This window comes from Chanodichthys erythropterus, chromosome 11, assembly GCF_024489055.1.
Source record: "Chanodichthys erythropterus isolate Z2021 chromosome 11, ASM2448905v1, whole genome shotgun sequence".
NCBI classification, from domain to species: Eukaryota; Metazoa; Chordata; class Actinopteri; order Cypriniformes; family Xenocyprididae; genus Chanodichthys; species Chanodichthys erythropterus.
This window is the reverse complement of record NC_090231.1, coordinates 38,655,941-38,800,119: the sequence shown is the minus strand read 5'-3', so window position 1 is coordinate 38,800,119 and position 144,179 is coordinate 38,655,941. Positions and strand designations below refer to the sequence as shown.

At 38.2% G+C, this 144,179-nt stretch overlaps 3 protein-coding genes across 5 annotated transcripts; all 3 read left to right on the top strand.

The window, feature by feature from the left end:
- The first annotated feature begins 30,381 nt into the window (after positions 1-30,381).
- htatip2 (HIV-1 Tat interactive protein 2) lies at positions 30,382-38,531 on the top strand. Of its 2 annotated transcripts, none has more exons than XM_067400980.1 (6): positions 30,382-30,494; positions 31,246-31,429; positions 32,137-32,244; positions 37,600-37,737; positions 37,852-37,913; positions 38,074-38,531. In XM_067400980.1, exons 2-6 carry the CDS (start codon positions 31,247-31,249, stop codon positions 38,291-38,293), a joined length of 711 nt encoding a protein of 236 aa, XP_067257081.1. In that variant the 5' UTR covers positions 30,382-30,494; position 31,246; the 3' UTR covers positions 38,294-38,531. The 2 variants fall into 2 exon arrangements, with proteins under 2 accessions (XP_067257081.1, XP_067257080.1); XM_067400979.1 differs by having other exon boundaries at positions 30,417-30,585.
- Positions 38,532-39,918: 1,387 nt separating this feature from the next.
- On the top strand, positions 39,919-116,506 carry prmt3 (protein arginine methyltransferase 3). 2 transcript variants are annotated; one of them, XM_067399751.1, is made up of 16 exons: positions 39,919-39,960; positions 40,222-40,342; positions 41,149-41,231; positions 41,314-41,363; positions 41,457-41,562; positions 48,842-48,998; positions 52,275-52,419; positions 54,104-54,169; positions 54,686-54,807; positions 64,664-64,763; positions 80,005-80,083; positions 88,666-88,853; positions 93,693-93,779; positions 103,050-103,100; positions 105,373-105,460; positions 116,126-116,506. In XM_067399751.1, exons 1-16 carry the CDS (start codon positions 39,945-39,947, stop codon positions 116,233-116,235), a joined length of 1,569 nt encoding a protein of 522 aa, XP_067255852.1. In that variant the 5' UTR covers positions 39,919-39,944; the 3' UTR covers positions 116,236-116,506. The 2 variants fall into 2 exon arrangements, with proteins under 2 accessions (XP_067255852.1, XP_067255851.1); XM_067399750.1 differs by having other exon boundaries at positions 39,941-39,972.
- A 4,478-nt stretch (positions 116,507-120,984) lies between these two features.
- Positions 120,985-137,263, top strand: slc6a5 (solute carrier family 6 member 5). Its single transcript, XM_067401181.1, has 15 exons — positions 120,985-121,416; positions 122,714-122,861; positions 123,340-123,471; positions 123,620-123,793; positions 124,580-124,727; positions 124,820-124,952; positions 126,509-126,643; positions 126,843-126,946; positions 130,630-130,754; positions 130,918-131,030; positions 132,955-133,086; positions 133,368-133,467; positions 133,758-133,858; positions 134,020-134,187; positions 137,105-137,263. Exons 1-15 carry the CDS (start codon positions 120,985-120,987, stop codon positions 137,261-137,263), a joined length of 2,304 nt encoding a protein of 767 aa, XP_067257282.1.
- The last annotated feature ends 6,916 nt before the right edge of the window (positions 137,264-144,179 follow it).

Sequence of the window (144,179 nt, the reverse complement as noted above, 5' to 3'; positions counted from 1 at the left end):
CAGGTAACCTATAAATGTTTTATGTGGTAAAAGCTACATGAACTAGTTTTATTCCGGTCAAAAAATAGCAGAATTCAATCTGAATCCATTGTGTTTAACCAACAAAATCATTTTCAATGTCCAGATTAGGTAGAAAACTTGCAAATAACTCTCAGTATGTACCCATTACAGTGTGAGTAGTTCTCTTCTCCATATGTCGTGTTCCCTGTTCTTGGGATGAATGGACATCTTGCCACCAAGCTGGTTCTTAATTCTCCATGTCAAATACAATGGCAGCAATTATATGCTAATCAGCGCTGGCCTGCCGTAGCCCTCTCGCTGCAATGTGCCTCTCTGTGTGTCTGAGCTGGTACCCGTGAGCGTGTTTAGTCACGGCCTATTACAGCACCATTACGACGGTCACGCTTTAAAGCAGGCTTTTTCCACGCAGACACCAGCGCTTTCAGCCTCTGTGTTAAAAATCATATTAATGATAATGATATGTAGTAATGATAGGTAATAGTCATTATTAGGATGATAGTGAATGTAATTGTATGTAATGAATATGATTTTTACAAAAGTGGTTCTTGGCCTTCACATCCTGGATTTGTATTTTTATGTATCAGTACATACACACAAATTGGATAGCTCAGTAAAAAAGTCACATTTAGTTTCATGCCATGTGTTTTTAAGTTTTAATGTGTACAGTTTCTTAGAAGTTGTACAACTTTTATGTTTAAGATAGACTATTTTCACTTTTAAATTCTATATTTTTTCATAAACCTTCCTCTATTATTTTCCTGACTTTTAAGCTAAATGTTAAATAAAAAATAGTTAAAGGGAAAATTCACCCAAAAATGAAAATTCTGTTATCATTTACTCACCCTCAAGTTTCTTCTGCTGAGCACAAAAGAAGATATTTGGAATGTCAGTAACCAAGCTTTTTTTTCTCTCTCTAAGTACTATGGATGTCAGTGGGGTCCATCAACTGATTAGTTACCCATATTCTTCAAAATATCTTCTTTTGTGTTCAGCAGAAGGAAGAAATTCATTGTCACAGTCTTTAGTTTCACTTTAGTAGACACTTTACAATAAGGTCTTTTTGTAATGCATTAACTAACATGAACTAACAATTAGTAAATATGATTTACAGCATTTATTAACCTTTGTTAATGTTAGTCAGTATATATGTTCATATTGATGTAAGTTCAGTGCATTAACTAATGTTAACAGATACAAAATTTGATCTTAAGAACATATTAGTAAATGTTGAGATCAACAAAGATTAGTAAATGCTGCTGAAGTATTGTTCATTCTTAGTTCCTGTTAACTAATGTAGTTAATGTTAACAAATGAAACCTTATTGTAAAGTGTTAGTTTAATTTAGAAGAAATCTAATGTATTATTTTAATAGAATTCATTTTATTTCTTAGCATGATTTCAAAAAGTGGATGTTGATATGTGAAATAATATTTCAATAGTGTATATTTCTTGTGGATGTATCTGTAGACCAGCAAATGAGTGAATATTATAATGCCGTTGAGGTCATATTATTTGGTTTGAAAAACAAAAAATCTCAGCAGTGATTTGCATCCAGGATAATGTAACTCCTTTTAGGGTTTTACTGAAAAATGTATGTTTCATCAGTATTTCTAAATTCTGATGGTAATTAGGGGAGCAAATTGCTGTTCTCACAGAATGCAGGAAAAGCAAAAGTTTGTGGATTAGCATATGTGCTGCGTGCTGGCATCTCCGTAACTCTCTCCAGTCATCGAAACAGCGCAGCCCCGCTTTTAGCCCGGCACACACCCACAAACGCTTCAGTCGCACAAAGCAGAGGCCGCTCTGAATGGCCACTTTGACAAATGAATTGTTTTAAAATGAAGCTCCCTGTCTGTCTGTTGACTGCACCTACGCCCCGATCTCCCCAGCACCCCCTGCAAAAAAAACTTTAACACACCCCCAGTGGCCGCACCTCCCACCCCCTAAAAGCAAAGGCCCCTTTTGTTAACCTAATGTGCATTTACCAGTTGCTTTAGCTGGAGACATCTGCTGTGTGCAACCAGTCAATATTGTGAGGCCAGTTCAAAGCAGCCAGTTCATTATTCCTGTCAGCTTAACAGGCAAAAGGTGGCAGACTGCGGGAGTGCTGGAGCACAATGCCAGGCACAATGAAGGGCTCATTACGGCATGATTTATCAGGACAAGATGCCCGTTTTCACCTCGGGTCGGCACCGGTCTTTAGGTCTGGCCCCTTTCTGCGTCGCCACCCCTCTCAGTGAGATCTTCAGAGAGAGATGATATTGTAAAAGGTCACACTGAAGTGGAAAGCACAGTGGCTATGCTGAAGTGTGTCCTTCGAGGGTGGCAGCTCAGTTGGAGGCAATGTCAATCTTCAAATGTTTGTGCCTGTGATTTTAAAAGACTTTTTATGACATCTTTGTACAGGACTGGTTCTGCTATATATATATATAAAGCACTGCAACTGCTACAGCAAATGCTCACCAAGTATTTGAAGGTTGAGCAGTAAGTTCATTGGTTACTGATATGCAGGAACCAATCAGCTGTGCCCTATATGATGAACAAAAAGGGCAACAATGGAAATAATAGAAATAGGCAAACAGCAGAACAGATGGATACAATTTTTGACAAAATAGTCACAATACTATGGCCTCCTCCGCCATGTTGCTGTCAAATAAAACAATTACCATGCCAATTGCCAACATGCTGCTGTAAACGGAAGCAATGCTCGCCCAGCCTCAGAGTTCCTCTGATTGGTCCACTGTTTTGGAACTGACATTGATGAGCTGCACTGCATGTAAAAGAAAATTGAAATTAGTTTATCGTGACACTGCAAAATTATTTTAACGTGACACTGCATCTTAAAAATGCGGCCCTCATGTTTGAGGCACTGCAAAAGACGCGAGACGCGAGCGTAAGGGTCATATACGTCCATCAAACATGTGATTACACAGAAAAACTATGGAAAAGTAACGCATTCACAGCAAAATCTCAAGAGTTAAATCAAGTTTGCTCAGAGTACATATGGTCCCTCTCTAAATAGTGTTAAAGTAACACTGAAACAGAGTTAAAGTTAATGAGATAATTAAGGGATTAATTAAATGATCATTCGTCCCCTTGGAATTATAAGGTTCTATCTGTGTTATGAGCAGTTTTGAGATATTGAGCTTCAAAGTTTTTGCGTTCCATATAGCAAAAACTTGAAAATGACAGCGACCCTAAATGTACTCTAAATGTACAATATCAAAATCCTCTCAAATTTCTAAATAGGGATTTTTGGAACGGGTCAAACGCAGGTAATGTTCTAATGTAATCTGCCAAAAAATAAATTGAAGCAATAATTTTCAAGAAACATATACATATATAACTTTCCCTCGTATGACAATAACATGACTGGAGTAAAGCAAATAGACTACAAAACCCAAATCTCTCTCTCCGAATCTCGATTTTGCGTTTTTAAGCAATCGCGGCAACATGACAAAGAATGCTGATAATGATTGGTCCTCGTGTGTGCATTCGAAGTGCTGATTGGCTTACGCAGATAGAACCTTATAGAGCCAAGTTAGAGTGCGAACAAAGTTCAGTGCGTCCCAATTTTCGTACTTATGCACTATTCTATGATGTTTTTAAGTATAAATAGTGCGAGTAGTGCGTTCACACAGAAAATTCCAAAAAGAAAAAGTGCACTTTAAATACCCGGATGATGCACTAAATTAACGGAAAAAAACGAAGTGTGGAATGTTGGACACTTCATGCACTCAACTGTTGCAGCTTTAATTACGTAGTGGAGGGGGTATCATACTCCAATGTTAAATGATGAAATAACCTTATATAATTCACGCACTACATGGATGAGTGCATAGTGCACAAGTACATAGTGTATAAGTGCATAGTGGATAGTGCGCCATTTGGGACGCAAATTCTAGAATAACACAAGACGTGTCACTCGTATTGTTTTGAATGGGAGAAAGTGTAACGCGCAATATGGCGGAATAAGTCCCGCCTTCTAAATAAGAGCCAATCGCCGACTGGTAAAGTCATCGCGTCACTGCAGCGGCCGTTAGAAGCTCCGGTTTCTATAGAAACAGTCAAACGTGCGCCTCCGAAATGAGGCACAAGAGACGCGCATTTAGGATTTAGCTTGATCCAGCATAAAAGTACAGGTTTTTTGTCATTATTTGAGCATTTGGGAAAAAAATTATGAGACAGTTGTTGTCAGATTTCATTGGTGATTTCAAATATGAAATTTAATTGAAAGCTTGGCAAACAGCTTTGGAGCTGCATGATGCCCAGGATGCCCGAGAGGCATTTCAAAGATGGCCGCCGAGTGAAATGACTTGTCTTAAAGGGACTTTGGTGCGACTTTGTAGATAGAACCTTTTTTTTTTTTTTTTTTAAAGTACCAAAATGTGCACAACTTAAAAAAAAGAATCATCACATAATGTAAATAAGTTGTCACAGAATATGAATATGTGAATATCTCAATTTTGACAAAAATGTCAGATAGAACCTTATAATTTGAAGGGGACGCATTGACCATTAGTGATGAACACCTGCTGTTAACAAGCAGAATCACTGAAGAATTGGAAATATGTGTTCTGTGTGAACTCCCCCTTAATTTTTTTTTCATCAAAAATGCACTTTTGCCGATATTGCCCAGGAAAAAAGTTGTGTTGTCACACAATATGGGGTAACCTGCTTTCAAAAGGCTTATTATAAACTGTTCAGTAAAATTAACTGTAAAACAACAAATGAAACAGTAAACTATAAAAAAAGTAACCTACAATAATATCTAATCATTGTTTTGGACAACAAATATTTTAAATTGTGTGAATGTATCACATTTAATACACCTGTGACAATTTACACCAACCCATCATTTTGGAAAAAAAAAAAAAAAAAAAAATATATATATATATATATATATATATATATATATATATATATATATATATATATATATATATATATATATATATATATATATATATACATATATAATGTTATTATATATTATACATATATAATGTTTTTCTAAGTAGTACTGTTGTGAGCTATTCCACATTACAGATATTTAGATATATTCCATCAATAATGTTGATGAATTCAAATGATATATTGAATTATTATTTTGAAAATATGTAAATATCTGTTTGTGAAATAGCTTAAAATCAGTTTGTTTGCTACTTTATATTATATTAATATATTACTAGATTAAAACAAGTCTTTGTCCCATTGACTTATTTTAATTTCATACACTGGGCTGAACCATAGAAATTGGTATTTAAAGACATGATCCACCTCTGCCCTCTATGAAAGCCAAGTATAGGTCTCATAATGTTCAGAGGAGATGATGTGAGGTGATCAGTATGGCTCATTCATGCATATGCAATGAGTTCATTGCACACTGCACACATAGAGAGCCTAATTGCTATTTAATATATGGAGGAGACTAAATAGGGAAGAAGAGAGAAGATTCAGTCTCGACTCATGTGGCGTTTTGTTAAGACTCCACGGCCACACCTCTCTCTGAATCCATTTGCCTAAATCACAGCGTCTCCAGAGGCCCGCTGGATAATGTACCAGCCAAGCCTGGTAAACTGTTTTGTTAACAATGCATTATGAAGGCAAGAAAGGGAAGACTAAAAGAAAGAGAGAGGCAAAAAAGAGGTGGACACTTCTGAATGCCAAACAGTTGGGTGGGTGTGATGGGCCTCTCTATTCGGAAGAGCAAGAGGGGACACCCCCGTCTCATCGCTCTACACACACACACACATATATGCACGGCCCATTTGCGCCAGGCTCTGCTTAGTCACACCACCTGCTCTACCCATTTTTCGAATATACACTCATATACAACCATGATGGCAGCGACAGACGGTGTCCCGCTCCCCCCAACCGCACCCACCCCAGCTCTGTGTCCCATTTTTACCCATCACTTTCCATCCTGCTCCTCCCCGAGCGCAGGGTTCAATAGAAGATGACAGCGAAGATTGAATGGCCGTCACAGAAAAAGCAAAAACACATAATGAAACGATCAATAACACAGAGATCTGAGGACTGTGTGTGTATGTGTGTGTGTCTGTGAGTCTGTGTGAGTCCGTATAGGTCATCCGTCATGGTTACTGTTTCCTTGTCATGACAGGTTATAATAAACACCCTTTATTAGCTCAACATCATCACCCCTGTTTCAAAGGAAGATTAAATGTATCCCAATCCAATCTGACACAGAATCATATTAATTTTATGAGAAACAGCAAAGCCTGAGGGTTCTGATGACAGTGTATATAAATATATATATATATATATATATATATATATATATATATATATATATATATATATATATATATATATATATATATATATATATATGGACACTGTCATCACCAAAAGTGATGTCTGGTCTAGGAAAATTGAAATCTCCACTTTTTTCAAATATTATAAAAAATTGGTTAAAGATTTTGTTAGATTTTTTGTAAGATTTTCTTTGTGATAATGCAGTGAAACATGCCAAATTGTGCAGACATAATTTTTGGCCAGGCTGTCTTACAAAGAAATTATGAACACATGCAAAAACAAGACAAAATAAATTTTGTTGCGTCCATTGCACTTTTTCGTAAGTTGAATATGGAAGGCGTGGGACGTAGAGTAAGTGTTTTGAACTGCGAGAGGTGTTACACTTTCTTCCTAAGTTGATTACGGAAGGCGTTCGGGCGGAAGCTAGATATTTTACTTTATAATATTTTGCTTACAAAAATGCATCACTTTGCTTTAGAAGGCCTTTATTAACCCCCCTGGAGTCATGTGGAGTACGTTTAGGATGGATGGATGTACTTTCTTGAGTTTCATACTCATTGGTCCCATTCACTGCCATTATAAAACTCAGATGCATCAGGATATTTATTAATATAACTCAGATTGTGTTCATCAGAAAGAAGAAAGACATATACACCTAGGATGGCTTTGAGGGTGAGTAAAGCTTGGGGTAATTTCATTTGAAAGTGAACTAATCCTTTAACCATTTTTTTCTTTCCTCATATTTAAAATATTCTAAAAAATATAATATAGGCCCATTAAAATTTGTATTTAATTTTTGTACATTAAAATCTTAAAGTTGAAAGATGCTTGTAATGCCTTGTCTGTATACACAACATGTTTACTTGTTTTGTCAAAATTCTGTGCGTTCTCTTGTCAGATCAGTACAACATCTGATTCAACAGCCACCATTTAGCACCTCACCATGTTCCACACTTGCGGTCTCCCAGGACAGCTATCCCCAAAAGGACTTAGCAAATCCAGCCACTATGAAGACAGTAAGTCCCTCTCTGATTAGCCATTAGCCCCTGCACCAGTGGGGTTTTAGTGCCCCAGCAGTGCAGCTTCTGCCCCACACCCCTCTCATGCCTGTCGTTGTCTTTCGTCCTTTCTCTTGACTAATTGGCACAGAGGGGTATCTGACAGGGTTGTAGCCTGTGGGAATAGACATTGACATCTGATCTGATGCTCACTTAAAATCAAAATCAGACTAAACTGCACTGTCGGGTCTTTTGAGCTCCCGTGAGGATCGAGGTTCTGACAGCAGCGGCTCAACATTTGGGACACTGATGTCAACAATGCAGACAGCACATGAAAGATGAAAGCATGAGGACTGAAAGTTTTTCTTGGTTTCACTTTTATTATTTGGCAACATATCAGTGTCCAGATGATGTATAGTAAGTGAAGGGGGAAACCTTGATCTGACTGTCAGCTCTAGATGTGAATGCCATCATATCTTGCATAAAAGCTTCAACGTGTTGTCTTATCCTCCACATGCATGGAAGAAATCCTCCCAGTATTGCCTGAAATGCATTTTTCTGAAATTGTTTTTCCTTTGATGGCAAAGCTGAATTTTCAGTAGCCATTTCTCCAGTCTTCAGTGGCACATTAGTAATCATTCTAATAGGCTGATTTCTGAATTTTATCAATGTTGGAAACAGTTGTGCTGCTTAATATTTTTGCGGAAACCGTGATACTTTTTGCTTTCTTCATCCTTTGATTAATATGAAGTTTGAAAGAACAGCATTTATTTGAAATACAAATCTTTTTTTCCCCCTTTTTTTAACATTAGAAAAGTCTTTACTGTTACTTTTGATCAATTTAATGCATCTTTGCTGAATAAACACCCCAAACTCCCTAAACTTTTGAATGGTAGTGTAACTTAACAGTATAGCTTCATTGGATTATGTAGGTAAAGTTTTGTATGTGTGTGTGTTTAAGAAATAGACCTTTGCATTTACTATCTCGCAAAGTAAGACCCTTGCATACTATCTTTATCTTCTCAGTATTAGATTGCTGAAAATTCTGTCATCATTTATACACTCATGTCGTTCCAAACCTGTATGACTTTGTCTTCTGTGGAACACAAAAGGAAATATTTTGGAAAATGTCTCAGTATTTTTTGTCCATACATTGAAAGTAATGGGGTCTAGAGTAATTAAAGAACACAACCACGTAGAACATAGACGAGAACGGACGAAGACTGAGGGTCTAAATACATGAAGCAAACAAGGGAGCAAATCAGGTAATTAACAGGACACAAGTGAAAGAAATGACTAATCAAACTGAATGGGGAAAACTAGGTATTAAGCAATGGTACCAATTGTACTACCAATGGTAGTTCGAAAGTGTTTACCAGCCAGAGCAAACTTTTCTGGAAAGTTTGCTTTGGTAATTTGTTTTTTTACTGCAACCATTGAGGTCTGTCATTTGTATAATGCATGTCAGTGGGAACCCTACAGCTCGTGATGACACATTGATGTCCTAAGACACGAAACGATTGGTTTGTGCGAGAAACCGAACAGTATTTTTATAATTTTTTACCTCTAAAACACCACTATGTCCAACTGCCCTCCACATCCGGTTAGTGAGGTCTGAACACGCTCTGACAACGGAAGTGATCTCTCGCATTCATTGAAGCAAAGCGCAAGACATCACTTCCGTCATCAGAACGTGTTTTTTGACCTCGCTAACCGGATGCTGAACGCAGTTGGACATAGTGGTGTTTTAGAGGTAAAAAATGATTTAAATACTGTTTGTTTTCTTGCACAAACTGATCGTTTTGTGTCTTAAGACATCAATGTGTCATCACGAGCCGCAGGGTTTAATTTGGATTTGTCTGTCTTGTTTTTTGATTCTTATATATGGACTTCCTATTGACACACATTATACAGCTGACAGATGGTGACGGCTGGAGTTAAAAATCATCATTTGTGTTCTACTGAAGAAACAAAGTCACCTACATCTTGGATGCCCTGGGGGTAAGCATTTTCATTTTTGGGTGAACTATCCCTTTAAGAGTCAGCTAGCAGTTTTAAGAATGTTTTGCTAATGTTCCTAATTAAGTTATATGAACATTATTTTTGAATGTTTTCTGAACGTTTAAAACGTCCATTATATAAATAAATAATGTCTTTGTGTTAACATTTTGAGAACACCAGATAACTTTGAACGAACATTCTATTAACATTTCTGGAAGAATGTTTGTTCAGAACTTTGAGAGAACCTTGTGAGAACTTTATTCAAAGTTCTGAGAATGTTCCCTGTTAGCAAGGGGGGACCCAAGAACCAAGTCATACACATATTATTGATATCACAACTTGTTTCTTCCAAATTACAGGAGGCTTATACAGTAAATACTGTGGCTAAAAGTGTATGCCAAATAAAATCATGTATAGGCTTTTTTTTGTCCATATAAGTCAAAAAAGACTAAATGGCCTAATCTTTTCCCTAGCATCTTGCTCTTTTTATCTGATTCGTATCCATCTGAATAAGATTTGTAGGAAGGTTCCCATTCCATCATCTCTAACATTCTTTCTGAAAAGAAACGAAGAACAGAAACCATAGTGAGGCTTTTATCACAGTCGGTCAACTCCTAAGCAAACAGCTCGGGCCTAATGACTTGCCCATCTTCTCCACCTCTCCAATTAGGTTCAATCATGGGGGTGAAAGAATGTAGTAGCACACAGTCATTCTAATGCCTGCTAATCTCTAACACACACACGGCCCTCGCACTCACTAACACGGGCTGGAGATAATCATCGAACCACCCAGGCAGCGAGAGTGTGAGTGTAGAGGAATGAAACATTCCCAATCCCTGCAAACCTTCTGCGCTAGGTTCCTCATCAACCAATCAATGGAGAATATGCAAATGCTGATTTGGTAGGAGGGGTACTACTGTAGGGTTTATAGGGATTAGTGCTTGTTCAGCTCAGCTCCCTGCCGAGCAAGCACACTAATACAGGTGTTGGTAAATTGTTGTTAGCCTCCAGCTAATTTGGTTTCTTTCACTGTGGCATTGTGTCAGCAGTCTGGCCATTTGTAGTTGTGTTTGCTCATTGGCAGGGAGATATCTCAGTTCTGTGGTGGGTCTGATATGATCCTCGGCTTGGTTCGGAGTCCACACTCTGGGCTACTTTGGATCATCTTAATGAGGCTTTTAAAACCAGAGTCTTGCTGCGAGGTCACTGCAAGTCCTGCAAGATGCAGATTCAGATAAAATCTTCCTGAATTCTTTCTAATAAGGTTTGTTTAGTATGAATTTTGAACATACTTGGCAGAAGACATTATGATAAGATCAGTAAGGCAGCAATAATGCTAGCATTTTGTATTAAGGAAAACTGAGATGCCATTCACACTCAGATCAGTCATGACTGATGTGGGAAAAAGTGTAGAGGTTAGCGACTTAGCATGTTTCCAGACGAAAAGGTTGAGTTGCACACAAAGCTTTACCTCAGAGAACATCGGCAGTTCAAAGAAGTCATTAGGATAGTCCAGACGTGCAACAAAAGGGAGATTTGAAGTCTGCAAACAGGACTGATGGAGAAAACCTAAACCAAACAGATATCCGCTAAGAAGCTCTCGCTTATTATAGTATTTCATAGAAAACAAAAGGCAGTGCTTACTTTTTCTCTTGGGAAAATCTGGGATTCACCCAAACCATGATGAGAATAAAACATTGTTCAGTTGATTCTACACTTCTCTGAACAGCCTATCTATCTATCTATCTATCTATCTATCTATCTATCTATCTATCTATCTATCTATCTATCTATCTATCTATCTATCTATCTATCTATCTATCTATCTATCTATCTATCTATCTATCTATCTATCTATCTATCTATCTATCTATCTATCTATCTATCTATCTATCTATCTGATGCCATAAGAGAAATGTTTTACAGTTTTTCCTCAATTGCTTTGGCTCAATTATCAAATAAGGTTTTTTTTTTTTTAATCTCAATAAGTTCAGATCTCTGAACAGTTAGTTTCAGGTTCATATCAAATTTGAATTTATTAATATGATTTAAGCAAATTGCATGTGTTTTGGGACATGTGTGCAAAAGTGTAAGTAAAATTGTCTATAATTTGTACAATGCACATGGCTTGTTGATCAAAACTGATGAGTTGATTCTCAATGAAATGGTCAAACTCTTCTCAACTTCTAAAGATTCTTCTAAAATGATTCATTCAGTTGTAAAAATGAACAAAGCAACTATAAATTTTCAGTTTACACGTGACACATTTATGCAAAAATAAATGTACTGTATAAATACAAATGTTCATTTTCTTTTTGTTTACTACATGTTTTGACTTTTCCAAGTACATTCTTACCTGCTGTTGAAATCTGTATCTAAAAAGCTCAGTGTGACACACTAGACCATTCAGCTACACATATGAAACATAAACAAATTTTCTCTAAAGAACCACAGAAGCTCAAACCTAAGATACTGAAAAAAACTAAAATACTGCAAATAACCATTAAAAGGAGCTTTATTCTTTTCTTTTTTTTATTCTTGTTTTTAAAGGGTTAGTTCACCCCAAAATTCTGTCATTAATTACTCACCCTCATTTTGTTCTACACCCGTAAGGAATCAAAATCAGTGGATCGGAGCGCCAAATCACTCATACGACTCAAAAGATTCATAACGCTCTGAAGCAGTGTTTTGAAATCGGCCATCAATAGATATTGTTAAAAAGTTGTTTTGGGTTTTTTTTTGGCACACAAAAAAAATTCTTGTCGCTTTAAAATATTATGATAGAGCCACTGAACTCACATGGACTGATTTAAATATGTTTTTAGTACCATTATGGATCTTGAGAGAGGAAGTACCATTGCTGTCTATGCAGGCCTTGCTGAGCCATTGGATTTAATAAAAAATATCTTATTTTGTGTTCTGAAGATGAACAAAGGTCTTACGGGAGTGGAACAGCATGAGGGTGAGTAATAAATGACAGAATTTTCATTTTTGGGTGAACTAACCCTTTAAGAAATAGCTTGTTTTGGACATTAACTGGCGTATTATACACCCCCATTCCTTCATTACTGATCCTGATTAGTGCTCAATGAGATCTCAGGTCTCTCGATTCCTATTTGATCCATTTGTACATTATGCATATATTACTTTCTCTCTAAATTTTGTAGAAGTCATGTGTAAGTCACTTTCAATTAACTGTGTAAACTTTCTTTTAGACAAACATTTTCAGTACCTCCCCCACTGGAGTGTAAATTCATTGATGAAGCCACCCCTACAAGAAAATATGGCCAGCCCTGTTCTGTAATACACTTCACCTCTCTCCTCCCATTGTGAGCTAACGTATCTGTGCTTTACACAGCAGGCCGGACAGATGTGCTAATGCATTTCCAAGTATTAGCTGATCCTGCTGTGTCCTGGCAGTGGCCTCATCTACGATCCCATCACCCTCTGTGTTGGGCTGCTCTAATCTGTTTGTTCATTTAATTACGGCATTGTTTTGGATGAGCTGGCAGGAAGCCCGTCAAAGCAGGTCTGAGACCAGCTTAGCTGATGGCATTTGGGCCACAAAGCTGAATTGAGCTGCATTGATACTAAGCTTGGATCGGCTACTCTGCCAGCATACACTCTAAAAACTGCTGGGTTAAATATGGACAAAACCAGGGATTGGGTTGTTTTCACCCAGCCATTTTTTTCAACCAATTTTGGATTTATTTTTTTAGCCAGCAATATATTAATATAGTAAAAGGCATGTTTTTGCTTACCCCCAAATAGGGGCAAATTTGTGGGGTATTTTAAGCTGAAACTTGGCCAGACCAGAGACTTATATTACATCATGTGAAAGAGGGCATAATAGGTTCCTTTTAACCCAACCTGCTGGGTTTGTCCATATTTTACCCAGCTTGGGTTTTTTTAACCCAGCATTTTTTAGAGTGTATCATGGGGCATTTACACGACACCTTTTTCAACTTAAAAACAGAAAACTTATGAGTTTTGTCCATTCATTTACATGACAATGCCGTTTTGGGGGCCTGAAAAAGCAAACTTTTGAAAACTGGTTTCAAAGTGCATGTTTTTGAAAACGATACTACTATCGTCTCGATGTGAACAATAAAAATGCAAATTTGTTAATCGTGGGCATCATGCGTATGCGTGTTACATGTTCAGTCTATACAAAGTGACATCGCCAACAACTGGCCTGGCATGAATAATATATGAATATGAATAATATTTTTAGTCATTTACACAGATCCGTGTGAACTTTGTCGTCTGTACGTAAAACTTTTCAAAAACACAAAAGAAAAACTTTTCAGTTTTTAGTACATTGTTGTCATGTAAACGTACCCTAAAACCTACATGGATTAATGGACTAATGATAAGTTATGCAGTTAACTTGACAAAAACGGTAAAAAGAGCCACATACTGTACTAACTTTGATTTTTTTCCCCAAACCTACATGATGTCCACATGAATAATAGATGATAAAATTAAGAATAAGGATAAATACATGGTAGGGAAATTGTTTCATTTTACTAACTGGATCAAATGCTCATTTAACATTTTCTTCTCCTTCTGATTATATTTCATTTTTCATGTGATATAATAAATTAGTGTAGCATGGACTGAAATATGATACATTTGGCATCAATTAAACATGTTGCAAAATAAATAATGCAAAACATTCTTAACCTATTCTATTTTGCAGATCTATACAATAAGGTCTCTTTTGTTAACACAAAGTAAGTTGATTTTTGATAAAATCTGATGCCTCAGTGAGGCCTTCATTGACAGCAGGATAATTAACACATTAAGATGCCCAGAAAACTACTAAAGATATATTTAAAACAGCTCATGTGACTACAGTGGTTCAACCTTAATGTTATGAAGCACAGAGAATACTTTTTGTGCCCCAAAAAAACTAAATAACGACTTTATTCAAAAGTATCTAGTGATGGTGATTTCAAAACACTGCTTCATGAAGATTTGAAGCTTTACGAATCTTTTGTTTTGAATCAGTAGTTCAGAGCACGTATCAAACTGCTAAAGTCACGTGATTTTAGTAAATGAGGCTTCTTTATGTTATAAGTGTTTTGAAATTTCAATGGTTCACCATTGGTTGGCGTGACTTTGGCAGTTTGAGACATGCTCCGAACCACTGATTCGAAACAAAAGAATCATTAAGCTTCGAAGCTTCATGAAGAAGTGTTTTGAAATCGCCCATCACTAGATAACATCAAGGTTGAACCACTGTCGTCACATGAACTGTTTTAAATATGTCTTTAGCTTTCTGGGCATTAAATGTTATCTTGCTGGCAATGCAGGCCTCACTGAGCCACCGGATTTCATCAAAAATATCTTAATTTGTGTTCTGAAGATGAACAAAGGTCTTACGGGAGTGGAACGACATGAGGGTGAGTAATTAATGACAGAATTTTCATTTTTGGGTGAAATAACCCTTTAATGCATGAACCTTACAATGAGCAATATATTTTCATAGGATTTATTGACCATCATTCTGATTTTGACAAATATATTAAGATCCCTTGCCGGTTTTGGTCTGATAGGGTCAGGGCGTTAGGCCAGTTGTTGTTAAGATTATCTGACATGCAAATGAAAAATATAACAAGGCAAACAGTCAAGTCTAATGATGTCACTCCTGTTCAATTCTGGGATTGTGAAGCTTGTGATGCCTGTACCTCTGGGACTACTGAAGAATTAGGCCCGCATTATTGGACAGTCGTTTTTTTGACAGTAACTGACAGTTGCATTTGACTATAAAGGGTATTGAGGTCTAATTAAGCTAATCCTCACCCGGGGATCAGCTGGGATCGGCCTGCAATCCGCAGTCCCTCTGTGGCAGGTCTCCGGTTCTGTTCTTGAAACCTCCCCGTCCCCGTGCAACCACTTGCCACTTGATTCGTCCTGACGTCCCCAGCCGCCGCCTCCTCTTTGGCCCCTTGCAAGCTGCAGATCTTGCAAAGGTGATACAATGAGGAGCAGATTGTGCTGTCAGGCTCCATTAATGGCCATCATTAGCATCACACTCAAGAGTCAGTGGCTCTGCTGGCTAAGCCCTCTGTGTCAGTGGGCATGTTTCAATTGGCCAGGATATGGGACATATTGCACTGCAGTGGGGCATTAGGCCTCCTGTTTCTGTGTATTCTGGATTAGACATCTATTTTTTTTTATATTATTTCTTTATAAAACTTTGTGAAAAGGCTACATTATGAGATTTAATGTACAGTGGTATCCCTAAGTCTGAGACAAATATTGTGGATTTAAAATCTAATTTAAACCTGGAAATAAACAAGATGTTAGGGTTTTGAAACATTTTATTTATTTATTTATTTATTGTGCATTTTTTGCATTTAGTGACTTTAGCCATTTGGGACCTACTGTTGATGCATATTCAAACTTTTGTGATTTAAATAAATTCGAATTTATTTAGAAAGAAAAAATATTTTTTAACAACAAAGCAAAAACCTATAAGAAAAAAAAAATAATTTTTTTTTTCAGGTGTTTTTTTTTTTTGGAACCTGTGGTATAATACATATTCAAATTTTATGTTGAGATTTAAATAAATTGCAATTTAAATTATGATAAAATAAATATTTATAAGATTATATTTTGACAAAAAACAAAGCAATAAAAAAGACGTACTTTTCCTTTTTATTTATTTAAGACAGTTTTTATTTTATTTTATTTTATTTTATTTTATTTTATTTTATTTTATTTTATTTTATTTTATTTATTTTATTTTATTTTATTTTATTTTATTTTATTTTATTTTATTTTATTTTATTTTATTTTAAATATGACATGTTTGGCACTGTTGGTTTTCTTTAACATTTTTGGATGAACCCCGCAATGTCACCTTTGTCAGTCAAAAGATGTTAGAAAGTTTCAATAAAACATGATAGCATAAGCATAAGCTTAACATTTACATTTAAAATTCTTTATTGCAAAGTGTAGTGAAAGATCTGGTTTTGCTGAGTTATAATCAGAAGTAAAAAGTATGACTTTAAGAATTCAAGTCCACATATCAAGCTGTTTTGACATTTAAGCGTGCGGCTTTAAAAAGTGTTTTTAATAACACTGTGAATGACAACCCTCCCCTGATCCTCAGCATGGCCTCAATCGCATTTCCTACATATGATCGAAGTCAGGCTACAATGACTCAACATGTGTGTATGACAGCGGCCTACACAAAGCCATCTCTCCTCCGCAGGCTGCCACAAACCCCCACTAAGAGTAGACAAAGGGAAGCCATTTTGATTCCACTCAGTGGTAATTAACAGACTATACTCCGCTGGCATCTCCGGAGCTCACCGCGGTCGCCCTGTTACCTTTAGGACAGCAAGATCGAAGTCTTTTGTCTTAAGCTGCGAGGGGGATGTGGATTCATTCATGACGCATTTTGTCATTCTTCCCTCTCCACGACGAGATTGGTTTAAGCTCAATAATAGAAAAAGAGCAGCTTTTGAGAGAGAGGCTTTAAGTTAAAAAATCAGCAGGGCAAATTCATTCATTGCATGAGGAGATCCAGATGCACTGTGGGTTGCTTTCTGAATAACATTTCCTTACTTGTACTTTACAGTCATTTAGTTGCTGAATGAACTCACTCTTAGAAGAAAAGGTTCTGTCAGGTGTTTCATATATTACATTTTTATTTTCATTAGATTTTATGAAATAAGCATAGGCCTGCTTTATCACTAGAAAAAAAAAAAAAAACTTTTAGTTTTTTTTTTTTTTTTTTTTTACACTTTTTAGTCTTTAAAACTGAGTCAAGAACCCTAGGACTCTATATAAAACCCCACTGAACTGTTTCTCTAAGAATGATATGGCTGCATATATTTAAATATTGTTACAAAAAAACATGATTTTATCTTTAGAGCTATTTTGTGTTTTTCTTAAAGATTTAAAAAAGGAATAATGAAAGCTGATATCCATAGCCAGCAAGACCCTTCTAGAAATCTCCACTGCATTTGTTCAGAAACATCTGAAAGCACAGGATTGTCAGCTGACATATGGGTCTATTCATACTAGCGGCCAACAAACGTTTGAACAAGAGGTGGAATTTAAACAGTTGGAGTCTTGTGCACAGACAATAAAATCTGCTTTAAAGGATTGGCACATATGGTGTGGCCTTGTTAGCTATAAAGGAAAATGGTTTCATTCACAATTTTAATATGTGTAATGACACAGTATGATGCAGTTTTGAAATGCATGTAATGTATTAGTGTCCTAAGGTCTTGAATCACATGTTTCTCTTTAGTAATACTGCAAAATGTGTTCATGTTTGAATTGTACTTTCTGGTAGGAAAGCCTTTCCACAGCTTTACAGACATGAAACACAAATAAAACATTAAAAAGAAGGAGATAACCAGTTTTGGGCCATTTGCATGCTTCCTTCCATCCATCCATCCATCCATGATCCATCCATCCATCCATCCATCCATCCATCCATCCATCCATCCATCCATCCATCCATCCATCCATCCATCCATCCATCCATCCATCCATCCATCCATCCATCAAAACATCAGTATTGGAAGAGAAGTGCCAATAGAGCTCAGAAACAGTGATCTTAAACTTATACTGACACCTACTGGTGAGGAAAGATCATCACACAGGAGTGTGTTTGTCACAGATGGCATTGTAGAAATAGCCAATTTTATTCAAGTTGAGTAGAATTTGTCTGGTTTATGTGATCTCAACATGTCAGCCAGCATTCCTTGGAAAATACAACTTTTTCTTTAAACATTGATATGACATTTTAAACATTTAAACACACAAAAAAAGTATAAATTATGATATAAATGTATTAATTATTTTGATAAAATATATTTCTTTATGAGCAAAATGTTTTTTAATAAAAAATACTCTCAAAGTATAAAAAAATAAACATAATTGGGTGATGATAAACTTTAAAATAAAAAATAGATAAAGTTGAAATAATGAGAAATAAAATTGCAATTGTGAGATATGAAATGTAAATATAAAAATAAGTGATTTGAAAAATGTAAAATAAATTTGCCATAGACTTTCTTGACAGATATAAATATATGAGTTCTATATAAATATAACTAACAGGTGCCATGCACTTTTACCTCTTGGATTCCTTGATTTTATTTTTTATTTACTAAATATGTAATCAACATAATACCTACATACACTGTGTCATTCTTTCCTTTAATTGAACTCTTTAAATTCTTACACAAATTTTGATTTGTTCCATCTCCAGAAAAGAATATAGGAGGAGTTATGGTATCCCTGACAGTTTTCAAAGTGAAACTAAAAACTGAAAGCCTTGGAGCCAGATTGTTTGGGACATCAAAAGTTCTGTGAGCACAGTTGATACGCACTCACAGGTAGGTAATTAAAATGGATGGTGTTTAATTAAACAGGACAAAAGTTACACTTGGTCTGACAGGTGCTCAGTTTGTCATTTGTTTATGCCACAGAGACATATAAGACATGCTGCTCTTGAGATTATGAGAACTCTGAACAAGAAAGAAGTGATCCAGAAACAAGTCAGATCTGTTAGTCTGTGAACTCCACAACTGAACTGTAAGCAGCATTACACTGTTTTGACTGAAGAGCTTGAATAAACCAAATATGTTACATTATTTCACATTTAATGTTAATGTCTTCAAATATGTATTAGTTTATTTGTTAGAGTGCCTCACCTTCACTCACTTTCCCATACCCTTTTACAACTTGTCTGTTTCATGCAGTGTGCATTAGCCTTATAAAAATGAACTGATTAAGAACAATTAACAAATTGGCTACTAAAACCATGCAGAAATCTTAAGGGTCAGAAGCATGGATGGATGCTTCAGCTCTTGGCCCATGTTTCATGTGATATGAGATAAGTGATGTGACTTTTTCAGGAACAGAAGAGGATATGGCAGGATATTACCAACATCGCTAAAAGTCTGGAGGCACCTCCATGTCAGTAAACAAAGAATGAATTATTGAATTAACAAATGCATTCAGCTGGTAATAATTGAGCTCTGCTGCAGAACTCAGTCAAGCAATCAATACTTTTACAATATTTTTTAAAACTACAGTACATACACAATGTCTTGAAGCTCAGACGCGAGATGCCAAAAAAGTAGAGTCAAAATTGCCATTTAGCCCATGATTGTACAGAACAATCAAAAAGAACTCACTAAAGTCTTGCATAATCATTGCAGTGTGCAATATTAATGTCCCATGGGAAAACATAAACTATTGTGATTAAAGTCATTATTAGAGTGCTTAGAGTAACATAGAACAACAATTTCTTGACTTGTTAATATTCCTTATTCCCCCTTTTTAACTGTAGTTAAATAGGATTTAACTATACAATTCTCTTTTCAGCTCTGACATCCTCAAGTGGTGCTTTAGATGAACTTCCAAGTTCTGTTGATCTGGATGTGTTTACTGATCCAGTCTCCACTGAGATATGCCTGAAAGAATGTCTGGACAAAAGTCAGCGCTGCAGCTGTTCACTGTGTAAAAAGAGATACAGTAAAAGATCTGACCTTCAAAAGAAACACGTGCCAGTTTGTGCCAAATGTTCTCTGTGACATCTGTGATGATGGAAAGATGAAAGCCCTGAAGTCCTGTCTGGTGTGTCAGACCTCTTGCTGTGAGACTCACCTGGAGCCTCATCAGAGAGTCCTGAACTTGAAGAAACACAAACTGATGGACCCTGTGGACAATATAAAGGACTATACTGTATACGCCAGAAACATGAGAGACCTCTGGAGTTATTATGTAAAGATGATCAGACATATATATGTGTGTTTTGCACTGATGGAGACCACAAAACTCACAACACTGTTCTCTAGAGGAGGAGGATAAACAGAAGAAGGCATGAGTTACTAACAACATTGAACATATTTTTGATAACATGGTTTCTGACAAGATCTTTTATCAGGAGATGAAAAATCCATGCTGACTGAATCAGATGTGTCTGTGTGTTAAGAGAATAAAGAAATATTCAAGACATCAAACACTCAGCAGAACTCAGAAAAGTAAGTTTAAAATGTTCAATATTTGAGGGATGATGTTGATTTACCTTATAATTAACACAGATTGGTTAAATGAAACCTCATTTTTTAGAAAAGCACAGAGCAGAAAGCAGCCAGTGTCAACCTTGCGCTCCATTGAGAGATGTTAGGCTGAGCTGCTGGAGATGATGGAGGAGAAGCAGAAAGCAGCAGAGAATCAGGATGAAGAGCTCATTCAAGAGCTGCAGCAGGAAATCACTGAGCTCAAGTTGAGAAACACTGAGCTGGATCATATCTTAGACACTGAGGATCACCTCCACCTCCTACAGGTCAGTGTCTCTCTGTCTGCTCACATCACAACACAGGACAACAATCACACTCATGCTGAAGGATTTCTCCTCTCTCCTACTGTAGATTTGGCCCTTCCTGTGCAGCCCTCCACACACCAGGAACTGGCCTGAGATCAGTATGAGTACTGATGTGAGTGTGGAGACTCTGATGAGAGCTCTGACTGAACTGCAGGAAACTCTAGATGAGAAAATCAGTCTGGTAAGTAACTGGTAAGTCAATATTAAATATATAGTACACAGATTTTATTTTGTCAGTAACTGCCTTCATCGAGGAAACATTTAATAGCTTCATCACAAGAATAATATAAATAATCATACAATATTTTCACTCTATACTCTGATTACATAATCTGTGTGAAAAAAATGAATTTTAGGGGCTGTTTACACAACACCCTCGCTTCAATTTATACAACAATGCCATTTTGGGGGCTGAAAAGCAAACTTTTGAAAAGGGTTTCAAAGTGCAAGTTTTTGAAAACAATACCAATTGTTTGTGTAAGCAGTGATGTTATGCGCATGCGTACTAAGTGTTCAGTCTACAGGCACAATTATTTTCATTATCAATTATTTTCAATTAGTTGTTGCATGCCTAATTACCCTACAGCAATACAGTATATACAGTATGACTATAATAATATATCTTAAAGGCTACCTGTAGTTAATAATGTTATCCCTTAAAACTCATCTTTGATCACCAAAATGACATTTAAAAAAAAAAAAAAAAAAATTACGGTGAAAAAAAATCCTCATGCCTTAAAATAGCTTGAATGTAACTTGAATGGAACATCTTTGCTTCATTTAGTATACGCGTCTCTATGAATATGCTAATTAGCCCCGCCTCCACTCAATCTTATGAGCTCAGAGATCCACTCGGTCAACTTACTGAGGTAAACACTGCACAATGGTATCGCTTTTTACAACGTCGGTGTTATGGTACAGAGACACGGAGGCAGAGGTATAAACAATCCAGGTGAGTTTATTAATAATAAAGCAGAGCACTGGGTTATGGTAAGCAGATAGAGTTCTGGAGAGATGAAGGGAATATAATACTGTCCTGATGTTGTCTTGCAGATGCAGGTGAAGAGATGAGATGGTTGAAGCTGGCGGAGACACTCACACACACAGGCAGGTAAGCACACAGGGAGAACGGGAGACGAAGGAGATGGAGGAGACGACTGGAGCAGGTAAGTCTGGCGTTTGTAGTCCTTAAGGTTAGCATACATGTGAAGTAGTGCAAACGAGACCGGACAGTGAGTGTGTGTGTGTGGAGAGTCTTTGTAGTGGTGTTGATTGTAGTGCTGATGAGTGGCAGGTGGCGGTGATTAGTACTCCGGTGATTGGGTACGTGGGTATGGAATTGAGGTGGAACCTGACGTGTCTGTTACAGTACCCCCCCTCCCACGGCCCGCTCCTGAGGGCCGCGGACCCCGACGTCGTGGTGGTCTTCCTCTCGGGCGTGGGGCAGGTCTGTCAGGGTGATTGGCATGGAAGTTCTGTAATAGGATAGGATCAAGGATATCATTCTTGGGGACCCATGAGCGTTCCTCGGGACCATAGCCTTCCCAGTCGACGAGGTATTCCAGCTGACCACCACGGCGCCGGGAATCCAGGATTTCGTGAACCACGTAAGCTGTGCCGTCCTCCAGGATGAGTGGAAGGGGGGGCTCGGCGGCTGCCACGTCAGGTTCTGTGGAGGGAACAACAGAAGGGTGGTGAGGCTTAAGCAGTGATATGTGGAATGTGGGATGGATTCTACTGTACTGTGCTGGGAGTTGAAGACGGTAGGTGACGGGGTTGATCTGCCGGATGATGGAGAACGGGCCAATGAAGCGGGGACTCAGCTTCTTGCAGGGCAGACGCATCCTGATGTCCCTGGTGGACAGCCAGACCTTCTGCCCCGGTTGGTAGACAGGAGCTTCGGAGCGCCGAAGGTCAGCTGTCATCTTGCGTCTGCGCAGGGCTCTCTGCAGTTGGTGATGAGCTGAGTCCCAAACCCTCTCGCTCTCCCGGAACCAGTAGTCGACTGCGGGGACGTTGGAAGGTTCCCCATCCCAGGGGAACAGTGGGGGTTGGTAGCCGAGTACGCACTGGAAGGGTGTCAGTCCAGTTGTGGCTTGGCGGAGGGAGTTCTGTGCGTACTCGGCCCAACCCAGGTACTGGTTCCAGGAGTTCTGGTGGCCGTGACAGAAGGTACGCAGGAAGCGGCCTATCTCCTGGATCTTGCGTTCCGTCTGCCCGTTCGACTGAGGATGGTATCCAGATGACAGGCTGACGGTCACACCCAGGAGGGAGAAGAAGGCTTTCCAGACGTGGGAGACGAACTGGGGTCCTCTGTCGGAGACTATATCTTCAGGTATTCCATAATGACGAAAAACATGATTAAACATCAACTCAGCAGTTGCCATGGCGGTAGGTAGACCCTCCAGGGGTATCAGGCAGCAGGACTTTGAGAAGCGGTCTACCACCACCAGGATGCAGGTGTTACCGTCAGACTCAGGGAGATCTGTGACGAAGTCCACTCCCAGGTGTGACCAGGGTCTCTCAGGAACGGGCAGAGGTAGGAGCTTGCCGGTGGGAAGATGGCGTGGGCTCTTAGAGATGGCGCACTCCCTGCAGCCCTGCACGTACCTTCTGACATCGTTGGCCATGTTGGGCCACCAGAAGCGTTGTTTGAGCAACGAGAGGGTCTCATTGACCCCCGGGTGACCAGTGCCAAGTGAAGAGTGGGTATTGTGCAGAAGTGGAGTGCGACGTGCCCGTGTGACGTATTGCAAGCCTTGGGGGCAACCTGGCGGAGTGCGTGGAGGCATTGGAGGAGGGTATGGTTTCTCGGACCACTGGATGGGATTCACGAAGATGGACTCCGGCAGGATTGTTTCAGGGTCTTCAGGCTTTTCCTCCGGGGAATGGAGGCGAGACAGAGCGTCAGCTTTGGTATTTTTAGAACCAGGGCGGTAGGAGATAGAGAAATTGAACCTTGAGAAAAACATGGCCCAGCGAGCTTGGCGAGGGTTGAGTCTTTTGGCAGCTTTTAGATATTCAAGGTTATGATCAGTGAGAACTTGGAATGGATGAGTAGCCCCCTCCAACCAATGCCTCCACTCCTCGAGGGCAAGCTTGACGGCCAGGAGTTCGCGGTCACCGATGTCGTAATTGACCTCCGCCGGGTTGAGCTTGCGGGAGAAGAAGGCGCATGGATGGAGTCTACTTGGTGTCCCCTGCTGCTGTGATAGAACCGCTCCCACTCCGGTGGTGGAGGCGTCCACTTCCACGATGAATGGGAGCTCTGGATTAGGGTGGACGAGGAGGGGAGCGGTGGTGAAGGCTCTTTTAAGGGTCTCGAAGGCGTTGGTGGCTTGTTGGGACCAGGACAGAGACTTGGGCTGGTTACGGAGTAGGTTGGTTAATGGACTGACGATGGTGCTGTAGTTCTTGATAAACCGGCGGTAGAAGTTGGAGAAACCTAGGAAGCGTTGGAGTTCTTTGATTGAAGATGGAGTGGGCCAGGACTGAATGGCGGAGACCTTCCCCTCGTCCATCCGGATGCCACTGTGATCTATTACGTACCCCAGGAATTGGACAGAGGGCTGGTGAAAGGAGCACTTTTCAGCTTTGAGGAAGAGGTGGAATTGCCGTAGGCGTTGGAGGACCTCCGCAACGTGGTGGCGATGTTCGGCCAAGCTCCGGGAGTAGATGAGGATGTCGTCAATATACACCAGAACGAACTTGTGGAGAAACTCCCGGAGCACCTCGTGTATGAAATCCTGGAATACGGAGGGGGCGTTCACCAGGCCATACGGCATAACGAGATATTCGTAGTGTCTGGTGGGTGTGACAAAGGCGGTCTTCCACTCGTCCCCCTCGCGTATCCGGATGAGGTTGTACGCGCTGCGGAGGTCCAGCTTAGTGAACACAGTGGCACCACAGAGATGTTCCAGGGCCGCTGGGACGAGGGGAAGCGGGTAGCGGAATTTAACGGTGATCTTGTTGAGGGCACGGTAATCAATGCAGGGCCTCAAGCCTCCGTCCTTCTTCGCCACAAAAAAGAAGCTTGAAGCAGCAGGGGAAGTAGACGGGCGGATGTAACCTTGGTTGAGGGCCTCTTTGATGTATTCCTCCATGGCCTTCTCCTCCGGTATTGACAGGGGGTAAATGCGTCCCCTGGGCACTGGTTCACCCGGTAGCAGATCGATGGCACAGTCCCATGGCCGGTGTGGAGGAAGCTTGGAGGCGCGTTGCGGGCAGAAAACGTCACTGAAGGGGGCGTAGTCCGGGGGAACATCCACGGAGCGTTTTTCGACAGGGCTTTCGATAGAGGTTGCATTCATGGAGAGAGACTTGGAGAATGGAGACTTTGGAACAGGAAGCGCTGGGAAGCAATCTGGAAAGCAGTGGTCGCCCCACTTCAGGACTTCGCCCGTGCGCCAAGAGATGTTGGGTCTATGTTGTTCGAGCCACGGGCGCCCTAGAACCACGTCAGTGGTGGACTCCTCCAGAACCAGCAGATGAATCTTTTCTGAGTGTAGAACACCCACGCAGAGTTGAAGTGGTCCCACACAATGACGGATGTGCTTACGGCTCAGGGGTTTGCCCGTGATGGAGTGGATTTGATAGTTAACCGGAGACGGGGAGATCTTGAGCTTGAGTTGTCGACAGAGGGCGCCGGAGATTAAATTTCCTGCAGACCCTGAGTCGAGGAGCGCCACCACTAAGTTAAGAGTTAATCTTCTTTGTCTTTCATTGGAAGTTAGGCGGGAATGGTCGATTAGCATAGGTTCGGTGGCTGGTTCTGGGGAGCTGACGGGTTCAGACCGGCGGAGGAGGTTGGTGGCAGGTGACTGGCCCTGGTGCTCGAGGAGACACGACTGCATACGAGAACCTACGCGGATGGCGAGTTGGATGAAGCGTTCAAGTCCCATTGAGTCCTCGTATGCAGCGAGATGCAGCCGCACGTTGGGTTCCAATCCTTGACGGAAAGAAGTGATGAGGGCTTGTTCATTCCATCCGCTGGTGGCGGCTAGCGTTCGGAACTGCAAGGCATAATCATTCACAGAGAGATTTCTTTGCTTTAGATTGTAGAGTTTCTCACCAGTGGAAGAATCCTTCAGAGGTTTCCCGAAGACCTCACGGAAGTGAGAGACGAACGCCGAATATGATTGTACAACAGGGCCTTTCTGAGTCCACAGGGAATCTGCCCATTGCAGGGCCTTACCTTGCAGTTGCGAAATGATGAACGCAATTTTTGCCGTGTCGGAAGTGTAGAGGTGCGGCTGCATCTCCAGGACCAGTTCACATTGGAGAAGGAATCCGCTGCATTCCTCCGCCGATCCTGAGTAGGGCGCCGGTTTGGCCATGGGACTGGCGGTAAATGCTGGAGAAGGAGCGGTGACAGAAGATGCGGAAGCTGTAGCGGTGGATATTGATGGTGAGGATGGCTGTGGTGTGAGTGCTCGGCGCAGTGCGTCCACGAGCTCTTGAAACGGGTCGTTGGTGCTCATGCTGTGAAGTTGTTATGGTCCGGTCTTCTGTTATGGTACAGAGACACGGAGGCAGAGGTATAAACAATCCAGGTGAGTTTATTAATAATAAAGCAGAGCACTGGGTTATGGTAAGCAGATAAAGAGTTCTGGAGAGATGAAGGGAATATAATACTGTCCTGATGTTGTCTTGCAGATGCAGGTGAAGAGATGAGATGGTTGAAGCTGGCGGAGACACTCACACACACAGGCAGGTAAGCACACAGGGAGAACGGGAGACGAAGGAGATGGAGGAGACGACTGGAGCAGGTAAGTCTGGCGTTTGGAGTCCTTAAGGTTAGCATACATGTGAAGTAGTGTAAACGAGACCGGACAGTGAGTGTGTGTGTGTGGAGAGTCTTTGTAGTGGTGTTGATTGTAGTGCTGATGAGTGGCAGGTGGCGGTGATTAGTACTCCGGTGATTGGGTACGTGGGTATGGAAGTGAGGTGGAACCTGACGTGTCTGTTACAGTCGGACACATAACGGTAATTAGTATGATTAGCCTTTTGCTTGACTACGTTATGAAACAGCTGTTGCTGATGTTACATGACTCCCTTGTTTCAGAGCAGTTATAGTTAATTAAAGGCCATTGACGCGATTGGTTACAAGGTAGTTTGTGACATCAGAAACACCAGCAATTTCAAACCACATTTTTGAATCTGTCTTTGGATCACTGCAGTTTTAAAGACAAAATACTTAGCAATTATGTTGACTAATGAATTTGCACATGGTTTGTCTTAAAACATATTAAAAACACCACAGAAAAATACTGAATAATTCACCTATTAAAATATAACTATAGCTAAATACTAACGGTATAGGAGAGATCTTTTAAGAGAAAAAAAAAAAAAAGACTTTGGCACACAGTCATGACGATCTGTCTCGTTTATGTTTTGTTGTTTTTTTGTCACATGACAACAAAATGGCTTCCTGGATGTTTCTTCCCTCCACCCTAACTTAGTAGATATGATGTTTTTATTTATTAATTTTGTGTGTGTGTGTGTGTGTGTTCACAGTGTTGAGAAGGATGCAGCAGTATGAAGGTGATCTGTTCTCTCACATTCACAAATATGATAGCTATACATATAAACACATGTAAATCTTTGAATGTGAAGATTCATTTAAGTATACTTAAAATACTGTGTAAATGCAGCATAAAAGCCAAACTAAATTCTGACCCACCTCAGCGTTTAGTATAACAATAAGCAGTTAAAATTGTTGTGTAAATGCATTTATGCCACCTCTGAGCAGCATTAAACAGTCTCTGTAAAGACACCTAATTCCACTTCAGAAGTGCTTCTGTGCCACCTTTGCAGTGTAAATTTGGCAATAGACAAGTTAAGGCTGCTCTGTGCCTGCTGACAATTCAGTGTAAAGATGCAATGCCACATAAAAGCCAGACTTAATTATGCCCGCTCTCACCCACCTCAGCCCCTAGAATTAAAGCATAAAGTTGTAATTGCTGTATAAATGCATTTATGCCACCTCTGAGCAGCATTAAATGGTGTGTGTAAACTGTAAAGACACCAAAATGCCACTTCAGCACTACTGTCTAAATTTGGTATATGATATTTTGGTGCCTAGAAATGGCAAGGTTATGTACCACATGATTATGTACTTTTCTGATGTTGTCAGTGTGGCCAGGGGCCCGTTTCAGAAAGGAGGTTAAGTGAAAACTCTGAGTATGTTAACCCTGAAATGAGGGAAACTCTGTTTTCCGTTTCAGAATGGGAGGTATGTCAAACCCGAGAAAGCAGGTTAAGTCAAGCCTGTTTCTGAAAGAGAGGTAACTTATACTCAGAGTCAGTTACCATGGTAACTTACTCTGTGAACCTAACTTGGTCGGGAGCAGGTTTTCTTTGGTAAACCCAGAGTTTCCTTCGGTCTCCTCCCCCTTTTTAAAGTGCAAGTGATGTTTAAATAGTTCACTCATTCATTCACACTTCAAAAATGCTTTTCATACAGAGTATTTTTGTCCTATTTCAAGTACAAATATTCTTAAATCAAGATGGATTTTGCATATAAGAAAATTCTTGTTTCCTGGAGGGATCTAAATTAAGTGTGTAACGTGGTCAGTAGATACGGGAAGAAGGAGGCGGGAACCGGCGAACATTCAACAAAACTTTAATTCAAAATAAACAAAGAACAAAACGAAAGTAATGCCGGCAGACCCTCGCGGACGTCTGCCGGCCACACAAACATAATAAACCATAAAATAAAGTCCAGGCCTGGTCCTCTCTCGTCCTTCATTGTAGTCGCTCCTCCTTTTATGCCTCCGGAGCTCCTCCGTGAGAGACTCGAGGCCGGCACGCCTCGCAGGTGACGCTCATTATCACTCGCGTCACCGGCCTCGCGCCATTCCCTCACGGCTCTCGCCCGCCCTGCTCGTCACAAAGTGCATTTTACTTAAGTAAAATTATCAATATCTGCCAGTGTGGAAATAAAAAAATCTTAATGCAAAACGGAAAACAAGATTATTCGAGTGTCTATTACTAAATGCAAATTTACAGTAGCCCCACCCCCCAATGTCAGACCAGGTTAAATTTGTCATACTCAGTGGCTGCAGTGGTGTTGGCAGTAGTGTACGAAGAATTAACTTGTGATGCGATTGACGGGGTTCAAATCTGCCTTTTGCAGAATAAAATGCGTTTATTTTCAATAAAAATGAAGAAAATGTTCTAAAAGTGGAAGTAAATTGCCTAACGAGTGTTTAATAATGATAAAATCATTTACACTCTTTTTTTGCATGTGGGATACCATGAAAATGAATATTAGTTTAATAACTTACCATTCTACCAGTTTTCACCTTTGATATTGTAACAGTGATAAGAAGTAAACTTGCATTGACTGAAGTATGCAGACATCCTTTTGTCACGTACTGTTGCCATGGTGAATCGTAATATCGGCGCTCCATTGATGATGGCTTTTCATAGTCGTGGTGCACGTGCTTAACTCAGAGTCAACCTACTCAGAGTCGACTGAACTAACTGAATTCAGCTGTTCTGAAACTGAAAACTCAGTTTCCCATCTCAGAGTAAGTCAACTCAGAGTTCAAGTTTTAACTCCGAGTTGGTTGAACCTCCTTATTGAAATGGGTCCCAGGTCAGATCATAGTTCTTTTTTTACAATACCTTTTTTAGTTTTAAAGCAGCTTTTTAGAAAGTAATGATATTGATGTTTATAATATCTTCTTCATGCATTATAGTCGCATTCAGCAGATCAGAGCTGGACGACAATATTACATGGTCAGTATTGTGGTTGCTACCAGCAAAGACTGTAAATAGTGTAAATATTTTATAGCTATACTGTAAATAGCTTTATTGACTGGGAGGTTTTGAAGTGGTGGATGCTCTTTTCTGTTATTTTCTTTTGTTTGTAGATAACAATGAATGTTCTACTGTTTCTCTCCTTTTAAATTAATATATTTACATCTTTAACATTTTGATTGTTTGTTGTTTTGGGCCTGTGCCCATCCGTGAACACCAACCCTGTTTACAAAAATAAGAGCATTAAAATAAATAATTTATTCACGCAATCATTTGGGTAACTGGATCAGTGACAATTACACAGTGCCAACCACTAATACTGGCACCGTTGAAATATGAGCAAACTGGAAATTCTTTCTTGTTTATCATTTTGGTGTTTTGTTCAAAATATAATATGTGGTTAAGGAATTTATTGATTCATTATCTTAAATATAATGACTTTTTCTTAGTTAATTTATATAAAATAATTCAATTTCTAAACAGCCGGCACTATTGTGTAAATTCATAAATAGAGATTATAAAAATTATTTATTTATTTACATTTGTAGGCTAATGTCCAAATGTGTGTTTTTTTTTTTTTTTTACTTTTTGTACTAGATGAAAGTGCCTTTTTTCTTCCAAGTGGATTTTTTCTTCCAATTTTTTTTTAACATAAAAAGTCTCTTTTTTGCTGAATTTCAACATTCACACTTGACCACTATGATAAACACATTTGACAACTATGATATCAAACTACTGTACTATAATATGTATCACATTCATAGGGACGCTAATATATGGAATTATGCACAGAGAAAGAATGTAGAATGAGCTCAGGGGAAAAAAAAAGCCAGACTCAAACCTGCACCACGCACAAACGTGCTCGTGCATATCCGTTTCAAAACACCTGCAACGCGCTGCATAAATTGTGTGTGTGTGTGTGTGTGTGTGTGTGTATGTGTGTGTATGTGTATGTATGTGTGTGTGTGTGTGGTTTGCGCAAGCGCAGTGTGAAACGAGGACGTAACAAGGAAGAAGTCCTCTTTTTATCGAGCCTGGCATGAATACATTTCAGTGTAACTGGGGTAAAACCTTAAGCTTCTTCACTGTTTTTGTTGTGGCACTCGCCGCTGTTTTTCAGTATCTGGAGAATTCAGAGACTGTCGAGATCCCAAGGTGAAGTAACGTTAATTCAATACGGACTACAACTGTCATTTCTACAATACTATATAGATACTGTATCACGATCAGTGTTGGGTTACTATGCAGTACTGGTTGCTTTGATGTAATATTGTTGCTTTGTCTTTTTTTGTACTGATTGTATTGTATCCGGTATTTTTCTGCAGTACGTAATCTTTCTGATTGTCGCACATTTACCCGACACAACCACGCCTCAAAAGGATGCCATATCCCCTCCTCTTTATTGTGTCATTAACATGGTCAAATACAGAATAATAATAATAATAATTAAGAGCGTGTGCAAAAAAAGAATGTGCAATAAAATAATGAAAAAAGGTTGAAAGTAATTATCTTGTTTTCTCTCTATATTCAGAGTTAATGTTTCTCAAACGTATTCAGCTAAATTATTTACCACGCCCCTACTGAAACTGCTGTACAAATATCACCAGTAAGACAAAAACATCCTGAGACTTGAATGCGGCTCAAGGGGATATTCAGGATTTTGAGCCACTGTTTGTGTTTTGCTTTGAGGAACAACTTGATTCACAAAGCAGTTATAACTAATAGCACACCTGTTCATTCCAGTACACCTGTGCAAATTCTGCAGAGTCACTGTGATGTTGTGAGATTCAAATGGTTATGCAATCATTTCTACAGAATGGATCTAAACGCAATGGAAGAGAATTACCGGCAGAAGAACAGAACATGCTTCATTCTCGGTGCTTCTGGTGAGACTGGAAAGGCACTCCTGAAAGAGATAGTGGAGCACAACATCTTTTCCAAGATCACTCTCATTGGACGAAGGCAGTTAACCTTTGAGGATAAAGCCTATGAAAATTTGGTAATGTGCCAAGTTCTGTTTATGTACAGTAGTCCAAAAAGAATATCATTGCATTGCGTAACAAAAGATCTTAGACCAGAGTTCATGTTTGCAGATGCCATTTGGTGTAATAATTTGTTGTTTAATGTGATAAAATTTTGCACATACACTGTTTGGAAACGCCCTAGAAAAGTGGGGGTTTGTACAATATGTGCATGAATCCTATTTAATTTGTGATAATTTTGCACTGATAAGGGACAACACAAACTACGAAAACATATTTTATTACATAAACAGTTTATACATAGAAAAAACTTAAATTTTCAATTCCTCAAATTATCCTCCATTAGCATCTATCTGACCTAAACTGGGTTCTAATTGGTTCATTGTATTCTAAACTTAAATGGCAATCAGTTGTTGAAGCTATTAAGGTGTTCTGACCCAAAAATCTTTTACAAACCTGAGCCAAGTTTAAACCAGTAACCAGTCATCACAGCTGACTTTGACATGTATATACTGCCATTATTATGTAATCAAAATGAAAATTATTATTGCTGGTCTTCAATGATAATGTCAAGTTACTTTAATGTATTTGCACCAAAAAATGATATTGTCCAAAACCACACTTTGCCAGGGATGTTTCCAAACTTTTGGAGGGCAGTGTATTTTTAAATGTTATCAGGGATTCAGTACTTAGCATTCATTGGCCTTCAACCCCTTCTCTTCAGGTGCAAAAGGTGGTTGATTTTGAGAAGCTGGAGGAGTACGCTGAGGCTTTCCAGGGCCATGATGTGGGATACTGCTGTCTAGGAACAACCAAAGCCAAAGCAGGAGCTGTATGTTTCAGATGTCATCTGTTTGGACTGTGTAAATGGACTCTTCTCCTGAACTTTAGTTGATAATGCATGAAATTAGGGTCTGTTTCAACTAAAAAAAAATATTAAACATAAGCAACCTTTTGTATAATAACAAAGATCATTATTGGGAATAAATGCTGAAAAATTGGCAATGTAAGTAAAGATGAAAAACACAACTTAAAGGATTAATTCACTTTCAAATTAAATTTTCCTTATAATTTACTCACCCCCATGTCATCCAATATGTTCATGTCTTTCTTTCTTCAGTTGAAAAGAAATTAAGGTTTTTGATGAAAACATTCCAGGATTTTTCTCCATATAGTGGACTACAATGGAGCCCAAACGGTTAAAGGTCAAAATTAGTTTCATTGCAGCTTGTCATATACAATATTAGAGTGCAAGTATATAACAATTAGTTCAAACTTTGACCTGTGGAGGGCAGTAATACACTGCTGGAATTCTAATAGAGAAGAAGAAGAAGAAGAAGAAGAGAGCTAGTTCAAGGTTAAAATGTTTATAATTGTTTTTTAGAAAATGAGTGATGGTTTCTCTAGATAAGACCCTTATTTCTCATCTGGAATTGTGTAGAACGTTTTGAAGCTGCAATGAAACCTTGAATGAAATTTTGACCTTCAACTGTTGGGCTCCATTGAAGTCCTGGAATGTTTTCATCAAAAACCTTAATTTCTTTTCAACTGAAGAGAGAAGGACATGGACATCTTGGATGACATGGGGGTGAGTAAATTATCAGGAAATTTTCATTTGAAAGTGAGCTAATCCTTTAAAAAGATTTTTTGTTTTTGTTTTTGAGAACGTCTCGGGTTACGAGTGTAACCCTTGTTCCCTGAGTAAGGGAACGAGACGCTACGTCGGATGACATGATGGGAACCCTCTGTATTTTGTGTTCGTGAAGCACCTCTGTATCCAACCAATGAAAAGACGTGACGTCAGAGACGGGTGACGTCACGGATCAGGAAGCTATAAAGCACACCTGAACACAAAGCACGCCAGCTTCTGTAAAATGTCTGAAGCAAGCGCACCAGGTATGCAGGAGATACGGCCACGTGACGTAGCGTCTCGTTCCCTTACTCAGGGAACAAGGGTTACACTCGTAACCCAAGACGTTCCCTTTCGTGGGAACTATCGACGCTACGTCGGATGACGTGATGGGAACGCAATCCCAACTATGCCGTCTCTCCGAGTGCCTGGCTGCTATCTTGTAGCATCCTGGCCCCCGGAGTGATGTTAAGGTGAAGATTGTAAAATCTGATAAAGGTGTGCTGGGATGACCATCCAGCCACACCACAAATGTCGTCCATAGAGACACCAGATAGGAGAGCTCTGAACGCGGCCATACCTCTCGTGGAGTGAGCCCGCACCATCAAAGGACACGGGCTCCCCACCGTCTCATACGCAAGTGAGATGGCCTCGACCACCCACTTGCTCATCCGCTGTTTAGATGCTGGGCCCCCCTTCTTAGGGGACCCATAACATACAAACAATTGTTCTGTTTTTCTCCACAGGGCAGCTTTGTGAACATACGCATCTAATGCTCTTACAGGGCAAAGCAGATTCTTCCTTTCCTGATCCAAGTTTGCGAAAGGAGGCAGGCAGAAAGCCTCAAGTACAATGGGGCCTGGGACCCTCATCGGACCTTTGGAACATAGCCCGGCCTGGTATGCAGAAAGGCTTTCACCATACCAGGTGCAAACTCAAGACAAGATGGAGCGACTGACAGCGCTTGTAAATCACCAATTCTCTTCAAAGAAGAGACGGCCAAGAGACAGATAGTTTTAAGTGTCAAGAACTTGTCTGACACCTCCTCTATTGGCTAGAAGGGAGCCTCAGCCAGCCCTTGGAGCACAATAGTGAGGTCCCAGGTCGGGGTCTTTGTGCACACCACAGGTCTCAACCTGAGTGCACCACGGAGGAAGCATACTACTAGGGGGTCTCGACCCAGCGAGGAGCCCCCTATAGGGATATAATGAGCCGAAATAGCGGCCACATAAACTTTCAGCGTGGAAGGGGTTAAACCTTCCGAGAACTTTTCCTGAAGGAACTGAAGCACGTCAAAGACAGAAGAATGGACCGGGTCCAAATTATGCTGTTCACACCACACAGAGAACAATTTCCATTTATATAAGTACAACTTCCTCGTGGAGGGAGCTCTGGAGTGAAGGATGGTCTCCACAACCTCGGTTGAGAGACCAGTTCCTATGAGCCTTGTCCCCTCAGGGGCCAGGCCCACAGTTTCCACATTTCTGGGCGGGGATGGAGAATCATGCCGCCCGCTTGAGACAGGAGATCCTGCCTGAGAGGAAGCTCTAAGGGAGAGCCGTGAAGTAGAGACATTATGTCCGAAAACCATATTGTGGTCGGCCAGTAAGGGGCCACCAATATTAGGTCGACCTTCTCCTGGCGAACCTTCTCCAGAACTCCCGGGAGCATTGAGACTGGGGGGAACGCATACAGACGTAGCCTCAGCCACGTCTGCAGCATGGCATCCAGCCCTAGAGGTGCTGGGTGCTGAAGTGAGTACCACAGAGGGCACTGAGCTGACTCCTCTGTGGCAAAATAGATCGACTTGAGCTCGACCGAAAGTTTTCCATATCAACTCCACCACCTCGGTGTGGAGTTTCCATTCCCCCGGTCTCGCGCCCTGCCTCGACAGGGCGTCTGCTCCCACATTCAACCGCCCGGGGATGTAAGCTGCTCTCAGCGAGAGGAGCTTTCCCGGGGACCAGAGGAGGATGCGACTGGCCAGCTTGAATAACAGGCGAGACCGCAAGCCCCCCTGATGGTTGATGTATGAGACCACCGCAGTGTTGTCTGTGCGGACCAACACATGGTGATCTCTCAGGTCTGGGAGGAAGTGTTTTAATGCAAGAAACACCGCCATCATCTCCAGCCGATGTATGTGCCAGGAGCGCTGATGGTCCTCCCAGAAACCCTGAGCCGAGCGACCACTCATGATCGCCCCCCAGCCCGTGAGGGAAGCATCTGTCGTAAGCATTACACGACGACCAGAAGTCCCCAGCACGGGTCCCTGGGATAGGAACCAAGGCTTCTTCCACATGACCAGAGCACGAAGGCATCAGGGCGTGACTTTGATCATGCGAAAAGGATTTCCCCTCGGGGAAAACCCCTTGGTCCTGAGCCACCACTGTAGGGGTCTCATGTGCAGAAGGCCAAAAGTAATAACGTTGGACGCAGCTGCCATCAGACCCACCAGTCTCTGAAACTGTTTTACAGTGAGTGACTGGCCTAACTTCACCCCTTTCACAGCCCCGAGAATGGAACTCACACGAGCAGGGGACAACTGCGCCTGCATCGTGGTGGAATCCCAGATTACACTTAAGTAGTTTGCAACCTGACTCGGGACCAGCACACTCTTTTTGGCGTTGAGCCTCAGCCCAAGCCTCTTCATGTGCGACAGAACAACATCTCGATTTTGAACTGCCAATTTTTCTGTTTGAGCTAATATCAACCAATCATCGATATAGTTCAGCACGCAGATGCCCTGGAGTCTCAGCGGAGCCAGCGCTGTATCCACGCACTTCGTGAACGTGCGGGGTGAGAGGGATAGGCCGAACGGAAGAACCCTGTATTGGTAAGCTTCGCCCCCGAAAGCAAACCTGAGGAACTTCCTGTGTGAAGGATGGATGGATACATGAAAGTATGCGTCTTTCAGATCTATCGCTACAAACCAGTCCTCGGACCTGATCTGAGGGATGATCTGTCTGAGTGTAAGCATTTTGAATTTCAGCTTCTTTACGGATCGATTTAGCACACGTAAATCTATGATCGGACGCAACCCTCCATCCTTCTTCGGAACAATGAAGTAGCGGCTGTAAAAGCCCAACATTTTGCTGTGAGGGGAAACCCTTTCTATAGCCCCTTTTTGCAAAAGCGTTGTTACTTCTTGCTCCATCACCAGAGACTGCTCTGGGGTTACCACCGTAGGAAGCACCCCATTGAACTTGGGCGGTCGTGAACCGAACTGAATTCTGTAGCCCTGTTCTATCATGAGCAGCACCCACTTCGAAACATTCGGGAGATTTTTCCACTCTTCCAAATATTCTACTAAGGGAACCAGTCTCTCGAGACTGGTCTCTGGTGTTTTTTGAGCACTTGGCTCGTCTATCTGACGCGGCGCACCGGCAGACAGACGAATCACGTGCTGGCCGACCCTCCTCGGAGGATCGGTGGAAACTGCTGTGCCCTGACTCACGCTTGGTGGCAGGGTTTACAGAACGGTCCCCTGAGGGCACCGAGGAGGACCCGATATCCGAATCCCCCCGGAGGGGCTGCCCTCAAGAGATCCTGCACTATAAATGTCAGGACCTCTTCTTTGAAGCCTTCCGAGAGATAATGACGGTCCTCAGATCCGTCCTACCTCCGGACTTTTAAATTCCTCAGAATTTAATGTATTCAATATTTCATTTAATCCTCAAATTAAATGCAGCCAGTTCTTATATAAATATATATTTTTTGAACAGACTGAATATATTTAGAATACAAAAAAGAATTATAGCTCGTAATAATTCGCAAGGTATTTTAGGGAAAGAGAGAAAGGGAACTCCCGTCTACTCAGATCCCTTAATATATACATACACATACACACACATGCATAATTACGGATACGTGATATATGCGCAGCCTCGGCAAACGCAAGACCCGAGCCGTATTTTCATTCTTGCAGACTTAATCTACGCGCTGCCTCGGCAACGCGAGATCCGAGCCATATATTCTTTAATGAAAACTCGCCCTGCCTCAGCAGAAGCGGGACCCGATCCGCGGGGAACACTGGAGCAGTGTCCTGAGAGCGAGTTTTTACAGTGCACACAGACGGCTCCCTCGAGAGCTGCCTGTGCTCACTCCCATTTCACTGCTGTTTCTCGCCATAATACGTGTCTTTTTTATATATAAATATATGGATTGGTGTGAGATACTCTTGTCCTCAGACGAAGAGATCTTGACTTGTTTATATGTAATAAGACAAACAACACCAAATAAGACACACAAGATACAGAGAGCGCTTGCTGAAGACAACAGAAGCTGGCGTGCTTTGTGTTCAGGTGTGCTTTATAGCTTCCTGATCCGTGACGTCACCCGTCTCTGACGTCACGTCTTTTCATTGGTTGGATACAGAGGTGCTTCACGAACACAAAATACAGAGGGTTCCCATCACGTCATCCGACGTAGCGTCGATAGTTCCCACGAAAGGGAACTCTAATGATGCTAAGATGCATCCATGCAAGTCCATTTCCTCTGGTAAATGTTGTTAATTGCATGATAAATAACGTAACTTGTTCCATTTTGAATGGGCTACAGGAAGGGTTTGTTCGGGTGGATCATGACTACGTACTCAAGTCTGCAGAACTTGCCAAAGCAGGAGGTTGTTCCCATTTTCACCTAGAGTCCTCTAAAGGTGCAGATAAAACAAGCAGCTTTCTCTACCTGAAAACTAAGGTATTATGAAAACCAATGCAACATATGGTCAGCCTAGCTTTGTTTACTTTTTATGGCTAAAGAAGGACAGTTTTGTGTTTTAATGTGCTTGCAGTAACACTGGTGTATTTACAGGGTCAGGTTGAAGCAGAAATTGAAGACCTTGGCTTTGAGCGTTTCTCCATCTACCGGCCAGCGTGAGTCCTTCTACTTTTTTGTTTCTGAATTACAGATCCAAGGAATAAAATCTGTTGTTATTTCTGAGGCCATACATATTTGTGTTGTGCATGTCTGCTTGTTCAGATATTTTAAAACCATCATTTGTTCTGTAGCTCAAAGTTGGTTGCTTATTTGTAGGGTGCTCCTGGTGGACAGACAGGAGAGCAGGCCGGCTGAGTGGATGGCCCGGAAATTTCTTGGTGCATTCTCCTCGGTATTCCCTACCGCAATGTCCATCCCCATCACATCCGTTGCTAGAGCTATTTTTGTCAACACACTTAAAGATGGAGAGCAGAAAGTGGAAATTCTTGAAAACAAGGCCATATATGAACTTGGTAGAATTGGAGACAAAAAATAACACTTTCATTTTCACATTTTTTAAACCAAGTGCAATTCTGGCATGGTGTGATTCATCAGCAAGATAAGCCAAAATATTGTTTTAATGCAGTTTACTTGGATTGAATGATCATATTATGTATTTTTACTTGTTTGTTCTAAATAAGGGTTATATGTGCTGTTTCTATGCTTTGCTTTGGTGCTTTTGTTTGGTATTTAATTGTTTATTGATCTGGAAAAAATAAATTATATTCATACTCGACCACAATTATTATATAGTAATATTTTTTTGTGTGTTATGTCTGAAAAGTGGGTTAAAACATTCACCTATTGTTGGTCATGATCAGTGTTGGGAGTAATCAATGCATTACTAAGTAATTAATTACTGTAATTTCAATTACTTTTCCTTTGAAAAGTAAAGTAAGGGATTACTCTTATTTTTCTGTAATTTAATTACAGTTATTTCTGATGTAATTGCACTAAATACTTTATATAGAATATAGAACAATTCTTTATAAAACAAATATTGGATTTAACATCAAAATTTAACTTAAAATGTATACTTTTAAAGGGATAGTTCACCCAAAAATGAAAATTTGATGTTTATCTGCTTACCCCCAGGGCATCCAAGATGTAGGTGACTTTGTTTCTTCAGTGGAACACCAGTGATGATTTTTAACTCCAACTGTTGCGGTCTGTCAGTCTTATAATGCGAGTGAATGGTAACACAATTTATAAGAGTCAAAAAATATGCATAGACAAATCCAAATTAAACCCTGCGGCTCATGATGACAGATTGATGTCCTAAGACACGAAACGATCGGTTTATGCGAGAAACCGAACATTATTTATATCATTTTTTACCTCTAATACACCACTATGTCCAACTTATAAATTGTGTTACCATTTACTCGCATTATAAGACTGACAGACCGCAACGGTTGGAGTTAAAAAACATCACACCTAGTCACCTACATCTTGGATGCTCTGGGGGTAAGCAGATAAACATAAAATTTTCATTTTTGGGTGAACTATCCCTTTAATGTAACCTCCCTTTAAATACATTGGTCAGTTCATTTATTAATAATTTATGTAGTTTTATATTATTTATTTGCATTAAAAGAGCAGTTTCATGTCTATCCTTATATTGTTCAATTGGTCAAGGTTAATACGGAATTTAGAAAGTAATAAGTAGTGCAATACTTTTAAAAGAGAGTAATTAGTACAGCAATCACATTATGTTTTTCCTTCCTGTCTAATTTATCCATGAAAATGCAATTCAAATCGAAGGTTTGTGAAGAAACTACACACAAAAGGTGAAGAAATAAACACAAAAGTTAGTGCACAATTTAAGCAAAAGCCTTGCATTAAAAAAAAATATTATATTTTTTATAAGCCTTACAATATTCATTCCAAGTCAAAGTCCAAAGTTTTGACTGGTAAGTAGTATGTGTTATTCTAAACACAAAGAACGATACGTTTGGGCTAGTCAAAGGTGCTGGGTTGTAGAGGAGCCTAAATAAATCACTACTTTTTGATGTTTTGTTATCAAGAGGCGTGCTGCATGTTATTATTGAGAAAACAGCGACCTCACATGGCGACAAAAGGAAAGTACACCTGAATAAGAATGACCCGGATGAGAAAAACTCGAACTCAAGAGAGACGACTACAACATGGCAGCGTACACAGGTACACGTGAATGTATGAAATGTGATGTATATATTTGCTTTAACTTATGATGCGATTTAAACTGCCTTAATTTATCGATTTGAAGAGTGTATTTAATCTTAGAGGAAATGTATTAAAGTATGGCATTTCCAAATGGTGTAATTATAAATATCCGCTACCGCTTATTATGTCAGTAGTTCTGAGCGGTTGTTTAGAAGATGTTGTATGAATGTGTTAATGATGTGTTAAAGGTTATGTAGCTAATTGTTTCTTGCCATGTAGGTGATGATGAGTGTGAGGTATGTGATGATGTCCCCGAGCTGTCTGACAGTGATGATGAACAATGGCAGTCAATGGAGGAGGGATCTGAACTCATGACAGTGCTGTGTGTGCTGTGTGACAGGTGACATTCAATACAAACCTGATGGATCATGATGGATCTTCCTAAAATAAATCTGAAAGATTACTTACTAGAGACAGATTTTGTGGATTGTGATCCGGTCATGTTTGTTTTGTTCAAACTTTTTATTGTTTGAAATCTCCAACTATGCTAGCTATATTTTTCTATGTATATTATGTACCCATTTATGCTGTGTGAGAAAATTATTAGGTGTTATATAGGAAATACAGCAAGTTATTTCCAAATTAAAATAATTGGCTTTTATATTGCTTTTATATAGCATTATATTTTATATATATTATATATTTATATATACTTTTTCTTAATAAAAAATATCTTTTTTTAACCTACCCTCTATTAGAGTAATATAAACTTCAAGAGAAACATTTTTATTTCAATTCAAATTTTTTTCAAAAGTATCAATGGTGATGTACTTCCTTCCAGCACAAGAATGGATATATAAGCCATATTATTTTATTACTATTTATATACTACTATAGTTTTGTATTAATATTTTGAATGATCCTTTTTATATTTTTCATTTTAAGTTTTGTTTAATTTTTAATTTTATTCTTTTTATTTTATTAATTTCTATTTAGGTTTAATTTATTTTAGTTTCAGTTATATTTTTTACTTCCAGTTAGAAATGTTAGTGTTACTAAAACACACTGTTTTTTAAGTTATTACTTCCAGTTAGGAACTTAAACTTTATTTCTGTTTATTTCTAAAGCATATATAAAACATATTTACTACCATTAGGATGTTTTTTTTTTTTTTGTACTCAAGTAACTGTGTCTCAATTTCAACAGGACTCTCACCTCTGTGCCTGAGACATTACAACACTGTAAAGCAGATCATGGTGTGGATATTCCAGAACTTGTCCAAAAACACAGTAAGTTTTCCAAACCAAAGACCACTCAGTGTGCTGAGGGATGTCTGATGTATCTAAATACAATGTTTTAATTCCTTTTTAGAGCTTGATGATTATAGCTACATAAAGATGATAAACTACATTAGGACTTCTGTAAGTATCCCTTTCATTCATATGGTTCAAGTGGATATTGGTGATAAGATGACTTGAAGCTTGACTTGAAGTGTTTGTTGTGTTGTTTTGTAGAAATGTTCTGCAGAGAGTTTGTTACTGGCTTCAAATGGCCCACTGCCTTGGAACAGTGATGAATACATGAAACCAGCTATACCAGATGACCCATTACTGCAGATAGGTATGAGAATGATTGTTTTTGTCTTATTTATAAAGACAAATTCCCATCTCTGTACACACACACACGCACACACACAATTTGATCAAATTCAGTGACGTGATCTGAGTGTTGGAGTAATGTGATTTCTCATTTATAGAGCACATTAGCATTCATGCCGCTGCATTCTGAACTCTTTGTGTTTAATAGAGATCTTTGGTAACCCAACAAAAGCGTTATTGCAATAGTCAAGTCTAGATGTAACAAATGCATGAAATGCAGTTTCTCATTGTCAGAAGGAGAGAGAATATCACATACTACTTTTGAGATGTTCCTAAGGTGATAATATGTTGTTGTTTTTTTAAACTGAGGTCACTGTCAAACATGATTCCTAAGTTCTTGACCTGATTACTGGTTTTTATTGATAGAGAGTCAAGATATGGAGCAATAGATGTTCTCTGTGCACCATTACCGATAACAAGTACCTCTGTCTTTTCTTTGTTTAGCTGTAGAAAGTTCTGTCACATCCACAACTTCATGCACTCTATACAATCCAGCAGGGTGGAAATCAAATTGTGGGCATCTGGTGAAAATGAAAGATAAAGTTGTGTGTCATCTGCATATTAGTAAAAAGGATTAATTACACCAGCTAATGGAAGCATGCATAGCTTAAATAATAGAGGACCCAAAATTGAGCCTTGAGGAACACCCCAAGATATAACGTAACGCCTGGAGGTGTAGGTACACGCTTTACACAGTGCAACATAGTATTCTCTGCTACTTAAGTAGGATCTGAACCAGTCTAAGACAGGACCTGATTACTCAGGAGGACCTGCTTACCCAGTTCTGTAGTCAGTCAAGTAGAGTCTCATGATCATCAGTGTTAAAAGCAGCACTCAAATCTAGAAGGACAAGGATTGCCAATACCTGAGTCCCAAATAACTTGCAGTTTGTTTAAAGGTGCCCTAGAATCAAAAATTGAATTTATATTGGCATAGTTGAATAACAAGAGTTCAGTACATGGAAATTGTTAGATGGAAATGATGGAAGACCAGGGGTGGATGAAATAAACTGTCTTTAATAAAGAACGTAAATAGTCCTCACAGGTTTATCAGGTAGAACACAAAACACTGGCATTAAACAGAGCCAGAACAAAAACTGCCAGAACGACTGGAACACAGGAAATCTGTCTTAACCTCCCCGAGGACAGAGGCAGGGACCCCGAGATGCGTACAGCCGGTCGAAAACAATGAGGACAGCAGCCAGGATGAACAGCCAAGGGCGAACGCAGAACAGGTACTGAGAGGTCATAGAATAATCCGACAACAGGACAGGGCTAGGAAGAGGGAATAAGAAGCAGAGAAAATCAAGAGGGAAACAGGGACAGGTGAGGAGAAGGGAATGAAAGGGGAACCAGCTGAAAGAGATAATGAGCGGAGAAGTGGAAGTGTGTGCGTGAGAGTGTGTGACCACAAGAGGGAGACAGAGAAAGAGGGAAAAGCCAGGATCATGACAGTACCCCTCACTCAACGAGCGCCTCCTGGCGCTCCTGAGGCCGACTGGCGAGACCGGAGGAAATCATCGATGAGTGAAGGATCCAGGACGTCCCGGGAGGGAAACCATATTCTCTCCTCTTGACCATACACCTCCCAATCGACAAGATACTGACAGCCGCGTCCCCGACGGCGCATGTCAAGAATCCGGCGAACCCTGTAGATAGGGGTATCATCGGCAAGACTAGGGACGCGGACCGGGCGAGGAGGAGGACGGATGACTGGTTTGATGCAAGAGACATGAAACACGGGATGAACCCGGCGTAGATTAGGCGGAAGGAGGAGCTTTACTGCGACAGGATTTATGACCTTTACTATGCGGAATGGTCCAACAAAGCGGGGAGACAATTTACGTGATTCAGACTGGAGAGGTAAATTTGAAGTGGATAACCACACTCTTTGGCCGCAAACGTAGCGAGGACTTCTAATTCTGCGCCTATTAGCCGAAACTGTCATGCGTCTTCTAGCTCGACAGAGAGCAGATCGCACTCTCCTCCAGGTGCGTTTGCAACGGCTAATAAAAGCTTGCACTGACGGAACATTAGATTCAGAGTCTTGGGATTCAAATAACGGAGGTTGATAGCCGAGACAGCAATGAAAGGGCGAAAGACCGGTAGCAGAGGAGGGAAGCGAATTATGGGCGTATTCGGCCCAGGATAGTTGCTGTGACCAGGACGCGGGATTCTGATGAGTGAGACTGCGCAGCATACGGGCGACAATCTGATTAGTCCGTTCTGCTTGACCGTTGGTTTGGGGATGAAACCCGGACGAAAGGCTAACGGATGACCCAATGAGGCGACAAAACTCCCTCCAGAATTGAGAGGAAAATTGAGGGCCTCTATCAGACACAATATCAGTTGGTAAACCATGTAGCTTAAAAACATGATCGACCATGATCTGGGCGGTCTCCTTGGCAGAGGGGAGCTTAGCGAGTGGAATAAAATGGGCCGACTTAGAAAACCGATCTACCACGGTCAAAATAACGGTGTTACCCCTCCGAGAGAGGAAGTCCGGTGATAAAGTCGAGAGCTAGGTGAGACCACGGTCGTGTAGGAACCGGTAACGGACGAAGTAGACCGGCCGGAGGGGAATTGCCAGCCTTAGTCTGCGCGCACGTATCGCAGGAGGCAATAAACCGTCGCACGTCTCGTTCTAAAGACGACCACCAAAAGCGCTGACGGATAAAAGCGAGGGTGCCCCGGACGCCGGGATGGGCAGTCAATTTAGAGGTGTGTCCCCATTGAAGGACAGCGCGACGCGGATACAGGGACAAAAAGAAGCCCCTTAGGACAGTTGCGCGGAACTATGACTCGAGAAAGAGAACGCTTCACCAGCCTCTCTATTCCCCAGACGGTCGTGCCAACAATATGACTCGGGGAATAATCTCCTCGGGCTCGGAAGAAGAAGAGGAGTCAAAAGACGAGATAGCGCGTCAGGCTTAACATTCTTGGTACCCGGACGATACGAGATGGAAAAATCGAAACGGGTAAAAAATAGAGCCCAGCGGGCTTGACGCGCGTTTAGTCTCTTGGCCTTGCGGATATACTCTAGGTTTCGATGATCAGTCCAGACAATAAAAGGTACGGGAGCTCCCTCAAGCCACTGTCGCCACTCGCCTAACGCTAGACGGATGGCGAGCAGTTCGCGGTTGCCCACGTCGTAATTGCGTTCAGCAGGAGAAAGACGGTGAGAGAAAAAGCGCAGGGGTGTATCTGTCCGTCAGCGGCGGACCGCTGGGAAAGAACAGCCCCGACTCCCACTTCAGAGGCATCGACCTCGACTATAAACTGTTTAGTGAAGTCAGGAGTAAGAAGGATAGGCGCGGTAGTAAAAAGAGACTTGAGAACGTCAAACGCTGTCTGCGCAGATTCAGACCACCTAAACTGGGACTTGACTGAGGTCAGGGCCGTAAGGGGAGCGGCTACTTGACTAAAACCTCGTATAAAACGACGATAAAAATTTGCAAACCCGAGAAAACGTTGAAGCGCGAGGCGAGATTCGGGCACAGGCCAATCAGTGACCGCTTGGACCTTAGCCGGGTCCATACCGATCCCCTCTGCCGAGATGACTGATCCTAGAAACGTAACTGAGGGGGCGTGGAAAGAGCATTTCTCGGCCTTTACATAAAGTCGATTCTCCAGAAGACGCTGGAGGACACGACGAACATGTTGAACGTGCACCTGGAGTGATGGTGAGAAGATCAAAATGTCGTCGAGGTAGACGAACACAAAGACATTGAGCATGTCCCGTAAGACGTCATTGATTAAGGCCTGAAAGACCGCGGGGGCGTTGACCAATCCGAACGGAAGAACCCGGTATTCAAAGTGCCCAAGGGCGTGTTAAACGCGGTCTTCCATTCATCCCCCTCCTTTATACGTACTAGGTGATAGGCGTTGCGTAAATCGAGCTTTGTGAAAATCTTAGCTCCCTGCAAGACTTCGAAGGCAGATGACATCAGTGGCAAAGGATAACGATTCTTGACAGTGATATCATTTAAACCCCGATAATCAATGCAGGGACGCAGGGAGCCGTCTTTCTTTTTAACAAAGAAAAAACCGGCCCCCGCTGGAGACGAGGAGGGAACGATGGTACCGGCGTTGAGCGAATCAGAAAGGTAACTCTCGAGCGCCTCCCGTTCGGGAACGGATAACGAGTATAGTCTTCCCCGAGGGGCGTTGTACCTGGGAGAAGATCAATACTGCAGTCATACGGGCGATGAGGGGGGAGAGAAGTGGCCCGGGAACGGCTGAAGACCTCCTGCAAATCGTGATACTCCTCCGGTACCCCAGACAAATCACCCGGCTCTTCCTGAAAAACAGTTACGGACAAGACAGGGGACACAGCAGAAGACAGACAATCAACATGACAAGACACTTTCCAAGAGAGAACAGAGCCCTCCGTCCAGTTAATCTGGGGGTTATGGAGAACTAACCACGGATGGCCTAAAACCACTGGAGAAAAAGGGGAATGAAAAATAAAAAAGAAATAGTCTCTCTATGATTTCCTGAAACTGTAAGAGTCAATGGAGAGGTCCTTCTCTGTACCCTAGGAAGGGAACTGCCATCTAGGGCGAATAGGGGGGTGGAATCTTGTAAATCTAAGAGAGGAATACCTTGTTCCAAAGCCCAAGTCTCGTCAATGAAGTTCCCTTCCGCCCCGAATCAAGTAAGGCAGAACAGGAGACTGACGATCCCGGCCAGCGGAGGTGTACAGGAAGGGAGGTACTGGACCTAGGCGGAGAGGCCCATGATGTAGCGCTCGCCAGCAATCCTCCGCCTACTGACGAGCTGGCTTTTACTGGGCACCTAGAGACAAAATGATCAGCGGCAGCACAGTACATGCAAAGGCGATTTATAATCCTGCGTTGGCGTTCCTGTGTGGATATACGAAGCCCTCCAAGCCGCATCGGCTCGGGCTCAGCAACGGATGATAGTGGTGGCTGGGTCGCCGAGGAGGCGGGAAGTAGCGAAGCCTCCATTCTGCGAACCCTTCGTCGCATTTCAAAGCGTCTCTCGATGCGGAGAGCCAACTCGACTAGGAAATCGAAAGTGTCAGGAACCTCTCGAACCAGGACCTCATCTTTAATTTCAGAATTCAGGCCCTCGAGAAAACGAGCGATGAGTGCCGGCTCGTTCCATCCACTTGTTGTGGCCAGGGTTCGGAATTCAACAGAAAAATCAGTGACTGACCTCTCTCCCTGGCGCAAGGTGGATAGGAGGCGGGACGCTTCGTGACCGTGTGCTGACCGGTCAAAGACTCGGATCATCTCCTCCTTAAAAAGAGAAAACTTAAAAATGCAGTCCACCTCTGCCTCCCAGTTCGCTGCCGCCCACTCTCGAGCTCGTCCATTGAGAAGAGAAATCACATAAGCCACCTTAGATCGGTCCTTGGCATAGGTGGGCGGCTGGAGGGAAAAAACAACCTCGCATTGGGTGAGGAAGGCTCGGCACTGCAGAGGCTCACCAGAGTAACACGGCGGGTTGTTTATACGTGGCTCCGAAGAGTCGCGCTGTCCAGCTGAAGCAGAGGTCTCGTGACGGTAGTGATGGAACTGCTGGGTAAGATCCGAGAGCTGGGCCGTCAGGGAATCAACGGCGTGTCTCGCGGCGGATAAATCCTCCTCATGTTCGCCCAGCAGAGCACCCTGGAGCTCTACCGCACTGTGAAGGGGGTTACCACTCGCCTGGTCCATCTTTGGTCGGATTATTCTGTTAGATGGAAATGATGGAAGACCAGGGGTGGATGAAATAAACTGTCTTTAATAAAGAACGTAAATAGTCCTCACAGGTTTATCAGGTAGAACACAAAACACTGGCATTAAACAGAGCCAGAACAAAAACTGCCAGAACGACTGGAACACAGGAAATCTGTCTTAACCTCCCCGAGGACAGAGGCAGGGACCCCGAGATGCGTACAGCCGGTCGAAAACAATGAGGACAGCAGCCAGGATGAACAGCCAAGGGCGAACGCAGAACAGGTACTGAGAGGTCATAGAATAATCCGACAACAGGACAGGGCTAGGAAGAGGGAATAAGAAGCAGAGAAAATCAAGAGGGAAACAGGGACAGGTGAGGAGAAGGGAATGAAAGGGGAACCAGCTGAAAGAGATAATGAGCGGAGAAGTGGAAGTGTGTGCGTGAGAGTGTGTGACCACAAGAGGGAGACAGAGAAAGAGGGAAAAGCCAGGATCATGACAGAAATGACATACAGTGAGTCTCAAACACCATTGTTTCCTCCTTCTTATATAAATCTCATTTGTTTAAAAGACCTCAGAAGAACAGGCGATTCTCAACATAACACAGACTGTTACGTAACAGTCGGGATCATTAATATGTATGACCCCAATATTTGCATATGCTTTGAACATGGGCTGGCATTACACAAGGGCAGCCTGTATTAATGTCTGGATCTGTGCACAGCTGAATCATCAGACTAGGTAAGCAAGCAAGAACAATAGCGAAAAATGGCAGATGGAACAATAATAACTGACATGATCCATGATATCATGATATTTTTAGAGATATTTGTGAATTGTCTTTCTAATGTTTTGTTAGCATGTTGCTAATGTACTGTTAAATGTGGTTAAAGTTACCATCGTTTCTTACTGTATTCACGGAGACAAGAGTCGTCACTATTTTCATTTTTAAACACTTGCAGTCTGTATAATTCATAAACACAACTTCATTCTTTATAAATCTCTCCAACAGTGTGTAATGTTAGCTTTAGCCACGGAGCACTATCAAACTCATTCAGAATCAAATGTAAACATCCAAACAAATACTATACTCACATGATGCGACGCATGCATGCTGTATGCATTATGAACACTTTGTAAAGATCCTTTTTGAGGGTTATATTAGCTGTGTGAACTTTGTAAATGCACTGTATTATAGTCGCGAGCTCAGGGGCGGGGAGCGCAAGATTTAAAGGGGCCGCAGCCTTAATGATGCCCCAAAATAGGCAGTTAAAAAAAATTAATTAAAAAAAAATCTATGGGGTATTTTGAGCTGAAACTTCACAGACACATTCAGGGGACATCTTAGACTTATATTACATCTTGTAAAAACTGGTTCTAGGGCACCTTTAAAATGTTAAACAGGGCTGATTCCTTTGTAACTTTATAAATGTCTTATAAATCTTACTGACCGCAAAATTTTGAATGGAAGTATATGGCTACACATGGTGTAAGTAAGTGGTAAATTTTCTTACATGTTTTAACACATTTGTGCTATTGGCTTATATTTTGTCAGATGTTGAAGAGTTGAGTGAGGCCGCAGCTGTGACGTTGAGCCCTTCAGCTGGTGATCAGGTGCCTGCTCTGCTTCAGAGAGCCAGACAGGCTGAAGACAGAGCTCAGAGAGCTGAGGAAGCCTTGGCCAGGGCCATGGAGGATCTGCACAAACTCAAGTCAGTATGATATCAACCTCACATATGCACTGGGTCACTGTGGTTCAGTTTTTATGTACAGGGTAAGCAAATAAGAGCTTCAAAGTTGTTGAATAGTATTTACAGGTGCATCTCAATAAAATTGAAAGTTTTGGAAAAGTTCATTTATTTCAGTAATTCAACTCAAATTATGGAACTTGTGTATTAAATAAATTCAATGCACACAGACTGAAGTACTTTAAGTCTTTGGTTCTTTTAATTGTAATGATTTTGGCTCACATTTAACTAAAACCCACCAATTCACTATCTCAATAAATTAGAATACTTCATAAGATCAATAAAAAAAGGATATTTTAAACAGAAATGTCAGGCTTCTGAAAAGTATGTTAATTTCTATTCACTCAATACTTGGTTGGGCCTCCTTTTGCCTGAATTACTGCATCAATGGGGCGTGGCATGGAGGTGATCAGCCTGAGGCACTGCTCAGGTGTAATGGAATTCCAGGTTGCTTTGATAGTGGCCTTCAGCTTTTCTGCATTGTTGGGTCGGTTGTCTTTCATCTTCCTCTTGACAATATCCCATAGATTCTCTATGGGGTTCAGGTCAGGCAAGTTTGCTGGCCAGTCAAGCACAGTAACACCATGGTCACCATGAACCAGCTTTTGGTACCTTTAGCAGTGTGGGCAGGTGCCAAATCCTGCTGGAAAATGAAATCAGCATCTCCATAAAGCTTGTCAGCAGAAGGAAGCATGTAGTGCTCTAAAATTTCCTGGTATACGGTTGCGTTGACTGTGGACTTCAGAAAACACAGTGGACCAACACCAGCAGATGACATGGCAGCCCAAATCATCACTGACTGTGGAAACGTCTCCACTCTTCCTCCAGACTCTGTGACCTTGAGTTCTAAGTTTCTCTCCTAAGTTCTTAAATCGTCTTCGCCTGACAATCTTCTCAAGCCTGCGGTCATTCCTTTCACTTGTACACCTTTTCCTACCAAACTTTTTCCTTCCAGTCAACTTTTTATGAATATGCTTTGGCACAGCATGCTGCGAACAGCCAGCTCTTTCAGCAATGACCCTCTGTGGCTTACCCTCATTGTAGAGGGTCTTCTGGGCAACTGTCAAGTCAGCAGACTTCCCCATGACTGCTGTTGGGATTACTGACCTAAACCCAGTATTTATACCCTGAGAATGGTAATTTAATAGAACTTGAAATTAAATATTCTAATAATTTGAGAAACTGATTTGTTTTTATTTTGATGAGCAGCAAGCTGTAATCATCAAAATGTAAACAAAAGTCTGGAAATATTTTACTTTATGTCTAATAAATCTAGAATATATATAAGTTTTACTTTTTCAATTAAATTACAGAAAAAAAACTTTTTCATGATATTTTAATTTATTGAGAAGCACATGTATGTAGTTTTGTTTAATTACTTATCTTTAGTTCTTTAATTTTATTCTGTTTTATTATTTTATTCTGTTCTATTCTGTATTGTTTTGTTCTATTCCTTAAGGGGTTAGTTCACACAAAAATGAACAATTCTGTAATTTATTACTCACCCTCATGTCGTTCCACACCCATAAGACCTTCATTCATCTTCAAAACACAAATTAAGATATTAAAATCTGATAGCTCAGTGAGGCCTCCATTGCCAGCAAGACAGTTAACACTTTCAATGTCCAGAAAGCTACTAAAGACAGTTCATGTGACTACAGTGGTTCAACCTTAATGTTATGAAGCGACGAGAATACTTTTTGTGTGCCAAAAAAAAAAAAAAACCTAAATAACGACTTTATTCAACGATATCTAGTGATGGGTGATTTCACCCATGGATGATTTGCTTCATGAAGCCTTACGAATCTTTTGTTTCGAATCAGTGGTTCAGAGCGCGTATCAAACTGCCAAAGTCACGCCCCCCAGTGGTGAACCATTGAAATTTTGAAACACTTATGACATAACAAATCCTTGTTTACTGAAATCACGTGACTTTGGCGCACCGAGCCACTTCGAAAAAGATTTGTAAAGCTTTGAAGCTTCATGAAGAAGTGTTTTGAAATCGCCCATCACAAGATATTGTTGAATAGACTCTTTTTTTTTTTTTTTTTTTTCCTAAATATTTTGGGGAAAAAGTCGCAGTGACAGCCAATGGGGTCCAGTGTTGTTTAGACCATTTATTTTTTATACATATTTTCTTTCGTGTTCTGCATTTGAAAGAAAGGTTTTAGGTTGGGAATGATGTGAAGGTGGGTAAATGAAAGCAGACTTTTCATATTTTGTGAAATTTTCACCTTATTCTTAATGTAAGAGTTAGCATGCCCATTGTAACTTGATGGTGTCAAGGCTTCCGGTCTCATCCGCTTCTATTTTTAGCTGCACAAAAATGTCCGTTATGCTACTTCATATTGCAAACTGTTATTTATCATATTTTATTATCATAATCATAAACTCACTGGTTTGTTGCTCAAATTATTTTACCATTTACTGCATTTTGTTATTCTTCAGGTTATTTACTATAGCGGCTTATGAATCAGATGTGCCCACACAATCACAGAAAATAGCTTACAAAATGCATTTTAAAAAGAACATTATTGCACACACATTTTTTCATACTTTACTATCAATTGTTGTTAAAGCATGTAACAAATTCTGTCCATAAAGCTGTAGTCGTATCTGATTAAACCTTATTAACATCAAGTCAAAGGTTTTACAAAGATGCTTGAAAATCAGTTCAAAATAAAAAGGCTGATGAAAAAAACATAATCCAGTTTTGTACTCGTCATAACCCAAGATCATTGGCATTTAATTAACAGCAAATTTATTGCAACACATTTATTTATTTTTTTTCCTCTTCAGTTTATACCTTCTTTCATGTTGGGACCAGATTATCATTCTTAAACTGAGCTGAACAAGCAGTTGAGAAAATGGCACACTCTGCAAACATTTTTTAACTAAAAAAGTGAAGTTATCTTCAGTTGTGTGTTGTGACTGATTTTTAAGAATGGCTCACTTGAGTTGTGCGACTCCTACAGATGTGTAATGTATAAGTGGGTCCAGCAGGGTGCAGCATAGAGTTCAGTTTCAAAGACACTCACTGAAGTGGATAGAGGTGCAAAAAAAGAGGCGGGGCAATAGAAGTTAGAGATGGGGTAAAATTCCACTGCAGTGGTTAAGATTTTGAGTGAGAACTCACATGCACATGCACGTGTGCTGGTGCACTGACCAGGCCTTCCTCTGTCTTAATATATAAATATATATATATATATATGTGTGTGTGTGTTGTTTGCATTGCCCCAGATTGTTGGCACAAGGTCTAGTGCTGAACGCAGACACAAGTCGTGGCCCTTCATGCTCGGGGGCCATTGCTGAGTTGAGAGAAGATGAAGACGAGGCCTACTTTAGCTCTTATGGGCATTACAGCATCCATGAGGAGATGCTGAAGGTAGGTCTGTCCCCATCTAACATTAATCTGTGGCCGTATTTGCTACTGGCTACTGCTACTGGTAGAAGGTCATAGGCAACTCATATTTTGTGCAAACTCCTTGCAAACAGATGCAGTATTTTGCCCTATGCAGCAGATTTTTGTTATTCACCATTATTTATTTTTCCACATTGCAGTTTTCCAGATTTATGATTAAGATTTCATTGTTTGAGTGCTTTAACTGCAGTAAGGGAGGTTCAAGTGAGGAGCGTTTGGATCATCAGCTCTCATACCGCAGTACGTCCTGGAGAGGGCCAGTGATTGGTGCCTCCTCCAACTTGCATTTAGTGGCGATTTGCGTCAGAGTTGAAACTCTGCAGAGGAGAGGTTGAGCTGTATGGTGCAACGCAAGCGCTGACGCCTTTTACTGTCCACCGTAAAATGATGCCATTTACCGTCATGAGTCAGATGGCGCGATCTTTCTTTAACCCTTTTAACTAACGCACGAATGTAGGGAAAGTTAAGTGAAGTTTTCAATTAAATTTTCAGTTATAGTTTTCTGCATTAGAAAGGGGAACTAAAATATGTTTAATGCCTAAAAAGTACAGCTTATTCATATGTTTTCCCTTCAGAATATAATACTTAATGCTTAATATTTTTGTGGAAACTGTGATACATTTTTTTTTCAGGATTCTTCAATGAGTACAAAGTAAAAAAAAAAAAAAAAACACTATTTATTTGAAATGTATATCTTTTGTAACATTATAAATAATTTGATCAATTTAAGCCATGCTTGCTGAATAAAAGTGTTAATTTCTTCCCCATCTTTTTTTATTTTATTTATTTATTTATTAAATATTTATTAAATTTAAATCTTACTTACCCCTAACCTTTGAATGATTATGTATCTTGGTTTCTACAAGAATATAAAAATTGATTTTTGAAGGGTCACTGACACTGAAGACTTGAGTAATGATGCTGAAAATTCCAATCTTTTGGCCAGTAGTGTAAATGAAAAATGTCCAGAATAAATCTTAAAATTCTCATTTTTGTTGATTTTTTTTTTTTTTTGAATGTTCCACATTTTTAAACATCTATTAACATTTCTTTAGTTTGTTTGTTTGTTTTTAACCAGTAAGAGCTGAATGTTTAACCATTCCAAAAAGAGGGCCTCATTTGTTTATTTATTGTTTTTAACCACGTTTAAACCGATATGAATATAACTGCTCTCGTCTGGATTGTAAATAGCTTTCAGCATCATGTATGTTCTGGGTGGTACTTGGTCTGACTGGCAGGTTAATTAGCCATTTCTGTCTGAAATTCTGCTGGCAAAGCAAGAAGTGTCAGGGTCAATTTCATTTAATTTTTCATCTCCACTCACAACAACTGCGACCTACTCCCCTCCAAAAAAATATTACCAGTCACACATCCTTGGAATTGCTTTCTAATTCAATCTTGACTCTGTTAAAAATGAGATTTTTATTTCATGCTGCTTAACAATTGTTAATTTGATTTCTAGCGTGCTTTTTGACTGTCAGCTTTAACTGGGGGTAAGGCGTTAAAATTAAATTTTTGCTCTGAATAATTGGATCATGTTCAACGATTTCTCTCTAGCTGGGATGGGTGCACTCTGTCTTCTTAATAGAAAGTATAATAGTGACACTGTGTCATTACTTAAGAGTTTGGATGTCTCGTTTTTCGACAGGACAAGGTACGCACTGAGAGCTATCGAGACTTCATGTACCGCAACATGGACGTCTTCAAGGACAAGGTGAGCATCGGGCTCTTGAAGCCCAGCCACTCTGGCATTTTTAAGTGTTGTAGAAAAAGATACGATGGAGTAACGATTGCGTTGACAGGGCTGATTTAAAAAACCTTCGCATTATTTCAAGCTGCAGTATTTTTTTAAAGGGGGGTTCTTATGTGTCAACTGCAGTGGGCTGATAACAGGGTAGTGGTGGTTCAACGCACACACACAGTATACACCACAGCTCATATACAATCATTAATTCTGCGCTGACATTGGCTAGATCAGCTTTTGCTGGCCGCAGTTGAACATGGATACTGAGGTGACGTGCTTAGCTGGAAAGAAAAGGGTGTGGGGGTAGACGACAAGGCGCTTATCTCGGCCATCGTGCTCCAGCCAGTGGACTTTGGCAAATAAGGGTTAGACCCTGTCAGCATGATAAATGCCTCGAGTGCCATTATTACACATCTGCACACTCAAGATGGCACAGACAAGCTGGCATAGCGCGGAAAGGTCACACGCTGCTCCTTTAACCCGCAGGTGGTGCTTGACGTGGGATGTGGTACGGGAATCCTTTCCATGTTTGCCGCCAAAGCGGGAGCCAGGAAGGTCATTGCTGTCGACCAATCAGAGATCATTTACCAAGCCATGGACATTGTCCGGTAAGTCAACATTGAACTGAAGTAATGAACAGGTGTATGAGAGAGGCCCTCTTGGGTTAAAGAATTAGTTCACTTTGAAATGAAAATTAACCCAAGCTTTACTCACCCTCAAGCCATCCTAGGTGCATATGACTTTCTTCTTTCTGATGAACATAATCGCAGAAATATTAATAAATATCCTGATGCATCCGAGCTTTATAATGGCAATGATAGGCGTCAATGAGTATGAGCTGAAGAAAGTGCTTCCATCCACATCCATCCATCATAAATATGTGCTCCACATGGCTCCGGGGGTTAATAAAGGCCTTCTGAATCGCAGTGATGCATTTGTGTGTTAAAAAATCCATATTTAACAAGTTATGAAGTTAAATATCTAGCTTTTGTATGAGCCGTCTTCCTTATTCAACATACGCAGAAAGTGTAAAACTCTTACAGTTCACAAAGCTTAACCTACGTCCTACGCCTTCCCTATTCAACTTACGGAAAAAGTGTAACTGACGTGACACCAGTTTACACTTTCTTCGTAACTTTAATATGGAAGGTGGTCTGGTGGAAGCTACACATTTTAACTGGTTTAAAGGGGCCCTATTATGCCCCATTTTACAAGATGTAAAATAAGTCTCTGATGTCCCCCGAGTGTGTATGTGAAGTTTTAGCTCAAAATACCCCACAGATAATTTTTTATAGCATGTTAAAATTGCCACTTTTTGTGGTTTAGCAAAAACTCGCCGTTTCAGTGTATGCCCTTTAAATGCAAATAATATCCATAAATTCTCTCTCGCTTGCATTATCATCAACATGCATCGTGAATTACACAGAAACACTCGTTACAACTAACATTAAACAAATATATAAGTCCTTATGCCTTTTTGGGTGGTGCTTATTAAACTGGTACATTTTATATCAATAAATCAACTCCGATGAACTGTAATAAAGTGCTCTCACCTTTATTACTGCCGTATCCAGTATCACTCTGGAGGCTGTAAGCTGGATCACAAACAGTTTGTAATTACATATTCTTGAGTAGCACATTTTTAGCACAACCTCTGTTTTGTATTGTCTCTTTGTATTGACATTCATTCCCAAAGCAGTCCGGAGTGAAATGATTCGCGCAGACATAAACGATTTTCTTGGAAAAAAAAATTAATCCACCTCATCTTCAGTAGCTCAGATTTCAGGAATAAATGGAGAGAGACACTGAGACACTGCTTATGTTATAAAAAAAAGGAGTGGGCGGTTGTGTACACACTGCCAACACACATTTATGTCCAAACACCATGCAAAAGTGAATTTTGCATAAAAGGTTCCCTTTTAAATATGGATTTTTTTTTTTTTTACACAAACGCATCGCTTCACTTCAGAAGGCCTTTATTAACCCCCTGGAGCCATGCGGAGCACATATTTATGATTGCATTTATCACTGATTCCTATCACTGCCATTATAAAGCTTGGATGCGTCATGATATTTAGGGCGCACGAACAACAATGTCCGATCTCCTCCAAACTTCACATGATTGATAATAGTCTTAGCTTGAAGACATTTACATGGCAATATTCAGTAATAGAGGAAGTGTGGCCTGTCGAAATGACTTTGCCATATTTCAACTGTATTTACTCGCTTACATGCATGTTACTTTTCACTGTTTTCCTAAGGCCACCAGGTGCTGGTGGCCCCGGGTGTGAGGGCCCTTTCATCGTTGCCTGCAGCTTTAATTATTAATATTTCTGCGATTATGTTCATCAGAAAGAAGAAAGTCAGATATACCTAGGATAGCTTGAGGGTGAGTAAAGCTTGGGCTAATTTTCATTTCAAAGTGAACTAATCCTTTTAAGTGTACTTGTTTTTAGTAAGAACAAGGTATAGAATTGCTCCATTTGAAAAAATAGTTACACCATATTTGGTATTTCCTGAACATCTCCTCTATCAATGTAAAGTTTTTTTTTAATGGATTCCAAAGTGTTTTCCACTTTATTTTGATTCTGTCTCCAACACTGTTGGGGAAAGTTACTTTTAACTCTTTCCCTGCCAGCATTTTTTTTTTTTTTTTAAAGTTGCCAGCCACCAACAGCATTTTTGATCATTCTCATAAAAAAAATTGTTTTATATCTGAACATACAGTATATTAAAAGAAGGAACAAAACATGTGCTTTTAAACAAACAAAGAAACTTCACACGTTCTTTTAATCAAAACTTGAATATGGGTAAGTTTAATAAAAAAAAATTAAAAAAACTTTTTGAACAAAAAGACTACAACATCCATAAACAATAATTTTATCGCATGTTTCTGCTCCTTTTTTCCTGTGTTTTGATCCGGAGATTCTCTACTCTTTCAGAAGAAGTGTAATAGCCCCCCTACTGCATAACAAATGAAAATTCTGAACAACTGAAAATTCCGTCAATGGTGGGGAAAGAGTTAAAAGTAATGCATTGCAATATTGCATTACTCCCTAAAAAGTAACTAATTGCATTATTTAGTTACTTTTTATGAAAAGTAATGTGCTACATTACTTCAGCGGCCATGAGGGTGAGTAAATGATGACAGAATTTTCATTTTTCAGTGAACATTCATTCATTCTTTCAAGCAGCTGATTCATTCAGGAATTAAGTAAATACTCTCTTTATGAATGGGCCATTTAATCATTGGTTCACCCAACTGACTCGCTCAACATGCGGATTTATTCAACTCAGAGAAGCACAATCGTAATATCATTGGCAAAAATTGAGCAAAAGCATTGTGTCATGATATAAATATGAGACAAAAACTCATACAGGGGCATTTTTTGCCCTGATATTTTTAATTTTCGGGGCATAAAACTGCATAGCGGCTCCATTACGCAGTGAGTTGTTGCCCTGCTTCATGTTCGACACCAATCAACTGTATGAAATGTAAGATGAACTATAGGTCTGGGGCAGGGCGGGTGTATTAAATGCGTTAATAATTTTAATATTAACAAGTTAACTAATTAAGTTAAATCCACAGCCCCCCCCCCCCCCAAAAATACACACACACACACACATACATGAAAGCTCTGATTTAGGCTTATGCAATAAATTCAAAATACCACTTTTGCTGGAAAACTTTGGCATCTTATGCAATTATTGATTGTTTTTTCAGTCTTCAAATCATTCTTAAAGGTGCCCTAGAACCAGTTTTTACAAGATGTAAAATAAGTCTAAGGCGGAGGTCGGCAACCCGCGGCTCTAGAGCCCCCAGTGGCTCCCTGGAGCTTTTTCAAAAATGTATGAAAATGGAAAAAGATGGGGGGGGGATATATTTTTTGTTTTCATATGGTTTCTGTAGGAGGACAAACATGACACAAACATGACACAAACATTCTTAACGTTTTCCAATGCTGTAAAAATGTGTATAATAAATATTAAATTTCAACATTTTATGTCAACGTAAATTTGCGTCTAAGCCTGCGACACACGTTTCCGCGTGGCGCGAGGGTATGCATTGATGTCACTTTCCCGCCGTAACACTCTTCCTCAGCTGGACTGAGTGGCAAAAGAAGCTGCTGTGTGACTGGATTTAATAGAAGAAACTGCGAAAACACGAGTAAAACAAACAAATTACACTAAAGTTTGGACTCGAAAGTGTTTCTTACAACTTGTCAAATAAACCTAATCCATGGATATTGACATGCAGCCAGGAGTCGTGTTTCCTGACATTTATGTGCCTGATTTGATGCCGGGGAAATACATAAAGCAAATCTGCCTGTGAATATTTTATATAACTACAATATAGGTAGGTTTAAATCTGAGTTATCACTTATATCAATGTTATATCGTCATATTGTCCAGCCCTAAAACATATATAGTTTTATAGCATAGTTTTTGTCAGTGTTTATTTTAAAACACACAATTATGCAGAATATAAGATGGAAAATATTTAATTGATTTGTCAACATAATATATAACAAAACAATATATAAAGTATGATTTTTACCTCAAAATCCAACAATTTGACAAAATGATAACTGTAAATCCATGTTTCTCTGCTGGAGTCCAGCTGTTTCTGTGAATTGCACTGATCCATTTGCTTATTTTTTCCGTAGCTTTCAGCAGTTTTTAAATGTATACCTCGGGAATACCTCATTATGTATTTGTAGCCTACTTAGTCATTTTGATAGCAGGCTAATATAGCTAATATACACTTATAGCCTGTGTTGCCTTCATATAAGGCTTATATAAGGCTTTTAATTTTTTGCAGCTCCAGACAGATTTGTTTGTTTTTTTGGTCCAGTATGGCTCTTTGAACATTTTGGGTTGCTGACCCCTGGTCTAAGGTGTCCCCTGAATGTGTCTGTGAAGTTTCAGCTCAAAATACCCCATAGATTTTTTTAAATACATTTTTTTTAACTGCCTATTTTGGGGCATCATTAACTATTCACCGATTCAGGCTGCGGCCCCTTTAAATCGCGCACTCCCTGCCCCCCGAGCTCTCGACTATAATACAGTGCATTTACAAAGTTCACACAGCTAATATAACCCTCAAATGGATCTTTACAAGATGTTCGTCATGCATACTGCATTCATGCGTCGGATCATGCGAGTCTAGTATTTATTTAGATGTTTACATTTGATTCTGAATGAGTTTGATGGTGCTCCGTGGCTAACGGCTAATGCTACACTGTTGGAGAGATTTATAAAGAATGAAGTTGTGTTTATGCATTATACAGACTGCAAGTGTTTAAAATGAAAATAGCGACAGCTCTCTTGTCTCTGAGTACAGTAATAAACAATGGTAACTTTAACCACATTTAACAGTACATTAGCAACATGCTAACGAAACATTTAGAAAGACAATTTACAAATATCACAAAAAATATCATGTAATCATGGATCATGTCAGTTATTACTGCTCCATCTGCCATTTTTCACTATTGTTCTTGCTTGCTTACCTAGTCTGATGATTCAGCTGTGCACAGATCCAGACATTAATACTGGCTGCTCTTGTCTAATGCCTTGAACATCAGCTGGCATATGCAAATATTGGGGGAGTACATATTAATGAGCCCGACTGTAACAGTCGGTGTTATGTTGAGATTTGTTTTTCGGAGGTCTGAAATGAGATTTACACAAGAAGGAGGAAACAATGGTGTTTGAGACTCACTGTATGTCATTTCCATGTACTGAACTCTTGTTATTCAACTATGCCAAGGTAAATTAAATTTTTAGTGTACTTTAATGATGTTTTCAGGACTACCACTAGTCAATATTACACTTGATGTATGTCTAGATAACATTATATTGGTGAAAAATCAGCAGAATTTGCAATAACAATGTGTAATACATCACAGATAACTAAACAAAAGTCATAAAAATGGTTGTACAAGACCAATTAATTCAAAATGTTCAGTGACAACAAAGCATTGGCCTAAAAGAGGAAGTGACAGACCTGTTCACTGGCTAAAGAAACACACCAACACTGAGACTGGGCTAGCTGGCTTTATTACCCTGCAATTTCATCCCCAAACTAGTCCTCTTTTTATTTGTCTCAGTGGTTGACGTCAATGTATTTGCAGGCTGCAGTCACGTTCCTAAAGGCCTGTCATTTACCTCTACCCAGTCGGCTTCCAATCTCCCCTACTTCCATCCCGGCTCCGTGTCTCACACGCACGCTAAACATACAAATGGACTCCATCCTGCCCTTTCTGCTTCCTTTTACGACCTATCTGCCCATTAAAATTACCTCATGTATCACCTCCGAGGGCACTTCCATTTCATCCTGAAGCAGGAGTATAGTTTTATTTGTTGGAGTTGAAATGTGTTCACCACATGTGGTGTCTCTTGGAGATTTTTTTGATTATGGTTATTGTTATTATGTAAGTCTGAGGAGTCGAAGCAGGCAGAAGGATGAAAGGAAAATGAAGTTTAATTTTACAGCTCGCTGGGCCGCTGTTGGGCTGAGGCCTCCTACATGATGCCAGAGTGTGTGTGGGTTTTTACAGAGGTGATGTTTCTGGCGACCATTATGCTTTATGCAGCTTTATAGAGATGAGAATAAAGAATCTCAATTTATTTTTTAATTTAATGCTAAATACAGTATATACAAGAAAGTATTAAAGGAATTAAATAAACACTTTGACAGAAGTGCATGTACAATGGAGTTTTCTCTGTAGTCTTTATTATTTAGTTTTACTTTGAATAATTAAGCAGAAACTTTAAAATGACTAAAAATAAGGGAAGTTGCAGTTTATCCTGAAAGAGGAAAAGAATATTAGCAACAACTCAATACAGAGATTTTGAGAGTTGTACGGAAGAGAAATTGCAGAAAAGTGTTTACCTTATTATTTATGGAAGCATGTTTTAATTATATTATAGATTTACTTACTTTTATATATATGTTATTTTTAGTTTAATTTTTTTAATTTCATTATGTGCTTTTGTCATTTTATTATTAATATTTTTTTAATATTGCTGTTTAGGTTTAATTTTTTTTTTCAGTTATAGTTTGTTTATTTATTTTCAGTTAATAATTTTAGAGCTGCTTAATTTTATGAACTTATTTCAGTTTATTGCCTAGGAAACAATTTTTTCAAGTAAAATTTATATTGTTTTATTTCAGCTCTATTTTAATTAACAGAAATGTTTTTAATAGTTTTGGGGCTGTTTACTTGACAACGCTTTCAACTTTTGAAACCGCTTATGACACCGCTTTTCAACTTTTCTTTTTTTGGCCATTCATTTACACTACAGTGTTTTGAGGGCCTGAAAAGCAAAATTTTGAAATTGGGATTCAAAGTGCAAGTTTTTGAAATGTTTTGAAACAATACCATTATCATCTCTGTGTAAACTACAAAAATGTGAATTTGTGAAAACAGTGATGACATGCACATGCGTATTAAGCCCAGAACACACCAAGCCGGTGCCGACGAACTAGTGGTGACAAAAGCAGACTGTGGGGTTGGCTCACGTCGGCAGCGTCTGGGTCCAGAGTTGCCCTGACACACCAAACCGATGTTTGACACCAAACGACCAAGTAGCAGGACCGTAGCATGTCGAATCAAGTGAAAAAAAGCCTACAAGGACCAACTTCAGCCGATGGTGTGGAACACGCTGAGAAATTTAGTCGGCCGATGAACATAAACTGCCCGATGGCCGACCGTCGGCTTGGTGTGTTCCGGGCTTTATGTGTTCAGGCACAGAGTGTTTCTTTACAAAGTAACATCACCAACTATTGCCGTGGAGTGAATAATACAGCGTTTTTAGACGCTTTTTGACTTTCTCAGTTTGTGTAAATCTACTTGGGGTTCAGGGAATTTCTTTTGTTCTACATTAATTTCACACATGTCTGGTACAAATATGTTGCTTTGTTTCATTAATACAGTGTATACTTTTTTCTTTATTTACCTCGAAAGAAGGGAAGTGAAATGTGACAACATGTCCCATAGGTGGGGCACGTTGTAACATGACCATATGACAGCTAAAATTGTTAACTGACTTAAATAAAAAATATACATGACAAACTAAAAGATTGTGTCAATAAAAGACAATTTTTTTCATATAAAATAATAGCTTTTTTTTAGAAATTCAAATTTAAATAATTTTGTAGTTTGAAAATGAACACTGCAAAACACAGCTATACATTCAGCTATACATTCAGAAAAACACAGAGCTGAACAAAACACTCTTCTCCCTCCACTCACAGCTCTCACAGTACACAAGATAAATAGACAAGCCAGTACAAATGCTGAACATTTCTTGAAATAATATTTTCTAGATATTCAGGTTCCTCCTCTGTCTTTATTCACCTTTTCCATGGTTTCTCAACAGAAATTCATAAAAGTTAATTATGCCAGTTATATTGTAACTGTATAGAATAGCATTGTTCTAATAGCGGGGCACATTTTAACGCAGTGTTACAACGAACCCTGTCTGTGCAACTGGACTTTAAATCTGGTTAGTGTCTCCTGATAGTTAGTGAAGAATTAAAGAACTACACAAACTGCTAAACAAGAGATTGGAGTTTAAAATAATATCAGATTTGTCTCATTTTAAAAATTTGCTAAAGTACGAAAATTACTTTTGCTATTGTTAAATAAATGTTCAGTGATATCTTCCAAAGATATTTGAATTTTGGCGCATTTGTTTCTCTATATATTGTCGATATGGCAACTATTAAATACGCTAAGTTTCTTCTTGCTAGCGTGTGCGGAAGTATTTAAACCACGTCTTACAAATAACCCCGCGTTAGTTTGTGCCCCGCACACCCCAACACTTTAAAGAAATGTTTTTTAGCATTTGCAAATAAAACAACGAAACAACGGAAATTTTTTACATGAAAATACCATTTCAATATTTCTACTAAAAAACGTCTGGTTTAATTCAATTGCTTGTTTCTTTGTAATTGTCACATTTGCTAGAAATGTTAGTAAAATTTTTAGGAAAATTACTGCAATATAAATTCTACATCTTGTACTTAATGATAAAGTATTTTATGACAAACAATATATACTAAGCATGAAGAATAATGGACAAAATGTTGATTGTCTAAAACTATTACATTTCTCGATAGATGTATGATAATGTACTAGTTTGTGATCTAAAAGTCGTTCTAAATGAAGACTCATCTACAATCAAATGTAAAATTTTATGTGTTGAACTTGTATTATGTGTAATGTTGCCCTGGCTTTTTGTTCCATAAGTGTATTATTAATGTTTTAGGAGCATTTACTGCAGAAATCTAGATAATCCCCACATGATCTCTACAATTAGATAGTTATTCCCTAGATTACACCATTTAACACCAGTCATGGTGCTGATTTGGTGGATAATCCAGTCTGTCATTATCACTTTACATCTTAAATCCGATCATTAGTCCCAGAGGATCAATATTCTTTGATCATATTCCCTAAATCAAGTACCATCCCGTGGAGGGAAGTATTAAAGTATCCCAAATCCTCCCCTCCTCATCCTCCTCCTTCCCCCCTATAGCTGACATTGTCCTCTAAATTAACCCAGTAATGAGATTAGCGTTTCCTTGCTCTAGACAGTCCGACGAAGGAGGGGTGGATAGAGGGAGCGCTACAATGGGATTCTGGAAGAGTGTGATAGCGCGAAGGTGCAGAGATAAGGATCGGTTGGGCAGAAATGCGCTCTGCAGTCTTGAGTAATGACTCTGTCCCTAGTAACATTAGCTGTCATGATAATGGAGTATTTAGAGAGATTGATGCCCAGGGTTACCGGTCAAAAAGGGAGCGATCATTTAAATGTGGGGGGTGGAGGAGGGGGGGTGTTCACGCACGTTTACATGCATATACACAAACACTCAGGTGAACAGTAGTTCGCTGACCCTTAGTGCAAAAGGTCAAGGGAGGAGGTGCTGTCAAATTGGGACCGTTAGTAGTGTTGTCCCGGTGAGTCCGCTGTGATGTGTGTAATTTGGATTAATTAGCAGCCGTTCCAAACCTGTATGAGTTTCTTTCTTCTGCTTAACACAAAAGAAGATATTATGAAGAATGTTGGTAACCAAATGATTGATCCAAACCTTTTTTTTTTTTTTCATACTATGGAAGTCATTGGGGCCCATAAACTGTTTGGTTACCGACATTCTTCAAAATATCTTCTTTTGTGTTAAGCAGAAGAAAGAAACTCATACAGGTTTGGAACATCTTGAGTGTGAATAAATGATGACAGAATTTTCATTTTTGGGTGAACTATTCCTTTAAGGAGACTGACTCCTGGCCAAATTAGTGTAATTAACATTTGTTGTCTCAGAAGAGGTGTTCAAGACTAGTCGCATACATTTTATAATTGAAGTTCAATTTTGGTTGAATTTATTTGAGTTAATTGGAATACCAAAATCTACTATAGCTGTTTAAACGTTTGTCAATTTTTGTTGTTTTCTAGATCAAATAAACTTGAAGATACCATCACACTGATCAAGGGCAGAATAGAGGAAATTGACCTTCCTGTGGAAAAAGTGGACATAATCATTTCAGAATGGATGGTGAGTCGATGTTTTTGTGCATTTTAATATATAAATATTACTTTGCTTTCTAAAGAGAGGAAAAATTTTTGCAATGAAATGCACTGCTTATTGAAGCAAAATGGCTAACTTTGCCTAAAAAGCTCTGCATTTGCAGCAGTTATAGTTGGTTTTGACCCAGAATTAGACAAAGTAAGTGAATGTGTCAGCGTCTTTTTTTCTGCCTAGTCATTTCCCTTTTCAAAACCTGCTCAGGTGTTGGAAAATGAAAAGGCTGAGATGATATATTGTTGATTGATACATGATATATTGCAGGCGTAATCCATAATGGCATAACTTCCATGCTCATTTTAGAAGTCAAACGTCACTCCTCATTTATTTAGACATGACTGATGATGAACGTGAAAAGCAATGGTTTAAGAGACACATGATAATGATGGTTTTTATTCATCTAGGCTATTATAAAAGGGCAAGTAGAATTTTGTTGAACGTGTTTGGAATTTGTTTCTATTTTTATATTAATATTTCTCCACTTATCTGAACAACCTCATCAGCACTATTGAAAATTCAAAAGCTCTTCTGAAAAATGCTATCAATGTGACAATGTGATCACACACACATTTGTATATGTGGTTTACGCGGGACTCTCCATAGACGTAATGGTTTTTATACTGTACAAACTGTATATTCTATCCCCCTACACTACCCCTACACCTAATCCTACCCATCACAGAAAACTGTCTGCATTTTTTCCATTTAGTATGTTTTTATGCCTCATATTCAGGTGTGCATAATTTAATTTTTTTTCTTTTACAGGCAAAAATGAGCCAAAAAACAGATATAGCTCAGACTGAAAAGTCAAAAATTATTAAATGCCCATGAGAAGGATGCAATACTAATGCAATACTAGAAATTGCAAAGTTAAAGCATGACCAATGGACAGCAAAATGCTCATTGGGTCAGCAGGGTCAGACAAAAAGAGGTGGATAAGAAAAGACACATGTTAACTGGAGTATCCAGAAGTGGAGGGTGTCAGGATCTCAGAGACTTAGGTTAGATAAAGAATCCTAAAAATTACCCCCACTTAATAAGAATCACAACATGAAGTGTTGTAAAATATATGAAGACTGTTTATTTATGGGCTTTATAGACAGACAGATTGAGAGTGACTCTTGAAGAACCAGCACCACATCCTCTTGTACTACTGTTTGTAGAATAAATCTTACAGAATCTGGCGGTAAGTTTTGAGAGTTCATTTTTAGTCCATCTCTGCAAAACGGACTTTAGGGTAGAGATGGACTAAAAGTGAACTCCCAAAACTTTTTTGCTGTCCAATGGTCATGCTTTAATTTTGCAATTTCTAGTAGGGCTGGGTGATACATCGCATGCGATTGTCACACGCATTTCGTCAGTAAAGCCGGTTCCCTGATTACCGCGAAATCACCATCACCTGCTTTCAAATGGAGCGGCATTTAATACACAGAACCGTAGATCACTGACAAGCTACGCAATACCGCGTTCATGATCACAGATGAATCGCCTTTGATAATGAACGCAATATTGCATAGCTTTGTGAACTACGGCTTGGTCTATTAAATGCCGCTCCATTTGAAAGCAGGTGATGGCGATTTAGCGGTAATCAGGGAACCAGCTTTACTGACAAAATGCGTGTGACAATCACATGCGATACATCGCCCAGCCCTAATTTCTAGTATTGCATTAGTATTGCATCCTTCTCATGAGAATTTAATATTTTTTTACTTTTCAGAGTTAAATGGTTTTTTGGCTCAGTTTGCCTGTAAAAGAAAACCTGCCTAATAATTCTGCACACCTGAATATAAGGCGTTTTTCATTTCCAGCCTTCATGAACAATTAGATATCACTTATAAGTGATTTAATAAAAATTAATAGTAGTTATTAAGATTGATGTGGTTTAGAATTGGTGAAATTTGTCTGGAAAAAAATAAAGATAATCAACATAAAATAAATTAACTTGCATAATAATTATGCACGTAGTGTATATATTTTTTTTTATTTTGTCCCCTTATCCAATGGAAAATAGCCAATGTAATAGCCAGCACATCAGTTAAATTTTACATTAATATTGTAATTATTGCTTGGTAGAAGAGTTGTTTATTGTGATTATTCTTGGTGATAAATTATTTATTACAAAAATTGGTATCTTTTATCATATTCCTATTACTCTTGTTTGAAAATTTAGGATGTTTCATGCTGTGATTGACACACTTTAAAATCATGTGTCTTGTGGATAATTGCGTTGATTTCTATCCTAGCTATACAGAAAAATTGGTGTTATGGATTTGGCAGTGAGGAAGGCTATAAAAGCTTGCACTGCACTGCATTCCTTGTTTAAGTTCTCTTAATTTGTAGTCTAATAGGAAAGGGGAAAAGTAGGTCATAACACTCGAGCCACCTAGCCACAGGCTCAAAAAAGGACATAAGAGAATCATTCTCTAAATTTGGAAACTTCCAGGACTTCCCATGCGAATTCGACCTGCGTGCGATTTTCTGCTGCCTCTGAATTTTTTATCGCTTGCAGGTTAATTGTGAAATAATAAATGTTTTTTATTTTGTCCCCTTTTGTTTGCACATCGAGGCTATAATTCAACAAGCTCAGTGCCTGAGGCAGGGGCGAGCGTGTGTATGATTTCCCTGTATGTACCTGTGTTTGTATGTCTATGTGTATTTATATGTGTGTGTGTGTGTGTGTGTGTGTGTGTGTGTGTGTGTGTGCAATGCTTCTGACAAAGTAACCTGAGATTTGGGTCACTGGAGCACATTATTTTATGATTACAATTCTGGCTTGCTAAATGGTGTAAAAATCTTGCCCTTCATCATCTGTGCAATGTCGTCCATTTTATTCTGAAAACCTCTGAAGTGTTTGTGCATTGCCACCATTTCCTTGTGAAAGCAGGGGAGCGTACAGCCGTTTTCTGAAAATCATTTTTCAAAGGGTTATGGAACAATAGTTTTACAATTACCTTATTACACAGAGTGGTAGGAGACACATGTCCACAGAAAAATGCAGTCACCCTGGTCCACCACCTCCGATATCTACCTTTGATGTGCTTGTCGAAAGGATTAGATGCTGAATCAGGTCAGATGTTTGTGAGCAAAGGATTGTTGGACATTGATCCATAAAAGCTTCCATACCAGACCATCAGAGTAAGGTGTAATGTAAGATTTAATCTGCACTCTCTGAAACAAAATGGGTGTAGGATTTACTTACAAACAATTGTTTTACTCGGAAATTGCTAGTAAATTTAACATTTTTTTTTTTTTTTCAGTGTAGTCATCAAGCTAACAGAAAGTACACTATGAAAGATTTTGGAAGTAAAAAAAATCAAAATTCATTGAGTGAGTACAGAAAACTGTTCTTGCCTTGTCTTATTGACTACGTTAAACCTACACTATAAAAAATAAATTGAAGTTTTTGAAAAATAAAACTTTTTTTTATTAGTGTATTAGTGTACTTTTTACAAGAAAATACTATTCAACTTCACAATTTCATGTTTAATTCTACATGTTACTGGCCATTTTGAATTTTAATACTAATTTTTGTCTGAAAATGGTGTTGTTACCATTTTTTTGTGTACAATAGATACAGCATTTTTATAATAATTTATAATTTTAATCATGTTTCAAATTTTGTAATGATTTTTTAGGGGTGTGACGATACACTTAGCTCATGAGACGAGACGATACACAATATGTTGTTCATGAGAACAAGACTAGACAATATTTTAACACTATTTTTAAGAAATCTTCAATGATGAAATATGACAAGAAAAAATTTGACAGTCACAAAATGCAAAACAATGCAGTTGTTGTTCATCTTGTAATGAATTTCACTTCAGTTCTACTTTCTGAGTATGAATTATCATATGCGGTAAAAGACAGAACAATATAATGCAAACACTGTAAAAGGTTTTGCCACAAACTCAGCTTCGTCAAAAGGCAGCTTTTCACCTCGACGAGAAATATCGTCACGTTTTGATATCGCAAGATCTCGTGACACGCTTATAATTTATATAATTTACGTGATCTTAATCAGCATTTTGTGTTGAAATCCACGTCTGGCTCCTAGAGAAAGTTTTCCATTTTTGTCTGTTTTTTTGTTTATGGAAGCTAGTTATGAACTTTTAACTTATTTTCACTAGGTCAGCAAGATTTTAACTTTTATTCTAAATTAAAAATAGTGTCAATTACCACCACCACCACAAAAAAAACAAAAAAAACAACGACCTTTTGTGACTTAAAGTTTGCTGTTTATGAACATGGTGTAAAAACATGGTGTCTCTTGGAAACTGGCATTGGTGCTGTAGTCCTGTAGTCCAAAATGTCTCATTCTCTTCATTTGCTCTCTTTGTGAGTGCTAGAGAAAGTTTCTCCCAGGTGGTTGACTGTCCTACTTTTCGGCTGTCTTGAGTTTGTGTGTGTACGTGTAAGTGCAAGAAAGAGAGAGAGAACGAATCGATAAATCAGAGGGGGTAATTTTCAGTAGGACGAGATGTCGTCTGGCAGGGAGAGAAGGGTCTGAGCCGCCGTAATGTCATTTCATAACTCACACAATTGATCTGTACTTTAACACCCAGCAAAACAAACAGACTGGATTAGATTAAGGGGCAAAAAGAAAGAGAGGGATGGTTTCTGGCTCGGTGGATGAGAGGAGAAGTGAATTAGAAGAAGGCTAAATAAAGGTTGTCACAGGATGATCCATCACATCAGATGCTATGGCTTTTCAGTTCTCAGTTACACCTTAGAAGCGTGAGAATGCCGGACAGGCTAGTGAGGGAAGTTCTAAGATCGTTTTCAGCTCCAAAATGCTGAAATTAGATGATGTTTTTTTGCACAAGTCAATAACCACATCAAAGTATGTTTTGGTCATTTGGTTGTCTGGAGGTTTGGTTAATCTCTCTCATATCTGATTATTGGCATTTTAGATATCAGAAACAGAAAAAATCTTACAAAATGTTTGCTTTTTGATTACCATGATATTTCAACCCAAAAGGAAAATGGTCACTATTTACAGATCTTAAATAGTTTCAAACCTAAATGACTAACTGACTTCCTTCTGTGAAACATATAAGAAGATATTTTGAGATAAGTGTCAGTGTTTTTGTCTATACATTGGAAGTCAATTGGCTTCATTGTAGTTTGGTTCCCAAAGTTCTTCACAATATCTTACAGGTTTGGAACAACATGATGAACTGGACCATAAAACATCATAAACTAAGTCTCAATGGCTTCTTTGTTATATTCCAAGTTTCCTGAAGCCATGCAGTAGCTTTTGTAAGAGGAACATATTGAATTTTAAAGGTGCCATAGATTAAAAAAATTGAATTGACCTCGGCATATTTAAATAACAAGAGTTCAGTGCATGGAAATGACATACAGTGAGTCTCAAACTCCATTGTTTCCTCCTTATATAAATCTCATTTGTTTAAAAGACCTTCGAAGAACAGGCGAATCTCAACATAACACAGACTGTTACGTAACAGTCGGGGTGTACGCCCCCAATATTTGCATATGCCAGCTCATGTTCCCAACATTATGAAAGGCATTAGACAAGGGCAGAACGTCTGGATCTGTGCACAGCTGAATCAACAGACTAGGTAAGCAAGATGGAGCAATAATAACTGACATGATTCATGATAACATGATATTTTTAGTGATATTTGTAAAGTGTCTTTCTAAATGTTTTGTTAGCACGTTGCTAATGTACTGTTAAATGTAGTTAAAGTTACCATCGTTTCTTACTGTATTCACGGAGACAAGAGCCGTCACTATTTTCATTTTTAAACAATTGCAGTCTATATAATGCATAAACACAACTTCATTCTTTTATAAATCTCTCCAACCGTGTAGTATTAGCCGTTAGCCACGGAGCATAGCCTCAAACTAATTCAGAATCAATGTAAACATCAAAATAAATACCATACTTGCGCGATTAGACATGCTGCATGACGAACACTTTGTAAAGATCCATTTTGAGGGTTATATTAGCTGTTTGAACCTTTTTTTATGTTGTTTAAGGCAAGTGCAAGCTCTTGGGGCGCGGAGCACCAGATTTAAAGGGCCTGTAGCCCTGAATCGGCTCATTTCTAATTATGCCCCAAAATAGGCAGTTAAAAAATGAATAAAAAAAAAAATCTATGGGGTATTTTGAGCTGAAACTTCACAGACACATTCAGGGGACACCTTAGACTTATATTACATCTTTTAAAAAAAAGTTCTAGGGCACCTTTAAGTCATTATTCACTGAAATTATTGCTTAATAGCCATGGTCACCATTCAGTTTCATTGTACAAAAGAGCAACTTTGCAATAAAAATGTCTTTGGTGTTCACACAGAAGCACATCAGTAAGAGTTTTTTCCCCCTCCATTTTTATCTAAACTATCACTTAAAGGAAAATTCAAGTTATCAAGTTGTTCCAAACATGTATGACTATGGAAGTCAATGGCCACCATCAACTGTCTGGTTACCAACATTCTTTAAAGTATCTTCTTTTGTGCTCAACAGAACAAAGAAACTCATACAGGTTTCAAACAACTTGAGGGTGAGAAAGTGATGACAACATTTTTAATTTTTGGGTGAACAATCCCTTTAAAGACCATCGCTGTGTCCGAAATTGCATACTGTATAGTACATACATTGATGGATGTCAGTAAGACATTGTTAATACCCCTGACAGTTCTTTAAAGTTTTCACCAGTCGTAGTTTGCACATTGGGCATATGATGAGAATTTACTGCAGCACAGACAGTAGTCAATGTTCTACAAAATATCTTCTTTTATACTGGCAGATAATGATATTTGTCCATCAGTGATTGGGACAAAGGTCTTGTGTAAATTCCTTCACTAGCATTAGCCTAGTGGTTAAAGATCAGGCCTGGAGGACGAAAGGTTGCAGGTTTGAACCTCTCAAGGGGCAGATCTTGAGCTGTCATCACTGCGCCCTTGAGAAAGGCACTTAACCCCAGGTTGCTCCAGGGGGATTGTCCCTGTAATACATTCATAGTGGTTTTCTGTAGAGCTGTTGTGTGAAATTCATGGAAATTAATTATTCAAGCCATGGTCAAAAATGAAAATTCTGTCATCCTTTAATCACCCTCATGTAATTTCTTTTTTTCTTCTGTGGAACATAAAAGAAGATATTTCTGTTTTTTGTCCATACATTGAAAGTCAGTGGGGTCAAGTGGTTTGGTTATGTTATTTGTTATGTCATGAAGACAAGTAAATGTATTTCATTAACTAAAGTCACTTAACTAAGTTACATTAGATTTCACATGTGGATGTTAGTTGTACAAACGTAAAGGGATAGTTCACCCAAAAATGAAATTTATGTCATTAATAATTACTCACCTTCATGTCGTTCCACAACTGTAAGACCATCGTTTATCTTCAGAACACAAATTAAGATATTTTTGATGGAATCTGAGTTTTTTCCAGAAAAATAGTAAAGACATCATTAAAATAGTCAACGTGACTGCAGTGGTTTAACCTTAATGTTATGAAGCGACGAGAATACTTTTGTGCGCAAAAACAAAAATAACAAATTTATTCAACAATTTCTTCTCTATCCTGACAGTCTCCTACACAGTTGATGCAGTGCAGCGCTTCCATATTTACATCCGAACGGCGGCTCATTATTGGCCGACGCTGTTCATGTAAGCAGCATGACGCATGCATGTGATGCTGATGCTGGAGCTGGCCAATACAGATTCTGTGTTCTGACGTAGAAACATGGAAGCTTTGCAATGTGTCTTCAATGTAACTGCGTAGGATAATGACATTTTTGTTTTGTTTTTGTGCACAAAAAGTATTCTCGTCACTTAATGACATTAAGGTAAGTCACATTTACTATTTTAACAATGTCTTTACTACTTTTCTGGACCTTGAATGTTGTAATTTTCCTGCTTTCTATGGTAGATTAAAAAAAAAAAAAAACCTCAGATTTCTTCAAAATATCTTAATTTGTATTCTGAAGATGAACGAAAGTCATCGAATTTGGAACGACATGAGGGTGAGTGCTTACTGACAGAAATTTCATTTTTGGGTGAACTAATCCTTTAAACTTGATCAATAGCTGTTCAAACCATCCCAACATCCAAAATGATTTAGTGTGTATGTTGCTGTTTATTTGGGCCAGTGCTCGAAATTAACATACAGTGCACGTAGCAGTTTAAACTTTCAACTTAAGGTTGATTTGAAGTATGTTTTGATATTCAGCACATTTGGGAAGCTATGAACTGCTGTGTGTGGTGATGGTCAAGTTGAATTAATGGCAGATCCCATCTTGGGCCTCATTATCTCTTGATAGCAGTCTTACCTGTCGCAGAAGAGGACAGCTGTAATCGCTCACTCCGTCCACAGCCTACAGCTGCTCACCACACGCACACACACACACACACACACACACACACACACACACACACACACACACACACACACACACACACACACACACACACACACACATATATAACAAACAAACCCAACGTACATTCAGGTACACATACTCTGAAATACCCAAATTCTCTAAAATGCTATGCATCAAGAATCAATGTGTTGAGCTAAATTGTAAGACAACTCACTTTTTGAGCAAAATATAATAGGTTTTAGATTCTTAATTTCCTGACATTCTCAGATTTTGACGGCATCATGATTTCCCTTTTCTTTTATGTTAGACTTTGATACAACCAACTTTGTTTCCCACAACGCTTACCTGGATCTGTCACAGATCAACAATGAAGCTTTCAAACATCTATTGTCCTGCTAAAATGAATCATGGAAACGTGGGGCTCGCCTCATTTGAATATGCTTGTACAATATGGTGCATTTACTACTCGTCTGTATTCATATGCAAATCTGACTCTTTCACACTCGAACCACATTGAGCAAACAGTTTTGCCCCTAGTGTTTAGATTTATTGCACAATCTGTGCTTTATTAACAGTAGTGTTTAGTGTAGTGTTATGGTCATTTATCTTAACGTCTTTTAATGCTTGCCCGCACACAACGCATCTTTTTGTTTGCCTTTAATTTTTTCTGTGGTAGGAGAGGTAGAAACTTTTTAATTAAGCAAAGGCTGTTGGTTTTATTAATCTTGTGTTATCTGTACTCTTCAAACAGTAACACTGAGCTAATTTGACATTTCATAAAGCATCAACAAGATAGAAGAAACTCACACTTTAGTGCTGATTAGAGATACACCAATATTGAAATTCAGCTATTGTTACTATTATTAAGCAGTGATGTTAAACAGATTTTTTTTTTTTTTTTTTTTTTGGTTGACCGTTCAGTTTTGCTATCCTTTGCTATCAGTTTTCAGTGGTCTGTGTGCAACATTCCAACATTCTTTGATCCCGTTTCCACTTTTTTACCCTGTAATTTCCTGCAATGTCTCTAGTCTGTCCCTAATAGTTAAAGGGGTCATGAACTACAATTTTTTTTATTATTATTATTTGATAATGTTTCTTGAGGTGCACTTATAATGTTGGTATGATTTTTACATCAAAAATGGATTGGTTTGTTTTGTTTACTGTTAGTTGTATCGAGTGCTTTTGTGTAATTTGCTGTGTATGTTGATGATAATGCAAGGGAGAGAGAGAGAGAGAGTTTATGGAAAAGACTTTAATGTGCACTTATTGCACTGTGTTTTATTCAGCTCTTACAGTGATTTTCTGGAATGAAAACGGACGCTTTATCATTTGTGTGATGTACAATAAACTTCATAAAACTCATCAGTAAAGTTTTGGCCATATTCAGGCGGGGTCTACTACAACAGACTTGTACTAATAGTGGATAAAAGCAAGATGACAACATAATTTATAACCGTAATTAAACTAAATTATACCTGTTCTGTCTCTATGCAGCATATATTTTCTGGCTCTGTAGGCATCATTGTCCGACTCCGGTTCGAAATGAACACCGCTGCCGACAGTTTCGGACATTTTCAGTGCATGAGATTGTCCTGTTTTGCTGTTGATTGAGCTCTTTAAGCCCCACCCTCTTCTTGAAAGGGGGCCGGGAGCAGCAGCTCATTTACATTTAAGGGACACACACTAAAACGGTGTGTTTTTGCTCACCCCCAAAAAGTGGCAATTTTAACATGCTATAAAAAATTACCTGTGGGGTATTTTGGGCTAAAACTTCACATACACACTCTGGGGACATCAGAGACTTATTTTACATCCTTTTACATAATAGGTGCCCTTTAAGGCATTAGTAATAGTTTACACTGTATATTGCATTGTGAAGTAATAAGGTTAGCACTCAGACATTGATTTCATTATACTGGGTAGTTTGAACCATTACTGTGTTTGATGTTTCTGGCTTTGGATTTGTTGAATTGAATGAGCAAGACGTAGATTACACAGCCCCTGGGAGTTGGATTGATATCATAGTACTGTAATTGAGAGGATTGTTCATTGAATGCTCATGACGTTGGCACAGTGGCTGAATACTGCTGATGCCAGGTGTTTATAGAGCAGAGATGGCCACTGTGGACCAGACTAACACTATTCTCTGATGTTCACAAGAAATAAATTACAGCAGCAAGCTCTAAAACAGACTCTTGACATAATTGACTCATGTTTCTACCTTTTTTTTTTCTTTCTTTTTTTTTTTTCTTCAGCGAAGCATTTAAAGGATTTAGGCAGAAGTCTTCTAACATTTAATTTATTGTTAGACGAACTGTAATTATATGAATTCATTGCTCCATCTAGAAAAAACTAAATGGTAAAAAGTAGCGTTCATCTGTGTATGCGTGTGTGTTTATGGGGTAATTCGTTTAATGTGCATGAATGCTGCTGTCCAATTTTCATTAGCATTTCATTAGTTGCATTCATGTAATTCTGCCCCAGCTCCACATGGCTTAATGAATCGATCTGCATTTTGGCCACATTCAGCCATTAATGTTGCAGTGACTCTCTAGTTGGGATTTTACCTAGTTATGCACAGATGCTGTGCCTGTGAATATACACAGTTAGCTTGGTGGATTAGAAGTTGTGTGATGTCAGCTTGTGTATTTAAGGAAGCAGGCTATATGTTTTTAGGCTATATTTCAGGAAACAATAATGGGAAACAGTGGATCCACATGACATTTGATTGCAGAGATGAGTTCTTTCGCTTCTAATAAATGTTAAAATGGTTGGTGGGAGAAAGAAAAATAACTTGGTTTTAGGATTAAAACAAACATTGATGGCTTGATACTAGCTAACAGTAGAAATTCTACTAACTTCACTACATTTTTCAGTTGTATAATAGTATCTCAACTGTAAGTATCAAAACCGTGTAACTTTCCAGTAACAAGCTACATGTATTTAACGGGTAGCTACAATGCTGTTTTTAATGTCACATTGTGCCTGGTTTTCAGATGGATCATGTAAAGATTATTAGTGGTATTTTAAGCTACATATTACTGTGTATTACTATATATTTGATTCTGATAAATTAAGATTTGTTCTAGTTGTATTTAGTATAATAATTATCAGTTCAGTTTTGATAGTCACCCCAATTGAGATCATTTATTGCAAAACTCGCTTTTTTGTGCCAAAAATACCCAAAAACAACTCTGATTAATTATATTTTGAAATGTAAATATATACAAGTATTTACTCCACAAGCCATTACTCCAGTCTTGAGTGTCACATGACCCTTCAGAAATCATTTTAATATGTTGATTTGGTGCTCAAGAAATATTTTTTATGTTATTATCAAAGTTGAAAACAATGTTGTGCTGCTTAATATTTTTGTGGAAACCGTGATTCTGTTAAGGATTTGTTTTATTAATGGAAAGTTTAAAAGAATATTGTTGATCCCAAAATTTTGAATGATGTGTACAGCAATCCCCCCTTCTCTCTCTCTCTCTCTCGCCTCTCTCTTTCTCTCACTTCAGAGGAGGCAGCCGCCTGTGAAATTGGGTTCTAAATTACACCATGAAGAAGCTTAGCCATCACTCTAATGCTAAGTCTGTTTAAAAATGACCCAGAGAGATCCAGTATGATTCGCTGTCACATGGCTTTTAAGGGTGCTGGTCCAGTTGACCTCAGCCTATGGAGTACAGAAGTGCTCATTTGACCTTTTATTGAAAAGTCTGTTGTTGTAAATACAGGGTTTCTGCGGGTCAAATCAGAGCAGAAAGTCTTAAATTCATAACATCATGGCAATGCAAGGAATTAATTTCTTCCTCAGTACTTTTGTATTTTGTCTTAAATCAAGATATATTTACTGGAAATGCAAATAAAATGTCAACAAGAACAAATATCTGTCAATAAGTTATGAAAACTTCCCTTTTAATTAAGCTAATTTTTCTGAGCCCATTCTTGTTTTAATCATAAACTCCATATTCTAGTGGTTGGGAGCAGGGTGATTCAAGCTTTTTTGTTAAAAAAATAAGTAAGGCTTATCTGGTGGAAGTTGTATTCATACTCTGAAGTGTTGCTATTACTATAACTCATTGTGTTTCTCCCTAGACATTTACATTTAGAGAATATAATGACGTATCGTGTAAAATTTCTTTACCTGGTCTTAAAAAGGTCTTTAAGTCTTAAATTAACATCCATCCATCCATCTTAAAAATTCTGGGTTAAAAACAACCCAAGTTGGGTTGAGAATGAACAAACTCAGCAGCTGAGTTAAATGTTTGCCCAACGTGCTGGGCAGTTTTATTTAACCCAACTATTGTTTAAAAATTGCTATATGGCTGGCTTAAAATTAACCCAAAATAGGTTTGAAATTAAAAATCAGGCACAAAATTAATAGAAGCAACAATAATAATCAAAAGGTCAACATTTATCAATTTAATAAATGCTTATTGTTTTATTATTAATTAAACATATTATTAATATTAATATATTAATATTTGGGTTCATAGCAATCAATACAGTAATTTTTAAACAAAAGTTGAGTTAAATAAAAATCCAATCTGTCAAGAAATCATTTAACCCAACTGCTGGGCTAAAACAACCCATTCGCTGAGTTTGTCCATTTTCAACCCAACTTGATTTTGTTTTTAACCCAGAATTTTTTTCCATCCATCCATCCATCCATCCATCCATCCATCCATCCATCCATCCATCCATCCATCCATCCATCCATCCATCCATCCATCCATCCATCCATCCATCCATCCATCCATCCATCCATCCATCCATCCATCCATCCATCCATCCATCCCATTATGCAAGACAGGCACTTGTACACTTTAGGGATAAACATCTTTTGTTGTTCTTACTCACTTTTTACTCATTCACTTATAATTCCATGTAACATTTACACCAACTAGACACCAGAAGACCATGCTGAAGACTGTTACCCCTCATCCTACGCACATCCATCACTCATGTCTTCTGTAATTGACTATGCCACTTTTTTAGATTACTCCGAACAAGCATGAAGCAGCCTTGTTTCAATCTTGACTGTCTGTGCCGCTGTCCAGAATGGGTCCAGCGAGATGTGGTCGAAGCTGCAGTTGAGCGATAATAGAATAATTCAGGAGGTGACGTGCCAACTACTCATGCAAAACCAGTGTCAGTGAGGGGTCAGTGCAATAAAACGGGATGCTGGGTGACCATGCATATGTTTAAAGATGGTGCTGTGTTAAGGTCTCATAAAATAAGGTCTTACTTTTGATATCGGTTTGAGTGCGATTGCTGATGCATGTGTGAGAGCCAGTGGGGAATGATGAATGCCAAATGTTGCTCTTGAAACTAGTTTGTTTACATTTTCTGAAGAAAATGTGAGTGCTTGCTCATGCAGAAGTCGTGATTGCCAGGCGATCGCTAAGGGATTCTGAGGAGATGTTCTGTTCCTCAGGTGTTTCGGGTGGTTGCTAGGGTGTTATAGGTATTTGCTTGCTGTCCCAAGTCAAAAGAGCTTGTCTCTAACTAATTGCATATTTAATTTTAGCAAAAATATTGCAAAAACTATTTGCAAATAAAGCAGCATTTTTATCCAATAACATAATGTATAGAAATGCTGCTTTATTGAACACTTGGTTGTGCACCGTTCAAAATTGGATTAAAAATGCATTTTTTATTATTTGAATTGAATGTGAATTGATGTCACAAACATGATTCAGAATTGCAATTTGAATTTAAGGAAGTATAATAAAAATTAACTGAAATTCAGAGAAATTCATGTAACCCCCCAAAAAGTGTAATTGTTAACTAGAAAAATAAGGTTATTCATGACAAACTTTGAATGATGGCTTGACAAAGCAGAGTTTTAAAAGTCTTGATGTTTTAAGATGTTATAGATGTTGGGGATATACAGTTTAGGACCCTTGAAACCAGATATGTTGAATAAAGACCCGGAGTCAAAGTTTAAAAATTACTTAAGACAATTTTACTGAAGAATAGTTTGCAGTTTCATCAGCAGAAGCCAGCTTCAAGTCTCAAAAGGAGTTTGTAGGCCGCTCTGCGTACATTCACATTTCCACAACAATTATACTCTAACAGAGTCTAATAACTATGTCATTACTTCAGGTTGAATGATTCAGATTGGCTAAGAAAAATAGACAAATTTGGTAATCTTCCACTCATGGACAGATAGTCAGAAGCATATCTCCATTCGTCACGATGCTGACGAGGGTACTCTGGATTTAGGTACTGGATGTCCTTTTGGGGTCATGACATGGCATCTGCTGGTCTCAAGCAGAGTGCCAGTTGTCCACCAGTACAAAAGAACACTTAGCGCACATACACAGATACACACGATTCACAGCTTCGTCAAGGTTGAGCTCTGCTCTGAGCAGGAAACTTTCCCAAAACATACTGATAACATGTTCTTTTCTCTCAGTGAGAGGTACAGACAATATTCAAACTTATTTTCTAGTGTTTGAAAAGGAATTTGAAAAGTCATTCAAATAATTTAACAGAAAGATAAATGTTGATTAATAACTTAAAAGATATATATTGGATTCCAGAATCAACTCCTTCATAGGTCTTACAGACAGACAGAAAGAAATCTGTACTTAAAAAAAAAAAAAAAAAAAAAAAAAAAAAAATTGCTGCACGCACGTACGCACACACGCATTTGTTTTAAATGTGCATAAATTTTATTTGAATATACAGTACATGTATGTATGTCATGTAAGTCTGATTTCTTAGAGAGATAATAGCACAACTCTGAATGATTTGAGGTACAGTATCATTCAGGCTTTTAGCATAAAATTCTAAAATCTTTCCAAATTAAACCATCCCCTTGCCTTTTTTTTTTTTTTCGTCATTTTATAGGGGTACTTCCTGCTGTTTGAGTCAATGCTGGACTCCGTGCTCTACGCCAGGGATCGGTACCTTGCAGAAGATGGTTTGGGTGAGTCAAATGCGCATGTTTCAGCTTTTTAACTTTATCATTCTGATATTAGGGGTATCTGGGAGGTCATTGGCCAGACCTACAAATTGTATTCTTTACTTATGGGACACTGTGAGCCCATCCCTCATAGTGGGGTTTTATTTTCAAGGTCTATCAAACAGACTTCATTTACTTTAATAGGAGGATTACATACAGACTGAATCAGGGCTGTCTAAAACGATGAAAGATGAATCAGCGTATGTGTGTTTGTTTCCCCTGCAGGGACATTACAAAGAGGTGTTATCATGAAAAAAGTGTGGTGTTGAACATTATTTTGCCTCCCCCTTTATCGTGACCACGACCAATAAAAACATGAAGGTTTACGTTGGGAATTTGCTGGTTTTAAAGTGGCTTATACTGGCTTAAAAAGTTTTTTTCTATTTAATTTTTTCCTATGTACTTTTGAATTTATGTTTTTACAATGATCCTATCTATAATGTAAGAGGGAATGCCCCCCCCCCCCCTTTTTTTTTAAATCCATTTAATATTTATTACAGCAAAACTATATATAATTTGGGCAGGTGTCATGTGTGAACAGATTTCAGCATACACACGGAAAGCCGCATCTCAGACACCGTGTGAATACTGAATTGAGTTCTCTTTCAAGTCTTCTTGCACAAATTGTCAACATGCTGGTCTTGGCGAGTATCCTAGTAAACATAGTTGGATATGTCTTAAATGAACGTAAACAGTCGACAAATACACACGTGTGTATCAGTATATTTGATCCATCTTAAAGTGACAGCAGCCTAATGTTCCTACTGCTGTCTGTGTTTTTAATGTTAATCAAAGTGCAGAAGACTTTTGTAACTTTAATAAGGACTAATCTTCATTTAATTTATACAGTGAAGATTATATGCAGTGTTATTTTACATTTGATTACTTGATAACAATTTAGTATAGGGAACTCATATAAACTATTAACCATGAGGTTTCACTTAATAAACTCCTAATTTACTGCTCAATAGTTAGTAAGTTAGTTGTTAAGTTTAGTTATTTGGTAGGATTAAGAATGTAGAATAAGGTCATGTAGAATCAAGCATTAATATGTGCTCAGTGCTTCCCACAGGTTTGAAATTTACTTGCGGTGGTAGCCAGGCGAAAAATCCTCCTATTACCCATGGCACAAAAATTGTTAATTCATAAACTATGAATTAAATGCAAATCAAATTAAATACAATTTATTGTGTAACCAAAATACCAATAATGCCCAAAAGAAAAAGAAAAAACATAGCGTGTGACTTTTAATTATAAACAAGCCCGAGATACACCGGGACTCTTATTTTGAAATGTCTGTACTAATGCAGGCTAATCCTTCAGATTCTTACAATCGTCTAAAACATTTTATATAAAGGTCATGAAGTAGACTTTGTAATAATTCATCAACTTGAGTTCATTAGTAATCGCTTGGCATAAATCTGCGCTTTTCATTGATTGAGAATCACTTTTAAGCAGTCTGAGGCACTGTTGCGCAAACTTGTAGAATGTGCAACAGCGCCGCCTTGTGACTTTGCAACATGCAGCGCCCATTTGAATGTTAGCGGGAGTAAACAGTTCTGACGCACACATAATGAGCAGGTACGAAACGACTAGTTATTCGATCGCGGACGGTTTCATTATCTTGCGCGGATATAAAAGTATAAGAGGATAAAAATAATAAAAGCAAAAATGTGTCTCCAAATATACTTGGGCGGCCGTTATCATACATGGGCGGCCCGCTCAAGTAAAGTCTATGTGTGGGAAGCACTGGTGCTTAATAAGTACTAATAAATAGCCAATATTCTAGTAATATGCATGCTTATAAGCAACTAGTTAAAAGACCCTAAAATAACGTGTTACCAATTACTTTATTCAATTTCTGTACCTAAATACTACCGTTAGACCTACCTGAAAAACCTGAAAAGCAATGATTTATTTATATTTATATATATAACTTTTTTTAGTTTGGGTTAATTGCCACAATTATGCTGAATAGTCATTTTTAACAACATATTCTTGTGTCAGGAAAAAAAAAGACCTATTTTTAGGTCTTTTTTGTAACTCTACGACATCTATAAATTCTGATTTCATGTTTTCTGGGAAATATTTATGATTTTCAACTCATGTTAACTTTGAAATGATCAAACTTGCACTTTGAAAATATCCTCATCTAGATAACATTAGCTTGGCAACTTGGAACAATTTGTGAATTTATATAAATATAAAGGATAAAATAATAAATAAAAGCTATATTATGCTATGCAGCAGGAAACACTGCATTTAACACCGTATAATTCAAGGCAGTTTAGGATACTTTTATATTTGTTTTAGTCATGCCACCACAACCATTCTTTATACTGCAGTTTTGTAGAATCACCTTTCACACTTGCGTAGTTTACAGCATAATGCTCTGCATGTTTTCCAGGTGTTCTCTCTTATCTCACACCCTGCATGCTGCGCTGCCTTTTACTACATATTGATTTGCGTCAATAAAACATAAATTAAAGCAACTGATGAATAGCTAAGCAGTCCTTGGGCACTCACCTTCTAGATACCAGAAAACAAACATATTTTTCTTTCATTGTTCGGGAAACTAAATTTAGACAAGGTTCGTGGACCGTGTAGAAGTGGATGTTAAATATGCTGCACATGTCTTGTGGCTCTGCGTCATTTTCTTGTCCACTGTGGAGGTTTAAGTGAACAGATGCTGAGGAGATTCGGTGGTACGCAGTGCACACGCTGACTTGATGAATTATAACTTCAAGGATCCTGATACAGGAAATGTTACACTCTCCTGATCTTTACAGCATCATGGGATTGAGGATGGGTAGGGATGGGAATTGTTAGGAATTAAATGATTCTAGCTATGATTCCGATTCCACTTAATGACTCCAGTCACTTTTTTATTCTATTAACTCTTTTAGTACTTTTCAGGGACCTCCAAAAAATTGTTCCTAACTAATATATACAGTATGTATATATATTATATGTGTGTATGTGTCTGGATAGATAGACATCTCTTCACTTCTCTGATGTGTTTACTGGCAATGAGGGTGGGGCAACCTGTCACTCACATGACATCACAGCAATAGGAAACCACAACTATCCAATCAATTCCCAATGGTCAAACTCAAGTCCTGCCTTCCTTTTTTTTCCCTTGTTCGAGAAGCCAATTACATTTGTGGAAACCAAGATACATTTTTTTCCCCAGGATTCTTTGATGAATAGAAACGCTAACGGAATTTACAAATAGAATTCTTTTGTAATAGTATAAATGTCTTCACTGTTGCATTTGATCAATTGAATGCATCCTTGCTGAATAAAAGTATTAATTTCTTTAAAAACTTTTAAATGGTGATATATATATAGCCTGACTTCGTCATACTCATATTCTAGGCAGAATGTGAGTCTGATACTGCTCCATTGCACTTGAATTATGGGGCGTGTCTTAACCGAACCAGTAAAAAAAACAACAACTCTGCCCTCAATTGGATAGACCTACAACCAATCAGAGCAACGCAGTAAGTGACGTATGTTGAACTTGTACTTAAACTTTTGCCGAATCCCATTGGAAGGACGGCAAACACATCTTTCCCATCGACAAATGCCTTGATTGCGGTTCTTTGTTCGTCTTTTAAAATTAATGCGCTGTCGATTTCTTTTATTACAGACGTGATAGCGGAATCTAAACATCTTACTTCTCCAGCTGCAGTCATCGTTGGTGAAAACCAATTCAACCCAAGCGCTCTTTGATGACATGGGTGGTTACGTAACCGCAGATAGCCTGTCCATCATCGATTAAAGCCCGCCCTGGCAATTTGATTGGCTCGGCCTTCTGGGAGCCGAGCATAATTACTCCACAATGGATCGAGTCCAGATCGAACTTCCCGTCCAAAAAATGTTGTGGGCGGGGTTCGGGCTGGCACCCAGGCTATATATATATATATATACACTGCCCTCCAAAAGTTTGGAAACACCCCTGTCAAAGTGTGGTTTTTGACGATATCCGCATAAATCCTTATCATTTTTTTGGTGCAAATACATTAAAGTAACTTGACATTATCATTGAAGACCAGCAATAATAATTTTCATTTTGATTACATAATAATGGCAGTATATACATGTCAAAGTCAGCTGTGATGACTGGTTACTGGTTTGAACTTGGCCCAGGTTTGTAAAAGATTTTTGGGTCAGAACACCTTAATAGCTTCAACAATTGATTGCCATTTAAGTTTAGAATACAATGAACCAATTAGAACCCAGTTTAGGTCAGATAGCTGTTAATGGTGGATATTTTGATGAATCGAAAAGTTTTTTCTATGTATACACTTTTTTGTAATAAATTTATTATGACAACATTCTGTAAGCAACAGTATTCTGTAAGCAAGTTAGTTGGGTAGTTATATATTTTTCATTAGTAATTCTATTATGTTTAATAATATTTTTTATTATTTTTTATTCTAGCTTGACAGTAGTTTAAAGATCCTTCAGAGTATTTTAAAACTACTGTCAAGCTGCACTTAAAAAAAGTTAGTTGCACTACAAGAAATTTCTTGGTGAGCGCACTTTAGTTTCCTGTGATGGCACAATAGGCTTTATTTACATCATAGCAATGGACCAAGATTTTATAGGGGGGGCATTGTTGCATGCAGGATGAGTCGTCATCAGCAGTCTTTTTTGTTTTTCAGGAAGAGAAATGTTGAACATTTTTAAATGCAAATATCTGGTAGGAAAACCAAAAATGTGAGAGGCACAGGCGAAATAGCTCTGAATCGTCTAGTGAGGCAGCACGTTTCTATTTTTCAGCTCAGTCGGAAAGCCCACAGCCATGTATACCTGGTGTGAAGCAGATTGATATAATGGCCCATCATGTGGCAACTCTGCACTGTGTCAGATCAACATTACTTACCCCTGCCACTATAACCTCGTTTCTCCCTCTCTCTCTTTTCATCTCTCCTTTATACCTCATATTATTAACCTTTCTCTTCATCCTGAAACCTGGTCTGCGCTTTCGCTCTCTCATCTCTGGATGCTTTTTCCCCCACCCCCTGTTCTTACTACCCTCTTCTTCACGGCTGCCCTCAAGAGGAACTGGAGGGGGGTGCTTGACAAACGGGCCATGAGCACCGAGTCGAGAAGGACGCAGATGTCAAAGCTATGAATCTTGGGACACTGCCTCCCCCTCGCCCCCCTTCTCTCTCTTTCTCTAGGCTGCACTCCCTGTTCAGGTGCGGGACGGTCCCATGTACCACCCAATCAGTGCTCACATGCATCTCCCAAGACAATCACTCATAGCTCCACTAATCAGAGAAAATGAGGTGACAAATCCACTCCAGGTGTGTGTGTGTTGTTTTTCACCCTACGTGACACTCACAGGGTCACAACGAAGGCTTTAAGGTACAGGCTAGAGGTTATAACTTGCCAGTCACGATTCTGTCACACGGGAGACTAGATTTAGATGGCACACACTTTATTGTGGTGCACAAGAGTGAATGTGCACCCTTAACCCTTGATTAAAGGTCAGACAAAGTTGGTGAGATATAATAGTCCATCATGGATTTTTCTCTTGAAGCTCGTCTAGGATAGAGTTAATGGTACTGTCTGCTCTGAAATGTTTTTGATTTTGTAGGTCTCACAGCTGCACCCAATATTTCTAATTATAAGAAACATTCACATATATATATATATATATATATATATATATATATATATATATATATATATATATATATATATATATATAAAGGCTGTCAAAATTAACGTGTTAATTCATTTTTGCAATTTAATATTTAAAACAATTAACGCAGCATCCGTTTTTTCCTGGCATTCTTCAGCTAGCGTTACATTATATGATGATATATTTTTATATATATATATATATATATATATATATATATATATATATATATTATATATATATATATATTTATATTCAGTGAGGCGGCTCTCTGTTAACAAACACCCGAAATGTGTTCACAGAATGCTGCAGAGTCTCAAATAAGTTAAAAAGTGTTAAATGAACGTAATGTGTTATGAGTAAATCGGATGTGTGTCAGATCCACGTCGTGTTTTTTAAAGTGTCATTAATGTTAATCAAAGAAGGTCCCATTAAACAAATATACAAAAATGTTTTTATTTTGTTTCTACATTAGGATTCAATGTGAATGTATTACAATATAAAAATGTATTAACAATTTTAATGCTAAGTGCGATTAAATCTCAATTAATTGTGGAAAAATGTGATTAATCGCAATTAATTACAGAATCGATTGGCAGCACACTCACGCACACACACACACACACTCATATAAAATGACCTGACCATGTTTTGCTTAAGTGTTATCTGACATAATTAAGATATTTTTTTTTTCTGACAGTTTAACACTGAGAACTTGTCATATTTTATTACAATTTTTTTAAACTATACTGAATAAACTGTATTAATGAATGAAATGTTCAAGGTGTCTGAATACATTTTGGTTTGACTGTATATATACATATTTTTTAATTTTATTTTTTAACTTTAACTATTAAAGTAATGTACAAGATTCATATTTTCAGATATTTAATTATATTATGTAATTCATTCAAAATAAAATAGATGCACTAATGAAATATTCACTACTTTTTTTTTCATATGCATCAATTCATTTTTTTTTTTTTTTTTGTAAATTGTAGATTTTCTCCATGATTTATGGATACATCTTATATTTTGTGCCGATTTTAGAACACATATTTTTTAAATTCTTAGTTTGTCTTTTAGCAACAAGGCACATGTTTCAGTATGAGGTTTTTTGTGTTCTGAATGACTTAAAAGTCTGGTAGTATGTGATCCTCAGTTGTCTAGTTTATGATGCCCATATATTCCTGTAACCGTTTACAAGGTCGACAAGTGCTTAGTGTTTTAAAATACATTCAAATTTTTAAAGTTGTGTAGTGTATTCCAGCCGTAACACACACATGCTGAATAAGGCTTGCTTGTAATTGAAAATGTGTTTAGTGTTACGATTGCCCTGATTTCTCTTTACACATATAACTAATATTACATAAATGTAAGACTGAGAGAAGGGGAAACAAATGATTTACACATTCAGGATCTCCTGATGGTAGTGTAGATATTAGTGATGTCTGGTTCTCCAGGAGCTTGAAATAAACGCACTGCAGCTTTGAGTTTGTCTCTGATGGCCAAATGTAACGGACATTAAGAACTGATAGATGCAGAGTTTTTATGATTATGACTATCAGTTGAATTTAGATTTTTTGCCAGAAGCATGTGCATGGTGACCATTAACATCATCACACAGGGACATTTACCAGTGCTGGGAATGACTGAAACATTACTGAAGCGCTGTGGTTTACCATTTCATGATAGATGTGCTCATTATTGCACATTTGTGTAAAGGATGAGGTCTAATACGCCCACACAATGTCCAGCCGTTCCATACGCTTTAGTTATCAGTTACATAAAACCATGATTTTTTTTGTTTTGTTTTTAGTTAGTTAGTTATACTGTTTCAGCTTTAAATTTAAATTATCTTGGCTTTTTTAATCTGCATATGTCAAACACATTTACAGATTGCAGGTTCAGTTTACTTGTTTGTAAAGTCTATTGATAGGTGCATTAATCTATTTTGTTTTGTCACAATTGTGGTACATTCAAACTGCTGTTTCCAAGTAGTTTTGAAAGAGTTTTCTTCTTTTGCCTTTTTTTCTTAGATTCATGTCAATGAATTTGTTCAAGCGTTCAGTGCTGGTATATTTAATGCCAACAAGTTAATATGCAGTCAAAGTTTACAAATGTAGGACATTTAATTGGAGTCATTTTGAGTTTAATGGACTCGAACCAGCATCCCTGGGAGCAGTATGGCCCAGATATGTCTATATCATGTGAGCTAACCGCTGCACCAAAGATCTGAAAAGCTACACATAAATCCTTTAATGGATGTGACATGACTTAATGGATGAAGTTCTGGACTGGTAAGCCAAAGGTTGTGGGTTCAAACCCCAGAAGGTGCGATTCAGGAGCTCAATCTAAGTGTATGTTTACACGGCAAAGATGTACTAAAAACAGAAACGTTTTTAATTTGCTTTTTTTTTTCTTTTCGTACAGACGACAATGCTGTCAAAACGATCCCCGTTCACAAAGATCTGTGAAAACGATTAAAAACGCTGTATTACGCCAGTAGTTGGCGATGTCACTTTGTAAAGAAACACTATGTGCCCATATACTAAGCACATAATACGCATGCGCATGACGTTACTGTTTTCAGAAATGTGTGTTTCTGTAGTTTCTGTGGAGACGATAACGGTATCATTTTCAAAAACGTGCACTTTGAATCCCTTTTTCAACAGTCTGCATTTTCAGGCCAAATGAACACCCAAAACGCATAAAAAGTAAGAAAGTGAATAAGAAAGTGGATAAGAAAGTGTCTGCTAAATGAATAATGTTCTTGTCATGTAAAGTATCGACTCATGAGGGCTTCGTTTGACTTTGTACATATATCATATGTAAGCCCTGCAGTTGATGTCTTTTACTCACTTTCATTTATCATCTTTCTTTTCAGTCTATCCAGACCGTTGCAATATCTGCCTGGTGGCGGTGGGGGACACTCAGAAACACAGTGACCGCATTGCATTCTGGGATGATGTGTATGGCTTCAAGATGATGTGTATGAAGAAGGCTGTGATACCAGAGGCGGTAGTGGAGGTGTTGAAGCCCGAGACGGTCATTTCAGAGCCTGCAGTGATTAAGGTAAGAGGAGTGACTTTGTTAGGGTCTTTCTAGAAAAGTCTGAAGGGAATTATCAGCGAAATGATTAGTTAATTTGGGGGGCCCTTGGGGGTCAATGATGTGTGTCATCCTTTGAGATTTAAAGTATGTCTTCAGGAAGAACATATTCTCTTTTGTGCTAGTGATGTTCCTCAAGTCTCATTGGATAAAAGCGTCTACCAAATGAGTACATATAAATGTCAATTTTTAGCTTAGATAATATCGCAGCACAGATGGGTTGGGCTCCATAAACTACTTTTCAAATATTTGGGGTCAGTAAAAAAAAAAAAAATTAAAGAAATTTCTGCTTTTATTCAGCAAAGACGCATTTAATGGTTTTCACTAAAATATTAAGTAGCACGTGTTTTCAGTATTGATAATAAAAGGAAATGTTTCTTGAGCACCAAATCAGCTGATTTCTGAAGGATCATGTGACACTGAAGACTGGAGTAATGATGCTGAAAAGTCAGCTTTGCCATCACAGAAATAAATGACATTATAAAATATATTTAAATAGAAAATAGTTATTATAAATTGCAACACCATTTTACAATATTGCTGTTTTATTATTGATATTACTGTATTTACTGTACTTACTGTATTTTTATCAAATAAATGCAGCCTTGGTGAGCGTAAGAGACTAATTAAAATTCATTAAAAACATTAAACATTATAAAATCTTACCAACCCCAAATGGTAGTTTAAAAGTTTAGTTCACCCAAAAAGTTAAAATCACCCCATAATTTACTCAGCCTCACACCATTGTAGGTGTATATGACTTTCTTTTTTCAGACAAATACAATTGGAGTTATATTAAATAATGTCCTGGCTTTTCCAAGCTTTACAATGTCAGTAAATAGAGGATGAGATTTTGAAGCCCAAAAAAGTGCATCCATCCATGATAAAAGATATCCACATGACTCTGAGGGTCTTAATAAAGGCCTTCTGAAGCAAAGCGATGTGTTTGTGTAAGAAAAATATATTAATAACTTAAATAACTAGCTTCCGGCAGACTGCCGCATGTCGACTTACACTAAAGGAGTAACCCCTTATGCGATGTAGGAGTAGCATAGACTTTGACACCTCTTGCTTTTCTAACAAATAAGGCTGGGCAACAAACTCAAGCTCCTCTTCTCTTATATCAAAATCCTCTGACTTTTCTTTTTAAAAATTCTAATTTTAGACTTCTAATTCGTGACCGGTGTTTTTTTTTGCTGTATCCATGTTTCTTCATTTGTCAATACATCATGCATCAGGACGGAGTTCACTCTTTTGGCATAAATTGATGCATATGGCCTTCTGTCGGAAGCTAGTTATTTTAGTTTTTAAAGTTTCAAATATGGATATTTTTCTTACACAAACGCATCGCTTTGCTTCAGAAGGCCTTTATTAACCCCCCGGAGCCATGTGGTTATCTTTTATGATTGATGGATCTCTGATTGTATTCGTCTGAAAGAAGAAAGTCATATACACCCTAGAATGGCTTGAGAGTGAGTAAATCATGGGGTAATTTTTAAAACTCTTTAAAGGGATAGTTTACCCCAAAATGAAACTAGTCATCCCAAATCATTATTATTTTCCATAGAACACCAACAGCGATTTTTTGGAAATGTCCAAGCTGTTTTTTTCCATACAACAAAAGTGTATGCTGATTTATATACTGTCACTTTTATTTTTGGGTGAACTATCCCTACACGTCCCCTCTTTTTAACTATGTAATGGTGTCTGTCTTATTGGATTTGTTGCAAATCATTAGATCACCTGAATCCCTAATTAATTGAGTCTGGGCCGGACAGAAAGCCAATTTCCTGTGTTGCGGCCTTGTTTTGAGATAGAGGGAGGAGGGGAAGAACGTAGGTAGGATCAAGCGGAAGATGAAGAGAAGGGAGTGACAGATTGTGAGCAGAGAGCGAGAGACGTTTGAGAGGAAGTAAAGCCTGTGACAGAATGGCTGATTGATTATTCTAATCATTGTTTAAAGTCCTCCATAGTAAACTTCACTTCACTACTTATCACTGCCTACCATGGCCTTGTACAAACACACATATGCTTAACATTGTTCGTCCTGTGATATTTCAAAAAAATATTTAAGTGGAAGATGCCACCAATGAATCTGAGGAAAAAATGAACACTAATGGAGTTGTATGTTTTTTTTTTTTTGTTTTGTTTTGTTTTTTTTAAAGGTGCCATCAAACATTTTTTTACAAGATGTAATATAAGTCTAAGGTGTCCCCTGAATGTGTCTGTGAAGTTTAAGCTCAAAATACCCCATAGATTTTTTTTAATTAATTTTTTTAACTGCCTATTTTGGGGCATAATTAGAAATGCGCTGATTCAGGATGCGTCCCCTTTAATTGCTCACGCTCTCTGGCCCCTCCCGAGCTCTCGACTCTATCAATGCATAAACAAAGTTCACACAGCTAATATAACCCTCAAAATGGATCTTTAGAAAGTGTTTGTCATGCATGCTGCATGCATACATCGGATTATGTGAGTATTGTATTTATTTGGATGTTTACATTTGATTCTGAATGAGTTTGAGGCTATGCTCCATGGCTAACTGCTAATGCTACACTGTTGGAGAGATTTATAAAGAATGAAGTTGTGTTTATGAATTACACAGACTGCACGTGTTTAAAAATGAAAATAACGACGGCTCTTGTCTCCGTGAATACAGTAATAAACGATGGTAACTTTAACCACATTTAAAAGTACATTAGCAACATGTTAACGAAACATTTAGAAAGACAATTTACAAATATCACTAAAAATATCATGATATCATGGATATCAAATGATCATGTCAGTTATTATTGCTCCATCTGCCATTTTTCGCTATTGTTCTTGCTTGCTTACCTAGTCTGATGATTTGGCTGTGCACATCCAGACATTAATACTGGCTGCCCTTGTGTAATGCCTTGAACATGGGCTGGCATATGCAAATATTGGGGGCGTACATATTAATGAGCCCGACGCGCATTTTGTCAGTAAAGCCGGTTCCCTGATTACCGCTAAATCGCCATCACCTGCTTTCAAACGGAGTGGCATTTAATAGACAGAGCGGTAGATTACTGACAAGCCACGCGATATCACGTTCATTATCGAAGGCGATTCATCTGCGATATGAATGCGATATTGCGTGGCTTGTCAGTAATCTACGGCTCTGTCTATTAAATGCCACTCCGTTTGAAAGCAGGTGATGGCGATTTAGCGGTAATCAGGGAACCGGCTTTACTGACAAAATGCGCTTGACAATCACATGCGATATATCCCCCAGCCCTAGCCCGACTGTTACTTAACAGTCGGTGTTATGTTGAGATTCGCCTGTTCTTCGGAGGTCTTTTAAACAAATGAGATTTATATAAGAAGGAGGAAACAATGGAGTTTGAGACTCACTGTATGTCATGCCCATGCACTGAACTCTTGTTATTCAACTATGCCAAGGTAAATTCAATTTTTAATTCTAGGGCACCTTTAAGGTATTTCCACGAGAGCTACTGTAACAGTAGATAGATTTTTAACAGAAAACAGAGTAGACTGTACAAAGTTTTTGCTAATTTCTTTCATTTGCGTCTTCTCAGAAAAACTTCATCAAAATTTTAACCATATGTTCAACCATGGGGTCTGAATTCCATTATATTCCCTGACCTTGATCATAAAATGTTTCAAACATAAGCAATAATGAAAATTCAATGCACAAATCCATCATTTCCTCTCTGTGCAGAAACTTTGCACATCTTACTTCCATTATCTCACTGACCCACTCCAATAACGCTATTTAACGGTGGTCAGAGTTCCATTAAATTAACACATTCTAGCGTGGAATCCTCTTACCACATTTAATGACACGTCTTCCACTTAAACTAGCCACATTTACTGCTTTATGATATTTAAAGGGTTTTTATTGCATTTTTGTCATGTAGATGTTTAATTCCATTTAATAATCTTAAATTAAAGTATTAAAATAATTTAATATACTAATATTTTAATCTTTATATTTTATTTAATAATTATAATTGATATTCTAAAATTAGTAATCGTTATATCATTCCTCTTGCATTCCACCCTAATTACTAGCTTTTTATTTACAGCAAGTATAATATAATGTACAATTTATTTTTTGTATTGCTTTCTCTTAAATGTTTTATTCCATCAAGCACTTAAAAACTTGTGCATGTGCTCCAATATGTGACCTGGACCAGAAAACCAGTCATAAGTTGCACAGGTATTTTTGTAACAATAACCAACCAACCATTGTATGGGTCAAAATTATTGATTTTTCTTTTATGCCAAAAATCATTAGGATATTAAGTAAAGATCATGTTCCATGAAGATATTTTGTAAATTTCCTACCGTAAATATATCAAAAATGTATTTTTGTGAGTGGATATGCATTGTTAAGGACTTCATGTGAACAACTTGATTTTCTCAATATTTTGATTTTTTTTTTACACCCTCAGATTCCATATTTTCAAATAGTTGTATCTCGGCTAAATATTGTCCTATCCCAATTTATTCACCTTTCAGATGATGTTTAAATCTCAGTTTCAAACGATTGACCCTTATGACTGGTTTTGTGGTCCAGGGTCACATATATTATGTGTCCTTATGTTGCCAACTTGAGATTGAGTCCTTCATATTATTTTTCAAAAAAAAAAAATAAGTTAAAGCTAATAATGTATAACTAATATGTTTAAAATTGTCTTGAATGGCTATTGATATCCACTATTGGCTGTCAAAGAACCTGCTCCCAACATTTTTAGTCCGCTCTGTTATTTTATAGAAAGTTTAAAGAAGTTTTGTCTGTTTGTCCCTCTCTAGACTATTGACTGTGGCACTGTGACTGTGTCTGAGCTGGAGTTCACTGTAGGCTTCACTCTGAAGATAACGGCCAGCACATTGTGTACAGTGAGTAGATCCAACACACACACACACACAAACACACATTTACCAACAAACTCGCACACAAACCGTGATTATTGACTGTTACGCACACTTCAATCTTCATAGCTAATCAAGGTTGTCAGGTGTGAAGATTAATTAGTGGTGGGGAGATGGCTGGGATGGGACAGGTAGCTCAGATATCAGTCTGGTTTGATGTACAGATAGGTTTCCTTACAAGTGAAGGTAACGACAGCCGGTGAATTTTCAAAGCCAGTTTATTTCATGGCCTAAATTCAACTGCATGTCTCCATGTGTGAGGTCAAATAGAGTGAGAGGGTATTAAAGGAGTATTTCACCTACACGTATGACATTCTAGTACTGTAAAATAAAAAGGTAAATCACCTGTTTTAAAAAAAGGGCCGAACAGAGGAGCTTCTGCTTGCAAAACGCAGAACCCATCCAAGTTAGTGCGCATACATTAGGAGTAGTGAGTAGTGAACACAAACACAAACTGCAAACCATGGACACACACACCTGGAGCAGTGGGCAGACATTTTGCTGTGGCACCCAGGGGTTAGGTGCCTTGCTCAAGTTCACCTCAGTCATTTCCTGCCGATATTGAGAATTGAACCTGCAACCTTCGGGTTACCAGTCTGACTCTCTAATCATTAGGCCACGATTGCCCCCAATAGTCAGCCAGCCGGGACTCAAACTCGGGTTGCCCGAAACGCAACGGCGCTATATTTGGGTGTGCTACCCACGAGGCTATCGGCGCCAACAAAAGTTTGCATTAAATAGATTGTTAAAATAGGGCCCAATAAGTCTCATCTGTTACTTTTGATCAAAGCACATAGTCTAAAGCGCATGGCGCAAGTGCACTTAGGGCGTCCAAATCCACTTTTGCTAGTTTAATGACAGGAAAAATTATCAGCGCGCCCGACGCTTTGTCTGAAAGGGTTGCCCCTATTCTCTTAATGAGTCATGGGTGTGTTTCGGTGTAACGTGCAATAAACCAATCAGAGTCTCATCTCCCATTCCCTTTAAAAGCCAGTTGTGCTCGCACCATGGTGGATTCGCTATTTACATGGTGGAATTTGCAAGCAGAAAAACTGAACGCTTCTCTTGCTGATAAACGGATCTGCTCGTTCGTGAGATTAAAGCGTGCGAGCAGACCATCTATGGGACAAGCCGGATTCCACCAAAGCATTTTTATCTTTATGCACACAATAATAATCTTTTACATTGTAATCTTTTTATTTTTAATATTTGGCATGTTTGGGTGCTGCTGCACATCCCTGTGTGTCTAATAAGCATATTACTAAAACGCTATTTAAATAACAAAAAAATATTGCGCCATTGACTTTAGTCCAGATTTCAGTTGGTCACAGTCCATTTCATTTGCTTCAAAATAGCAATGTGCCAACAATGCGCCTGAACACATCTTGTTTTCAGTTCAGCACGCTCATGGGCGCACAAATGGGCACAAATGCATTTACTATTTAAACAATGTCGTGCAGGACATGAAAATGATAACTGCATCAGGCTGAAACTAGCAAAAAAAATGGGTATATATTGCCGGGTGTATGATAGGACCCCATAATGTTGCAAAAATGTAATTTTTGTAATTTTATTTAAGTTAATCCTTTTTTTAACTTTATATTCATCAAAGAATCATGGTTCATCAAAAATATTAAATGCCACAACTATTTTCAAAATTGACAATAATCAGAAATGTTTATTGAGCAGCAAATCAGCAAATTAGAATGATTTCTGAAGGATCTGATCATGTGACACTGAAGACTGGAGTAATGATGCTGAAAATTCAGCATTGCCATCACAGGAATAAATTACATTTAAAATATCAAAATAGAAAATGGTTATTTTATTGGAGGGGATTTGAACAGCCTATAGGAAGCAGAGCTGCGTGAACATTCTTGAGAGTTTATTCTTTTTTCATACCAGTTTAGAATGACATGAAGATGAGTAAATAATGTCAGAACTTTCAGTTCTGCATGAACTATTCCTTTCAAGATAACATGTTTCTTTTGTCAAGCTATATTGTTTGCTGGGTCACCATTCGTGTCATGGTGTATTGGGGGAAAGTGTAAGTGTGTATGTGCGTGCGTGTGTATGTGTGTGTGTGTGTGTGTGTGTGCGAGTGTGTGCATGTGGCTTTGTCACTGAAAAAGTGAGAGTTGGTGAGAGACGGAACAAAAAAAGCAACTGAAATTTCAAGTGTAATTTTTCGTTTGTCTCCGTTTTGTCCCAGCTTTATTGTTCCTGCTTCTTTGTTATAGCTTTTATGGATTAATCAATACTGTATTATTATCTCCCTTCCCCTCTCAGAGTTACTCTGAATTTAATGGAGTTTGTAAACATCATCTCATTTTTCTGCTGCTTTCCAGTAATGGAAAAGCACATCCTGATTTCCTCCTTGTTAAAAAAATTCTGTTTTTAGATAGAAGGCAGGTATAACCAGTTGGCAAATTTTATATATCCTTGAGTGTATTGAAAAAACAAATCAGTTTATAGATGGAATTCAGCACCTTGTTTTGCACTGCTTTGTCATGTAATTATGGAGGCACCCCAAAAACGGAGGGAAAATGCTGTCTTCCCCATGATTGAGTGCATGGACTTATTCTCCTGCCGACAGTCCATTCATCACATCAGGCTGCCTAACCTTGCATTAAATGAACAGCGCTACCCTGCGCTCTCGTTCTCGGCCGGCGGAAGACAAATAACGCTCGTTCTTACAGTTGCACTGGTCCTCGACTCACGTTGTCCACAGGGACGACAGTCTCTCTCCTCTCTCTCTCTCTCTCTCTCTCTCTCAGTAACTCTCTTACTTTCTCTTTCACCTCCCTCCAGTAAAAAATGTGTCACTTCTAAATGTGTCAGATTCACTTTGATACATTCAATATGTATCTTTAAGCTCACATTTGAAAATTTGGCCCAAGTAGGGAGAGTGGGGTAAGCTGTGCCACTTTAGTTTTCTTCTTGGAATTAAAAAATAAGATGGAGGTAAAACTAACTAACTGAAATTATATTTCAGATTCAGGATGTATTTCAGTATATTTCTTACAGTGGTTCTCAACCGGGGCCTCAACAAACTTTCAAGGGGGGGTCAAGATGATCCAAAATTATTTAAAATAGGACAAAACAAGCAAGAAACTAAGCTAAAACAACTAAAAATCATTTCATTATTTTTATGACAAATATACATCTTTCTAGTTATGCCATGCAGCTATATGTGATAGGATATTTCTAAATATATGGTCATGTGACAAAACGAATGCTTGGTTTGCTAGGATAACGCAGCAAACACCGAGGACCAACAGCTTCTATTTGAGGTATAAAATGTTCCTGGCAGATCTTATGCAGTTGCACTGCAGTTGATGCACATCTCAAGATGGTTGTGCATAATGTTTGTGTCAGTGGTGATTTGCCTTAAGGACACTTCAAGCTGTGGCAAGAAAAATACTGGTAATGATGGGATGTGGGGGAAAGAATAAGTAGGGATAATGTTTTCTCCATATTTGTAAAATGTCAATGGAGTCAATGCAATTTGTATAGTAGTTAGTTATGAGAACTAGTAGTTGGCAAGTTATCTTGTAATTGGAAGTTATGATGGGATTTTACAATTAAAAAAATTCTATTTCAAATAAATGCCTTTCTTTTGAACATTCTGTCTCAATATAAATTAAATGTATCACAGTTTCCACAAAAAATATTAAGCAGCACAACTGTTTTCAACATTGATAATAATAATAAGAAATGTTTCTTAAGCAGCAAATACATCAGCATATTAGAATGATTTCTGAAAGATCACGTGACACTGAAGACTAGAGTAATGATTCTGAAAATTCAGCTTTACCATCACAGGAATAAATTACATTTTAAAATATAGTATTAGTTTATAAAACAGATATTTTAAATTGCAATAATATTTCAGATTATTAGTGTTTTTACTGTATTTTCATTCAAATAAATGCAACCTTGGTGAGCATAAGAGACATTTTTCACATTTTGAACGATAGTGTAAAGGCCTGTTCATGCCAAGGATGATAACTATAACGATAAAGATGTAGTTTAAAAAATCGTTCTAAATATAAAAGAATAACAGTCCACACCATAACGATAACGGCACAGATTCCAATGTTGTTGGAATCACTTTCAGATTTATTTTTTCCAGCTGATGAACAATAAAAACATTGACAGCCGTTCGGAATCCGTTCTGCTCGCACATTTAAAGCGGCAGACGACATGAACTGCAGCTCAACGATATTGTCCGCTGGTATGGACACTAATATAGTTACCTTTATAGTTATTGTTCTTGGTGTGAATGGGCCTTAAGTGGTTACATATTAAAATTACACTTATTTACAACATCACTGTATTACTTACCCGTTGCAAATGTATGATTTATTGTTTATCATGCATTATGTTCTTGTTAAATAGTACAGTGGCTTTATGAAATGTGCCCGTCTTGCAATTCTGATGGCTTAAGAGACTGACATTTCCAACAAGTGAACACTAAGGGAGATGTTGACAGTGGGACAGCTCTAGATATGGCCAAATCCCTGGATTTGGATTCAGTATAGATGATTGGAAAGCAGTATGGTACTTCACAAATGTTCACATGGTCACACCACCTCCTTTGTACATACAAGTTTGTATCTAAAAACACTTTGACTTTGTTAGTTCTTCACCTCAGTAGTTGTAATTTATCAAATGCTTTTATACAGAGTGATCTGCTTAATTGAATCCTGAATCCAGTCAAGCTTATTTTTCACTTTCTTATAAGAAAAATGCCCCTAAACAATCAATTGTTACTGTACATATTTCATAGTTTATCAGCAGGGAAGTCTGAATACAAAAAATTTTGCAATTCTTTCTCTATTTTGTTTGCGTCGCTCTGGTGGGCACATTATGTCTTTTCATTGGCATGATAAAACATCCAAGCTCTTGTTTTAACAGAACAGTATGTACAGGGTGGTTTAAAATATCGTTGAGATGTTTTTTTTTTTAGATTTTATAAAGAGAAAGAAAGATGCTGATACTTTAGGAGAACAACTTCTTAATGGCTGTAGAATGAAATTTAACCATGTCATTGCCATACCAAGTGGCATTTGTGATGCATCATGTACATATTGTTACAAATTCCCATGTACATGATAAATACACTTAATATGCTCATATATTAATCTGTGTTTCGCTCTGTAAGGGAGACTAATAATTACACTAATGTGAGGCTATTTTAACAGCACTAGTTCAGGCACACGGCGTCAAACTTGTGCCATGATGTCAGTAGTGTATATACCCACTCTGTTCTTGACGTCACATTCAATTTCATAATTGTTTAAGCAACACTGTAGATTTTACCAGGCTGGAGGAAGGTATTGCATGTGCCCAAATGCCCATATGGCTAATCCAGCCCTGGACTTAATAGTACATTTTATTGTCTGGGCTATCGATTTCAAGTAAAATTTTATAATATATTTTTAGATCTGAAAATGTTTTCATAGTAATTCATAATGTTAAATGCTCAAACAAGCAGTCATGTTTTCCATTGTTCATTAATGCTGTTGATAGCTGTTTAATGGGAGGCTCAATTTTTGCCACTTGCTTCTTACAAATTACCTGAATTAGTGAATTTATGAAGTCTGTTTTATAATTACAGCTTAGTGCTATTTTTGTATTAATATTTGAGGGTTTTAGAACTAAAACTAAAAGTGCTGCAATAATGCCTTTATAGAAGAGAAGAAAAAAATTATATATATTTTTTCTGTTTTAACTAATGATAGCACTTTTTACAGCATTCCTGCCTCAGTCTGTACTCAAGTTCACTTTATGTAGGTGACTGTGAGTGTTCCTGCAGTAGCCTAATGTCCTTCCCCTCTAATTAAACCCTGTATATTCGCTTCCAGTGCGGCGGAACACCAAACTCCGAGGGAAAAGCAGAATAACGGGAATGGGAATTTCAGTGGCATTGGTGCATGTTGTGCACAGAATAAGGGGAGACGCCGGGTGGAGAAGGGGGGGCAGAACTCGAGGTGGTCGAGTGTGACGCCTCGCACGCGTGAATAAACCCCATCAAAAGCGCATTAGCTCTCCCTCCTCCGCAGCTCGCCGCATAATTGTATCTGGCTGCACCACGCTCTGCTCCGACATGATAGCGCTGGAAAGGGCTTGATGATGAATTGCTCCCCGTTGGTGTTAGCGATGATGATAATTATTAATTTTCCCCGGACCTGTTCTCCAGGTAGACTCGCTGAGCTGCGCCGTGCGCCGCCTCCTGGGCCGGGAAACAGCTCGCGCACATCACTTATCTCCGACATTGCCCGGGTGTGAAGGCTGAATGCTTTGATGAGAATAAAAAGCCTCCGTTTCCACCATTTGTCCCCCTTTTCCCCACGCAACTCAAGCTTTTGTATCTGCTCTTTCACTCCGCCCCGGTGCGTTTACAGGGGTGTTTTATTTTGCTTTATTTCTGGCAGGGAGTTACTTGGCTCTGACCCCCGTGTTTTCAGTGCGCATCCTCTTTTGTCGGGTCCTGGTTTCTGTTGACATTTCTGGGCAATTTACGCTGACAAAAAGAACAAACCCGTTTGAAGGAAAGCGGCTTGGAGATGCTGCACTTTTTTTGTTTTAAATAATTGACTCTCACATTCATGGAAAATAAGATGGCAATCAATAGTTGTATTAATTTGGGGAAATGGTTGATTTTTTTTTTTTGATTTTTTTTTTTTTTTATGTTAAAACAATACCAAAGATATGTTACATAAAATGTAACAATAAATAGAAAATATAAATATAATTTAAAAGGACTGACAACAGTATATCAGTCATCTCAATGGCAAAAAGTGTCCCAATCAACCTGAATTCACCCTATATATATATATATATATATATATATATATATATATCTATATTTTTTTTTTTTTTTTTTTTTTTTCTGGAGAATGTTTTAGCACTGTTTAAATCAGATAATAGTGTTTTGCCTATTGAAAAATAAGCCAATATGGAGGAATAATACTGAACACAAGTCCTTTGTAGATGTGCTACTAAACCCTTGATTATGTTGCTGTGGCTTTGTCCTCTTAAAGCTGTTTGAACAGAAGAAAGAGGAGGATTAATAGTTGGGAGGGAGAGGGACACACAGGCATTAAGCCAGAGCTGTATTTCTCCCCACAAGGTCTCTGGGATACTTCAGGCAGAATGGTTCACATTATCACTGCAGTGTCCCCTGGGAGTTCACAGGGTGACTGCGCTCTGTTCTGTGTGTGTGTGTCCATCTGTGAGAAGGTGTGTGCCGTGACACAACTCTGCCTTTCGTTCAGGGAAATCCTCTCTGAAATTACAAACTTGATGAATAACATTTCGAGTGGATTTCCGTGTTTTGCTAATTGTATTTGAGAACAGTTGCATCCTGGGAAATATTATACTTGGAAACAATGTGAGTCATCAAAAGTGAAAGTTATGACACTTGTCCCCAATCAATCATATTTATGAGCTGTTGTCATCAGCGACAACAAAGTTCATCTCTGGCATGGCAAATGACTCGCAAATCCACTCTTCCTAACAAATTCAATAAGCAATTAGCTTGATTTGGTAATTATTGCTCCATATAATGTCTGATAACGTTCATTACAATCCATAATTACACTGACCTGACTTTTTTTTTCCATCACACCTTCAAGTGACGTCTCTTGCTCTCAACTGTCATTTCCTATAAAAAGTGATTTGCTTGGATTTGAGAACTGTGCTTTTTTTTGGTTTTTTGTTTTTATATAATTTGTAAGAAATGATGGTTCAAAAGATGTTTATCTGTCTACACATTTAAGATTTACTAAGCAGCCTGGGACAGTATAATTAACTTTCTTAATGAAGCAACCTTAAACAGGGTTTCTGCGGGTCTTAAAAAGCCTTAAAAGATCTTAAATCAGAGCAGAAAGTCTTGTAAAGTACATGTAAAGTCATGGCATTAAATGTTGCATGCATTGTAAAAAATTAATATCTTCCTCAGTGTTTATGTTCTGTTTTCCAATTTAAATATGTAAGCATCCCTACATTTACTTGAGATGCAAATGTACACTGAAGTAAAAAAAAAGTAACAAAATTAAGCGAGTTTATTAAAACAAGAACACATATCTGTCAATGAGATGAGAGTACTTTGAATTAAGCTGATTTTTCTGAGCCATTGGCAGATATTTGTTCTTGTTTTAATCATAAACCCATTTAATTTTGATCAGTTTCACAGAAAACAAGACTTTGTAGTTTATTTCATTTAGCATTTCAAGTAAATGTATCTTGATTAAAGAGTATTTTTTTGTAAAATGAATTAAAAAGTAATGGATATCTGATGGAAGTTGTCTTTTCAAACTCTGAAGTGTTGCAAATACAACTCATTGTGCTTCATTTACATTTAAAGAACATATTGACGTATTGTGTTCACCTTCAGTTTATCCCTTAAATTTCTATAGTTGGTCTTAAAAAGGTCTTTAAAAGGTCTTATTTACCTGCAAAAACCCTGTTAAAACAATGTACAGTTTTACAAGTTATTTTGTCTTGTAAGGTATTTTTGTAATGTTGTGGGCAGACTTTTAAAATTTTATTTTATTTTGTTTTATTTTTAGCACAAATGTGCTTTATAAACAATAATACATTTAAAAAGTGTTAAGGCTAAAAATGCTTCTAGTGTGGCTAGTTAAAGACTCAAAAAGCATCTTATTTACAATTTAGTCACCTCTACTTTGTCCTTCCCTCTCTTTTTAAACATCTTTTTGAGTGTTTCCCTTTTCCCTCTATTGTTGTCTTGCTTACCTCTCTTCATGCCCTGTTTTCTCTTTATCAGTTCTCTCTCTCTCTTTCTCTTCTCATTGATTGCGCTCTTTGTGTGAGCGAGCAGACCCTCGTGTTGTCAGCTGCGTCAGGATTAAAAGCTATTAGTTCTGCATCATTGCCACTACAAGTATGCTGCTGAGATTGATAGAGTTGCTCCACTGTCATTGGGGGGGGCAGGTTTGGACAAAAAAAAAAAAAGGTAGCTTTTATTTCCATAATATTGTGTAATTTACACTGTGTGTGAATTACCACAGAATACAAACAAAAAAATATATTTTTCATTAGTAATCTTTATTAAATAAAATGTTTCCACAACAGTGCGCTTTTTTTAATCACTTGTCAACATGCCTCCTTTTACCCTCTTTTGCTAATTACTTCCTGCTGGCCCAAACAAGTGTGAGCATTTACCAGAATGTCATGTTCTAACCGCTCTCTCATATTTCATTCCAGGCCATCGTGGGCTATTTTGACATTTTCTTCGACAAGAGCTGCGGAAACAAGGTAAGCAATAGTGCTGTGCTGTTTAACAGCGAGCAATTGCGGTCACGCCTTGCCGTCTTCTAGGCCCGAGGCAATCGGAATGCAATCGCCAGCCTCTCATACCTAAATGCTGAAATAAGCATTTGCCTTCCTCCAGTGGCCAACTGGAACAGGCAATGAAATAAGCTAAACCCATCAGCCACTGGGGGAACGATCGTGTGCTGGGTTCTGATAATGGGAGTTTAAGCAAGAGGGGTCTAGCGCTCTTTTGTCCTGTTGTTGAAGTTTAAACGGCATCATCTGAGTTTCTGTTAATGATCTGGTGGATAACCACAACAATTATGTTTGTTTTCTGACCTAAGAATTTTTTTAATTTTGCATTTTATTTACTGTAGGCTAACACACTGGATACCCATTTTCTATCTCTGACATCTTTATTCCAGCTTACTTTTAGCAGTGATCACAAATCTTTTTGACACCGTCAGTCCATCTAAATAAGGGCACAGTATTGAGCAGGGACATCCCAAGCATGGGGCGAGTTAGAGGAAGCGGGGGTTCCCCCCTTGGTCCATTCCCAATTGACCCTTCGCCGGGAGTTTGATTGAAAAGCGATCTAACCAATCAGAATGCCGCATCCGCCATTTTGTCCGACAAAGCAGCCAGTAGTTAGAAAATTAACCTCGGTGGAGTTAAACTTGAAAAATTGTGTATATTGACATCTTTCTGCGTTTGAAACAACATTCATTCTCATGTTCATTAATGTTTATTTGATGTTATAAATGGACTAGTAGGAAGAGATGATCGGTTTACGAGCCTCTTGAGCTGAGGCGCTACAACAATCTGTCACGACTATGGTCACGCCACATTAAAGAGCCACAAAACGGTTTTTATTGTTTGAATTTCTTTAATAACTACACAGTTTGAAAGCTGGGACTTTGTTTAATATTATAAGTAACCTGCTCTGTCTTGTCTGTCGACATGTTGTCAGTATCCTCTTTGCTCCGTGATGTATTTTTCACTGTGTGTGGCGTGACAGCGCCACGGCTTGTCGGACAAAGCAACAGTATCTAAGGGGGACGGGTCTTTACGAAGGGTCAATTGCCAACTAATGTGCACTACAACGTTTTTTTCACTGAACTTTTTACTCCCATCTATCAGCCTGGATGCAGCATCACACAAAAGCAAGTATTTTCTGTTAACGGAAAAACAAAAATTAAATAAAAACAAAATATCTAATCACAGGTAATCAACAATATAATAGGGGTTACTGAGATGAAGTGAGTATTATTTGGTAATGTGATCTCATTATGGCGGTCACCATGTGTGGGAGACCAACCTTATATCACCTTTTTAACTCATTTCATAATTGATAACATTTACATAGTTATTGAACCAAACTGAATCAACACTGAACAGATTTCACCGCAATAATGACTGTTTGCCATTGTCTTTTTAAAGGGGACCTATTATGCCCCTTTAACAAGATGTAATATAAGTCTCTGGTGTCCCAAGAATGTGTCTGTGAAGATTCAGCTCAAAATACCCCACAGATCATTTATTATAGCTTGTCAAATTTGCCCCATTTGGGTGGGAGCAAAAACATGTGATTTTTTAGTGTGTTCCTTTTAAATGCAAATGAGCTGCTGCTTCTGGCTGCTTTCCAGAAGAGGTCAGAGCTTTAACAGCTTACACTTCGGTTGCTCAACAACAACAAAGCTGGAGAATCTCACGCAGCCAAAATGACGCTTGTCAGTACCGGTGTTCAGCCCTACATTGTTCAAACTGGAGTCGGACACTGATGTTAAAAAAGTTACAAAGTTACAACTTTTAGAATGACCGCACCCCCTTTGTTGCGTGTTCCCAGGGCAGGGTTTATGTAAATTGTGGGGTTAGTGATGTCTCTAACAGCAACATTACACAGTAACTAAAGTTAAAAAAGTGAAATCATAATCAACCACTCCTTTAAGAGCTGCTTTACAGCAGAATTGAATTGTTTGCATCATTATATTCCTGTTATCATTATAAAACTGCTTTGAAATAATCTGTATTGTATAATGCACTATATAAATAAAGGTAACTTGACTTGACTTGACTTGTGTATAATAAAACAGCTTTTTTCTTTGCCAGTCATATGACTGGAATCTGAATATTTCCACTTACAGAATCAGTCAAGAAAAGTGACAGATATGAAAGAAAAGTTACTGATTAAAAGCAGAATTGAGTACACAGCAAGAGCATTTTCCTTATTATGTTAAAAAACTGTTTTTTAATGCAGCTGTGCTCTGAATTTTAGGTCATGTTCTCCACTGCTCCAGACTGCACTAAGACTCACTGGAAACAGACTGTGTTCTTACTGGAAAATCCTATCCCTGCCAAAACCGGTTTGTACCCTGTAAACAAATACTTGTTACTTGTTTTAGCTGTCTCCACACAAGTGTTTGCATGCTGTGTCTGTGTTTAAACTGTGATGAGATCAGGCAAGTACATATGCAGCCATAACCTTTTTTTAAAAAAAAACAAAAAAACACACACACACACACACAAAAGATGTGTCACAGGGGATAAATCTTATCTTTCTTTAGCCTGACAGTTGATTCTTTGACGGTAACACAGGTTATCCGTCAGTCATTGAGAGATAGATGCATGATTGAGCGGTTCTAGGGCCAGTCCACATAAACCATGTAGTTTGTTCTTGCTGCTGATAAATATATACGATGATATATATTGTGTCTTGAGAAACATTCCTACAGTGTTTTGAGACAACACATCAGGTTTGTAGACAGATTTATTTAGGTGCGTTATTATTTTTGCCATTTAACACGCTTTTCTAAATATGCTTACTGAGCATTTAAAAACATAAATGGGTAAGAGATTTTGTTTTTTATCAGGAAATATCAGGAAATTAAAATGAAATAATTAAGTATCTATTAGCAATTAGCAAATTAGCAAAATATAAACAAGCAAAATAAAAGATAAACAAACTTTGTTGAGCCAAAACATTATGACCAGTCACATGGGAAATGAATATAGTTGATCATCTCCTAACAAGGCCACATGTTAAGTTCTGGGTAGATTAGATGGTAAGCAAACAAACAGTTTTTGTAATCAACATGTTTCAATGTAGGAGAAAATGGCAGGAATAAAGATCTGAGCGACTTTGACAAGGGCCAAATAGTTATGGAAAGGTGACTGGATCAGAGTATCTCTGAAATGGCAAGGCTTTTGGGTTGCTCCCTGTCAGCTGTGGTGAGAATTTACCAACAGTAATCCGAGGAGGGACAAACCACAAACTGGCGACAGGGTGTTGGGCGCCCAAGGCAAATCGATGCACAAGGACAAATAAGGCTATCCCATCTGGTCCGAGCCAACTGAAGGCACTACTGTGGCACAAGTCACACAGAATTTTATTGATGGTTATTTGGAGGAATGTGTCACAATACACAGTGCATCGCACTCTTCTGCTTATGGGACTGCATAGCTGCAGACCAACCAGAGTGCCTATGATGACCCCTGTCCACCGTCGAACGTGCATACAATGGGCACACGAGCGGCAGAACTGGACCTTGGGGCAGTTGAAGAAGTCAGATTAGTCCCGTTTTCTTTTACATCAAGTGGATGGCCATGTGCATGGTTTACCTGGGAAAGTGATGGCATCAGGATGTGCTGTGGAACAATGACAAGCCAGGGGAGGTAATGTGATGATCTGGGCAAAACCCTGTGTCCGGCCGACGGCCGTTCATGTGGACGTAAATTTGACACGTGCTACATAGCTATTACTTGCATTGTTGCAGACCAAGTACACCCCTTCATGACAGTGGTGTTCCATGATGGAAGTGGCCTCTTTCAGCAGGATAAAACACTCTGCCACACTGCAGACATTGTTCTGGAATGGTTTGAGGAACATGATGAAGAGTACAAGGCATTGTCCTGGCCTCCAAATTCCCTAGATCTCAATCCAATTGAGCATCTATGGGGTGTGCTGTACCAACAAGTTTGATCCATGGCGGCTCAACCTCGCAATCTACAGGACTTGAAGGATCTGCTGATAACGTCTTTATGCGTTATGTGTCTGATAACTGTCAGATACCACAGGACACATTCAGGGGTCTTATAGAGTCCATGCCTTGGTGGGTCGGTGCTGTTTTGGCAGCATGCAGAGGACCAACAACATATTAGGCAGGTGGTCACCAATGTTTTGGCTCATCTGTGTATATATGTGTGTGTGCACACTTGACATGGATCAGCAAATTTAAGCAATATATAAACAGATTGTAATAAACATAAGTGGTAATAAATTTGCTAGCAGTAATTTAGTGGTGTCAAGACATCTACAAATATGATTAAAAGATTAATATGATGCAGAAGTACAGAATGTCACATTTTATTATTGGCTGTTTCAACACAAATGTTTTACCAACTAAGAAGTACAGCACTTTTAGAGTTTAATCCCTCTGCCCCATTTTCATATATAATATATATATATATATATATATATATATATATATATATATATATATATATATATATATATATATATATATATATATATATATATATATATATATATATATATATATATATATATATATATACAGTACAGTACCAGCCTGGTCTCATTGTTAATACGTAGTTATTAATACGTAACTTTAAAAGACACAAAACGTACATATTTGTACGTTTTGAATGGTGCTAAAACGTACAAATACTGACGTAATTATGGCACCAAAACGTAAACATACTTACGTTTTTACTGCGAATAAAACGTAAAATATTTACGAATCTTTCATGTCATAAAAATATATGTATAAAATATATATAAATGTTCCCTTTTTAACATTTTTAGATGAATGTAATATCCCTAAACCCCACCCCACCCCGAACCTAAACCTACCCATTTTATACATAATGTTAAAAGAATAAATCATAATGGACAGAACTGTGTAGGAAAATGACAATTTTAGTAAAAATATGACATTAAAACGATATTTTGAGCCACTTATCCTACACCTAGCCCTAAACCTACCCATAACAATTTCTTAAAACTACATACTGTTAATAAATGAAAAACAGACAAACAAGCGTAACGTTAATCACAATCATTTATTTTTTGCAAATATGTCAAAAGTGGTACCAAAAGTTAAAATGATGATGAGTTCCAGTCGCAGTCCTCTCTGGCTGTAACGTAATAGTTTTTATAGGGTACAGAGCAGAATATAATTTATTAATCCGTGAAATTATGAATCTGTCTTCTCTCCGTGAAGGCGCGCACTCATTTCAAATGTCAATCCACTGAAACACGGCAAATCGCAATCTGCGACGAAGCAGGTGAGAACCAATGAGCGTTCGATATCAGTGCCGTAAACCATGTCGTAACGCTTCTCGAGGGTGGCGCAGGCGCACTGGCGCTATTTTTTTAAATTTGAATCATAACGTGCGCGGGCTTTGATTGTGACGGTCGCTGTTGCTGAGAATGAAGGTGAAGATCGACAGATAAAGGGCTGATTTTGAATCTGTTCCTCGCAAACATATGGATACAAACAAATAAAATGGGTGTGATTTGTTAATTTATGTTGTGCTTTGGTGTATCTAATGGTTGTATTGTCAGTCACTGCATAGGAAAAAAATCGCACAGCAAAATATTACAAAACGATTATAGAAATGTTATTCATTTTAAGGTTTCAAAGTGTAGTCTCGTTTAACATTATGTAACGTTAATGACAATTGAACACAACATATTTGAATCATTAAAGCCACGATTTTAATATTAATACATGGTAATTCATATACATTCACACTTTACGTTAGATGTTTTTTAAGCTGCTAATACGTAAGTATTTGTACGCTTTAGTGCTATAAATACGTCAATTTTGTACGTTTTTGTGTGTATGAAAACGTTAGTAAATGTACGTGTGGTAGAACCACACTTCACGTAAAAATACACACGTATTCTCATGAGATCACGTTGCAGTACAGTACAGTCCAAAAGTTTGGAACCACTAAGATTTTTAATGTTTTTAAAAGAAGTTTCGTCTGCTCACCAAGGCTTCATTTATTTAATTAAAAATACAGTAAAAACTAGGGCTGCACAATATATCGCATGCGATTGTCACGCGCATTTCATCAGTAAAGCCGGGTTCCCTGATTACCACTAAATCGCCATCATCTGCTTTCAAATGGAGCGGCATTTAATAGACAGAGCCGTAGTTCACTGACAAACCACGCGATATCGCGTTCATTATCGAAGGCGATTCATCTGCGATATGAACGCGATATTGCGTGGCAATCTCATGCGATATATCGTGCAGCCCTAGTAAAAACAGTAATATTGTGAAATATTATTACAATTTAAAATAACTGTTTTCTATTTGAATATATATCACAAAGTAATTTATTCCTGTGATGGCAAAGCTGAATTTTCAGCATCATTACTCCAGTCTTCAGTGTCACATGATCCTTCAGAAATTATTCTAATATGATGATTTGATGCTCAAGAAACATTTAATGTGTACAATTGTACAAAATATTTGTGTACAATATTTTTTTTTCAGGATTATTTGATGAATAGAAAGTTCAAAAGAACAGTGTTTATCTGAAATCTAATCTTTATTAGACATTATAAATGTCTTTACTGCCACTTTTAAATGATTTAATGCATCCTTGCTGAATAAAAGTATTCATTTCTTTAATTTCTTTAAAAAAAAAATAAAAATAAAAATTCTTACTGACCCCAAACTTTTGAACGGTAGTGTATAATGCTACAGAAGCTTTGTATTTCAGATAAATGCTGTTCTTTTGAACTTTCTATTCATCAATGAATCCTGAAAAAAAAAGTACACAACTGTTTTCAACATTGAAAATAATCATAAATATTTATTGAGCAGCAGATCAGCATATTAGAACGATTTCTGAAGGATCATGTGACACTGAAGACTGGAGTAACGATGCTGAAAATTCAGCTTTGCATCACAGGAATAAATTACTTTGTCAAATATATTTAAATAGTACACAGTTATTTTAAATTGTAATAATATTTCACAATATTACTGTTTTTTTACTGTATTTTTAATTAAATATATGTATACACACAAAACACAGTGGTCCAGGAAAAAATTAATTGTGAATGGAAAGTGGACTGAGCACTGATGACTAAAATAGACCAAAATTAGATCTGAGACTACTTTTACAACTACTTTTACAACTAGAAACAGTGTGAATCCTCCTCGGATTACTTTTTATTACTTCTTTTAAATTAGCAATTGCAGAATTGCATGCATAATCTACTCTCTATTAAGAAGTAAATAATGGGAGGAAAGCTATAAAAAAAAAATGGAAGAGGGAAGTGAATCATAACCTAAATGTCTTAAAAGGAATATTGCCTCATGTTTAGGTATAAAAGCAACACAGCATCTAAACCTAGATCAAGGCTCTGTATGTCCGGAGATGGCGAGACAGTGTCATGGCCGTGCTAACAGATGAAGTGTGTCTTATCATAATGGGAATCGGAGAAATGTCATCTGATGCGCAGATGAATGAAGGTGCTTTAGCCAGTTTCTCTGATACAGCTCACCATTATAAATGACTGTGGCCTAACTGTAGCTGTCCACAGGCATTACCACAAACAGTGCCTGCAGGAGCCGTTCAATGATAAGAGTGCTGTCCAGTTGAAGGCCTACTAACGGTACTTCTGCATTGCTGATGTCAGCGTCAGATTATAATCAGAAGGCACATTGGTCTGAGTATATTTTATGCCATATTTGACCATTTTGCTGTAGCTCCAAAAATGCTTAATATATAAGCAGTGTCCCTCACACTGCTGATTTATAATGACTAAACTTGATTAATTTATTTATAGTTTATCTTTTACTTGCATGCCCACTCACCTAGCTTGAACAGCCTATTGCCTCTGGATTAGCACCATATGGGTTAGTGTTCATATTCTGTTGTCAAGACCATATGTGCAAACGCGTTTGAATGAAAACATAGGGAAAATTAGAATGAGAGAAACATGTGTTTTATGTACTATCGTAATACTATAGTATAATTTGAAGTACCATGTAAAAATGCTAAACGACATTATATATTAGTGCTCTCAACGTTAACACATGATTCATTTTTTCCAGTGTAACGCGTTAAAAATATTTAACGCAGCATCCATTTTTTCTGTCATCCTTTGGCTAGAATTACATTATATGAGCATGCTCTTAATCATCCAAATGCTTTTAAACTATTAAATTTAAGTTCACTGAAATTAAAAATTAATTTTGAAGCCTAATAAATTAAATAAAAAAAATGATAATAGCTTTCAATTACACTAATTTTGAATGGCTATAATTATTTTTTTTAATTGGGGGAAACATTATTTTCATAGAGACATCAGTAGCTGTATTAGTATCAGTGATACTGGCAGATTAATAAAAAGATGGCATTAAACAAGTATTTAAAATTGTTGTTTCTACATTAATTTGAAGATTAACTCTGAAATTATTACCTTATATAATATATAAAAAACTGTGTTTTTAATCACAATTAATTACAGAAAAAAAGTGAAAAATGACATTTACATTCTTACAAAAATTCTATTTCAAATAAATGCTGTTCTTTTGTAATTTATTTTCATCAAAAAATCATGAAATAAATATACATAAATAAAAACTAATTTTCAAGCAGTGCAAATCAGCATATTAAAATGATTTCTGAAGGATCATGTGACACTGAAGACTGGAGTAATGATGCTGATAATTTCAGCTTTGGTATCAAAGGAATAAATCACATTTTTAAATATAATAAAAAAGATTTTTTTAAATTGTAATAATATTTCATAATAATTACTGTTTTTACTCTATTTTTGATCAAATAAATGCAAAAATCTTACTGACCCCACAGTTTGAACAGTAGAGTGTACCAGTGTATTATTTATTATCATCTAATAACTACCATGATATCACGGTACTTTCTTGTTGATAGCTGCTCTACCACAAAAAATAGGAATGTTTAGAAATAATTAAATTGGATTTCTTTTCTAAACAATAACAGTAATGTGTTTTGTGTAGTATATCACAGAGCTGTCATTTGCATGAAAGAAATGGAGGGAAAAATAATTGTTAAAAGAAAAATGCATCCCTGTCAGCTCATTCTCAGGTTGCCTTGGATTCTTATCCTGTTTGTGTTAGTTTAGTAATTACTTTTCAGAAGTGTGATGAGAGGGGAGCGGAAATGCAAAACGCCCTCCGAAACGCCCTCAGCTGGTGCAACATCAATTAAAGCAGCCTTCATTTGTCATGATTTAGTTGGTTTTGTTGATCATTAAAAGGAAAAGATGAGAATGTTTCCTTAAAGGGCTTAATTTGTCATGCGTAACCAACCTTTGAGCTTAAATAAAAGAGGTCACCCTGTGTTGAGTGGTATTGGGTCATTTTGAGGGTGCATTGTACGTCACGTCTGCTCTCCAGACTGTTCTGAAGCCAATATATTGGTAATAGACTTTAAGAACAAGGCTGCTTATTGAATCAACCATGCAGTGCTTTGCGTAGTACTTCAAACTCACAGGAAGTGCAGCCCATTTGCAGTGTGAAAAGGTCCTTGAGGTGTCAAAGCAAGGTTCCTTTAGGAGGAGGTGCGATTATTTGATAGACGGTGGCACTGTGGTGAGCTGGTGATTCCGAAGGCCTGTTTTATGCATCTCCTTTACAGGGGCTGCAGATTTATGAGGTTATGCGCTGCAGAGCGTGTGTGCGAGAAGAGAGAAGTTTTATAATGCAGCTTTTGTATCTAGTGCTGCAGTATTTGGGAAGACTTTTTCCTGAAAACTGTGATAATGATTGAACATTAGATATTTCATTATAAATTCATGCTGTAGAAATAATCTTTAGGGATAGTTCACCCAAAAATTAAAAACTGTCATTAATTACTCACCCTAATGTCGTTCTACACCCGTAAAACTTCGTCGAACAACACAGATAAAGATATTTTTAATGAAATCTGAGAGATTTCTGTCCCTCCATTGACAGTCCACTTTGATGCTTCAAAAAGTTCATAAAGAGATCGTAAAACTAATCCATATGAATTGAGCGGTTTAGTCCAAATTTCTGAACAGACACGATCACTTTATATGATGAACAGATTGAATTTAGGCTTTTATTCACATATGAACATTCATAAACACACACATTAGATATGGTAAACAGAAGCTCAAGCATGCTTTCTTGATGTGCGAGAACCAGTGAGGTTCATTCTTGTGTGTTACACAGCATGTTTAAATTTCCACATGAACCAATGAGGTTCATTCACATGTTATGCAGCGCATTTGAGCTTCTGCAAGAACCAATGAGGTTCATTCTTGTTACGCAACACGTTTGAGCTTCTGCAAGAACCACTGAGGTTCATTCTCATGTTACGTGGCACATTTGAGCTTCCGCACAAACTAATGAGGTTCATTCTTTTTACACAGCATGTTTGAGCTTCCACAAGAACCAATGAGGTTCGTTCTGGTGTTACGCAACACGTTTGAGCTTCCGCAAGAACCAATGAGGTTCATTCTCATGTTACGTGGCACATTTGAGCTTCCGCGGGAACCATTAAGGTTCAATTTCATGTTACGCGGCACGTTTCAGCTTCCACAAGAACCAATGAGGTTTGTTCTCGTGTGTCAAGCAAGTACAGTTGAGCTTCTGTTTATATTCACTGATCAATGTTTATATGTGAATAACAACTGCTCATGCTACATGTCTGTAGCATCTGTGTTTGGATCGTGATTAAAATGCAGTGGTTGCCTCTAATTTCAAATGGCTACATGCATATATTTTTTGTTTAAGGACAGTTTTCCTGTTGTAGAGCAAATAAACAACAAAAATCTGAAACCGGTTTTAGAAAAAAAAATTGGCCATAAAAAAATATTGGTCTCTGCATCACTATTTACTCCAAATCAGTTCCAAAAGTGTACGACTTTCTTTCATTTCACAGATATATTTTTTTAAATGTTTTTTTTTTTTTTTTTTAAGGTCCAGTGTTGTTTTGGACCTCAATGACTTTAATGTTATTACATAGACAAAACAGTGCTTCAAAAACAATTTTGCACAAAAGGAAATCATACAGGATTGAAATAACATGAGAGTGCACAAACAATATTTTTTATTATTATTATTTTTGGGTGAACCGTCCCTTTTAAAGCAGAACTAAGTAACTTTTTTATCTTCATAAATAGTTTTCTAAGTCCTTACGATGGTTAATTGACTTGTAGTGGTGTGTTTGAGGCGTGCACTAACCCCCTCTGGCACGTCTACGCCAGAAAACAGCACTTGCAAGTTGAGCTTCGCCGACCCGACACAATCTCGCCTCATGTTCACATTCACGCGAGAGTGACAAAATGCTTTACGGTAATTTTCTTTATGATGTATATATTATGACTTTATAAGACAATTTCGAAAATTACCCACCTCCATCGAGATTTCTTGTACTGTATTTGCAAAACTACTGCTCTGGTGAGCGTTGTAGTCGTTGTAGTCCAGAGCTGCGCTTGGAGTATTTACGACAGTGTGATTCACTGAAGGAACCTGTAGGGGGAGCTTCGCAAATCTTACTGAGTGCTTAGACTATGATGCTCGTTCTGTATTATATTCACACCAGCTTGTTGATTAGCAGTCACATTACTTCAAGAAATGCATCAAGATGTTTTACGTTGTCTCGTTGTCCATTTCTCGTTTCATCCTCCGTCGCACTTGGTTGCATTGGCATGTTTAATGCAAATGGCACTGTGATGTATGACGACTGCCTTGTCTCCTTCATTTAATTAATGTGCGCCAACAGCTTCTTTTTCATACATTGCCAATCTTTTTCTCACCTCTGTAGTCTCAAAATAAAATCTTGCTGTAACTACATCCGAAAACCAATTTACCAGGAATTGCAAGGTCAAGTAATTTCACTCTCTGTGTCTCTTGGTTCTCTCGACAGACCTCTGTGTATCAAAGCCCATTGGTAGTAACTGGGATAGTATTTGTTATGAAGCATAGACACACACTAGTTTGATCACACTTCTGCACAAAGCCATTTTCTGCAGGGCACTGAAGTTTAATAGATCTTTCTATCATTTGTGCTCATACTGGTCAAGAGAGAACTCACTGTGTGTGCTTTTTACTTTTGGTAGGCAGTATGTGATCTGTCAAGTCTTTCACTGCACAGTTGATTTTAATTAAATGAGTTCTAGTAAGAAGATCAATTGTTTTATAAAAAAATGATGCTTCAGCTTTTTATTTGTGCTTTTTTGCTTGTGAACAAACAGTTCCTGACACATTCTTGTATGAGTGCAGTTTTGCTTGCTTACAGCCAAGAATAACTTTTTTTTTTTTTTTTGAGGAAAAAAAAAGAATTTTTAAGGCTCTTCTGCGGGGATCATTTGACAGTAAAACGTGCAACAAAACCAGTATGACAGTTGCACCGCACTGTGACGGTCACATCTGAATTCTTCCCATCTTCTCGTGTCAAAATGCTGCAGTCAGCATATTTTTTATCTCATGTAACCTGCAGCAAAGAAAAAAAAATGGTGGGGAGTGGAGGGCTTGTTTGCCAAATGGGTAAACATTCATTTACGCCTGGCAGTGAAACGTGAAGTTAATCAAAGTGATTATCTGGTGTAATCATCGTCATTGTCTTCAGGCCTTCCCGATAAAGCGTGCCGCCTGTATTCTTACTGTAGTCGTACTGTAGCGAGCAGCAGCTTTATCCGCCATCTGGAGCCAAACGGCATGTCATCTTCCTGATTCTCTCTCAACTTCTTTTAATCACCTCTTTCTCTTCTCAGCTAGTTGCAATTGTGTTCAATGAGAGGCAGTAGGTATTTCCACTTTTGGCATTACACGGCAGTGAGTTTTGACAGAAAAGTGTTATTTGTGGTTGAGCTATGGTAATAAAAAGTGAACATTTACTCTTGCATGTAAACGCATGCCAGAAAAGCTCAAATATCTTATTTCAAACTGGTGTGAAGGCATGTCACCATGAAGATTCATTCTTGTCAAATCTTGTTTTTCCCACTCTCTCTATTTTTCCCTGTGCAGGAGAAGAACTTCCAGGTCAAATCACAGTGCATAAGAACAGGAAGGACCCCAGAGCGCTGCTGATCACACTTGACATCGCTGGCCGGAAGCAAAACTACAGCCTCCAGTGAAGAGATTGTTTTACTGGGGGGAAAAACACATACCTTGGGCAATCCATTGTTTAATAACTTTTTCTATTAAAAAGCTTTTTCTACCAAACGTCACTCATTCATGGGTTCAATTTATAACTTGAGTTGTCATTTTTCCCAAGTTCTTTTCTCTGTGACAAATAATACAACCATATATTGAGTCATCAACATGGGCTTTTGATATAAAGCAATGGAAGAAAAGCATTTCCTGTTTAAGTAATGAGTGAATAAACAAACGTGAATAAACAAGTATAAGCTACTATTGAATGTAAGTGGTCATTTTTTACGTCCCTTTCTAAGGAAGGTTCTGTGTTTACCATAAAGTTACACTTAAGTTCCAGAAGTCCTTTTTACCACAGTTAAAACACAATACTGATGGAAAGGCCAATTATTTCATTGACACATTGTGCAGTGGCATCATTTGTACATATCTAACAACTGAAAAACCTAGCATTCATGTAGCAATAGCAGACAGGTGAAGCAAAATTGTGGGAGATTGGCAGCCATTCAATTAGTTATACAGTGTTGCCATTGACGACTGTCATTAGTAAATATCTCACCTCTCAATGCCACAATTGACCAATCAGAATCAAGTTTTCAGGGAGCCTTGTAATTACAGAGCCATTTCCTTAGGGGGAGCTTTAATGCTTCCTTCACATGCTATAGGAACCTTGATAACACGAATAACACAAGATGCATCACTCCTGTTCTTTTAAATGAGAGAAAGTGCAAAGTGCAATATGGAATAAGTCCCGCCTTCTAAATAAGAGTCATTTGCCAATTCACCCTTCGCAGGGAGTTTGATTGACAAGCGATCTAACCAATCAGAACGCCAAATCCACCATTTTGCCCAACAAAGCAGCCAGGAGTTAGATTTACCTTGGTGGAGTTAAACTTTAAAAATTGTGTATATTGAGGTCTTTCCGTGTTTGAAACAACATTCCTTCTCATGTTCGTTCATGTTTATTTGATGCTATAAATGAACTAGTAGGAAGAGATGATCGGTTTACGAGCCATGTCACGACCATGGTCACAACACATTAAAGAGCCACAAAATGTTTTTTATTGTTTGAATTTCTTAAAAAAAAAAAAACTACACAGATTGAAAGCTGGGACTTTGTTTAATATCATAAGTAACCTGGTTTGTCTTGTCTGTCGACGTGTTGTCAGTATCCTCTTTGCTCCGCGATGTATTTTTCACTGTGTGTGGCGTGACAGCGCCACTGCTTGTCAGACAAAGCAACAGTATCTAAGGGGGGCGGGTCTTTGTGAAGGGTCAATTAGTAAAGTCATCGCGTCACTGCAGCAGAAGCTCCGGTTCCTATAGAAACAGTCAGATGTGCGCTTAGGACTGCGCATGCACATTAATTGATTGGAGCATTTAGAAACAAAATTTATGAGATAGGTATTGTCAGATTAGATTTCATTGGTGATTTCAAATATGAAATTTAATCAAAATTAATATGGCACGCCCACCTCGGAAACTCAGGTGTCAAAATTATCTCAGAGTTTCCTATTAGTAAATACGACTTGGGAGGGCGTTCATGTCCAATTCCCTAGCCAAGAAACTCGAATTTACGATCATTTCGATAGCATTAGAAGGCAGCATAAGTCAGAGGTCGGAAGAAAAACAAAAGCTTGTTCTGTTTGAATGGCAGTCAATGGAGCAAATGCCTCAGTAGATTGAATAAACCGCTTTTGTGTGGAAAAGGCTGGTAATATAACAAAATGACTGCCTCTCCGCTAATCTACATGTTTGGCATGACTTGGTATTCATTTTGGAGCGAGCAAGGCTGTAGGGTTCTGCAACCAAAAAATGCAGTTTTTAAGAGTAGTCACGGACAATTTTACGATAGGTCGCTATGATTTATTATTACGGCACTACCATTTCACTTCCACGTCTTGCCCACTTTACGTGCGCGTACACGCCGCAGCGAGTAGGTGTGCAAGACTGTCCTAGGTCTGACAAATAAACCCCTTCATGCTAATATGAAACACGCTTGCGTTGCATTAAAAAGAAGTCCAATGCAAAAACAGAAACTGATCATCGTTGTTGGGAGTAAGTCCCAAGTTGGGACTTTAAGCACTTACTTGATTTCGTTTAAGGCCCTTTTATATTCTATAGCCTACGTGGGTACGCGTTTGTGTTGTTTTAACAACATAGCTACTAATAAGACAAATGACTATCGGCTGATGCATAATCTTATCTCATGTAATTAATTATAGACTGAAAGAAAGTGCAGATAACTTCTTAGTTTCTACATTATTTATTCCTTATCAGACCCTTTGCGTTCGCTGTCATTTTATGGCAGGAAAAAAGCGAAACGAGTCTGGGAAAATATCAACAACAAAAAGTTATTTAACACAAACCAATTCCCAATTTGAAACTGGACTAAACTGCCTGAGAAATTGAAATATAGTGCACTGAAATACCACATAGACTATTCCTGTTAGCTATTTCCAGACGCACTTTGTTTTTCTTTACCCTGTTTTAAAGAAAACGTATAAAGGTGACACAGAAAGAGAAGCAGAAATCAATTACAATTATTCTCTGTTGACAAAGCAATTAAACCCAGAGCGAAGAGCTAATCCAGCCGTATAGAGGCTTATCACCGGCGGCCGCAGATTTATGATGGTCACTGCAGCAGCGAGCATGTATAGAGTGATATCAAGGCTGAGGAACTGAGCGGCCCTTAACATTGAATATAACTAACCATCGTTATTATATTGCTTGATTAACTGGTTATGCACTTTATATCATATATTTAATCAAAATACATTATTATACAACCTTTAACAGCTCAAAACATTCCAAAAATTAATTTACTTGTATGCACATGAACTATATTAGGTCTATTTATTGTAATGTGTGTTCGAATTATTCATGAAAGTTATTATAATATTTTCCCCAATAATAATTATTTCATAAAGATTCTATTTTCAATTCAGTGCTTCTCTGTTTAAAAATATCACTCTGGGGGCTGATGCTTGAATGCCCAAATGCAGTGTGCTTACATCGAAGCTAAAAATAGAAAATTACTCCTCCTTTGTCTTGCGTAAAAGTTTAACAAATGAGTACCTCCACTCCTCTGAAAACCTCGCCCACTTTTCACACTTGAGCAATATGTGTGCCAATGACGCATGGGCTTCGTTTGACGTGTAAACTAAGAACCATGAAATACAACATTGCTCAAATACTATAGAAAATATGCTACAAAAGTTTTCATTATAGTGTAAAGTTAATTGTTTGATTGTAGCATGTTCATTCATTTAAATATAGGCTAGTTCGTTCAAAAATCATATTTACATGGCCTTATCTAAATAATAATAATAAAAAATGCCAGCTTTGCTTTGACGCAAATCTGTGCATTGCTTGCAGGCTAAATAACTTGACTGCGATAAGATGTAATAAGAAAATATAAGAACGGGCCTGTTATCTGTTTTTAATAATATTGTATGATGAAAAGTCATTAGATAGGCTATATGTACAGGACTCGGTCAGCTATGCAGTCCTCACGATGCCTGCGTCTGCAGAATCTTCTCCGTGCGTCAGATGAACATCTTTACATAGTCCTTAGGGACAAGTTTATTAATCAGTCACGAGCCAGTCCGTCCCCAAACGTAGTCTCGCGCTGCTTGTGTGTGTCACGAGCTCACGTCTTCGCTTGTTGCCCCTTTAAAAATCAGAATTGAAGGCCAATGATTTATCAAAGCCCTATTATCAAGAAAATGTCATGCGAAGGGTACTTTGCCATGCACTGACGCAAACCTGATCTTTCCCACGGAGATATAGAAAGCTTTGCACTTTGCACAGCCAAACTCAGTCTGCCTGCCGCCTTTCCAGCTGTTTTCTGCTATTAACCCACATTTGTTGACTCTGCACAAATGGTGAGTACAGCACATTCATTACTTTAGGCTTTGTGTGTTTTTGCTGTTAACAATTTACAAATTATTTAGAGTGGTTTGGGAACGAAAAAGTATTTGTAAATGCGATAATTAACGAAGAGTCGCTGTCCACGGTGCTGAAACTTTATTGCAGTTTTTTTTTTTTTTTTTTTTTTTTTTTAAACAATTTCAACGGAAATGTTAGTTTTGTATAATGTTATATTATAGCATTAACAATTAATAAAAGTTTATAACCTCAGTAGTAGCCAGTACTAGCCTATTTCATATAGAATGACAGCCGAATTTATATATTTTTTGTTTGTTTAGGTGTTTATATATAACCAGAATATTTTAACATATTTAAAAAAGGGTTTTAGGACTGTGTACTCCTATGGTGCAGTGTAATTGTTGGTGTAATGTTCCATGTTTGCACCCGGGTTTGCACTGCACACTTACACCGGGACTGGTGCCTGCCGCAGGGGGGAAAAGCCTCGGCCGAGCCCGGCAGCTTGTCTATTGCCCATAAAACCAGGGGATGTGCCGGGGTTGAATGACAGGAGGTAAATGAGGCGTAAAATTAAAGAATCTTTCTGTAATGGTAAAAGCAAGAAGCAAACAGCGACCGTCCGTGAGCTGAAAATCAAAGAAGTGGAGCGGACAATCGATCTAGCAAAAAAACACGTTGCAGAAGTTATAGTATGTAAGCGTGAATATTTTGCTGTGCTGCCTGTGGGTAGATTTGTATAAAATGTTGGGTTATTGTAGGTGTGAAATAGCAATTATTCTGCTTCTGTCTAATGTGTATTTAACGTTTTAACGTTGCAGGATTTTTCCGAACACGGGGAAATGTTGAGACAGCCGTCAAACAGTATTCCGCCCCAGCCGTCGGGGGGAGCGGTTGGAGCTACAACTAATAACAAACCGGAGAACGGCAACCCGGTGCCCCAACCGCCGCCTGTAAACGAACGGAAAACTTTTTGTCCCTCGGAAAATAAACCGTGCGAAATGGAAGCCAATAAAGCATACGGGACGTTTAAAAACGCCGCACCTGGACCCACGTTTGCTCCCGTTAATTCTGCCGCGCGCAAGGATTCCGCCGGTAAAATGGATGGTTCGACCGGTAAAGCCACGTCGGACTTCATGTCTAACAATCAAAGTGCTGTAAGGATCGCGGCGGAGCATAACAACACCACCGGTGACTGGACCTCCATGAGCCAGACCACCATCATACTGGGTACAGATGGCAATACATCTGTTCTGCCTGGCACGGTGACCGGGGTAAGTGGTTACAAATGAACGTCTCAATAGGGTAGAATCAGCCAATCACCCCTGAGCACAAAGCTTTCAAACGGGGAGAGTCTTGAGCAAAAGAAAGCTGTGATGTTTTTTTTTTTGTTTTGTTTTTTTTTGTTTTGTTTTGTTGCATTGTTGAGCAAAATGAACTGCTACAATCAAGTTGCTGCTTTATCCGTTCCTTCCGTTACAGTTTAAATGTTGAGATGTTTGCGAGAACTTACCTAATTGAACTCATTTGCTGCGATTTTTCGGTTTAAAATAACCTAATAATGATTTAAAAAAAAAAAGAAATGATAATAGCTTATAGAAGTTCTGTCATTTGGTGCCACCACAAGCACAGTAAGCCTTAAAAATATAGTTTTTTATTGTTTCGTTTAAATCTACACTTTGCGGTAAGTAACGACGGTTATTTGGGGCAGCTTATTGTTGCTATGGTAACCTCCTAGCCGAAATCTATTTGCTGGACTCTATTTGATTTTAGCGACATGTACAATATTCGCTGTGATGAACTTGTAGTATTTTATCGTTATGTATGATAAAAGAATATTTACTTTAAGACCCCTGAACCTTTTGTTTTCACTTTCGTAGCCTATAATTTGCACTTTTTTATGATGTAAGATAGTAGGCTATTAGTTTGGTTTTGTATTCTAAGTGTGGAAAACTAAAGATGTGAGACACGGTTCTCTTATTAGAATAAGTGTTTTGGACAGAAGGACGTTGTTCTTTAGTCTCTCGAAAGTGGACAGCGAAACGAAATCTGCTTCCAGTCTGGAAAGATTTGAACACTGATAGTGATTATTTCTGACAGCACAATGATTACAGCAGATTTCACAAACGTGTCAAGGATCTGAATACATGAAATGCTGTAGGATACTGCTGCACTGCCTCTGAAACAAAACCCGCAGATCAAGAGTCACAACATTTGCTTTCTGATTGGAAATGAAGCTGCTGAGCTCTGCGTGTATGAGCTTTATCGTCCCCAGAGACTGGTTTCTGATGGCTGGTTGTATAGCAGGATAATGTGTTACATAAGAATCTGCTTATGGGACAATTCCCATTGGGGTTTTTCATCAGAGCCAAGGGCGACCCATTTATTCCCAGGTCACTGAAACGGCACAAAAAGTTGTTGGGGAAGCATCTGTGTAGGCTATTTGTTTTTTAAGTGATGAAATGTTAATACATGTATAATTGTATTGACCTGATGATGATTGTCATGATTGAATATCTATTAACAGCCCACAGCCGATAATACTAAACACTTAGTGGACTGTTCTTCCAGGATGATGACGATGATGCGGGAGGAGATGAGAATAAGGCCCGGGGGAACTGGTCCAACAAACTGGATTTTATTCTGTCCATGGTGGGATATGCCGTGGGGTTGGGAAATGTGTGGAGATTCCCATATCTTGCTTTCCAGAATGGTGGAGGTGAGAAATAATTAAGAGACAACACGCGAGAACTATTTTTGTGCTTGTACAAATCGTTTTTTAAAATCGAAAACTATTCGTTTGAATGTCCGTTAGTAACGTAAACTTTCGTTAGAAGCAATTAATTTTTTTTTTTGTTATAAATTAAAAATTCGTTTTATGGTTACAGGGATTCCATTTTAGAGTACGAATTATAAGGCGAAAGATTATTTTAGGTATTATTCGCACACATTAAAAGTGTAGCCTATAATTAATGTCATATTTATTTTCATTATCTTTTAGTATATTTATTGTATTTATTTAAAATTATCTAATTGCAATAAAATAAAGTACTCTTATGAAAATATTATTATGTGTTTACTTTAATGCCAAAACAAATTAAAATTCACATTTAAAAATAGCGGGTACTAAACTTTGGGAATTTGTTCAAGATGAGTCCTGACTTTTGTCCAATAGCAGCTGCTCTCTCTTTCTCTAGGTGCGTTTTTGATACCTTACCTAATTATGTTAGGCCTCGCCGGTATCCCTATATTTTTGATGGAGGTGTCGTTGGGTCAATTCGCCAGCCAAGGCCCGGTGTCAGTATGGAAAGCGATTCCAGCTCTACAAGGTAAACTGACGTAACTTTATTAACTTCTGATCCTCAGATATGACGAGCACTGTTTGTGTTATATTAGTGTTTCCAGTGAAATGGTAATCGACTTTCCGCCTGCTTTAAGTGTAATTTCTATTATCTGGTTTTCATTTTGTTATTATAGGTTGCGGGATTGCCATGTTGATAATATCTGTCTTGATAGCCATATACTATAATATTATTATGTGCTGGACATTGTACTACCTGTTCGCTTCGTTGAAGGAGTCACTGCCATGGGCCACCTGTAAAAATGAATGGAACACCATCGAGTGCAAAGACAAAGACATGCTGCTTTTGGGTAAGGATGAGCGTCTTTATCTCTCTCTCTCTCTCTCTCTCTCTCTCTCTGAGTCCACCCCCCACAGTCCCCCTTCTTTTTTCTAACTAAAATGCGCAATGCGCAACCTGTATTTCAGGAATTAAGTAGCCTACCACTTAATTTAGGTTATTCAGTTTCCCTCTTTACACCCCAAACGCAACTGTGCTTTTTTCATTTCACCAAAAGTTCTTATTTGATGACTTGCCAGATTTATTCATTTATTTTTTGTCTGCTACACAAACTGTAAAATCTTGCATTTTATAATCATACAATACAAATAGATTTGGCGTTTTTATTTTTTTATTTAGTATATTTGTGTCACATTGAAATGTGATTGTGAAAAAAATGTTTTTTATGCTTAAAAATCTAATCTAATTAGAATAAAAAGTGTTTTATTATGCATTTGATTGAATTATTTAACATTTTACGCTGTAATTTGTTTTTAAACGCTTTTCTCAATGTCGTGCTTTTGGTGAATTCAGCAGAAAATCTGCTTGCTTGACAAATTTACTGTAAGAGTTGGTGCAGTGCCGCAGTGAGATGCACTGCCACCTCGTGGCTTGTTTGAGTAGCGCTACTAAACCTGCACGTGAATCAAAGACAGTATTTTAGATGTGTGTGAAATGGGTATTTGTGCGACGTTTGATTGATTTCTTGGACTTAAATTGTTTTAGAATGTTTTTTAATTTAGGCAGTGAATGACGATGAAAAACAGGAACATTTTTCACGTTCATTCCAAGTTCTGTCATTGTTTCTTCTGGCCAGACACCTGTATACTAAGGGACAGAAACATCACGTCAGTCAAGAACACTACATTCTGTTTATCTGCAAATGCTGTCGGGAATTTAAGTAAACTGTTAAATGTAACAATGGACAATAAAACCTATGTCAGCCCTAGTGAGGAGTATTTCAAGTAAGTGTGCCTTTCTATCTATCCGTCAGTGTTTAAAGGTGTTTTATGTTTAATTTTGTAAATGTATGTGAATCTTTCTGCTTTCTTGATAGGTATAATGTGTTGCATATTTCCAAGGGTATTGAATACCCCGGTGATATTCGTTGGCCCTTGGCTGCTTGCCTTTTCCTGGCTTGGCTTATTGTTTATGCCTCTTTGGCTAAAGGGATCAAGTCTTCAGGGAAGGTAAGAAAATAGGCTGACTATTTTCTCTCCTTATTTCTCATTTACAGGAACTATGTTAAAAGAGAAGCCTACAGCAGGCCTCATTCTGATCCTATACAAAGCCCAGTTCCTTTGTTGGAAGGCAAATCTAGTCTATCATCCTCTTTAAAGATAAAATACAAATCAGCTAATGACCTTTTCAGGAACTACTGTTCAAAACTTTGGGGTCGGTAAGATTTTTAAATATTTTTTTTAAAAAAGTCTCTATTGCTCAACAAGGCTGTTTCTTTGATGAAAAATACAGTAAAAACTGTAATATTGTAAAATTTTATAACAGTGAAAAATAAGTGTTTTCCGTTTTAATATATTTTAAAATGTAATTTATTCCTGTAATGGTAAATCTGAATTTTCAATTTCAGTGTCACATGATCCTTCAGAAATCTTTTTAATAGGTTGATTTGCTGCTCAAGAAATGTTTCTTATTATTATCAAAGTTGAAAACAATTGTGCTGATTATCTTTGTGGAGACATGATCATTTTTTAGGGTTCTTTGATGAATAGAAAGTAAAAAAAAAAAAAAGCCATTTATTTAAAATGAAAATCTTTTGTAACATTATAAATGTCTTTACTGTATCTTTTGATCAATTTAATGCATCCTTGCTGAATAAATAAATAAATTTCTTTAAAAAAAACTTTTTTAGCAACTTCTTACTAACCCCTGATCTTATACTTTACATAAAAATGCCTGCTATTATTAAGGTTTCAATAGCCATTTGTGTGATTTATTGGTGAATTTGGGTGTCAAGACAAGTCAGTTTTTGTAATTAATTATATTTATTAGCAGAGTCTCTTTCTTTGGGAGTCTCCCTCTTAAAAAATGAGGATAAATTAAGTAATATAACAATCACTTGGTGGAAACATTAGACAGTTCCTATTAGACAGTACTAAAACTGTGAGTAATTAAAGGTGCTCTAAGCGATGTCTCGCGTTTTTAGGCCAAAACATTTTTGTTACATACAGCAAACACTATCCACTAGCTGCCTGTCCCCTGAACACACTGTAAAAAAAACACGGTCTTTGTAGTCGCCACAAGCTCCAAAAACGGAAACAAAAACTACCTGGTGCAGCCTGGACCACGAATCATAATAAACATGCTCCAGCCAATAACCGACAAGAATGATTTTAAAAGCGCTTTCATGACTGTTTCAGGAAGCACGAAGGGGATGGGGAGGGAGGGTCTAGCTAGCCTCCGTTTTGTTTGACAACACTTCGACGTCAACAGGAAGTTACTCCACCCAGGATCGCTTAGAGCACCTTTAAGTAGAAATAACCCACATTTTTAAATGTGTTTTTTAAAATTTGGCAAAAGAAATATTAGATGAATTAGATTGGATATAAGATGAATATTAGATAAGGCTGTAAGACAAACAAAAGGTTGGCAGAAGCTTTAGGGGCATAAACTACTAGATAAGCTACTAAATAGGTTACTAGTAATCTCTTTGATTAAATCATTGTTATTCACTGTATATGTGTTGATGTTTGTTGGTCTTTCACAAAGCTATTTTTCTTGTTTTCAGGTGGTGTATTTCACTGCCACGTTCCCTTACGTGGTGTTGGTCATCCTGCTGATCCGAGGGGTCACTCTCCCTGGGGCCGGTTCTGGGATCCTTTACTTCATAACACCCAAATGGGAAAAACTCAATGATTCCAAGGTAATAAAAAGAATGGTGTATATTTTATTATTTTTATTCACTATATTTGATGGTCAAATGTTTTCTCTTTGATGTACTTTCCTCTAGATTCAATCTCATTAGGGCCCTCGCACCAAAGTGCTAGGACCCTATATTGGATTTCGTCTATTTATTATAATTTTTTCTTTATGTTTCTTTCTGTCTTTCACTTCAACTCAAGGTTTGGAAAGATGCTGCTACCCAGATCTTCTTCTCTCTGTCTGCAGCATGGGGTGGTCTTATAACCCTGTCATCCTACAATAAGTTCCATAACAACTGTTACAGGTAACCAGCACTGTCACTGATTGTACGTTTGAGGTGTATATGTATTCAGCAAGGACACGTTTAATTGATCAAAGTGGAAGGTAAAGAAATGTATAATTGTTACAAAAGATTTCTACTTATATAAAATAAGAGAAAATAAGCTTTGTAAATGTATGCTGAAACAATGGATCATAGTTTCCTTAAACATATGAAACAGCACAGCTTTTTTAACATTGATAATAATAACAATAATAAATGTTTCTTGTGCACCAAATCACCATATTATAATGATTTCTGAAGGATCATGTGACACTGAAGACTGGAGTAATGATGCTGACAATTCAGCTTTGCATCACAGCAATAAACAACATTTGAACATAATATTTAAATAGAAAACACTTATTTTAAATTGTAATAATATTTCACAATATTTCTGTTTTTACTGTATGTCTGATCAAATAAATACAGCCTTGGTGAGCATAAGAGACTTCTTTCAAAAACATTAAAAAAATATTACTGATCCTAAACATCTGAACGCTAGTGTACGTTGATTACATAAAAGTTTTGTTGAGACTAATGTAATTGTAACGAAGGCGGGACTCAGAGTGAGATCCATATGCAAAGCTTTATTAAATGTTGAGCGTGGTCGTACAGGCATGGTCAAACGGGGCAAACAGGAACATCAGAGACAGGCAGGAACGTAGTCAGATAACAGGCAGTAGTCAAAAGGCAGGCAGCGATCAATCACAGAACAATAGAACCAGACGGGGATCAGTAACGGGAACCGGAACAGACAGAGAGACAGGAGAAACGCTTGGAAGTGTAACACAAGTGAAAACAAGACCTAGCAGTGAGGTGGTGTGTGTATGAGTCTTTTATAGTCCGTGTAATGAGCTGCAGCTGGGTGTGGTGATAAGTGATTAGTGTGAAGTGTGTGCAGGTGAGTGGCAGAGAGGATGATGGGAGATGTAGTCCGGGAACTGACAGGAACAAACGGTGATCATGACATAACGCCCCCCTCCCGGAAGGCGCATCCTCGCGGCGTAAAAGGAACAGCTAGGGAGGGAGGGTGGGTGCATTGGAGACCTGCATGCAGACAGAAACGGGGTCCCCAATGCAGATCCAGGAGCCTCGGGCGGCCACGGCGGGTCAGGTGGCTCGGGCGGCCACGGCAGGTCAGGTGTGTCAGGAAGCCACGGCGGGTCAGGTGGTTCAGGCAGCCGCGGCAGGTCAGGAGCCTCGGGCAGCCACGGCAGGTCAGGTGGCTCAGGCAGCCATGGCAGGTCAGGTGGCTTGGGCAGCCACGGCGAGACAGAGTCCGTGAATGACCACGGTGGGTCAGAATCCATTAATGGCCATAGTGGGCTACAGTCCATGGGTGGCCATAACAGTGCAAAGGCCGATGACGGCAGTGACCAGGCAAGGTCCCCACCCACAAGCTCCCCACCCTCAGGTATCCTGCCCCCCCCCAAAAAGTTCTTGGGGATTTCAGCGTGGTCCGTAGCGGGCTCGTGGGCAAGGAGTTTGGGTGGCGTCGGCAGCAGGGCAGACGTATCAGGGTGAGCGGCCAGCTCGGTGACGGCCTCCGTGGCCGTATCAAGGAGAGCAGGCAGCTCGGTAACGGCCTCCGTGGCCGTATCAAGGAGAGCAGACAGCTCCGAGACGGCAGCGGGCTCGGGCTGCTCCGGGACGGCAGCGGGCTGCTCCGGGACGGCAGCGGACTGCTCCGGGACGGCAGCGGACTCGGACTGCTCCGGGACGGCAGCGGACTCGGGCTGCTCCGGGACGGCAATAGAGCTTGAGTTCCTCAACGCACGTAGGACAGCCAAGACATAAAAGGTGAGCACAGCCCTCTGGGCCAAGACAGGACAGACCAGGAGAGCAGGCTGTGCTGGAGCGGACTCACTGGATGGAGCGGACTCAATGGCTGGAACAACCCCTGCATCCTTGAGCACCGCAGGGGCGGCCATCTTGCCCGTGGGCACTGGCAAAGCAGCCATTTCGTCCATCGCGTCCAGGGTGCTTAAGTCCACTGCAATAGGCGAACGAGAGTCCATAGCAACCGGCGAGCTTGAGAGCGTTGAAACCGGCGAGCTTGAGAGCGTAGAAACCGGCGAGCTTGAGAGCGTTGAAACCGGCGAGCTTGAGAGCGTTGAAACCGGCGAGCTTGAGAGAGCGCTGGAAACCGGCGAGCTTGAGAGCGCTGGAAACCGGCGAGCTTGAGAGCGCTGAAACCGGCGAGCTTGAGAGCGCTGAAACCGGCGAGCTTGAGAGCGCTGAAACCGGCGAGCTTGAGAGCGCTGAAACCGGCGAGCTTGAGTGCGAAGCGGCCGGCGGGCTTGAGTGCGAAGCGGTCGGCTGGCTTGAGTGCGAAGCGGCCACCGGGTTTGAGAGCGAAGCGGCCACCGGGCTTGAAAGCGAAGCGGCCGACGGAGACTTGGGGATGCCAGCTGCTCGACTGAAATCAACGGTGGATCGGTCACACTGGAACGCAACACTCTCCGCTCCCGGACTGATCTAGAGACCTGACGTGACTCTGGGCGATCAGCGGCGACGTGACTTTGCTCTGGGCGATCAGCGAAGGCGTGACGTTGCTCTGGGCGATCAGCGAAGGCGTGACGTTGCTCTGGGCGATCAGCGGAGACTTGACGTTGCTCTGGGCGATCAGCGGAGACTTGACTTAGTGTTGTTGTGGTAGCCGCCATTACATGAGGAGACGAGGTTTCACGTTCCTCCGCGACACCCACAGTAAAACGTGAACCAACGGTAAGCAGGGCAAAGTCCAAGAATTCCATAAACGTCCCTCGGGGACCATTAGCGATTAAATACCCCTTAAGAGGTTCGTTTAGTCCATGGGCAAAAAAGTCAATCAGGGCACAGTCCGGTAAATCAGAAAAATGAGAAATGTCCAAGAATATCTGAATATGTGCCTCCAGGGTGCAGTTACCTTGACGAAGGCCTACAAGGCGCATTGCAGGATCCATGCTGGGACTAGGACGCCCAACAAAGCTGCTGGATCTTGATGTGGCTAGGTCTTCTGTAACGAAGGCGGGACTCAGAGTGAGATCCATATGCAAAGCTTTATTAAATGTTGAGCGTGGTCGTACAGGCATGGTCAAACGGGGCAAACAGGAACATCAGAGACAGGCAGGAACGTAGTCAGATAACAGGCAGTAGTCAAAAGGCAGGCAGCGATCAATCACAGAACAATAGAACCAGACGGGGATCAGTAACGGGAACCGGAACAGACAGAGAGACAGGAGAAACGCTTGGAAGTGTAACACAAGTGAAAACAAGACCTAGCAGTGAGGTGGTGTGTGTATGAGTCTTTTATAGTCCGTGTAATGAGCTGCAGCTGGGTGTGGTGATAAGTGATTAGTGTGAAGTGTGTGCAGGTGAGTGGCAGAGAGGATGATGGGAGATGTAGTCCGGGAACTGACAGGAACAAACGGTGATCATGACAGTAATGAATAAACAAGAGTCATCTGAGAGAACATCTGAATTATAGAATGTAAACAAACGAGTCTCTTTAACCAACAAAAACAGGATAACTATTATCATTTTAAAACTAATATTGCAAAACTGTCTGCCCAAGGAAATGTAAACATTCAATAGATGCTTTTACTCAAAATCTGATCTATGTGTTATTAATATTATTTATGATTTAAAATGACATCATGCGCTCTGTCTCTTTTGTTTTTTAGGGATACTCTCATTGTGACCTGTACTAACAGTGCCACCAGTATTTTTGCTGGTTTTGTCATTTTTTCGGTTATTGGCTTCATGGCTCATGAGCTCAAAGTTCCCATCGAGAGTGTGGCAGATGAAGGTACATGTGCATGTGTTTGTGGTTGGTAAGCTATTATGAACTATGATCAGATGTTTGGTGTTGGTGTAATTGGAAATATATAAAGCTCATCACATTGTTTCCACTATTATCAGATCTAAAAGGCTTTCGATCAGTCTGGTTTGTAAATATGCTCTTTTTGTAGGTCCAGGAATTGCGTTTGTGGTGTATCCAGAGGCTCTGACCAGGCTGCCTTTGTCACCTTTCTGGGCCATCATCTTCTTCCTCATGCTGCTTACGCTTGGTCTGGATACTATGGTAATGGCAGTAATGAATCTTGATTTACAGTTTTTTCTTCAGTTGTTATGTGATAGCTCAAGTGTGTCACACATGTCCTGAAAAGTGAAGCCAAAACATTTCGGTTGCCCCCTGGTGACTGGCTGCAGTATATGTCATAAATCCTGCCTTCTCCATGTAATCGAATGGGACACTAGCCAAACTAAAAAAAAATTGGTTTCTGTCATTTTTGGTAGTTCTTATCACGTTGATGTATGTTCAAGTGTTTGTTTTTCCAATAAGTTTTGTTTTACTTACGGTACGTTTACACGACAATGATGTACTAAAAACTGAAATTTTTTTCTTTGCATTTTTCATGTACAGACGACAACGTTGTTAAAATTGTCCCTGTTCACACGTATCCGTGAAAACAGCTAAAATGTTGTATTATTCATGCCAGGCCAGTAGTTGGCGATGTCACTTTGTAAAGAAACACCACGTGCCTATAGAATTGAACACGTAACACACATGCGCATGACATCACCATTTTCACAAATTCACGTTTTTGAAGTTTACATGGGGACAATAATAGTATCATTTTCAAAAACTTGCTCTTTGAAACCCCTTTTCAAAAGTCAGCGTTTTCAGGCCCCCAAAATGCTGTTGTCGTGTAAATGAATGGCCAAAATGCATCAAAAGTTTTTTCATTTTTAGTGGCCATTTATTTTGATGTTATAAAAAAGCAGTAGCCCCTCATAGAGTGGATGACGCATTTTTGTAGGCAAAACCCGTAAGCGAGTTAGCATTTTAGGACTTCCGGTTCCAACGCCGTAAAGTCTATGGGTTTTTTTGAATGGGTTTTTGCTAAATCGCCTGAAATAAGGTCTGTGGTTAACAAAGCCTCTAAATACTTTCACGTTTTGAGCTATGACATAAAACACACCAGTTATAACCCACTTGTGATTTTTTAAACTTTTACTATGTCTTAAAATCGGCAGTTGCTAACAAATTGCTAAAAGGGACTACTTCCTTTGTGGTGGGGACTTTAGACGTCATCATTAAAAACGGGACATTTGGACAGCATTTCTCATGAAAAAGTGGATAAGTATTCATTACACAGCGCAGATCATAATCAGCGAGCATGTTTATAAATAAAGTTGTTTTCTAAATAAAGTTTGAGGAAGCTTGGTGGTGACGACGTTGATCCGCGACCATGATGTGCTGTAGTCCATTTATAGCCTACTGTTAGCCTTTTATATCTGACGACTTTATTTAGGCTTCAAAATCTATAAATGATGTGTTAACTTGTAAAGATTATCTTGATAGACAAAACGTGTAAGTGTCATAACCCTTTGTTAAACACAGAGCTTATTTTCTGCGATTTTCCAAAAGTCTATGGGAAAAATGCATAGGCTTTCAATCGAGGGAACCCGTGCACCGCTAACATCCGGGTTGGCCTACAAAACACGTCATCACTGGGGTACTCTATAGCAGAACACTCGAGATCCAGGGGGCGGAGACGGGTAGGTTAAGGGATATGTAAAGTGGGAGGAGTTGGATCCAGATTCAAAGGGGGGGAGATGGGTAGCTTTAGATCAGGGAGCAGAGACGGGTAGGTTTAGAGATATGTAAAGTGGGAGGAGTTGGATCTAGAGCCAACTCCGCCCCTTGGATCTTGTGTTCTGCAGTGAGGACCATCTAAAAAAAAAAGGGTTTAATGTCATGATTGACAGCTGTGCTTGTAATTGAGTCTGCGGAAGTATGGATACTGCAGGCTCCACTTCACGATCACTACTGCGCAGACTCTGAATGACGTAATCGGGGCACAATGTTAACCGCCATTTCTGGAATATTTTGGCTTCATTTTTCTACAGTGGAAGGAAGACATGTCATCCATCCTTTTTACAGTATGTGATAGCTGAATAAATGAAATAAATAACTAAATCACCTTTTGGTTCCTCTCTAGTTTGCCACCATAGAAACTATAGTGACGTCTGTTTCTGATGAGTTCCCCAAGTACCTGCGCACACACAAGCCTCAGTTCACTTTGATTTGCTGTTTGTCCTTTTTTGTGCTGGGTTTCCCCATGATCACTGAGGTAGGACATTTACTATTATTCCCAACTGCAAAACCTTTACCTTTATAGCACACTTTAGTTAAAGTGGCTCTCTGCTAAATAATATAAAAGCAAGTAAATAAGAAAAGTAAACACACTGGAACGGAATTCCTAAAGCAGATAATTGGAATGGTCAGGAATGAATGTTAATTTGTCTTTTTTTTTTTATTAAAGTGATTCATTGGGTGATTTTTAGATTAGGATTCATTAGATAACTATTTGTATTTTGAATTGTGTGTATGTGTGTGTGCTTTCACCTACAGAGTGGTATGTACATGCTTCAGCTGGTGGACACATATGCAGCCTCTTACTCTCTGGTCATCATTGCCATATTTGAACTGGTTGGAATCTCATACATTTATGGTGAGTTTCATTTATCTGTAGATTTTAGGGCCTCAGTAATTTATTTTAGTGCACAGCAGGGATCTGATTTTTTTAGGTAATGGAAAAACAAACTAAACTATCTAAACAAACTAACAAACAAGCAGGCAGGCAGGCAACAATGAGTGTGCTCAAGTTAAAAATCTTGCTAAGCCAATTATTAGTTAGTTTAGTTATATAAATGTGTAAGATATATAGATGTATAAATATGTCATACAATATATTGACTTTCTTTCTTTCTTTCTTTCTTTCTTTCTTTCTTGTTGGTGCAGGTCTACAACGGTTCTGTGAGGACATCGAGATGATGATTGGGTTCCAGCCAAACAAGTTTTGGAGAATCTGCTGGGCTTTTGTCACACCAACCATTCTCACAGTATGTCCACCTTATACAGATGAAACAAAACAGGGGTTTATATAATCATTCCTGCAGATACCTGTGACACACATCCAACGCCAATGCATGCACACATTCATCAGTGCTATAACTGTTGGATAATACAGCCACTGACCCTTTCTCTCTTTCTCTTTCCCTAGTTTATTTTGGCACTTAGTCTGTACCAGTGGAAGGTGATGACATATGAGGATTACACTTATCCGACCTGGTCAATGGTCCTCGGCTGGCTTATGGTCATCTGTTCTGTTATATGGATTCCCATTATGTTTGTTATCAAGATGCACCTTGCACCTGGAACCTTAATTGAGGTAAGGAGGGGTGTTTGGGTGGTAACATTTTATTTCAATAGTCCACTTTAGACATTATACTAACTATTGCTGCGTCCAGAAGCTTAGGCCACTGACTTTTTGCCTCCGACTTCACAGGCAACGTTTGCACGCGAAGGTATCTCATGAAAATGATTTCAGACAAGACTTCTGAGGCAGTTTAATGATCTACAGCAAAATAGAGAGAGCTTTGGTGATAACTAAGCAAAAATGTTATTACTACAATACTAATTTCTTGCTAGAAATGTCAAAAACCACCAACTGCAACTTTCAGACATCATCTTTGATTCTTTATTTTAAAGTTGCCATCAAACGGAAGCGAAAGTGTTTTCTTCCCTATTGTGATGTGTATCAGATTGAAACAGCTTAAAGATGTATGGCAGGGCTTGATTTCGTCTTTCAGGAATTGTTTGGATTGTAGGAAATGAAGGAACTTTATGGACGCAGATCTGATTTCCAATTTGAAGTCAGTTGTGGAGGATATACAGTCAAACCAAATATTATTCAGACATTTTTGATATATTTATACTAGTGAGTACAGGACACTATAGTTAATTTATGTAAGTGAGGATAGCAATATAAATTAAACTGTAACATATTATACCCAAAAATTCTTCATATAGTGGACGACCAGTAAAAACTATAGTGTATACACTGTAATAATGAATGAATGTTCAAGGTTTCTGAATAAATTTTGGTTTGACTGTATAGTCCTCCCCTCTGCTGAGACACACATCATGAAGAGAACAGACATTGTTTCGAGGGGGAGGAGAAGTTAACTTTTTTATTAAAAAAAAATGATGTGCACAGATAAATTATTTTAAAAAAATAATGAAATTATTAGCACTGCAACATTCTGTAAAAAAAAAATAAGAATTGTCGATTTTGATTTCATGGCAACTTTAACTGTCACACAACTGAAAGCACAGGATTGTGGAGATATCAAAGGCAGCAAAGGACACATCTATGCTGCCTTCAAAAATCGATCAGATGAAGGTATCTCAGGAGACAGGGAGTGAAGCTAACAATGGATTCGGACGTGTCTTGATGCCTTCATACTTTGGAATGCATCCACCTCGGCAGCATTTTTAAACTTTCGGACACAGCCCATGGGTAACTTTGCAACTAATTGTCCACTAGCAGTCATTAGACTATTAGTACTGCTTAATATCTTCTAACACTTTATTTTTATGATACCCAACAGACATTCTAACTGACTTTAGCAAATTTAGTAAGTAACTTTGCAAGTACATGTCAACTTAACCCTAACCTAACAGTCTACTAGTACTCTAATGAGAGTTATTAATAGTTAATAGAATGTCTATCAAAATAAAGTGTAACCATTTGGGTTGTTTTCTTTTCTACTTTAGAGTTATTGAAAAGCAGTCAGTGTTGTAAACTCTATAAGAAAAGTTTATGGTAATTAGGTTAGGTTAAAATTTTTAGTCTAGGTCCTTTAACTCAACTTTTATTTTTAAAGCACTTTCAAAACTATAAGAATGGACCAAAGTGCTGTACATAAATAGTATATAACTCTAAAATCATACAAACATAAAATAGCAACAAAACATAACAGCAGTATAAATCATACAACCAGTCATTCACATTTAACAGACAGGTTCAGGTTCACTTTTAACAGGAAACAGGTTAAATTTTATCCCAAAGTTTTTCATAATTTTAACCACCTTTTGCCTTCACTATAGTGTATTATATTTAGTCCTGTGGTTTGAGATCTTTTGCATGCATAATAATTATAAAATTAGAATTAAATCTCCATGGATATACAGTACAGTCCAAAAGTTTGGAACCACTAAGATTTTTAATGTTTTGTCTGCTCACCAAGGCTACATTTATTTAATTAAAAATACAGTAAAAACAGTAATATTGTGAAATATTATTACAATTTAGAATAACTGTTTTCTATTTGAATATATTTCACAAAGTAATTTATTCCTGTGATGGCAAAGCTGAATTTTCAGCATCATTACTCCAGTCTTCAGTGTCACATGATCCTTCAGAAATCATTCTAATATGATGATCTGCTGCTCAAGAAACATTTAATGTGTACAATTGTACAAAATATTTGTGCACAATATTTTTTTTCAGGATTATTTGATGAATAGAAAGTTCAAAAGAACAGTGTTTATCTGAAATCTAATCTTTTGTAACATTATAAATGTCTTTACTGCCACTTTTGATTGATTTAATGCATCCTTGCTGAATAAAAGTATTCATTTCTTTAATTTCTTTTCAAAAAAATAAAAATTCTTACTGACCCCAAACTTTTGAACGGTAGTGTATAATGCTACAGAAGCTTTGTATTTCAGATAAATGCTGTTCTTTTGAACTTTCTATTCATCAAGGAATCCTGAAAAAAAAACACAACTGTTTTCAACATTGAAAATAATCATAAATGTTTCAAATCAGCATATTAGAATGATTTCTGAAGGATCATGTGACACTGAAGACTGGAGTAATGATGCTGAAAATTCAGCTTTGCATCACAGGAATAAATTACTTTGTCAAATATATTTAAATAGTACACAGTTATTTTAAATTGTAATAATATTTCACAATATTACTGTTTTTTACTGTATTTTTAATTAAATAAATGTAGCCTTGTTGAGCAGACGAAACTTCTTTTAAAAACATTAAAAATCTTAGTGGTTCCAAACTTTTGGACTGTACTGTATATAACATGGAATTCGCATAAACAATATACAAAAATATAACAAAAATTATGCATCAAAGTAATAGTTTTCGATCGTTTTATAAAATTCTGTAACTTCTTTGAGTTTTGAAAGATCAAACAAAACCATTCAGTCAATATCTACAGGATAGGATACAAACCAAGCAAGCACCCAGCATGCATTTCTGATGGCTCGTCTTTTTTCCACAGCGGCTGAAGTTGGTTTGCTCTCCTCAGCCTGACTGGGGTCCATTCCTGATGAAACACCGTGGTGAACGCTACAAGAACATGATCGATCCGCTGGGCACCAACTCCCTTGGTCTCAAACTTCCCCCTAAAGATTTCCAGCTATCAGCCCAATATCAATAAACCTCCTCACTTCCCTGTGAGTGCAAAATTTCCCGAGGCCTCTGAGGGTGAGACCTGCACTCACATCAAACTCTTTGCCCATTCAACCTCCCCTTTTTTCCTTAGCGTTCTCTTTCAGCCATATCCCCCCCTCTTCTGGCACTTTTAGAGGGGTCTTTCAGGTGGAAAGCACAGACAACTCCCTATGATTTTGTTTTTTCTGAATTATTATTCACAGTCATTCTGACATTGGAGGTCTTTCATGCACATTCTGATACACCGATCCCAGCCGAACCTTTTTCTCAGAGGCAATATAATGATGCAGTTGCAACTGTTGAGGCAATATTTGACTGATTGTGCATCATGCAGTGGTTTTTTTTATTTTTCTTCATTCTGAAGCAACTGCTGATGTTAAAAAGAAAAAATGAGGAGAACAACATTTATATTTCTTGTCTATTTGCTTGTCATCTCTTAAATGTAGCAAACACAAATGAGATAAACCGCTGAGTAGTGCACAGAGAACTCAAACTCTTTTCTGTCATCGTACTATCGCTCTCCACTTGTGTCCACTTATAGCTGTACCTTGTGCCTCAGACTTCCTCTATTTATAAAATACTGCATAGTATAGTGCGTATTAATACTACATTATGGAGGGAAGTGAGCACATTTCAGTCTCTGTGAATTATAAGCTATCCTACTCTTTCTAACAATTTACTAACCTGTCGGAAATATCTCTACAGTGTTATAGAAGCCAAACTCATAGTGTAGGTTCCAGTAGTATAGATCCATTCCTTTATTCAAAGAACATTTAGCCATGCAAAACTGTAATAGTACCTTTCAATGTTGTTTAGAGTAGTACTCAACGGCCAACTAGCAGTTATGTATGTATACTAATATTTAGAGTATGCTTTCAAGTATGTGTTGTGATCTGTTCATAGACTTTGTGAATCCTCCTATTCTTATGCAGTACACAGTTATAGTGGAGTACACAAAAGAAAAGTAGAGGAAAAACTAAGGGGTGTGGTATGTGTGGCAAGCCAATCATCTCATGAAAAGTGTATATTTTAGAAAGTACATGTTTAAACACTGACATAGCTGACACGCTATTTTCAACAATTGCTCGCAGAGGATACATAGATTAGAAAAAAAAGGAAACTTCTGTGACAGATGCTTGGGGACCACACTCCTTTTTTTAAACATTTTTCATCTCTGTCTGTCTGTTCGTCTTCATGAAACAGGGTCTCAGGTATTACTCCGTTCCATCAACCTTTTTAGATGTTGGATTAGCATTGAACACATTTGTGGAAGCTTTATACACTGCCCGGCCAAAAAAAAAAAAAAAAGTCACTGTTTGGATTTTAATAGGCAAATACTTAAGAGCCTCTGACTGGATCATTATTGCTGTGATTATTATGTTTCATGTTACATGTTTGGGAACAATTCTTCTAATCCTAATTGATGGAAAAAAATTAAATGTTGGATTTACTTAAAAAAAGCAGTGTCAAGTAGTTCCACACAACTATATTGAGTAATTTGTACAAATAACAGTAAAAATAAATCATTTGAATTTGTTACTGTTACATAATATTCATATGTGCAGTTTACTTAATAATGTTATGTTAAATTTATAAAAGTTTATTACGTGAGGTGAATACATTTATTGACTTAATTTACCTTATTAAATTAACAATTTGCTCTACAAAATGCACTAAAAAATAACTCGCTGACAAACTCAATTTAATTGAGAGCAGGAATTGCATCCTATAAACGTGCGTTTATGAGTGCACTCTTCTGCATAATGGTAAGCACAAAGTTCAAAAACATTACAGAAACTCCTCTAAATGTCCAACATAACTGAACATTAAACACTAACAACTAAACTAACAACATCTTTCCCTTTACTGAAAAACGCATAAAATAACACTTTAATCCCTAAGTTTACTCTCCTAATGAAGTCCCTTGCAAAGCATGCTGGAAACTACGGATCAACTGCCCAGTTAGTTATGTCAACATTAATTTGTGTATTTCACTCAGCAATGTTAAGTTGACTTAACAAACGCTAAAGCTGACAATACTCATTTTTAGTAGAAACAACTCATTTAAATTAAGTTCATGTAGTTACATGAGTTTTTTAAGTAACGTGAACAAGGATGGTTTGAGTGAAACTAACAACAGTAGAGTTTTTTTTTTTTTTTTTTTTTTTTTTGAGTTTAGCTTTTCATTTCTTAACCATGTAGGAAGACACATTATAGCCATATTCATTGACAATGTAAAGATTCATCAGGCTCAAAGAGATTGGTTGGGAAGGAGCATGAAGAATCATTTTTCACACATGATTTGGCGCATCTTTGTCCAGACCTTAATTTCATTGAAAGTCTTTGGGATGTGCTGGATGAGACTTTACAGAGTGCTTACCTCTTGCATTGTCAACAAAATCTTGACCAAAAATTGATGCACCTCTTGATGGAAAAACATCACAACATTTCCATGATTCTTCATGCTCCCTCCCAACCATTCTTTCACAATTTGAGCCTGATGAATCTTGACATTGTCGTCCTGGAATATGGCCATGATGCGTCTTCCTACATGGTTATTTAAGAAATTAAAAGCTGCACACTCCATCATTTATGGTTAGAAGAACTGTTGCCAAACATATAACATGCTAGAAACATAATAATCACTGAAATAATGATCCAGTCATTGACTCTTAAGAATTTGCCTATTTAAACAGCAACTTTTTTTTATTTTATTTTTTATTTTTTGCCTGGGCAGTGCATGTAATTCACATTAAACCCATTCCCTATAAGATTTGTAAAAGTGCACATTTTCAGAAAATCATGCCATATATTGACAATTTGAATACTTCATTGTATTATTAGTGTCCCATTTCTAGCTATTGGACTGTAAATAATGGCTACAGATAGAATGCTCTTGTAGTATTGCTTTGGGCAACAGGTTTTTAGTTCTGGTTAGTTGTTGTGCTGGTCAAAGCTGACCAAACTTGAGTACAAAAAGCACTTTGATTAAACATCACGCAAAAATATGTGGTTGCTTTCCACCACCACATCATTGATAAAAAGCCTAAATGAAAAGACAAGTACTACTTTTTTGTTAGTTCTACTGTATGTATACCTATACGATTAGTAGTGATTTAGTTAGTACTACTACAAGTGAAGCGAACCACACTGCCCACGCAATGCAAATAATAACACTGAGAATAATAACTTTGCCTGGGAGTGATGTGTTTCAAAAGCCATGTAATATGCAGATACTACACTAATCACCTTGATTATATAGAGCATTTATAAAACAGAAAAAGAAAAAAGGTGTTCCTCAGTATGTTAGTGCCACAAAAGAGATGCTTTTTCTGATACATGTTTAATCTTACTCTCTGTGTAGTATATGTGTGTGTGTGTGGATGTGTGGAATAATATGCAGCGCTTAATGTTTAGATTTATATTTGTCCAACCATCCAGACGTGGTCAAATGCAGCCTGGCAGTCAGTTTGAGGTCCTCATAGGGCTTGGTTAAATTTGTATGCAAGAGCTGAGTGCTTTTTACTTGAACAGAAGCTCCAGGTTATGTAGCACAAACAAACAGTACACAAAGCACACGTTAATTGTATACGGCTGCTGTGATCATTGTTGTAATATTTGAGGTTCTGGATGGAATTTCTGTTAGTCCTTGTGTTACTGTACGTCTGTCCGAGAGCTATTGTTACAACCCCTTCAAGTAACACGTAATCTGTGGGAAAAAAAATTAATAGGTAACGGTCTTGCATGTGCTGTTTGTGTTGCTGTGGATTATTTGTCCATGTATGCTTCCCCTTTATGCTCCTTTTCTCGAATGTGTCCCTCACTTAGCAGCTGCAGCTGAGTTTACCACCTTTTCCTACCTACAGGGCGACACTGGGCAGTAGGCAACCAAAGAAGGAGAACTTCTCAAAGGGTTCTGAAAAAAGCTTAAAAAGAACATATATTCTAAATGAAAAAGACATATATGTATACATATATATATATATATACAAATATCCTATATATAAATATGAAGAAATTAAATATATTATTCTGTGTATTTAGGAGACTGAGATACTGCCACTCATCCTTCATTATTGATGTGTGCCAATATGTTATGACATCTTCAGGTAACCTTTGGCCTTATAGATGTCCTCTGGTAATAAATATATATATGTATTTCAGAATAATGATACAGAGTAGCTTCCAATCAGTCATTATGTGGTCAGTCTATATTGTAATGTATGTCGTGTCATTTGGCACTTTACTGTGGACCTATCGGAGCATAGGTAAAATTTCTTATTACTTGGGTAATGTCATATCTTTCTGTGTGTTTTACATGAGGGAAATCTGCCTATGGATACAGATATGTACCTCCAACAGATCATGGCATCATTTGAGTTGAATTGTAGAGTATAAATATGAAAAATATCTAGATTTTGAATCCTGTGCCAGACAAAAAAAAAAAAAAGTAAAAACGTATAAAAAGAGGAAAATAAACATATATGAAAAGGCATAATTTATTTTAAATGTCATTAATCCTTGAGGCCCTACCTCAGATTTTGTATTTATGTATAGAAATGCAATTTGAATCATAGTATCTTTGCCAATAATACAATAAAAGACCATATTTATCATAAAATGTATAACCTCTTAATCAATAAATAAATGTTAATGTTTTCAACTCCAGTTGTGTTCTTATATGCCTGAGGTTTTTTGAGTAATATCGAGTTGTAACACACGTGCACACATAACTCACGCATGACATTGGGTGATGCAAGAAAGACGAAATATTGCAATTTTAATGCCAGTAAGTGGGATGTCTATGTAGAGAAAGCACCTTTACAAGCTTTAAAAGAAATCCCATACCAATAAGTGTTAACAGAAATATCTTTGATAATGCACATTGAGGAAATCTGTCAAATATTTTTCATCCATTTTTTATAAGCAATTTGCCCTCCTACTTTTGAGTGTTTTTATCAGAAAACTAGTTGATCAAGAACTAGTTAAAGGGATAGTTCACCCAAAAATGAAAATTTGATGTTTATCTGCTTACCCCCAGTGCATCCAAGATGTAGGTGACTTTTTTTCTTCAGTCGAGCGCAAATTATGATTTTTAACTGCAACCGCTGCCCTCTGTCAGTCAAATAATAGCAGTGGATGGGAACTTCAACTATAACAGTAAATAAAACTTGCTTAGACAAATCAAAATTAAAACCTGCGGCTCGTGACGACACATTAATGTCCTAAGAGACGAAACGATCGGTTTGTGCAAGAAACCGAACATTATTTATATAATTTTTACCTCTAATACACCACTATGTCCAACTTCGTTCAGCTTCCTGTTAGTGAGGTCAAAAAACACGTTCTGAAGACGGAAGTGATGTCTCGCCCATATACTTCAATGAGCGCGAGACATCACTTCCGTTGTCAGAGCGCGATCCGACCTCACTAGCCGGAAGCTGAACGAAGTTGGACATAGTGGTGTATTAGAGGTAAAGAATTATATAAATACTGTTCGGTTTCTCGCACAAACCGATCGTTTCGTGTCTTAGGACATCAATGTGCCGTCACGAGCTGCAGGTTTTAATTTGGATTTGTCTATGGAAGTTTTTTCGACTCTTATTGTTCAAGTTCCCAATCACTGCTATTATTTGACTGACAGACGGCAGCGGTTGTAGTTAAAAATCATAATTTGCGTTCGACTGAAGAAAAAAAGTCATCTACATCTTGGATGCCCTGGGGTTAAGTAGACAAACATCAAATTTTCATTTTTGGGTGAACTATCCCTTTAAGGCATTTGAAACAAGAAATATTGTCAATTGATCATAACACTGCTGATTGTTTTATACAGTAAATTATAAAAGTCAGAACTGCCATTTTGCATTTTAATTGTCAAATAAATATATTCTTTTAATTGATTATACTGTAGGTCATTTCTTTGTAAGATATTTCACAATTAAAGCCACAATATGTAAGATTTTTGGATTAAACACCAGAACAATGTCATATTTGTTGACATGTGTACTAACATTATCCCAAATGTTTCCAAGAATGTTTAAATCTACAGAAATAAGCAATTTTAACCAGGACATAGACCTTGTCCGTGTGTCGCTTATTAATGACATCATACCGGCGTTACCCTTGATTTATTAGACTGTAGACTGCAATTGTTTTGATATGTTCACAAACAAATATCTAATCATGTTATATAGCTCAACACAGTAAGTCTTATTGTTTAAATCTCGTTTTCTTAATTTACCGCGAGTACCATGTTTTACCATGCCCGATATTGATGTAGCTTACTGCAGTGTGCAACAGTTATCTAGCTGCTGAGCGAATGCAGAGTAGCATTATAACAACTTCCAACACACATATGTATCTAATATGATAAACAGTGCTGCAGTACCCCACATACGCATTACCGGAAGAAGCAGATGAAATCATTTCAAATGATCATTACAAATCCAGTAATTCTCTTGGTGTCTCCCAGCTATGTATATCCATGATCTTTTTATTTAATCTCTTAGTTTTCCTTTGATTGTGAATATGTTAATTCTGTGTAGTTCACATTCTCTGTTTTGGGCTGGAAAAATGTTTTAATGATAGAATATTAAACATCTATTAAAATATGATTTTAAGCACATTGAATATTTAAAGTATCCTGATATGTTTCTCCCATTATTAGAATTTTAGTTTTTTTTGTTGTTGTTGTTTTTTTATTATTCAGCTGAAGCTACAAGAACTGGAGCAGAACAGTTTTGAAGTTTGAACCAGAATACTTTAAAGTGCCCATCGCCTGGTGTGCAGCGTTGTAGAGTATCAGGTTGAACTCTCACTACTGACTCTGGATATTATTTAATAAAAATATTAAATTATATCTTCTACATGCAGAATAATTTTAAGCATCTCTTAGACTTTAT

Excerpts from the sequence above, each read along its gene's own strand:
- slc6a5 (XM_067401181.1), top strand. The coding sequence starts at position 120,985 with ATGTTGAGACAGCCGTCAAACAGTATTCCGCCCCAGCCGTCGGGGGGA. Across the intron at positions 126,644-126,842 it reads AAAAACTCAATGATTCCAAG|GTTTGGAAAGATGCTGCTAC; the intron begins GTAATAAAAAGA and ends CTTCAACTCAAG. Across the intron at positions 131,031-132,954 it reads CGCTTGGTCTGGATACTATG|TTTGCCACCATAGAAACTAT; the intron begins GTAATGGCAGTA and ends GTTCCTCTCTAG.
- htatip2 (XM_067400979.1), top strand. The coding sequence starts at position 30,470 with ATGAATACATTTCAGTGTAACTGGGGTAAAACCTTAAGCTTCTTCACT. Across the intron at positions 31,430-32,136 it reads ATAAAGCCTATGAAAATTTG|GTGCAAAAGGTGGTTGATTT; the intron begins GTAATGTGCCAA and ends CCTTCTCTTCAG. Across the intron at positions 32,245-37,599 it reads CCAAAGCCAAAGCAGGAGCT|GAAGGGTTTGTTCGGGTGGA; the intron begins GTATGTTTCAGA and ends AATGGGCTACAG.
- prmt3 (XM_067399750.1), top strand. The coding sequence starts at position 39,945 with ATGGCAGCGTACACAGGTACACGTGAAT. Across the intron at positions 54,170-54,685 it reads TGGACGTCTTCAAGGACAAG|GTGGTGCTTGACGTGGGATG; the intron begins GTGAGCATCGGG and ends TTTAACCCGCAG. Across the intron at positions 64,764-80,004 it reads TAATCATTTCAGAATGGATG|GGGTACTTCCTGCTGTTTGA; the intron begins GTGAGTCGATGT and ends GTCATTTTATAG.